Raw genomic sequence first — 104,855 nt, 5'->3', positions numbered from 1 at the left:
GGAATTAAACTGTTTCCTAGCTGGTGGGTTCTGCGGCCTTATATCCATCTCACAGAAACTGATGATGGCAGCAGATTCAGTTGCACCGTGGCCAGCCTAGAATGACACGCAAATGCAGCCCCGTGTTGGGGGAGACCTCCGTCACCTTGTGGAATGGGAATCAGTCAAGGTGCCACTGTCTTCTCCCACACCTACTGTGCCACAGAGCCCCTGCACACGGACTCCTCCCCAAAGGGCTTCACCACGGAGCTGCCTTGGGGATGGAGGGCTGAGTGGAAACAGGAAATCAAGTGGCTGTAAAGGAGAAATGAAAGAAAAGGGACTGAAAACAAATGGGATATTGTCAGCAGAAAGGAGAACAACAGAAGCGGAACCGCAAGATACAAGGGAACACTAAAGATGAAAGAGGACTAGAACTTCTAATAATAGTTCCCATTTAGCAGTGGGAGTTGCTCATCTCATTCAATCCTGACAACAAACTCTGTGGTATGCATATTTTACAAAAAATAAAACATGCTCTTGCAACGAAGAGCCCCCCAGCCACACACACACAACATTGAAAAGAAATCAAAAGAGGAGACGAGAAGAAGAAACAGACAAAATGGGACAAACAGAAAGCACAAAACCAGATGGTATAAATAAGTTTAAACGTATTAGAACTAACCTCTACAGTTAAAAGACATTGATTGCCTACGGGATAGAAAAGAAAGAAGTTTGCACTCTATGCTGTTTCCAAGAGCACATCTAAAACATAGTAGCAGAGACAGGAGAATAAGGGTGTATGGAAAGGTACAAGGTACACACTACTAACCAAAAGAAAGCTTATGAAGTTAGACTAATATTAGTCAAAACAGAACCTGAGGCCAATAACATTCACAGATTAATGAAAGTTACTTCTTAGTGATTAATAACTTGGTTCTCTATGTGCTCAATCCATCAGTCGTATGCAGTTGTTTGTGACCCTTTGGACTGGAGCCCACCAGACTCCTCTGTCCATGGGATTCTCCAGACAAGAATACTGGAGTGAGCTGCCATGCCCTCTTCCAGGGGATCTTCCCAACCCAGGGATCAAACCCATGAATCTGCATTGGCAGGCAGATTCTTTACCAGTAGTGGCAGGTTCTTTGCCATTGGGGAAGCCCTCGATGGTTCACTATGAAGCTATAACAGTTCTAGATTTGCATGCCTCTGATGAAATAGCTTCAAAAATACATCTTTGTAAAGCAAAGATGAACAGAATTATAAGGAGAGCTTGATAGATCCACCATCAGAGTATCATAATGGGAGATTTTAACATGTCTCAGTGACCAACAGATTCAATAAGAAAAAAAAAACCTCAGCAAGTGCATGGATTTGACCAACACAACCCACAGACTTGACATAATATACACACACACAACATTGGGCTCCATAATTGGAGAATTGTTCCTCAAACATTCATGGAACATTGACAAATACCAACTATGCATTGTGTTATAAGGCAAACCTAATCAAATCTGCAAGGCTTGGTACCATCCTGGGAAGTGAGGATTCAGAGGAGTTAAGTGCTGGCCTTAGCTTCTGTGACTGAGAAGTGGGGAGGCTGGCCATAGTGCCCAAGGCCACGGCCCAGCACCAGGAATGTGACCCACCACGTGGTCTAGCTGCAGTCATAAAGGGCAATCCAGGTAAGGAGCTGTGGGCAATAAGGTGTCATTTCATGGGGAACTAAATCATGATAGGTATTGCTGCTCCCCCGTCCTCCCCCAAGCCTGGTGTTTTCCAAGTGAATAGTGAGACTTCCATTCCTTGCTTGCTGAAAGAAATGTCAAACAGCCTGATAGGCAAAGTGACCTCTGGGAAGTGCAAATTAGCACACTGATGCCTGGGGGCAGTGTCACAGTTAAGCAAAGAGCCCCCTCCTCAGAGAGGGTCCTTGGATAGAGGGAGCAGAGAAGAGGCAAAGAGGCAGGAGGGACTAGAGATTTCTGTGTTCAAATGTAAATAGTAACTATCCAACACATTCTAGACAAAGGATGGAGACTTTTCAGGGCCAGGAGCTGCAGGCAACTAACATGCAAATGATGTATTTGAATCTTTAAACTAAAGAGTCCCGAGCCCTGAGGCACCAGCACAGATGGGGCTGTGGAAAGCTGGGCTTGATGGTGTGTAAAGACTGGTCATGGCTGGACCGGAGAAGGGGACGGGGCCTGAACAGGGCTTTACCTCTGGGGCGGAGAGTACATGGAGAAGGTGGCAGCATTCCTGGCTGAGACCTGGGCGAGTGGCCCGGACGACAGCACCCCAACCTGAGGCCAAAGGAGGAGCCCCGGATTAACAACGAGGCACAGAGGCCCTTCCTCCAAAGAGTCATAAAGCAGAAGAGGGTCAGTTCCATAGAGGAAGGATTTGCGGCCTGAAGGCAGTGAGGCCATGGAGCCCCTGAAGGGGATATTGAATGCTCTCAAGGGGAGAGAGAGAGAGTAGGGTTGCCAGGACCCCCGGCCATGTACTCTTTGTAGCAGAGCACCCCAAGTTGTTCGGCCCAGGGATAAATCAGCCTCCAGGCCCCTGGGATCTGATGGTGGAGCCTGCACTTTGCCTAGAGGCTGACCCTGTCCCTGACTGCCAAAACCTCAAATCATCCTTCCCTCACCTTCTTCCCTCTAGGCAAGAATGAAGGAAGTCTTGATGATTCATCTTAGACCACCAGATCTTCTAAACACCACTTTTATTATGTATGTCACCACTTGGCTCATGAAAGTCTCCTTATTGTTTCTTTGATCCAGAAATCCCACTTCTGGGCAAATATCTGGAGAAAACCATACTTCAAAAAGATACATGCATCCCAGTGTTCATTGCAGCACTACTCACAATAACCAAGATATGGAAGCAACCTAAATGTCCATCAACAGAGGAGTGGATAAAGAAGATGTGGCACATGTATACAATGGAATATTACTCAACCATAAAAAGGAATGAAATTGTGCCGTTTGCAGAGATATGAATGGACCTGAAGACTGTCATACAGAGTGAAAGAAGTCATAAAGAGAAAAGAAAATATCATGTAATATTGCTTATATGTAGAATCTAAAAAATAAAAGGCTACAAATGAACTTATCTACAAAACAGAGTTACAGACATGGTTACTGGGAGGTAAGGGGAGGGATAAAATTGAAAATTGGGATTGACAAATATACACTACTATATATAAAACAGACAATTAATAAGGACCTACTGTATAGTACCCGGAACTCTACTCAATACTCTGTAATGACCTATATGGGAAAAGAAGCTAAAAAAGAGTGCATATATGTATAACTGATTCACTTTGCTATACACCTGAAACTAAGAGAGCATGGTAAATTATAACCCAATATTTTTTTTAAAAAAAGAGTCAATTTAATCACTACTGTCAAGTGTGAAGACGTCGAGTTCGATGGGTTTCAGGACATTGATGGAGACTCACCCAGGACCTTGCTACTCTGCCTTAGATTAAATTCAGAGGATCCCATCACAGGCCTCTTGTGTAAACAGCACTGCCTTGAGTGCACCCCCACAAAATTTCTAGAAGAAAAGCACTTGCTGAAGAGCAAAGAATCTATGAGTCAATTAAACCCAGACTGATCAGGTTACAGTGTGTATGCCCTCTGATGCCCTCTCGCAACACCTACCATCTTACTTGGGTTTCTCTTACCTTGGACGTGGGTATTTCTTCATGGCTGCTCCAGCAAAGTCCAGCCATTGCTCCTTACCTTGGACAAGGGGTATCTACTCACAATGGCCCCTCCTGACCTTGAATGTGGAGTAACTCCTCTCTGCCCTCCTGTGCCCACGCAGCTGCTGCTCTTTGGGCCTGGGGTAACTCCTCTCGGCTGCCGCCCCTCCCTGGCCCCTGGCCCGGCCTAGCTCCTCTTGGCCGCCACCCCCAGCCCCCGGCCCCTGGCCCAGCCTAGCTCCCGAGTGCTGCACTCGATATGCCAGCAAATTTGGAAAACTCAGCAGTGGCCACAGGACAGGAAAAGGTCAGTTTTCATCCCAATCCCAAAGAAAGGCAATGCCAAAGAATGCTCAAACTACTGCACAATTGCACTCATCTCACACGCTAGTAAAGTAACGCTCAAAATTCTCCAAGCCATGCTTCAGCAATACGTGAACTGTGAACTTCCAGATGCTCAAGCTGGTTTTACAAAAGGCAGAGGAACCAGAGATCAAATTGCCAATAACCGCTGGATCATCAAAAAAGCAAGAAAGTTCCAGAAAAACATCTATTTCTGCTTTATTGACTATGCCAAAGCCTTTGACTGTGTGGATCACAAGAAACTGTGGAAAATTCTGAAAGAGATGGGAACACCAGACCATCTGACCTGTCTCTTGAGAAACCTGTATGCAGGTCAGGAAGCAACAGTTAGAACCTGACATGGAACAACAGACTGGTTCCAAATAGGAAAAGGAGTACATCAAGGCTGTATATTGTCACCCTGATTATTTAACTTATATGCAGAGTACATCATGAGAAACGCTGGGCTGGAAGAAACACAAGCTGGAATCAAGATTGCCGGGAGAAATATCAATAACCTCAGATATGCAGATGACACTACCCTTATGGCAGAAAGTGAAGAAGAACTAAAGAGCCTCTTGATGAAAGTGAAAGATGAGAGTGAAAAAGTTGGCTTAAAGCTCAACATTCAGAAAACTCAGATCATGGCATCTGGTCCCATCACTTCATTGGAAGTAGATGGGGAAACAGTGGAAACAGTGTCAGACTTTATTTTTCTGGGCTCCAAAATCACTGCTGATGGTGATTGCAGCCATGAAATTAAAAGACGCTTACTCCTTGGAAGGAAAGTGGCCAACCTAGATAGCATATTTAAAAGCAGAGACATTACTTTGCCAACAAAAGTCCGTCTAGTCAAGGCTATGGTTTTTTCAGTGGTCATGTATGGATGTGAGAGTTGGACAGTGAAGAAAGCTGAGCGCTGAAGAATTGATGCTTTTGAATTGTGGTGTTGGAGAAGACTCTTGAGAGTCCCTTGGACTGCAAGGAGATCCAATCAATCCATCCTAAAGGAGATCAGTCCTGGGTGTTCATCGGAAGGGCTAATGTTGAAGCTGAAACTCCAATACTTTGGCCACACCTCATGTGAAGAATTGACTCATTGGAAAAGACCCTAATGCTTGGTAGGTTTGGGGGCAGGAGGAGAAGGGGACAACAGAGGATGAGATGGTTGGATGGCATCACTGACTCGAGGGACATGGGTTTGGGTAGACTCCGGGAGTTGGTGATGGACAGGGAGGCCTGGCGTGCTGCAATTCATGGGGTCACAAAGAGTCAGACACGACTGAGCGACTGAACTGAACTGATCAGGTTACATCCATCTTTATATTCTCTGTGGTGCCACATGGTGTATTCCCTCCAGACATCACAAATAAACCCAGAAGCCCCTGGTTGTTGTCCCTTCCAATCAGATTGCTGGCCCTAAGCTCCTTCTAGGTGGAAATCCTGGAATCACCCTGAACAGTCTCTGGCCTAGAGAAACCTGAATCCAGTGGGAGAAATGGACATGCCCAGAAACCTCTTTATTATTTGCTACAGTAGAGGAAATTTGTCAAGTGCTATGGGTACTCAAGGGCTTCCCAGGTGGCACTAGTGGTAAAGAACCTGCCTGCCAAAGCAAGTGATGCAGGAGAAGAGAGTTCAATCCCTGGGTCAGAAAGATCCCCTGAAGGAGTGTGCCCACTCCAGTACCCTTGCCTGGAGAATCCACATGGACAGAGAAGCCTGGCAGGCTGCAATCCAGTGGGTTTCAGAGTCAGACACGACTGAAGTGAGTTAGCACACAGCACACACACACACACAGACGTGACCTATAAGAGTGAGGTGATAAGGACCTGAACAGAACACTGGAGGTGAGGATGGGGAAGAGTAGATCTGAGAGGTGGTTTCCCAACTAAGTGTTGTTATTCAGTTGTTCAGTTGTGTCTGACTCTTTGCCACCCAAGGCACTGCAGCATGCCAGGCTTTCTTGTCAATCATCATCTCCTGGAGCTTGTTCAAACTCATGTCCATTGAGTCAGTGATGCCATTCAACCACCTCATCCTCTGTCATCCCCTTCTCCTCCTGCCTTCAACCTTTCCTAGCATCAGGGTCTTTTCCAATGAGTCAGTTCTTTGCATTAGGTGGCCAAAGTACTGGAATTTCACCTTTAGCATCAGTCCTTCCAGTGACTATTCATGATTGACTTCCTTTATGATTGACTGCATCTAAATGACTGCATGGCTAATCGGTGGAGTGGGCAAACTATGTAGGCTAGATCTGGGAAGGGAGGTGTCAAGGATTTAAGTTTTCGCATTCCTCTCTCGCTGATTTTTGTTGGGCATGGGGAAAGTAGCTGGTAGACTGTGACCTTAGAATGTTCCTATATTTTAACTCAGATTCATTTCCATCATTCAGATTTGAGTCTTTGAAATAATTTTTTTATTTAAAAATTAGTTTCCAGCAGTGCCACGGGAGCCTCGGTTGGCCTCAGATAGCCAGTCCCCCACCATCCCCACCGTGGGGCCACTGCCCAGGTCCTTTGGGGCATGGCGTGGCATGCCCCTCTGCGTGTTGCGACTGGGTCCACTACAGAGAACTCTTCATCCTGGAACATAGGCGTGACCAGAAAGGCAGCAGCCCCCTTGCCCAACACTGCACCACTCAATTGTGGAGAACCTGGGGGAACCTGGTGCTAAACCATTCCTAGATGACCTGCTTCTGGGTCGGGGTTTTACATGTAGCAGAGTAGCTCCCTCGCTTCCATCTGTTGAAAGTCAGCCCTTGACACAAGGGTTTGTAAAAAGAAATAAGATTATCACAATTTCTTTTCAATAAGAGGAAGTTTTTTTTAAAAAAAAAGACAAAAAATTTAGTTTCTAAAGTCAGGCAATAGTTTTAGAAGTGCTAAAGTATTTTTTCATGCAGAGCATAGAATGCATTAAATGACCAATGTAAACAGAAGAAAATAACAATAACCAAAAGTCATATTTAACACTGTAGCTTTTATTTGACCCAGGATTTACAAAATCCAAAGCAAACAAAAAGACAGGAAGAGTTCTTTGAGGGTAAGGAATGCTGTTGCTATCTTCACAGGACCATTATACAGTTTTGTATGGTGTCAGGTTCTTTTTCAGGCTCTGTTCTCTTTACCTTGATGTATAATTGTATTATTTACAATTTACCATTCCCTCTTTACTATATATGATAGAATACAAGCAAAGGGTTTTCATAAACTGCATGTCCTCTGGAAGTACAATCAGAAGGTTAACTCATTCCCAGTACCACACTTATTGACACAATTCCCTCCCCTTTCTTCTTTTTCTAAAAAAAAAAAAACACACAAAAACACCCCCCAAAAACAAAACAAACAAACAAAATCCCTGGGGACTTCCCTGTGGCTAAGATTCTGCACTGGCAATGCAGAGGTCCTGGGTTCAGTCTCTGGACAGAGAAATAGATCCCACATGCTGCACCTAAGACTCCCATGAAGCCAAATAATAAATAAATAAATAAATACTTTAAAAAAAAGCAAACAACAATGAAGAACATAAAAGCACCTGGGTTTTGATCAGCATAATACAGTAGTTAAATTTTACTTATTTTCTATTTAGTTTTTAGTAAATATTAAACATTTTTTCTAATAATGCAGGATATAAAAACATAAAATAAGTAGATAGTTAACTTGCCAGAGACATTGAAACACATCAAAAGCTAGATATGAATAGTTAATTCTAAAATACATTAATAAAAGAGCTTTAAATAAGTAGAATCTTCAAGTACTAACAATGTATGATTTAGAATAAAAGTCAAATCATGATACAGTAAATTTTACTTATTTTCTATATTTTGTTTTCAGTATTAAACATTTTTTGTAATAATGCAGGATATAAAAACATAAAATGAGTTGATAGTTAACTTGCCAGAGAGATTGAAACACATCAAAAGCTAGATATGAATAGTTAATTCTAAAGTACATTAATAAAACACTTTTAAAAAACTAGAATCTTCAACTACTTAGAGAGTATGATTTAGAGTAAAAGTCAGAGATTATTGAGACTATGTTATAAGTTTCCATGTTTTGGAAAAGGAATATGTAAAGGGCGATAATTTTCAACCCTGGTGGTACTTCATTCCAAGAGATAATGAATCAAATTAACAACCACAGCCACAGCTTATTGTCTCCCCACAAGCTAAAAAGTGCGGGGATGTAGAAAGTGACTGCGATTATGTATCAGCTTTTTTGAGGGTGATGAAAATATTCTAAAACTGTGGTGATGGTTTTACAAGTTTTTAAATATACCATATAAACTACTGTATTGTGCTCTATTTAAAAGGGTGAGTTTAATGGCACGTGAATTCACTCACTAACTTTGTTTTTTTCTAAAGGCCCAAGGATACAAAGGAAAAAAAACTGTAAAGAAAAAAGGAGTTGAATACCACCACAGCCCAGGGAAAGTAAGGAGGGTGGTAGGAGGAGGAGAGAAGAAAGGAAGGAGGAGAGGGACATGCATTGCTGAGTAGTTCTCCCCTCCTCCACTCCGGTACACATGTGCACACTTGCATATGTATGCAAGCGCATGCACACGTGTGCATACACACACACTGTGATAACCAGTGACAAGCCACTGGCTGCTTTATGTTATGGGTAAAACCATAACTGCTTTGTTTCTTGAGGCCTCCTCTGGTAAATGCTGACCTTGCTTGCTAAATAGTTGGTCTTTTTAATGAGGTTTTTCCTTTTTCTGCTCTCACTTTTTGATTTTTAAAAGCAAATTTTAATAACTAGTATACAGTCTGTGTCACCTCTTTTGTAATTTAAGTCAAGCTGTATGGTATCTATAAAGTCATGCTCATTTTATTCTGAAAAATATCTGCTTCTGAATCTTTCTCAGTGTATGTATTGTAGTTGCCTTGTCAAGTCCAGTAAGTGTTTCACTTTACATGTATTTCAGGGTTGAACTCTTACAGTCCACGCCTTTTAGGTGTTCTCTTGGCTTTTCTTTAAGCCTTCTTATTGACTCATAAGGGTTTCCCAGGTGGCACTAGTAATAAAGAACTTGCCTGCCAATGCAGGAGTCTAAAAGACTCAAGTTGGATCCCTGGAGGGGAAGATCCCCTGAAGGAGGGCATGGCAACCCACTCCAGTATTCTTCTAGAGAATCCCACAGACAAAGGAGCCTGGCAGGCTACAGTCCATAGTGTGTGTTCCAACAAGTAGGACACAACTAAACCAACTCAGCATGGCATGCACTGACTCAAAGATACTAGCAACTTAGACAGACCTCTACACTTTTATATAGAAGTAGAGGGATTCTGAAAACTAAGTTTCTTTCTTTGTAGCTGAATTTTATTAACTGGCAATAAGTCACGGATTCAAAGTCTTAGTAATTTGCCCAACTTTTTATTGCCTGATATTATATTCTGGGAAGTAGAATCAAAGTCAGGAATTATCAATTCCATAGTCTGAATGAAATTTTAAATGGTCTGGATTGACAGGAAGACTGTCCTCTTGGACAAGAAAAGCAGTCTCCTTAAGAGAGAGGTGGAGAGAAAGCTACTTCTCCTCCTTTTCTAACTGTATCTTGACTTTTCTCTTTATTGAAGACTCCGAAGTGCAAGCCTGAGTCTCATCTTGTGGCTTATCAGCATCACGGGCTGCACCTGTAGCTCCATTAGTATTCTCCCTTGCTGTGGACTGTTCACTGCAAGGTGTCTGGCTACTGATCTCTCTCATTCCAACCTGAAAAACACCAAATGATGGTCTTCTTGGCACGTCAGATCTTGAAGTAGAGTCTAAAGGAAATAGACGTATAGTGGTGTTTTCGTCTCTCCGTGTAACAGGAGAAAATATGCTTTCGCTAACATCAGTCATACTTTCCTCTGAAGTTTCAGGTAACATTTCAGTAGGTGGCTCTTCTCCTGGAGAAATACTGGAAAGGCTCCAAGGGAAATCAGTCTCAGTTCCAGGCTGTGGTGTGGAGATCCTCTGTGGGGTCTTCTTCCTTGCTGTGGACTGTTCACTGCAAGATGCCTGGCTACTGCTCTCTCTCATTCCAACCTGAAAAACACCAAATGATGGTCTTCTTGGCATGTCAGGTCTTGAAGTAGAGTCTAAAGGAAACAGATGTATAGTGGTGTTTTCGTCTCTCCGTGTAACAGGAGAAAATATGCTTTTGCTAACATCAATCATACTTTCCTCTGAAGTTTCAGGTAACATTTCAGTAGGTGGCTCTTCTCCTGGAGAAATACTGGAAAGGCTCCAAGGGAAATCAGTCTCAGTTCCAGGCTGTGGTGTGGAGGTCCTCTGTGGGGTCTTCTTCCTTGCTGTGGACTGTTCACTGCAAGATGCCTGGCTACTGCTCTCTCTCATTCCAACCTGAAAAACACCAAATGATGGTCTTCTTGGCATGTCAGGTCTTGAAGTAGAGTCTAAAGGAAACAGATGTATAGTGGTGTTTTCGTCTCTCCGTGTAACAGGAGAAAATATGCTTTTGCTAACATCAATCATACTTTCCTCTGAAGTTTCAGGTAACATTTCAGTAGGTGGCTCTTCTCCTGGAGAAATACTGGAAAGGCTCCAAGGGAAATCAGTCTGAGTTCCAGGCTGTGGTGTGGAGATCCTCTGTGGGGTCTTCTTCCTTGCTGTGGACTGTTCACTGCAAGATGCCTGGCTACTGCTCTCTCTCATTCCAACCTGAAAAACACCAAATGATGGTCTTCTTGGCATGTCAGGTCTTGAAGTAGAGTCTAAAGGAAATAGATGTATAGTGGTGTTTTCATCTCTCCGTGTAACAGGAGAAAATATGCTTTTGCTAACATCAATCATACTTTCCTCTGAAGTTTCAGGTAACATTTCTGTAGGTGGCTCTTCTCCTGGAGAAATACTGGAAAGGCTCCAAGGGAAATCAGTCTCAGTTCCAGGCTGTGGTGTGGAGATCCTCTGTGGGGTCTTCTTCCTTGCTGTGGACTGTTCACTGCAAGATGCCTGGCTACTGCTCTCTCTCATTCCAACCTGAAAAACACCAAATGATGGTCTTCTTGGCATGTCAGGTCTTGAAGTAGAGTCTAAAGGAAATAGATGTATAGTGGTGTTTTCGTCTCTCCGTGTAACAGGAGAAAATATGCTTTTGCTAACATCAATCATACTTTCCTCTGAAGTTTCAGGTAACATTTCAGTAGGTGGCTCTTCTCCTGGAGAAATACTGGAAAGGCTCCAAGGGAAATCAGTCTGAGTTCCAGGCTGTGGTGTGGAGATCCTCTGTGGGGTCTTCTTCCTTGCTGTGGACTGTTCACTGCAAGATGCCTGGCTACTGCTCTCTCTCATTCCAACCTGAAAAACACCAAATGATGGTCTTCTTGGCATGTCAGGTCTTGAAGTAGAGTCTAAAGGAAATAGATGTATAGTGGTGTTTTCGTCTCTCCGTGTAACAGGAGAAAATATGCTTTTGCTAACATCAATCATACTTTCCTCTGAAGTTTCAGGTAACATTTCAGTAGGTGGCTCTTCTCCTGGAGAAATACTGGAAAGGCTCCAAGGGAAATCAGTCTCAGTTCCAGGCTGTGGTGTGGAGATCCTCTGTGGGGTCTTCTTCCTTGCTGTGGACTGTTCACTGCAAGATGCCTGGCTACTGCTCTCTCTCATTCCAACCTGAAAAACACCAACTGATGGTCTTATTGGCATGTCAGGTGTTGAAGTACAGTCTAAAGGACATAGACGTGTAGTGGTGTTTTCTTCTCTCCGTGTAACAGGAGAAAATATGCTTTTGCTAACATCAATCATCCTTTCCTCTGAAGTTTCAGGTAACATTTCAGTAGGTGGCTCTTCTCCTGGAGAAATACTGGAAAGGCTCCAAGGGAAATCAGTCTCAGTTCCAGGCTGTGGTGTGGAGATCCTCTGTGGGGTCTTCTTCCTTGCTGTGGACTGTTCACTGCAAGATGCCTGGCTACTGCTCTCTCTCATTCCAACCTGAAAAACACCAACTGATGGTCTTCTTGGCATGTCAGGTGTTGAAGTACAGTCTAAAGGACATAGACGTGTAGTGGTGTTTTCTTCTCTCCGTGTAACAGGAGAAAATATGCTTTTGCTAACATCAATCATACTTTCCTCTGAAGTTTCAGGTAACATTTCAGTAGGTGGCTCTTCTCCTGGAGAAATACTGGAAAGGCTCCAAGGGAAATCAGTCTGAGTTCCAGGCTGTGGTGTGGAGATCCTCTGTGGGGTCTTCTTCCTTGCTGTGGACTGTTCACTGCAAGATGCCTGGCTACTGCTCTCTCTCATTCCAACCTGAAAAACACCAAATGATGGTCTTCTTGGCATGTCAGGTGTTGAAGTACAGTCTAAAGGACATAGACGTGTAGTGGTGTTTTCTTCTCTCCGTGTAACAGGAGAAAATATGCTTTTGCTAACATCAATCATACTTTCCTCTGAAGTTTCAGGTAACATTTCAGTAGGTGGCTCTTCTCCTGGAGAAATACTGGAAAGGCTCCAAGGGAAATCAGTCTCAGTTCCAGGCTGTGGTGTGGAGATCCTCTGTGGGGTCTTCTTCCTTGCTGTGGACTGTTCACTGCAAGATGCCTGGCTACTGCTCTCTCTCAATCCAACCTGAAAAACACCAACTGATGGTCTTCTTGGCATGTCAGGTGTTGAAGTAGAGTCTAAAGGACATAGACGTGTAGTGGTGTTTTCTTCTCTCCGTGTAACAGGAGAAAATATGCTTTTGCTAAGATCAATCATCCTTTCCTCTGAAGTTTCAGGTAACATTTCAGTAGGTGGCTCTTCTCCTGGAGAAATACTGGAAAGGCTCCAAGGGAAATCAGTCTCAGTTCCAGGCTGTGGTGTGGAGATCCTCTGTGGGGTCTTCTTCCTTGCTGTGGACTGTTCACTGCAAGATGCCTGGCTACTGCTCTCTCTCATTCCAACCTGAAAAACACCAACTGATGGTCTTATTGGCATGTCAGGTGTTGAAGTAGAGTCTAAAGGACATAGACATGTAGTGGTGTTTTCTTCTCTCCGTGTAACAGGAGAAAATATGCTTTTGCTAAGATCAATCATCCTTTCCTCTGAAGTTTCAGGTAACATTTCAGTAGGTGGCTCTTCTCCTGGAGAAATACTGGAAAGGCTCCAAGGGAAATCAGTCTCAGTTCCAGGCTGTGGTGTGGAGATCCTCTGTGGGGTCTTCTTCCTTGCTGTGGACTCTTCACTGCAAGATGCCTGGCTACTGCTCTCTCTCATTCCAACCTGAAAAACACCAACTGATGGTCTTATTGGCATGTCAGGTGTTGAAGTACAGTCTAAAGGACATAGACGTGTAGTGGTGTTTTCTTCTCTCCGTGTAACAGGAGAAAATATGCTTTTGCTAACATCAATCATCCTTTCCTCTGAAGTTTCAGGTAACATTTCAGTAGGTGGCTCTTCTCCTGGAGAAATACTGGAAAGGCTCCAAGGGAAATCAGTCTCAGTTCCAGGCTGTGGTGTGGAGATCCTCTGTGGGGTCTTCTTCCTTGCTGTGGACTGTTCACTGCAAGATGCCTGGCTACTGCTCTCTCTCATTCCAACCTGAAAAACACCAACTGATGGTCTTCTTGGCATGTCAGGTGTTGAAGTACAGTCTAAAGGACATAGACGTGTAGTGGTGTTTTCTTCTCTCCGTGTAACAGGAGAAAATATGCTTTTGCTAACATCAATCATCCTTTCCTCTGAAGTTTCAGGTAACATTTCAGTAGGTGGCTCTTCTCCTGGAGAAATACTGGAAAGGCTCCAAGGGAAATCAGTCTCAGTTCCAGGCTGTGGTGTGGAGATCCTCTGTGGGGTCTTCTTCCTTGCTGTGGACTGTTCACTGCAAGATGCCTGGCTACTGCTCTCTCTCATTCCAACCTGAAAAACACCAACTGATGGTCTTCTTGGCATGTCAGGTGTTGAAGTAGAGTCTAAAGGACATAGACGTGTAGTGGTGTTTTCTTCTCTCCGTGTAACAGGAGAAAATATGCTTTTGCTAACATCAATCATCCTTTCCTCTGAAGTTTCAGGTAACATTTCAGTAGGTGGCTCTTCTCCTGGAGAAATACTGGAAAGGCTCCAAGGGAAATCAGTCTCAGTTCCAGGCTGTGGTGTGGAGATCCTCTGTGGGGTCTTCTTCCTTGCTGTGGACTGTTCACTGCAAGATGCCTGGCTACTGCTCTCTCTCATTCCAACCTGAAAAACACCAACTGATGGTCTTATTGGCATGTCAGGTGTTGAAGTAGAGTCTAAAGGACATAGACATGTAGTGGTGTTTTCTTCTCTCCGTGTAACAGGAGAAAATATGCTTTTGCTATCATCAATCATCCTTTCCTCTGAAGTTTCAGGTAACATTTCAGTAGGTGGCTCTTCTCCTGGAGAAATACTGGAAAGGCTCCAAGGGAAATCAGTCTCAGTTCCAGGCTGTGGTGTGGAGATCCTCTGTGGGGTCTTCTTCCTTGCTGTGGACTCTTCACTGCAAGATGCCTGGCTACTGCTCTCTCTCATTCCAACCTGAAAAACACCAAATGATGGTCTTATTGGCATGTCAGGTGTTGAAGTAGAGTCTAAAGGACATAGACGTGTAGTGGTGTTTTCTTCTCTCCGTGTAACAGGAGAAAATATGCTTTTGCTAACATCAATCATCCTTTCCTCTGAAGTTTCAGGTAACATTTCAGTAGGTGGCTCTTCTCCTGGAGAAATACTGGAAAGGCTCCAAGGGAAATCAGTCTCAGTTCCAGGCTGTGGTGTGGAGATCCTCTGTGGGGTCTTCTTCCTTGCTGTGGACTGTTCACTGCAAGATGCCTGGCTACTGCTCTCTCTCATTCCAACCTGAAAAACACCAACTGATGGTCTTCTTGGCATGTCAGGTGTTGAAGTACAGTCTAAAGGACATAGACGTGTAGTGGTGTTTTCTTCTCTCCGTGTAACAGGAGAAAATATGCTTTTGCTAACATCAATCATACTTTCCTCTGAAGTTTCAGGTAACATTTCAGTAGGTGGCTCTTCTCCTGGAGAAATACTGGAAAGGCTCCAAGGGAAATCAGTCTCAGTTCCAGGCTGTGGTGTGGAGATCCTCTGTGGGGTCTTCTTCCTTGCTGTGGACTGTTCACTGCAAGATGCCTGGCTACTGCTCTCTCTCATTCCAACCTGAAAAACACCAACTGATGGTCTTCTTGGCATGTCAGGTGTTGAAGTAGAGTCTAAAGGACATAGACGTGTAGTGGTGTTTTCTTCTCTCCGTGTAACAGGAGAAAATATGCTTTTGCTAACATCAATCATACTTTCCTCTGAAGTTTCAGGTAACATTTCAGTAGGTGGCTCTTCTCCTGGAGAAATACTGGAAAGGCTCCAAGGGAAATCAGTCTCAGTTCCAGGCTGTGGTGTGGAGATCCTCTGTGGGGTCTTCTTCCTTGCTGTGGACTGTTCACTGCAAGATGCCTGGCTACTGCTCTCTCTCATTCCAACCTGAAAAACACCAACTGATGGTCTTCTTGGCATGTCAGGTGTTGAAGTAGAGTCTAAAGGACATAGACGTGTAGTGGTGTTTTCTTCTCTCCGTGTAACAGGAGAAAATATGCTTTTGCTAACATCAATCATCCTTTCCTCTGAAGTTTCAGGTAACATTTCAGTAGGTGGCTCTTCTCCTGGAGAAATACTGGAAAGGCTCCAAGGGAAATCAGTCTCAGTTCCAGGCTGTGGTGTGGAGATCCTCTGTGGGGAGGTCCTCTGTGTGAAAATTGATTTGCTTTGTGGATGGCCAAGCCCGGCATCAGGAAGGCTGGAGTCATCTTGAATTCCATACTCTGTTTGTGGGCCGAGTGTAGGTGCTGAAGGAACAGTGCTAGATGACTTCTGACTGCCACTGCTTATTGCGATAGGCTCACTGCTGTTAGAGGAAATCTCTTGAGGACTCTCTGGCACCTCAAAGAGGTCCTGACTGCAAAATGGAACCTGAAAGTTGGAACGGTGAGGCTGTTTCTTTTTCCCTCTAGATTTCATCTGTTTGGTACTCGTTTGCGTTTTCCGTTTGACAGCCACACGCCTCTCAGGTCCAGGCGGAGGGTCCCTCATCGAAATAACTGACTCGCTCTTTTGAGACCCAGGGACGAAGTCGTCATCAATATCAGAAAAAGAATGGCGAAACTGTTGCTGTTTCCTGTTGAGCCTAGCCAAAAGCTGCTTGTTTTCTTCTCTTAATTTATTACTTTCTGCTGTGAGCTCACTAATAAACTTCAGGTTTTGTTGCTGGATATCATAAAATTCTTGCTGTAGCGTATTCCTGTACGTTTCGTTTACTGTACAGTGATCACATACTTTGGCGTTAACTGACCTCGCAGGTCATCGATAGTGTCATTCAGGGCTCTCCGTTGCTGCGTTAAATCTTTAATTCTGGATATGGAGCCTGTCCGCCTCCCGTCTGACAATCGCTCTTTCCTCAAACTGGTTAGTTTTCCCTGAAGTCGGCGTAGCTCTCTGTCATGGAGCTCTTTTAGTGTTATCCAGGTTTCTTTAAAAATCTTCAGAAGACACATCACAGAGGCTAACCTGTATTTTATCTTCTTCGGAAGATCTCTGCCCACTTTCCCTGTTTTCCCCACCCACGCCTCCCTCCTCCATCTCAATTGCCTGATTGGGACTGGGAAACAGCTGGAGACAGGCACCAACAAAAAATGGCGGAAGGGCCGTTGACTAGAACTGGGCCGCGGAACAAACGAGAGTTTCACCCATTCTACAGACCTGTGAAGTGGCCTCAGGGCACCGGGCGGGCGAGAGGATGGATCAAAGATGGCTCAGGGGTGGACAACAGGATGCAGGTAGGGGGCTGGAAGGCGACACCAGCCTCCTTTTGCCGAGAAGAGCAAAGGCACAAGGGAGGGAAGATGGCACCTTCAAGCCACCCTGTGCCGGACCGGAGATTAGAGAGGCCAGAAACGCAGTGAGTTCTGGGAAAGCCCCGCTGAGCTGAAGTGTGTCACAAAAGGGGGGGGGGCTTGGAACTTACCCCTTGCTTTATTTTTGAAACAAGTTAATTTGACCCTATTGTAGCATCTTTATTCCTGACAGTCAGTGTTTTATAATCATTGAAAACCACAAATACCCATGGTCATTAGTAAGTTAGACATAAAGTGAAAAGCCATGCACTCTTTCCTCCCTGTCACCCCCCCTCCCCGTTTAGGCAACATTGCCTAGTCGTCCATCCCTAGATTTAGAGGCTCTCTGGAGACTGGCAATTCTGTAACTGATTACTTTAGCGATCCATGCTAGATCTTTCCTGGTGGCTCAGTCGGTAAAGAGTCTGCCCGCAATGTGGGAGAGCCAGGTTCAATCTCTGCATCGGGAAGATCCCCTGGAGAAGGAAATGGCAACCCACTCCAATATTCTTGCCTGGAGAATTCCATGGATAGAAGCGCCTAGTGGGCTACAGTGGGTCACAAAGAGTCTGACACAACTGAGTGACTAACACTTTCACTAGGTTTTTAAAATTTAGAAGTGAAACTGCTAACACCGTTAGCTATATCTGAATAGGATAAGAAAAGGAATGGAAGGTTAATTGGGGGTAATATTTTTCTTTTAGAAAAGTTTCAGTGAGTGTGTTGGAAGTAAAAAAAGGAACAGCTCTAAAGAGAAGTATATGTGCTAGGTTTAGGGGCTTTTATATCTAAAATAGTTGTTCCATGAATGTGTTTGTATATTGCCAGGACTTCAGAGTTAATAATCCAAAGACAAAGAGGGAAAAAAAAGTTATCACTCTTCCTCTAAAGTTCTCAAACTTTTTGGTTCTCCGAGCCCTTTGAGTAGCAGGCAAATGTGCTTGACCTACCTTCGGAACAAGCAATGTAAGTGAACCATTTTGCATAAAATTTTAGGAAGTTTATTAAAAACCCCAGGTCTACTTCCCCTTCTGTCTTCAGGTATAATAAGCCATCGAAAAGAATGTATATAAGGTAAATAAAAATAATTGTTAAAGTTGAAAATAATTACGGATTAAGCAGTATAGTTGGAATTAATTCAAAAGAATGTAGTGTGGGTATTGGGCAGTTAGATGAGATAGGAGGGCAGGATTTAGATGAGATAGAATTGGCTATGAGTTGAGAAACCTGTATGCAGGTCAGGAAGCAACAGTTAGAACTGGACCTGGAACAACAGACTGGTTCTGAACAGGAAAAGGAGTACGTCAAGGCTGTATCTTGTCACTTTGCTTATTTAACTTATATGCAGAGTACATCACGAGAAACGCTGGGCTGGAAGAAGCACAAGCTGGAATCAAGATTGCTGGGAGAAATATCAATAACCTCAGATATGCAGATGGCATCACCCTTATTGCAGAAAGTGAGGAAAAACTAAAGAGCCTCTTGAGGAAAGTGAAAGATGAGAGTGAAAAAGTTGGCTCAACATTCAGAAAACTAAGATCATGGTATCTGGTCCCATCACTTCATGGGAAATAGATGGGGAAACAGTGGAAACAGTGGCTGTCTTTATCTTTTTGGGCTCCAAAATCACTGCCGATGGTGATTGCAGCCACGAAATTAAAAGATGCTTGCTCCTTAGAAGAAAAGTTATGACCACCGTAGACAGCATATTAAAAAGCAGAGACAATACTTTGTCAACAAAGGTCCGTCTAGTCAAGGCTATGGTTTTTCCAGCAGTCATGTATGGATGTGGAGTTGGACTATAAAGAAAGCTGAGTGCCAAAGAATTGATGCTTTTGAACTGTAGTGTTGGAGAAGACTCTTGAGAGTCCCTTGGACTGCGAGGAGATCCAACCTGTCCATCCTAAATGAGATAAGTCCTGAGTTTTCATTGGAAAGACTGATGTTGAAGCTGAAACTCCAATACTTTGGCCACCTGACGCAAATAACTGACTCATTTGAAAAGACCCTGATGCTGGGAAGGATTGAGGTCAGGAGGAGAAGGGATGAACAGAGGATGAGATGGTTGGATGGCATCACCGATTCAGTGGACATGAGTTTGGGTAAACTCCAGAAGTTGGTGATGGACAGGGAGGCCTGGCGTGCTGCAGTTCATGGGGTCGCAAAGAGTCATACACGACTGAGCGACTGAAATGAACTGAACTGAACTGATGGTCATTGAAACTAAAGGTATTGGTATTTTGGAATTCACTATGTTATTAATATTTGCTCATAAGTTCTCTGCTATTTCAAGCTATAACACTTTATTCCATTTTCAGATATACTCTTACGGAGAAGGCAATGGCAACCCACTCTAGTACTCTTGCCTGGAAAATCCCATGGACGGAGGAACCTGGTAGGCTGCAGTCCATGGGGTCACGAAGAGTTGGGCAGGAGGAGAAGGGGACAACAGAGGATGAGATGGTTGGATGGCATCACCAACTCGATGGACATGGGTTTGGGTAAACTCCGGGAGTTGGTGATGGACAGGGAGGCTTGGCATGCTGCGATTCATGGGGTCGCAAAGAGGAGGACACGGCTGAGCGACTGAACTGAACTGAAGCTGGTGGGTGCTGGGTATGTGAGGTTTAGTTTGCTATCCTCTCTACTTTTGTATGTTTGGGATTTTCTATACTAGAAAGTAGTTTAATGTCACTATAAAAATATAGCAATTGCCACAATTTTTAGGGCTTAAGAAACTTTTTAGGTGTTAGTGACTATATTAGAGACCTTTTCTCTGATACACACTATAAAGCACGAAGGATGATTTGCATTGATATGTTTTTTAAAAATATGTCATTAGAATTGTATGCGAAGACCTGAGACTTTTTGGTGCTGAAGTAATTGTAGCAAATGAATGTAGAGCGATATAATATGGCAGGTGGTTGTTTGTATATTTATTTGTATATGCCAAAACATATTATTGTAATATGATTTTAAATAGGCCATTCTTTGTAACACGTGAATTTTCAAATATTATTTGTTAAAATGCAAAGTATGGTAATATAGTACTAATATGCTTCTGTTTTTCTTACTAGAGTATGTTTGTTCCACTTTAGATACATGGGGAAAAGAATCATAGCAAGGTAATTCCCACAGCACTGCAATTTCCGCTTTTTTTTCTTCTCTTCCAACAGAGGGCAGTCTTAATCATGCCATGTAAAACCTATATGCTTCCTTTTGAGTTAGCCTTAAGATACCCATGATTTATTTAACGCTTCTCAACTCAAAGTTGAAATTAACCTGATGGGAAGTGATACATTTTTTAAAGTTTTCCTAAGGGTAATGGTTAGACCGATGTGCATAGTTTCCGGTCTAACCCTAGAACAGGTGCTTGTCTCTACTGAAGCTCATGAGAAAGGGCTAGATCCAGGGGAAGGCAGGAAATCATCAAGTGAGGACAATTGTCAGGTCAGTACTTTTGTTTATAACCTATCAATACTCACTTCAGTTACTAATGTAAACAGAAATCCCCAACAGCAATTGAGACATGTATTATATATTATTTCTTTCTTCTTTTTGCTGTATAAGTCTTAGTGAAATAAATACTTAAGAAAACGTTTGCGAGACCCTAAGGAAAAGATTACTTGCTTATTTCGATAAGATATGTTTCACAGGTAGAGTTAGTCATTAAAGGATCTTAAATAGATTTCTTTTCTTTTTTAAAATAACTTTCATAGCACTTCCAAAAACTAAAGAGGCAGTTTGGATGGGGTTTATTGCTGAGTCTCTGGGACATCCTAATAATTCAGGTGACAATTTCTACTGTCTCCCCAGCACTGGGAACTGGTTGGGAACTGCTATGGTAACTACCATCATCAACCTTAATCACCAAGATTCTGCTGACCTGCCCTCTGTGTTTACTAGAGGATGGACAAAGTCTTTTTCCTCAGTCCCTGTATTACCCAGTTGTTAATTTTTTAATGAAACCCTAAAATTGAAGGAGAACAAAAAAAATGTGGAAATAGACATGTTTGTAGAGTAAAAAAGTTCTAATCCAAGTTTAACTCCGGCCCAGAGACAGATTAGATAGGCCTCATTCTTAAACATCTAACTTCAGGAAACCACCCCCTCCACCTGTGAACTCTGAGTATCCCTCTCACTGTTTTCTCTGACTCTTACCTTTCCTTATCTCCTGAGAAAAAGACAGAATCTTATTGGAGTATTGTCCACTCTACTCTGATATTTTTGAGGAGAGGAAGGAAAGTAAGAAATTTCTCTAAATTCCTTACTTGTATTGTAGTATAAGCTATTTTAAATACATGGTAAAGCATCATACAGTTTCCAGTGATGTCTCATTTAAGTCAAATAATAGTTGGTAGGATATTGAGCATAGCACAGTGTTTATGTGGAAACCTAGTTATTTATTAGTTAAAAAAGAGTCTAACATTGAGATACAGTATTAGAGTACTTCATTTCCTAACTTTAACCTTTATTTTAGGGTGCATAATGCCTGGCTGTCAAAACACTTTGGAGTAGCCTGAAAATCGCAAACCGTGCCAGCTGTTTGAAACAGATCAGGAATAATGCAGGCTGGGCTTCAGCATCTTAATGGCCTGGAAAGTTTATTTACACTTAATCACAGTAAGTGCAAAATGTAGGTAGGGTACTCATTTGAAACAGATGTTAATACTATTTAACCTAAATCACCAGTACAGCTGGAGATCATTTTACATACATTGATACATTTGCATATCTCTGTTTCTGTACAGTCATTTCATCATATGTGAATATAAGATCAAATATGCATGGATTTCTTTTAGCAATCTTAGTTAATAGTGAGTTCTTAGTTTAATATGAAGGAAATTAATTTTCTCATTGAACTATTATTCTTATGTTATTTTACATTCAATATACTTTATCTGTACTTTAATGAAAATAATGACATCTGAATAAAATAGTATATATAATATTTGTTTAGAGTGACTTTTTCATTTAGTGATTTTTTTCAGGGATTACCCCTGCTGAGCTGTCTGCAGAGGTCAGAGCACTGTAAATACTATTTTCACAAAGATATATTTCACACAGGTTGAAATATTGACGAGTTCAATAGGACAAGGAGGAAGCTAGAGGGTTATATAAGTGAAAGCTATCCTCTGAAAGCAAATCTTAATAAAAAGTCAAAGAGTGAGAAAATGTTCATTACCAGACAGTCCTTTAGAGGTTGCATAAGAGGAAGCCAGCAGAACTGGCTTTGCGATAAGAACTAATAATAAACACAAATGTCTTGAGCAGATGGATGCTGAGCTACTAGACTCAGGACCTTTGAAAAAAATGCAAGTGGTACAGCCTTCAGCTTTGTTCTTTGTCACTTGTAACAATGTAAAGAACCTATGTCTTTCAGTTGGCCCAGATGTTTTGTTTTCCTTCTGATTGAGAAACAAGTCTCATACCATCGGCATCATTGAAAACATCAGGCCATAGGGAACCACTGTACGTAACATAGCTGCTTTTCTATGATTTCTCATTTTTGCACATATAATTAGCAGCACAGCCTAAAATGCCTCCGGTGTTATTTTTTAGTTCCATACCTAGTTCATCACTCACATCTTGTCTACAAAGAAGTTGGCACCTATTTATTTGTTGCAGAGCTGTTGGTACAGAGCTGAAGTAAAAAATAGCAGAATTGATTAACTCAGACCGTATTTGATTAAGTACAGTGAAACTCATTAAGTCTGCAGGTATTGAGAGCCTGGTGTCTTTTTGCTTATCTCGCTCTCTGAGTCTTTGAGAGAGAAAATCATTCAAAACTGTTATGTGAATCCCTGTGTCATACAGTTTTAATTTCCTTTTTTTTTTTTTTTAAATCTCAGGTTCTACAACTGAAGCAAACATTTTCCATCAGGCACTTCTTGAAGGAAATACTGCTAATACTGAAATACTACAGAAGTTTCCCTAACAGTATTAGATACCATATCATTTTTCACTCAGTGTTTCAAGGTAAAAATGAAAAGTTAGAATTTAGTCAGTATCATTGCAAAAAATATATGCAAAAATTAACTAAGCAGATGAAGCTAGTACAGTATAAAAGCCCCCAGTGAGCAGTCAGGAAACTTGGGTGGCAGATCTAGTGTGACCTCAAGAAGTCACTGAGACTCATCCATAAAATGAGAGAGTTGGACTGTTAATGATTTGTTCTTTATTTTCCTTCTCTGCTATTTTTGTGTTTTAAAACCGGTTTTTTTCATACTTTTATGAAAATAACCAGTCATTTTTAGCCCAAATTATGATTGAGTCAGTTTATCCAAATACCTGTTGAAATGAGGTGTTTTGTGAAGCCAGAAGATGTCCAGGCAGACTGGCTGGCTGGCTTTCCTTGTCAGGCACTTATTGGTTTTACTCAGATGCTTGCCTCTCAGTACAAATCATCATTGCTAGGATTAAAAAATATAAGAAGAAGAAATTGAAAGCAGTTACCTTGCAGGGTTGTTGAAGGCATAAAATGAGATAACGGATGTTAGAGTGCTTTGACTAAACACTATATAACTATATGCTTTGCTTAGTTGCTCAGTCGTGTCTGACTCTTTGGGACTGCATGGACTGTAGCCCAACAGGCTCCTCTGTCCCTGGGATTCTCCAAGCAAGAATGCTGGAGTGGGTTGCCATTTCGTCCTCCAGGGGATCTTCCCAACTGAGAGAGTGAACACAGGTTTCCCGCTTTGCAGGAGGATTCTTTACCAGCTGAGCTACCAGGAGAGCCCATATTACCATAATGTAAGGTAACAGTAGTAGGAGAAGTCAAAATTGAAAACTCGTGCTGGCTTTTCATCTGAGTTACACAGATTTTTTTTTTCTTTTCTTTCCCCTTCTCAAAGTAATTCAGTTAATTGCTTCAGGCCTCCAGATTTACTATGGAAACCAGGCCTGTGCTCTTCAAAGAGGCTTATAAGGGAAAACTAAATTAGATACTAATTAGAAATAAGCTGCAGTATCTTTATATGAAGTATTAAGTTTGTTCTGATTAAAATGCAACCAAAATTCATTTTTTATTATGCCAGTAAATAGGTTTGCATTGTATTTCTTCCTCCTATTCAGACATTTCTTATTTATGTAACATACATCTCTTGGTAGATGACAGGCACTATCCTAAGTGATTTAGAAATATTAGCTCATTTTTTATTGTGGGACTGGAGGTAGAAAGGGGACTGCAGATGGGCACCAAGGATCTTTTTGAGATGGTGGGAATAACTCAATTGTAATAATTGCACAACTCCATAAATTTACTAAAAATAATTGAATGATAAATTTAAAATAGGTAAATTTTGTTGTATGTAAATTAAACCTCAATCAACTTAAAAGTACAAATGTGAACAGACCTTTAATCCTCACACTAGCTTTGCAATGTAGATGCTGTTATTTTTCCCATTTTTTTAAAAAAAAATTTACTCATTTAGCTCCATGGGTCTTAGTTGCAGCACTCAGGATCTTAGATCTTCTCGGGATGCAGGATCTTTTCATCGTGGCATGCAAACTCTTAGTTGCAGCATGTGGGATCTAGTTCTTTGACTAGGGTTTGAACCCAGGCCCCTCACGTTGAGACTGCAGAGTCTTAACCAATGGACCACCAGGGAAGTCTCTATTTTTCCCAGTTTAAAGTGAGAAAAGTGAAGCTCACAGAGAACTTAATGTCACATAGCTAGTCAGTAGCAGATCAGGATTCTGATCTTGGCCAATTATCATAAGAGTCCATGCTTCTAAACACTACACCATTCTTTTAAAAATGTAGACTAAGGAAATAGCCAGAAAGATGGAGCACCATTCTGGGATTCTGTCTGTCATTGTTACCAATAAATCTGTTACAAGTTGCATATTGCTTTGTTTTGTTGTTTTAGATCTCATTCTAATTTTTCTTAAAGGATAATTGCTTTACAGAATTTTGTTGTTTGCTGTCAAACCTCAACATGAATCAACCATAGGTATACATATATCCCCTCCCTTTAGAAACTCCCTCCCATATCCTGCCCCATCCCACCCCTCTAGGTTGATACAGAGCCCCTGTTTGTTTCCTGAGACATACAGCAAATTCCGGTTGGCTACCTATTTTACATATGGTAATGTAAGTTTCCATGTTACTCTCCCCATACATCTCACCCTATCCTCCCCTCTCCCCATGTCCATAAGTCTATTCTCCATGTCTATTTCTCCATGCTGCCCTGCAAATAAATTTTTCAGTATCATTTTTCTAGATTCTGTATATATGTGTCAATATACAATATTTATCGTTCTCTTTCTGACTTACTTCACTCTATATAATAGGCTCTAGGTTCATCCACCTCATCAGAACTGACTCAAATGTGTTCCTTTTTATGGCTGAGTGATATTCCATTGTGTATATGTACCACAACTTCTTTATCCATTCATCTGTCGATGGACATCTAGGTTGCTTCCATGTTCTAGCTATTGTAAATAGTGCTGCAATGAACAATGGGATACATGTGTCTTTTTCAATTTTGGTTTCCTCAGGGTATATGCCTAGGAGTGGGATTGCTGGGTCATATGGTGGTTTTATTCCTAGTTTTTTAAGGAATCTCCATACCATCTTCCATAGTGGCTGTATCAATTTACATTCCTGCCAACAGTGCAAGAGCGGTCCCTTTTCTCCACACCCTCTCCAGCATTTATTGTTTGTAGACTTTTTGATGATGGCCATTCTTACTGGTATGAGGTGATATCTCATTGTAGTTTTGATTTGCATTTCTCTAATAATGAGCAATATTGAGTATCTTTTCATGTGTTTGTTAGCCATCTGTATGTCTACTTTGGAGAAATGTCTGTTTAGGTCTTTTTCCCACTTTTTGATTGAGTTGTTTGTTTTTCTGGTATTGAGTTGTATGAGCTACTTATATATTTTGGAAATTAATCTTGTGTCCGTTGTTTCATTCGCTGTTATTTTCTCCCATTCTGAGGGCTGTCTTTTTACCTTGCTTATAGTACCCTTTGCTGTGCAAAGGCTTTTATGTTTAATCAGGTCCCACTTGTTTACTTTTGTTTTTATTTCCATTATTCTCAGAGGTGGGTCATAGAGAATCTTGCTTTGATTTATGTCATTGAGTGTTCTGCCTATATTTTCCTCTAAGAGTTTTATAGTTTCTGGTCTTACATTTAGGTCTTTAATCCATTTTGAGTTTATCTGTGTATGGTGTTAGGAAGTGTTCTAATTTCATTCTTTTACATGTAGCTGTCCAGTTTTCCCAGGACTATTTATTGAAGAGGCTGTCTTTGCCCCATTGTATATTCTTGCCTCCTTTGTCAAAACTAAGGTACCCATAGGTGCATGGGTTTATTTCTGGGCTTTCTATCTTGTTCCATTTGTCTATATTTCTGTTTTTGTACCAGTACCATACCATCTTGATGACTATAGCTTTGTAGTATAATCTGAAATCAGGAAAGTTGATTCCTCCAGCTCCAATCTTCTTTCTCAGTATTGCTTTGGCTATTCAGGGTTGTTATGTGTTTCTATACGAATTGTGAAATATTTTGTTCTAGTTCTGTGAAAAATGGCATTGGTAATTTGATAGGGATCACACTGAATCTATAGATTGCATTTGGTAATATAGTCATTTCCACAATATTGATTCTTGCTTCCCAGGAACATGGAATATCCTTCCATCTGTTTATGTCGTCTTTGATTTCTTTCATCAGTGTCTTATAATTTTCTGTGTACAGTTCTTTTGCTTCCTTAGGTAGTTTATTCCTAGATATTTAATTGTTTCTGTTGCAATGGTGAATGGGATTGATTCCTTAATTACTCTTTCTGATTTTTCATTGTTAGGATATAGAAATGCAAATGATTTCTGTGTATTGATTTTGTATCCTGCAACTTTGCTAAATTCACTGATTAGGTCTATTAATTTTCTGATAGTATCTTTCAGGTTTTCTATGTACAGTATCATGTCATTTGCAAACAGTGAGAGCTTTACTTCTTCTTTTCCAATTTGGATTCCTTTTATTTCTTTTTCTTCTCTGATGACTGTAGCTAGGACTTCCAAAACTATGTTGAATAGTCGTGAAACTGGACACCCTTGTCTGTCTTGTTCCTGATCTTAGGGGGAATGATTTCAGTTTTTCACCATTGAGAATAATGTTTACTGTATTTTTATCATATATGACCTTTACTATGTTGAGGTAGGTTCATTCTATGCCCATTTTTTGAAGAGTTTTAATCATAAATGGGTGCTGAATTTTGTCAAAGGCTTTTTCTGCATTTATTGAGATTATATGGTTTTTATCTTTCAATTGGTTAATATGGTGTATCACATTGATTGATTTGCATATATTGATGAATCCTTGCATCTCTGGAATAAACCCAACTTGGTCATGGTGTATGAGCTTTTTAATGTGTTGTTGAATTCTCTTTGCTAAAATTTTGTTGAGGATTTTTGAATCTATGTTCATCAGTGTTATTGGCCTGTAGTTTTCTTTTTTGGTGTTGTCTTTGTCTGGTTTTGGTATCAGGGTGATAGTGGCCTCATAGAGTGAGTTTGGAAGTGTTCTTTCCTCTGCAACTTTTTGAAAGAGTTTTAGAAGGATAGGCATTAGTTCTTCTCTAAATGTTTGATAGAGTTCTCCTGTAAAGCCATCTGGTCCTGAGCTTTTGTTTTTGGGGAGAAATTTGATCACAGCTTCAATTTTAGTGCTTGTAATTGGGTTGTTCATAATTTCTATTTCTTCCTGGTTCAGTCATGGAAGATTGAACTTTTCTAAGAATCTGTCTATTTCTTCCAGTTTATCCATTTTATTGCCATATAGTTGTTTGTAATAGTCTCTTATAATCCTTTGTATTTCTGCATTGTCTGTTGTAACCTCTCCTTTTTCATTTCTCGCTTTGTTGATTTGATTCTTCTCTTTTTTTCTTGATGAGTCTGGCTAAGGGTTTATCAATTTTGCTTATCTTCTCAAAGAACCAGCTTTTAGTTTTATTGATCTTTATTATTGTTTCTTTCATTTCTTTTTCATTTATTTCTGCTCAGATCTTTTGATTTCTCTCCTACTAATTTTCAGTTTTTTGTTCTTTTTTCCAGTTGTTTCAGGTGTAAAGTTAGGTTATCTATTCGATGTTTTTCTTGTTTCTTGAGGTAGGATTGTATTGCTATAAACTTCCCTCTTAGAACTGCTTTTACTGCATCCCATAAGTTTTGAGTTGTCGTGTTTTCATTGTCATTTGTTTCTAGAAATTTTTTGATTTTCCTTTTGATCTCTTCAGTAACCTGTTGGTTGTTTAATCTCCATGTGTTTGTGTATTTTACAGTTTTTTTTTTCTTGTAAAAAAAACTCATCTCATCTCATAGCATTGTGGTCAGAAAAGATGCTTGATATGATTTCAATTTTCTTAAATTTACTGAGGTTTCATTTGTGACCCAAGATGTGGTCTATCCTGGAGAATGTTCCATGTGCACTTGAGAAAAAGGTGTATTCTTCTGCATTTGGCTGGAATGTCCTGAAGATATCAATGAGATCCATCTCATCTAATGTATCATTTAAGACTTGTGTTTCATTATTAATTTTCTGTTTTGATGATCTGTCCATTGGTGTGAGTGGGGTGTTAAAGTCTCCTACTATTATTGTGTTACTGTCAAATTCTCCTTTTATGTCTGTTTGTGCTTGTCTTATGTATTGAGGTGCTCCTATGTTGGGTGCATAAATATTTACAATTGTTATGTCTTCCTGTTGGACTGATCCCTTGATCATTATGTAGTGTCTTTCCTTATCTCTTGTAATATTCTTTATCTTAAGGTCTACTTTGTCTGATATGGGGATTGGTACTCCAGCTTTCTTTTGCTTTCCATTTGCATGGAATATATTTTTCCATCCTCTCACTTTCAGTCTGTATTTGTCTTTAGGTCTGAAGTGGGTTTCCTGTAGACAGCATATACATGGGTCTTGTTTTTGTATCCATTCAGCCAGTCTGTATCTTTTGGTTGGAGCAATTAATCTGTTTCCACTTAAAGTAATTATTGATATGTTCCTAATGCCATTGTCTTAATTGTTTGGGGTTTGTTTTTGTAGATCTTTTTCTTCTCTTGTATTTCCTGACTATATAGTCCCTTTAACATTTGTTGTAAAGCTGGTTTGGTGGTACTGAATTCTCTTAACTTTTGCTTGTTTGAAAAGTTTTTGATTTCTCCATCAGTTTTGCATGAGATCCTTGTAGAGTAATCTTGGTAGAGTAATCTTGGTTGTAGATTTTTCCGTTTCAGTACTTTAAATATATCCTGCCATTCCCTTCTGGCCTGCACAGTTTTTGCTGAAAGATCAGCTGTTAAACATATGGGGCTTCCCTTGTGTGTTACTTGTTGCTTCTCCCTTGCTGCTTTTAATATTCTTTCTTTGTGTTTAGTATTTGTTAGTTTGATTAGTATATGTCTTGGCATGTTTTTCCTTGGGTTTATCCTGCATGGGACTCTTTGCACCTCTTGGACTTGATTGACCATTTCCTTTTCCATGTTGGGGAAATTTTCAATTATAATCTCTTAAAAACTTTCCTCATACCCTTTCTTTTTCTGTTCTTCTTCTGGGACCCCTATAATTCTAATGTTGGTGCATTTAATATTGTCCCAGAGGTCTCTGAGTCTATCCTCAGTTATTTTCATTCTTTTTACTTTATTCTGGTCTTCAGCAGTTATTTCCACCACTTTATCTTCCAGCTCACTGATCTGTTCTTCTGCTTCAGATATTCTTCTATTAAGTCCTTCTAGAGTATTTTTAATTTCAGTAATTGTGTTGTTTGTCTCTGTATATTTATTCTTTAATTCTTCTAGATCTTTGTTAGTTGATTCTTGCATTTTCCCCCTTCTGTTTTCAAGGTTTTTGATCATCTTTAGTATCATTATTCTGAATTCTTTTTCAGGTAGTTTGCCTATTTCCTCTTCATTTATTTGGACTTTCTGTGTTTCTAGTTTGTTCCTTCATTTGTGCATTTTTTTCCTCTGTCTTTTCATTATTTTTTTTTAAACTTATTGTGTTTGAGGTCTCCTTCTCCCAGGCTTCAAGGTTGAGTTCTTTCTTCTTTTTGGTTTCTGCCCTCCTAAAATTGGTAATCTTTGTGTAATTTGTGTAATCTTCGTATAGGGTGAAATTTGTGCTGAGTTTTTTTTGTTTTTCCTCTCTTGGGCAAGGCTGATAGTTGTAATGTTACAATCCAAGGTTGTAATCCTGTCTGCTGATGATTTGGTTTGTATTTTTGTTTTGTGTTGGGATGAAGCGTCCTGCACAGGGTGTTACTAGTGGTTTGATGATGCCAGGTCTTGTATTCAGGTGCTTTCCTTTGTGGGATTTCTCACCATTTGATACTACCTAGGGTTAGTTCTCTGGTAGTCTAGGGTCTTTGAGTCAGTGCTCCCACTCCAAAGGCCCAGGGATTGATCTCTGGTCAGGAACAAAGATTCCACAAGTGGTTTGTTAGGGCATTAAGTGAGATTAAAACAAATATCCAAGAACGAGCAACCAAAGATGAACCTCAGACAAATGGCAATTACAAAATTAGGCAAATAATAATTAAAATAATGGAATATACACATATACATATACACCCATAAGCAAAATCAAAACAGTCCAACAAAAACCAAGTACAATAGATTGACCTGGCAAACAAAGGAAATCAAAAATTTATGTAAGAGTTAAGAAAAAAACTAACTAAAGCACAAACTGTAAAACAAAACTAAAGCAAGGTGCCAAGTGGGGAGTAACCAATGAAAACAAAAGTAACACATATGTTGAGAGGAAAGGAAAGAAAAACTAGATATGCAAAATTAAATAGAGGTAGATAAAGAAGGTTTATATACATTAAAGATTAACTGCAAAAGAAGAAGAACTTCAGGAAAAGCAAATAAAGGAATAATTTTAGGAAAAATAATAATAGGTTTAAAAAATTAAAATTAATGAGAAAAGAAGAGGAAAGGAAAAAAGAAAAAAAAAAAGGAAAACTCCACAGAACTGCAAAAGCCAAACATAGAAGCAGAGGTTTATAACAACAAAAGAAATGTTAGTGAAAAAGAAAACTCAAAAGCTTAATTAGATTTCATAGTTCCCATAAAATCGACAACTACAACAGAGGAGGGAAGAAGGAATAAAAAAGGAAAAGAAAAGAAAAAAAATCCAAAAGAAACTACAGAACAAGTCAAAACATAATAAATGTTTTTCTTGAGTCACTGCTGTCAGGGTCCTTTTCCTTGCTGGGAGTCACAGTCCACCTCACCTCCCTAGGGTGCCCTCCAACACCGTGTTGGTCTCTGGACCTGCTGTGGAGGTAGCTCAGATTCTAATCTGGTCCTACTCCTGTGTGTTCTTGCCTCCAATGTACACAGCTATCAGAACTAGTGCATTTTCTTTTGTGGGAGCTCTCAATGTCCTTTTATATATTCTGTAGACACAGAGTCTGCCTAGTTGATCGTGTGGATACAATCTGCAGCTTGTACAGCTGATGGGAAGGTTTTGGCTCTTCTTCCTTAGCTACACTGCCCCTGGGTTTCAATTGTGGTTTTATTTCCACCTCTGCATGTGGGTTTTCCACTGGGGTTTGCTCCTGAGGCATGCTCCTGAGGCTGCCCTGGAGGATTTGGGTCTGTCCTAGTGAGGGTCAGTTGTGGAGGTGGTGCAGCTGCTTGGGTCGCAGGGGTTCTGGCAGCATCAGGTACTCAGGGGAGTTGGTGGCTAGGGCAGCAGGAAATATAGTGCTCTAGAAGGATATGGCAACCAGTATTGGCCAATACCCTCCAATATTCTTGCCTTGAGAACCCCCCAACAGAGAAGCCTGGCAGGCCACAGTCCACAGGGTCGCAAAGAGCTGGAAACAGCTGAAGCGACCCTGCGTGCATAGATGGAAGACTTTTTTTTTTTTTTTTTTTTGCCTGTAGTAGCTATGCCCCAGTGAGGGTTGAGTGTGAAGGTAACGCAGCTACTTGGGTTGCAGGGAACCTGGTGGCGCCAAGTGTGCAAGGACATGGACTATCTTAGCCACAGGAGTTATGGCCCTATCAGAGTCTTTTTTCAAGCCTCTGGTAGCTGGTGATCAGAAAGCCTCTTTGGCTACTCTTTCTCCATAGCTCCACCCATTCAGGCACTTAGAGGGGCTCCCCTGGCTGGGGTCTTATTCTGCAGATTGATGTGTCAGGCACTTAAAGGGGCACCCTGGGTGGGGTCCTACTCTGTAGTTCTGTGCATCAGGCGCCTGATGGGCCAGCCTCTCTGTTGTTCAGCAGCTGATGCAGGCATGTAGGGAGAGAGACTATGGTGATGGCTCCACCCCCTATGCATGACTCAGCAGTATTGCCTTGCTTCCATGGCTGCCTGGCTTTCCTCCACAGGCATTTTCCACCACAATCTCCTCACTCACATCCCCTTGGTCCATCTCTCCGCAGTCAACAGTAGCCCTCACCCTGGGATTGCTCCACAATCCCTACGCTCCAGCTCCCAGCTGCTGCGCCTTCTGGGGTACTGCATCCCTCTCTGGGGTACATATGGCTGCAGGAAGGACTGTCTGATTCTCATTACATTTAGGCTGCCACAGACCAGCTGTTTCACCCTCAGTATTAAATGTTTCTCCTCTGACTCAGACGATTGCCCCGATGTGGGGATCAGACACCTGCTTCAGTTCCCCCACCTGCCAAGGGCATGTCCAGTCCTAGTAACACTCCTGTTTTCCCCCCTAGTTCCTTCGTCCTACTGAGTTTTTGCACGGATCTATATATTCTTTTCTGCTGGTCAGGTACTGTCCACTCTCAGCTGGTGTTCTGCATGCACTTCTGTGTCTGAAGGTGTATTCCTGATGTATCCATGGAGGGAGATATACTCCTCCTCCACCTACTCTTCTGCCATCTTGTTCTCCTCTCGAACTATCATTTCTTAAAATGAAATGGCTATTCGATTGATATGATGATGATGATGACAGTGAGCTTGAGATTCTTCATACACATGGCTAGGGGAAGATTTCTTTGGCTGTTTTGAAGCTGACAGACCAGATCAAGTTCAGAGGATGTCCTGATGCTCATTGCCCTTGTAGGAGTCCATATAGGATGAAGAAGCACTGTGGGAAGAGTCCATTAGTAGCCACCACGTTTTGGGTCCGCTTGATAATTGAGTCCAAGCTCGCTCTACTTGCCACACCACAGGTCAATGAATCCAAAAAATGAGATGTTGAGGCAAGGAAAATACTTTAATCGGGAAGCCAGCAGATGAAGAAGATGGCAGGATAGCACCTCAAAATAACCATCTTCTGTTTTGGTTTTTGTTTTTACTTATGGCCAAGTTGTAACCTGCTAATTAGTTTCTTAAGAGGTAGGAGAGCAAGGCTGGAGACATTAACAATGCATTTTTTCTAAGCAGAAAGGGTCACAAACCAATGGATATTTCTCTACAAATCCTAGCTTCTTTTATATCTCTATTTTAGTAAGTTTACAAAGTTGTGCAATCATTACAATCCAGTCATTCCATCATCTCCAAAAGATCTTTGGTGCCCATCTGCAGTCCCCCTTTCCTCCTACAGTCCCACAATAAAAAAGTGAGTTAATATTTGTAAAGCACTTAGGATAGTATCTGTCATCTACCAAGAGATGTATGTTAAATAAAGAAGGAGTATCTGAATAGGAGGAAGGAATACAGTACAAACTTTGGAATCAAATGTCTTATTTATTGGCATAATAAAAAATGAATTTGGGTTGCACATTAACCAGAACAAATTTAATACTTCATAAAGAGATTCTGCAGCCTATTTCTGATTAGTATCTAAGGAACCTTTAAACAGTTTGTGTAGTCTTTCAATTGTGATACCTGTTATTTTCTCTACTCATAGAGGGTTTAATTTGTCACCAGTGGCTAAACATATACTAAACATACATTTAAAAGCAAATTGGATAATAGACTTTTAAAACAGAATTAATGTTTTCCTTAATTCTTACGTTACTTTGTTCCCGTCAGAGAAATACAAAAGCTAGTTATCTTGTATCCATTTTTAATTTACTGATTTCTTAATTGAGAAGCAATACAGTTAGGTCAATAGAAAATTTACTTCCCATACGAGTTCTGTATTTGCTGTGTTATATTGAAAAAAGAATTTTTTCTTCTATTTAAAATTATGCAGTTAAGTATGGATGTAGTTTATATAGTATTTTGTGATTTCCAAGTTGAAAGATGGCACAAATGTTTTTAGATTATGTTAAGCTTCTTATTGTTATTTTTCAAGCAGTGGTTTGATGAACAGGTATTGGTAAAACCTGTTCTCTCATTTTAGGGGGAGCAGCATAAACTATTTCTGCAAAAAAAGCTTTTTTTATGTTTTGTAGAGTCAACTTTTAAATAATGGTGGCCATAACCCATTAATGAAAAAACTATTTGATATTCATCTTGCTTTTCTTAAAAATGGGCAGTCTGAAGTGTCGCTGAAACATGTCTTTGCCTCACTTGTGAGCATTCATTAGTAAGGTAGGAAACAAATCTTTATGGTTCCGAGTGGCCTTGCTTCATGGTAAGAAAGATCAGGGGAACGGGATCTCCAAACCTCAGATGATGAAGCCATTAAATCCTGCCTTCGTAAACATTAACACAGAACAGCAAAATACAGAAAGAGGGCCTGACCACTAATTCCCTAAAATCAGCACATGCTTTTAATTTCATCTTGTTATACCTTTTTTTTTTTTCAGTAGGCTCCTTTGAGGAGTATCATTTTAAAATTACTAATTGCCAATCTTTCTTCTCTTTGGCTTCTTTTTAAAGTATTTAAAGTATTATCACACTGAAGATATGTAAGCTGTAAGTGCACTCATGTATAAGCACTTTGAAAGCAGAGACCACTTATAAAATCCCAGGGCCTTGTATGATCTCTTGCAAGTGGTAGGTACTCAATACATGTTCAGATGAATGAATCCTTCTTTTCAGTGCAAATCGTATCTGGGGACTCCAAATTTTCAGGCCATTTACCTCGAAACTAAAACTTCAGACTAGGCTTTTAGGAATAAATATGACTCAAACAGATAGCAAAGATTTATTTCTGGTCTATTTTTGATAGCTTTTAAAGAGAATTAAAAGCATCAGAAACCAAGATGAAGTTAAAATTATGGAAAGGCACAGTCTAGGCCTCCACCCTGGTATGTATAACTCCAGCAAGAGAAATTCAGTTAACTGATTTGTGGAATAGGCTAGCTGAGCAACTTTTTTGTCATTATTTGTATGGCAACTTTTTGTCGTAAACTGACAGAGAAAGTAGTTGATTTTAAAGGTTTATTTTTAAATTGCCATTCTTGAATGCAATTTTGTGAATAAAGAAATAAATGAAAAACTGAGTTCAGTTGAAACATATGACAAGAAACTAAGATAAAGTGATTCAGAAATAATTCATTTAACGAACAGTGACTGTATGGGTAGTTACTGGTATCAGACTTTCTGTCAAGGATACAGTCTGAAGACTAATTGTCCAATAAAGGAAAGCACACATTGATGCACATCTACAAATACCATTAGGATAAAGGAAACCTACAGAGAACTGAGGGTAAATGGAAGGACAGGAAACACTAATTGAGCAACATTTCTCTGCAGCACTGAAGTTAGGATTTAGTTTGGACTCAGCAACTGAGATAGACTTACAAAGGTCAATGGGGACCAGATGATGGTGTCCTCATGTCTAGGAGTTAGATTTCATATTTTAGGTGTCAGGGAGCATGAAAGCAACATAATTAGATTTTTATTAAGAAAATTGTTGCAGGTAGGAGAAAATCTCCTTAAATGTAGTACGGAAGCATAATCTCTGCTCTCATGAAGCTTTCAGTGGGGGAGAGGCGTGTAGAAAGTAAATAAGTAAATAAAATAGTAATTGGAACAAGTTCTTGAAAGGACCAAGATGGTGAGATAGAAGATAACGATTTGTGGGAGTTACTTTTGGTGGGTTTGTCACTTATTTTTATATTTTAACTTTTTAAATTAAGACTTTATGTTTTGAAAGCAGTTTTAAATTCACAGCAAAATCCAATGCTGCTGCTGCTGCTAAGTCGCTTCAGTTGTGTCCGACCCTGTGCTACCCCATAGACGGCAGCCCACCAGGCTCCCCCTTCCCTGGGATTCTCCAGGCAAGAACACTGGAGTGGGTTGCCATTTCCTTCTCCAATGCATGAAAGTGAAAAGTGAAAGTGAAGTCGCTCAATCGTGTCCGACTCTTTGTGACCTCGTGGACTGCAGCCTACCAGGCTCCTCCATCCATGGGATTTTCCAGGCAAGCATACTGGATTGGGTTGCCATTGCCTTCTCCTGCAAAATCCAATAGGAAATACAGAAATTTCCTATATATCCCCACCCCCACATAGACACATACAATTTCCCCCATTATCAACATCTGCCACCAGAGTGCTGCATACAACTGATGAACTTACATTGACACATAATAATTTTCCACGTGGGCTCCCCTGGTGGCTCAGCAGTAAAAAGAACTCACCTGCCAATGCAGGAAATGCAGGTTCGATCCCTGGGCTTGGAAGATCCCTTGTAGAAGGAAATGGCAACCCGCTCCAGTATTCTTGCCTGGGAAATCCCATGGACAGAGGAGCCTGGCAGGCTAAAGCCCATGTGGTTGCAAAAAGAGTCAGACACGGCTTAGCAACTAAACAACAAGGTGCACAGTGTATATTAAGGTTCATTCTTGGTGCATATCCCATAGGTTTGGACAAATGACATGTACCCATCTTAGTATCAAACAAAGTATTTTAACTGCCCTAAAAATCTCCATCAGTTCACCACTCCCCTCCCCACCACCCCCTGGTAATCAACAGTCTTTTTACTGTCTCCCCAGTCTTGCCTTTTCCAGAATGTCACATAGTTGGAATCTGAATTTGTCACTTCTAAAATGAGACCTGAAATATGAAAAGGGGCCAGCCGTTTGAAAAGCTCAAGGAAAAACGTTCTAAGGAGAAGGGATAGAGCTTGAAATTCTGGGCACTGAAAGTTCAGTTTAGCTGGAACAGAGTGAATTAGGGAGATCATCAGCATACCAGTGGCAGTTGAAGCCATGGGAGTGGTTTAAGTTCCCCTGGAGAGTCTGTACAGGAAGAGCAAGAACAGCAACAAAAAGTTAAGAGCAGTATGCTGGAGAAAAGCAACATAGAAGGGGTTGGAAGAGGAGTCTATGGAGGAGATGAAAGGGAGCAGTCACAGAAATAGGAAGAAAGGCAAGAAAGAAGGGTATCACAGAAACCAAAGGAGAAGAGAGTATCAGCATTATTATGCAATACAGAGTGGCCTAATAAGATAAGGTGGAAAGGGAGTCCATTGGAATTGGCAATTACAAGGTCATTGATAATTTTGGTCATTGCCCACTCAGAGAAGTGATTGATAGACTTCCTATAGCAGATTAACTACTTTACCACTGTGCCTTCCCTTCCTGTATTTTCATACAGGAGTACCTTGCCCAACAAGATTTATTTAATCTGGTGAAACCATTGATGAGATTTTTTTCAATGCCTGCTAGAAAACATTTATTAAATGTTCATTAATAAATGAAGAAGCATAAACAGTAAGAAGCATTGTACTTAGTGTTAAGGTGATAAAAAGAAGATAGATTCCTATAATATGGGCTTAAATTCAATATTTCTGAGAAATAATTTTGAAATAAGGCCCTAGCCTTATGTTGATTCCTATAATATGGGTTTAAATCCAATATTTCTGAGAATGATTTTGAAAGAATCTAGCTTCACACTCCCTGAAAAAATCCATTGTGTACCCTGGAGCAGCTTAGTACTCGCTTGCCTAGACATGTAAGCATGGAAGTTTATAACAAGCCTATGTTCTATGTATAGCTTATTTTCCGCAAAGCAGAGTGAATACATTCCAAAAGTAGCAGTCACTTGCCTGTTTTGAGGATTAGATAGTTACTTTTGTACTTTTTCTATGCCAAACTGTGTTTTACTCAACACTGTTTATGAGTAGAGGATGCACATTTATATTTGTGTGTGTACACTTCATCTATACTGCATTTTGTTAAAAGATCAACTTTAAAAAAAAAAAGATCAACTTTATTTGCTGAATAGATTCTTGATATAATTTTCCCAGCATTTGGAAGATTATAATATTAGGAACTGTTTAAATATAAAGCAAAAGAGTAAGTAATGCAGATTGGCCTTCCCATTTTTAAGGCCTAAATTGAGACCTGTCAGTCAGTCATCATTTCAGTCATTCATTAATTTAATACATATCATCGAAAACCTACTTATCTTCTTTCCCAGACCATCATGAGCTCTTGTTAGATCTGTGGCATTTGTAGTCAGTATCTCACATTTTTGTAGACTTGTATACTGACTTGCATTGTTCTGTCATTAATACATGCTGGTCTTTATGTTTTTAACTAGCTTGGGTTCTCCAGAGCGGCGCTCTAACCTTATGTTGATTTTGTATCCTCAAAGCACCCAGCACAGTTTTAGGGAGAATAGCGTAGGCATTTGATAGTTGATTGATTTCTGTGATAGCGTCTTCAGATACTTATTTATGTTTTTCCTATTGTTTAGTTTCCCTCTGCCTTTTTCAAAGAAGGGTAAACATGTGTGCTGCATTTTGCTATAAGGTTTTAAAGTGCTGCACGTCAAAGATTAGCTCAACCAGGAATGAAGCCTCTGCACTTCTGTATCTTCTGATGAGAAACAACTTTGAGTACACCAAAAGGAAAACCTTTTTAAGGACACGTCTGCAGGTCAGTGAAAACTGAAGCTTCTCTTTCTTCTGTTCAACCTTTAGCCTCTCTACATTAAGATCTAGAGCTCCCCAGTCTAATACAAAGCTATTAGCCACAGGAGGCCATCTAGCACTTGAAATGTGCCTAGTCTGAATTCAGGACACATTGAATTTTGAAGAAAGTACAAAGAAGTAAAATATCTCAATTGTTTTATATTGACTATATGTTGAAATGATATTTTGGATATACTGGTTTAAGTAAAATAAATCAAAATTCACTTGTGTCTTTTTACTTTTTAATGTGGCTGCTAGACAATTTAATATTACACATCTGACTCATATCCTATTTCTACTGGACTACACTGCTTGAGAACATAGGTGTTAAGAACATAGATTCCAGATTTCACGGGTATCACACACTGTGTGACCCTAGCAAGGACTTCTTTAGTCTCTCAGTACCTCAGATGCTTCATAAGTAAAACAGTGGTAAATATCCCTACCCACTTCATATGGTTTTGGTGAAGATTAAACAAGATGATTAAGTAACAAATGAAGTACTTTTGTTTTTTATCTCCAGCATGCCCAGTTAGTTAAAAATAATGAGAGAAGTCTCAAGGTTTAGTGGAAAACATGGACTTTGGAATCAGACCTACCTGGACTTAAATCGTAGCTTAGCTACTTATTTAATATGTGACCCTAGGGATTTTACTCAGCTCATCTTAACTATTTGCCTCATCTGTAACATGAGGCCAAGTATGTTTCAGCTTGCAGGGTTTGTCATGAGGGTTAAAAATAAAGTGTGTGTAGTGCCAGGCACAAAATGCCTAGCTCATAATAGACACTTAGTATGTGGTAGTTGTTATTCAACATCTCCATAATTTTTGCTTATGTGATGAAACAGGTCTGAACTAAAACACAGTTGAGAGTTCTTGGCTCAGTTGCCCTCAATTGTAATATGGGAAATGCTTGGTCATATTTCTGTCTTTACTGCCATGATCAGTTCCATTGCAGTTGTTTATTGGAGACTAGGTTATAAATGAGGAAACGGCCATAAGTAGCTTTTTAGAAACGTCATCAGTGATGTGAAAATCTGATAGAAGTATATGCTTTCTGTAAAAATCTTCTAATTAGTTTTGGATACTAGGTCTAACATTATATGTTAGACTATCTAATATTTGCTTTCATAGAGATGCCACTTGAGTATCACCTTCCCTCAAAGCATTTCTGCAATTAGTGTGCTGATATTTTTGAACTTCCCCATTAGCGTCCATCCTTCTGGGTTAAAACATCAATTTCTCTCAAGTCCTATATTCAAATAAAATGAATTAATAAATTGCAGACTTAGAACCATGTCTAAGTGCTCAATAAACTGGTTAAGTAGTAGTATTGTGAGTATGATCTTTTTAATCCTCATAACAGCTCTGTAATGTAGGTATTGTTATTATCCTTATATTGCCTGTAAGGAGAGTGAGGCACAGGAGGGTTAATTCACTTTCTCAAAGCCATTCAGTGAATAATTGATAAAGTCAAAGTTTGAATCTAGGGCACTTGGACTCAAGAGCTTGCATGCAACTCCTATAGCATCTCGTTTCTCAGATCAGGGCTAAAGCTTCTGGCCACGAACACTTCAGCCTGAATCATATAAGCATTCGTTGAAAGGAGCCTGAGAGATTAAAAAGCACCATGCATACATGCTTAGTTGCTTCAGTCGTGTCTGGGCTCTTTGCAACCCTATGGACTGTAGAACGCCAGGCTCCTCTCTCTATGGGATTCTCCAGCCAAGAATACTGAGTTGCCAAGCCTTCCTCCAGGGTTTTTTCCCAACCCAGGGAGCAAACCCACATCTCCTGCATTGCAGGCAGATTCTTTACTGCTGAGCCATTGGTGAAGCCTAAAAGCACCATTACATGGCATTATACTGTTATCATTATGTAGTGTATATGCTAAAACATACTACTGTCTAAACTATTTAGATAGGCCCTAGTCAGAAACAAAGAAAGGAGCTGAGGCACTGGAGTTGGAAGTCCAGCACATTGAGATAGACTAGTGAAAAGAAATGAGAAACCATCAAAGAAATATCCTTTATTCCCAACTTTATTAAAACTACTTGCTAGCAAACGTATTGAAGGTAAATACCTGACCACCATTGTATCAGTTCACTAATTATGAAAATGGTTTCAGATCTAGATGTGCTGTGTGTTTCAAAAGTTTTTTACATCAAACCAAGAAAAGTCCAATAAAATTTGAAATTAGGAACCTCCATTGATCTATAATTCTGGTTTTGTGCCAATACCATACTGTCTTGATTACTGTAGCTTTGTAGTATAGTCTGAAGTCAGCAAAGTTGATTCCTCTAGCTCCATTTTTCTTTCTCAAGATTGCTTTGGCTATTTGGGGTCTTTTGTGTTTCCATAAATATTGTAAAATTTTTTGTTCTAGTTCTGTGAAAAATGCCATTGGTAATTTGATAGGGATTGCATTGAATCTGTAGATTGCCTTTAGTAGTACAGTAATTTTCATAATATTGATTCTTGATCCAAGAACATGGTATATCTCTCCATCTATTTGTGTTTTGTTTGATTTTTCATCAGTGTCTTAGAGTTTTCTGTATTTGAGTCTTTTGTCTCTTTAGGTAGGTTTATTCCTAGGTATTTTATTATTTTTGTTGAAATTGTGAATGGAGTTGCTCCTTAATTTCTCTTTCTGATTTTTCATTGTTAGTGTATAGGAATGCAAGGGATTTCTGTGTATTAATTTTGTATCCTGCAACTTTACTATAGTTGCTATTTCTTTCTTTTATGATACGACTTTGTCGTTAGGTTTTTAAATTAATTTATTTATTTTAATTGGAGGATAATTACTTTACAATATTGTAGTGGTTTTTGCCATGCATTGACATGAATCAGCCATGGGTGTAAAAGTGTTCCCCATCTTGAACCCCCCTCCCACCTCCCTCCCCATCCCATCCCTCAGGGTCATCCCAGTGCACCAGCCCTGAGCACCCTGTCTCATGCATTGAACCTGGACTGGCTATCTGTTTCACATATGATAATACACATGTTTCAATGATATTCTCTCAAAGCATCCCACCCTCACCTTCTCCCACAGAGTCCAAAAGACTGTTCTTTACATCTGTGTCTCTTTTGCTTACTTGCATATAGGGTCATCATTACCATCTTTCTAAATTCCATATATATGCGTTAGTATAATGTATTGGTGTTTTTCTTTCTGAATTACTTCACTTAGTATAATAGGCTCCATTTTCATCTACCTCATTAGAACGGATTCAAATGCAGTCTTTTTAATGGCCGAGTAATATTCCACTGTGTATATGTACCACAGCTTTCTTATCCATTCGTCTGCCACGAATGGATGTCTGTCAGACATCTAGGTTGCTTCCATGTCCTGGCTATTATAAACAGTGCTGCAATGAACATTGGGGTACACATGTCTCTTTCAATTCTGGTTTCCTGGGTGTGTATGCCCAGCAGTGGGTTTCTGAGTCATATGGCAGTTCTATTTCCAGTTTTTTAAGGAATCTCCACACTGTTCTCCATGTGGCTATACTAGTTTGCATCCCCACCAACAGTGTAAGAAGGTTCCCTTTTCTCCACACCCTCTCCAGCATTTATTGTTTGTACACTTTTTGATAGCAGCCATTCTGACTGGTGTGAGATGGTACCTCATTGTGGTTTTGATTTGTATTTCTCTGATAATGAGTGATGTTGAGCATCTTTTCATGTGTTTGTTAGCCATCTGTATGTCTTCTTTGGAGAAATGTCTGTTTAGTTCTTTGGCCGATTTTTTGATTGGGTCATTTATTTTTCTGAAATTGAGCTGCATGAGCTGCTTGTATATTTTTGAGATTAATTCTTCGTCAGTTGCTTCGTTTGCTGTGTCGTTAGCTTTTTAAAATTTTTTTTCTTTATTTTTGCCTGTTCTGGGTTCTTCATTGCTGTGCAGGCTTTCTCTAGTTGTGGCAAGCGGGGGCTATTCTTCATTGCTGTGCCAGCTTCTCATTGCATTGGCTTCTCTTGTTGCAAAGCATGGGCTCTCAGATGCTCAGGCTTCAGTAGCCATGGCATGTGGGCTCAGTAGTTGTAGCTCACAGGCTTTAGAGTGCAGGCTCAATAGTTGTGGCACAGATTTACTTGATTCGCGGCATGTGGAATCTTCCTGGACCAGGGATCGAACCCATGTCTCCTGCATTGGCAGGCAGATTCTTTACCACTGAGACCCCAGGCAAGCCCCTAAAGTTGCTATTTCAATAGAAGAATTTAAACCACTCATGTAGGAAGAAAATAGATTTTGATAGAACTCTGTAAAATCTTTAAAAGGAGCATTTCATATGAGTGCTTATGGATTTGTACATTGATGAAAACAAGCAGCATGTGTTCAAAAGACATTTGAAAGATGGTGTTTTCTTCTTTCCACAGATAATAATTGCTGTAAGCCAGTTGATAATGGATGTAGCACTAAGTGGAGGATCAAGATTTCAGGAGTCTTTATTCATTATCAATAACTTTGCAAACAGTGACAGACCTATGAAGGTATGTTCTCACTTTAAGTGAAAAGTTGGAACCATGTTCACTGTTAGGGGAGTTTCACTTCTCAAGGTAAACTGTGTATTGGATTCACAACTTTTATATAGTATCAAGTGTATAGAATGTGAGCTTCACAAGTCAAGGCTTTGTCTAGTACATCCCTGTACCACTAGCACCTAGAACACTGCCAGGTACACAGTAAATATTCAGTATTAGTTGAATGGGTGAATGAATGACTATACTGTGTGTACATAATTATGATAGGATTTGAATTTTTTCTGGGCTTGATATTTAAACTTACTTAGAAAAGAAATGGGTGCTTTTTTCCCCTCAACTGTTGTTACCAGTTATAAGATTGGCTAATTAAGCACTTGGAGAAGGAAATGGCACCCCACTCCAGTACTCTTGCCTGGAAAATCCCATGGATGGAGGAGCCTGGTGGGCTACAGTCCATGGGGTCGCAAAGAGTCGGACATGACTGAGCGGCTTCACTACTACTACTAATTAAGCACTGAGTTGGAAATTTCACAAAACTTTACTTACTAGAGTAGCTAACAGCTGCCTGATCCTTTGCCAGCAGATGAGGAATGGCACAGAAGGGATTCATTACTTGATGATTTTCTGAGCTTAAAGAATCATCTGTTAACTGGGGCTTGCCAGAGATACTCATTGGCAAACCCACATCCAAGACTGTCATTCTTAGGCAACCGTTGGCTGAGGCCAAACCCACGACCCTGAACACCATTAGTCTTTCCTACCTATATACTTAAAACCTAAAACGTTGTAAAAGTTCATTTGTTGTTTTGTTGCATGGAGAGTAGGTTCTGTTCTTCAGTGATGTCTGTGTACAAGGGAAGAAGACTCCTTTGCCAATAGAGAACGTTTCCTCCCAGAGGAATCATCCCCATTCTTGGGAAAGGTCATCTTCCAGCATAATTTGACAACTTGTGTAAAATCTGGAAAAAAAAAAGTTCACAGTCAGAGCATACTTGATGTTTGGGACGTGTTGAATCTTTGTACCAAAACATATTCCCATAGGAGAGAGTGTTGCTTAGACTGAAAAAAAAAAAAAAAAAAAGAACAACGCTGAATAGTGCCAGCCATTCTCAGGCTGGGAAAGTTTGCTTTTCAGCTAGTTCTACTGGTTCCTTAAGCAATCAGTATATATTCCAACTAATCCCAATAGCACAGAAATAGCTTATGTCATTTAGGATCTTTTACTCATACCCTAAAAGTTTATTTTCCTAGTTTTATACCATCCTTAATTCCATGTTATATAAAAGTTAGACTGCCAACTTTTTCGAAGTAAATGGGGTCTGTTTTAGCCCTCCTTGATAGGAAATCTTTTTCATGACTCATTTGTGAAATGACAGTTTTATTCAGGTAAGGCAATCATTACCAATAAACTCTATTACAACAAAGGTATAGCTTTCTCCCATAAATGAAATCTCTACTAATGTATAAGAAGAGACTATATATATATACATATATATGCACACATATATACACACGCACACACACACATATGGATAATCATTTTAAAAGGTCATCTTTAAAGAATACACTTTGAATATAATTTTCTCCACCTTTGGTGATATTCACATTGAAAAGCTTCCTAAGGCCTGTACCTGTCCCTACTCCTCAGAACCCTATATATAATTGTGGGGTGAATAAGAAGCCATAGGACTGATAAAGAGGACACTCTAACTTTGTGCTTTTGAGGACAAAAGCGATGCTTTAAGAGAAAGTAATGATCTCTTTAAACTCTATAGAGTGTTCTGTGATTCATAAACTCTTATTTGCATAATTGGAAATGTCTACAGTATGGTTTTCACATTGATGCATATGGCAGTTGGTAGATGGAAGAGTGACTAAGATCATGAGCTCTGTAGCCCAACTGCCTGAGTGTCAGTCCTATCTCTACCACCTACTAACTTCACAACTTTGGCCAAACTACATAACTGCTGTGTATCTTGGTTTTCCTATTGGTAAAATGAATTATAATAGTACTTAATTCATAATGTTGTTATAAAGTTTAATACATGTAAAGTGCCCAGGCCACTGCTTGTTGCATAGTAAAATATCAATTTTTAGTTACTATTGTTACTAAAATTAAATAATAAAGGCGAACATGGATCACCTTCATGGCAATTGAATTGACAGCAGAGGAGGCGGGGTCCGAAACCAGGTAGTCTGGCTCCAGAGTCCGTGCTTTTTTTTTTTTTTTTTGTGAGTCCATGCTTTTATGTGTTAGGAATATACTGCCATCAAACTCAGTGCCTTTGAAGCCTGAGACAGTAGAATATTGTTTTAAAGAATTAATTTAAAACTCTTTAGGGATGCCCACATGCCAAGAACCAAGAACCAAATACCGAGATCTCTGACAAGGGGTAAAAGTTCTATGTTATTCCCAAGATGGGCTGCTTAGGCTTAGAGCACACCAATAATATTGATAAATATGTCTTTTTTGTTTGTTTTGATATTGGGCAACTGCTTTTCCCCCAGAAGTCAAAGACTTGACCAAGAGAATCCATACTGTTCTTATGGCCACAGCTCAAATGAAGGAGCATGAGAAGGACTCCAAAATGCTAATTGATCTCCAGTTTAGCTTAGCCAAGTCCTACGCAAGTACCTCAGAGCTCACAAAAACCTGGCTTGATAGCATGGCCAAGATTGATATAAAAAAATGGGGATTTTTCAGAGGTGACTACTTATGACTTTGTTCTAAACACAAGCCCTCCCAAACCCCTGGAGCACAATCTCATGGTTCCTTCTTTGTCTCCTTTTCCAGGCAGAGATGTGTTATGTCCACATAGCAGCTTTGGTTGCAGAGTTTCTTCATAAAAAAAGTGAGATATTTCTATTCTTAGGGATGGGGAGAACTTCAGTTAGCCCAAGGAGTTTTATCTTTGTAGCTTACGGCTATGAATGGCATATGATTGAGCTCTGAAAAATATGCTCACCTTTCATTCACTCACTGTTAAACAGAAGTTGTTCTAAAAGAAAACTGGATTCTTCATTTGCCTTCTGCTTTCATTAAGAGTACAAGAATAAGTTAAATAGTACAGGGCCAGGCCTGATGCCCAATGTTTATTTTCCAAGATTGTCTCCCTGGAAGACTGCCACAGATTAAATTCTTCTCAGGGCTTATGGGAAGCTCTGGATAACATACATCACTTATTTTCCCCTGTCTGCCCCAACTTGTCCATGAATTATATCTGTACAGCCATTTTAGTATAACAGTATCTTGGTATTAAAAGGGTGTTGAGAGGACTTCCCTGCACTCCCAGTGCAGGGCTCATGTTCTGTCCCTGGTCAGGGAATCAGATCCTGCATGCCACAACTAAAGGTCTCACCTGCTACAACTAAGACCCAGTGCAGGCAAATAAAGAAAGAAATATATTTTTAAAAAATGCTAAAAAGACAAAAAAGGGAGTTCACACATCAGCTAGATGGCCCTATAAGATGTCATTTGTTTGTATACCCATCTCAAGAACAATTTGGCATCTATACATGGATGAAGTGCCTTTGTGGGAGCTGTGGGATCCAGCCCCACATGCCAAGGGACCTGAGAGGAATGTTACCCACCCATGCATCGGGTAATAGGCAGACAGACCTGTGTCCTGTCTGTGGACCTTGCAGTGGCCTATGAGTTGGCTCCAGCCCCTCTCACCTGCAGTCTAGGATCTCCTGGAGAACACTTCTTTAGATAATCACCCACAGACAAGAAAGCCTTGGGGGAAGTCCAGAAGTCCAGTGGAGAAGTTCCGGCATGCTGTTGGAGCAAAAATTATACAGGTTTGAATGCACTGGAGAGGGTAAGAGGAACAGTTTGATTTATTCATGTCACCTTTTCCACAAGGTGGCACAGCTCAGTGCCAAGAGAGACTTTCTTACCCTTGATTTCTAATGCAGGGAAAAGTGAGAGCATATGAATGGGTACTGTGTTTCCCAGCAGCACAGGATGCTCCCAAAGAGGCCCATTTCTCTCCTGCTCCATCCAGAGTTCTGAGTCGTGAGCCGAATGAGTGGGAGGCAGGAAGAGGCTGAGGGAGCAGCAGATAGGATTCTTAGAGGGCATTACATGCACAGAGACCCTACTAACCACATCATAGACTCTATGAAAAAGCCTTCCAACAAATCCCTAGAGATATTTAGCCTGTGGATCACCTACTGGCCCACAGGCACCCCTTGTGCTCCATGTACCTCAACCACACTCTCCCCCATCCTGTAGCTGGATCTATGTGCTTGCTGCTGAAGGCAGTGAGAGCCAGCTCTGGCCGATGGTTACTGAGCATGTGCAGAAAGCCAGCCAGAATTCGTGGGCCAGGGAGAGACCACAAGTAGCACCATCCTTGGCAAATCAAATGGGAGGCTGTTAGCACCTGCCCTGGTATGTTACATGATGGAGAAAAGACATATGTGCTCATGAATTCTGTCATATGTGGGAGCCAGAATTGTAGAGCAGGTGTATCCATAGAAGGTCTGTGAAAGCCTCAGAATCCCTAGCAGAACAGATGAAAAGTATTTCTCACCCCAAATCAGTCAGTAAAATTGGTTGAAGGTGGCTTCTATTTCAAATGTGAAGATAGCAATGCAAAATTTCAAGGAACATGAAAAATGAAGGAACTATGACACTACCAAAGGATCACAATAATCTTGTAGTAAGAAAGACATGGAGATCTGCAATTTATCCAATAAAAAATTCAAAATAGCTTTTCTAAGGAAGCTCAATGAGCTACAATAAAACAGAAAATTCAGTAAAATCAGGAAAATAATACACAGACAAAATGAGAAGTTAAACAGAGATAGAAATCTCAAAAAAAGAACCAAACATTTTCTGGTGCTTACAAATACAATGAATGAAGTGAAAACTGAAATAGAGAGTATTAAAAACAGAATGGATCAAGCAGAAGAAATAGTCTGAATTAAATTTTGGTCTAAGGGTACAAATTTCTACTTACAAGATGAATATATTCCAGATATCTAATGTATATGGTGATTATAGTGAACAAGATTGTGTTATATACTTGAAGGTTGCTAAGAAAGTAGACCTTAAATATTTTGAAATTATCGAGTCAGAGGAGGAAGAAGAAAAATGAAAAAGAGTGAAGAAAGCCTATATGATCTATGGGATGCTATCAGCAGAAACCTTAAAGGCTAGGAGAGGGTAGAATGATATTTTTCAAGTTCTGAAAGAAAAAAATAACTGCCAACCAAGAATACTCCATCCAGCAATGTTGTCCTTCAGAAATGGACAGATGAGCACTTTTCCAGGCAAACAAAAGCTGAGGGAGTCCATCACCACTAGACCTGTCTTTCAAGAAATGCTAAGAAAAGTTCTTCAACTTGAAGTGAAAGGATGCTAATGGATCCGTATGAACAGATGAAGAAGACAAGGCACATATAGTCAATGGAAAGAAGGAAATCCTACCATTTGTGACAACACAGCTGGATCTTGAGGATATCATGCTAAGTGAAATAAGTTCAAGAAAGACAAATACTGTATGATCTCACTGATACGTGGAATCTTAAAAAGCCAAACTTGTAGCTGCAGAAAGTAGAATGGTGGTAGCCAGAGGCATGGCAAAAATAGGGTGATTTTGGTCCAAGGGTACAAATTTCTACTTACAAGATGAATATGTCCTGGATATCTAATGTATATAGTGATTATAGTGAACGAGATTGTGCTATATACGTGAAAGTTGCTAAGAAAGTAGATCTTAAATATTTTCACTCTGTCCAAAATGGTAATTACGTGTGGTGATAAACTCTAATGTGGTAATCATTTTGCAATATATGCATGTATCCAATCAACACATACACCTTAAACTTACACAGTGTTCAATATCAATTATGTCTCAATAGAGCTGGGGCTGGTTGCAGGTTGGGGAGGGGGCCACAAATGGCATCATGGTCTTAAAGGGCTCAGGATTCGGCAAGTCTAATTCAGGAATCTGCCTGAAAGCTTCTCTTTCCAAAATTAGTGTTGTTGACTACTGTAACAACTACTTAAATAGTAAAGCAGTTGAGTTAGTAGAATAGATACACATATATGTATGGCTGAGCCCTTTGCTGTCCACCTGAAACTGTCACAACATTGTTATTCAGCTCTACTCCAATACAAAATAAAAAGTTTTTAAAAAATTGATTGACATTGGGCACTGCAAAGAAACCTCCCACTGTCTATCATCATTGCCAAGCTATTGGGTTGGCCAAAAACTTCATTTGGGTTTTTTGAAACATCATATGGAAAACCCTTAAAGAACTTTTTGGCCAACCCAGTATTTCCTTGAAGGCAGTCAAATGAGTAACATTACTGCAAAATGAAACCATCCTGTGGGAGTCGTATTACTGTGGTTTTGACTATGAGAAAACTACCTTGTTTTATTTTTTAATTCCAGAATTTCTACATTTAGCTATATATTTTTCCCAAACAAAACAGCATGACTAAAATGATTCATTTTACTTGTATTTTAAATTTAACACTTTCTGTTTGGTACTAAATTTCTTTTGAACAATCATATATTTGAAATTGGTATCCTCTAGTATTTTCTTTTCAGTTCATATGTGGTTTTAAAATGGAGAAGTAGATTAATTGTCAAAAGCAGGCCTCATTTGAGGTTTTTTTTTCCTCTATCACTGGTATGCCTGTGAAATTGCCATAAAAACAAATATTGAAATTGCACACCTGCAGTTACAAATAAACTAACAAATATGAGAACCCTAAACACAGTACCTAATAAAGTTTTAGGTGTGTCTTTCAGATATATCAGGTTAATATTATGTCATATTTTCAGTTATTAGAAATTTGAAATGAGTTTTATGTCTACTAAGTATAAACCTATACCTGTTAGATAATGAAAATAGTTAAATATAATAAAATATTTCCTCAGAATTTTTTCACAAGTGCAAAGACCTTAAAACTAAGCAAAAATCAAGAATTATTTATCCCCATTATCAGTACTTAAGATATTAGAATTATAACTGTAGGATTGGAGAAAAGAGCAACTAAAATATATAAATATTGCTGTGAGATTTTTTTGGACATTAGCTTGAGGCAGACAGCCTGAGCACCAAACAATGTGACATGTTTCAATAAGTGAAATAGTGCTTTTAAACTAATCATTTAAATATTTATTTCACCGTACTTTCAAGGTTTTTTTTTTGTTTGTTTGTTTGTTTTTAGAATTTATCCTTCGTAGAAATCACAGAGCCCTTTTCTGAGTAAGAAAAAATGATATTTTGCATTTAAAAAAATAATGTTAAATTTAGGAGAAGTTTACATATTTATTTATAGGTGCAATTTATTTTTAAGCCTGGTAAATTCTACTCAAACTAGAAAATCATATTCTGAAATGGTGGCATTAGTAAAATCCTTCGAGTTTCCCTCCCTTGGCCTCAATCATTCCAATGATCCAAAACACCTGATTTTGCTAATTTTGTGATTAAAGTGTGATAGTTATGCCAAGGTAAACTGCTAATGGTTGTCTCAGGCCTTACAAATAGTTGTGAACAGAAGTGAAAGGCAAAGGAGAAAAGGAAAGAGAATGCAGAGTTCCAAAGAATAGCAAGGAGAGATAAGAAAGCCTTCCTCGGCGATCAGTGCAAAGAAATAGAGCAAAACAACAGAATGGGAAAGACTAGAGATCTCTTCAAGAAAATTAGAGATACCAAGGGAACATTTCATGCAAAGATGGACACAATAAAGGACAGAAATGATATGGACCTAACAGAAGCAGAAGATATTAAGAAGAGGTGGCAAGAATACACAGAAGAACTATACAAAAAAGATCCTCATGACCCAGAGAACCACAATGGTGTGATCACTCACCTAGAGCCAGACATCCTGGAATGAGAAGTCAAGTGGGCCTTAGGAAGCATCACTAAGAACAAAGCTAGTGGAGGTGATGGAATTCCAGATGAGCTATTTCAAATCTTAAAAGATGATGCTGTGAAAGTGCTGCACTCAATATGTCAGCAAATTTGGAAAACTCAGCAGTGGCCACAGGACTGGAAAAGGTCTGTTTTCATTCCAATCCCAAAGAAGAGCAATGCCAAAGAATGCTCAAACTACCACACAATTGCACTCATCTCACACGCTAGTAAAGTAATGCACACAATTCTCCAAGCCAGGCTTCAACAGTATGTCAACCATGAATTTCCAGATGTTCAAGCTGGATTTAGAAAAGGCAGAGGAACCAGAGATCAAATTGCCAATATCCATTGGATCATTGATAAAGCAAGAGAGTTCCAGAAAAACATCTATTTCTGCTTTATTGACTATGCCAAAGCCTTTGACTGTGTGGATCACAAGAAACTGTGGAAAATTCTGAAAGAGATGGGAATACCAGACCATCTGACCTGCTTCCTGAGAAATCTGTATGCAGGTCAGAAAGCAACAGTTAGAACTCGACATGGAACAGCAGACTGGTTCCAAATAGGAAAAGGAGTATGTCAAGGCTGTATATTGTCACCCTGCTTATTTAACTTATATGCAGCGTACATCATGAGAAATGCTGGACTGGAAGAAGCACAAGCTGGAATATAGATTGCCGGGAGAACTATCAATAACCTCAGATAGGCAGGTGACACCACCCTTATGGCAGAAAGTGAAGAAGAGCTAAAGAGCCTCGTGATGAAAGTGAACAAGGAGAGTGAAAAAGTTGGCTTAGAGCTCAACATTCAGAAAACTAAGATCATGGCATCTGGTCCCATCACATCATGGCAAATAGATGGGGAAACAGTGGAAACAGTGACAGACTTTATTTTCTTGGGCTCCAAAATCACTGCAGATGGTGACTGCAGCCATGAAATTAAAAAGACACTCGCTTGCTCCTTAGAAGAAAAGTTATGACCAACCTAGACAGCATATTAAAAAGCAGAGACATAACTTTGCCAACAAAGGTCCATCTAGTCAAAGCTATTGTTTTTCCAGTAGTCATGTATGGATGTGAGAGTTGGACTATAAAGAAAGCTGAGTGCAGAAGAATTGATGCTTTTGAACTGTGGTGTTGGAGAAGACTCTTGAGAGTCTTCTCAGCAAGGAGATCCAACTGGTCCATCCTAAAGAAATAAGTCCTGAATATTCATTGGAAGGACTGATGCTGAAGCTGAAACTCCAATACTTTGGCCACCTGATGTGAAGAGCTGACTCATTTGAAAAGACCCTGATGCTGGGAAAGATTGAGGGTGGGAGGAGAAGAGGACGACAGAGGATGAGATGGTTGGATGGCATCACCAACTCAACGGGCATGAGTTTGAGTAAACTCTGGGAGCTGGTGAAAGACAGGGAGGCCAGGTGTGCTGCAGTCCATGGGGTCGCAAAGAGTCAAACACGACTGAGCGACTGAACTGAACTGAACTGAAACCACTAATGTTAAAACACAAGTTAAACTCTTATCCTGTTAACCTGTCTTCCAGTCTGAGAAATCCATAACCTAGATAAGACCTGGATATTCACAGAGTAAATAAAAGTACATTTGAGTGCAGGACTGAAAGAAAAATTTCCATTTATACTTAAGACAAGTTTATTTATCAAAAATAATAGAGCAATTGTAGAAACCTTTGCTTTCTATCAAATATCCTTCTATGATTAAGAGAAAATCTCTGACATATCAATTGCCAAAATTTTTCAGTTTTCTCAAAGTTCTATGCCATTTCTCTTGAAGTCATCATAATGGTTTCTTTTTCATCAAGATGAAATGAAATGCTACAGCTGATGCAGTGGAGACAGATGCTCTCCTCTTTAGAGTTTTGAAGAAAAAAAATAGTTTGTCCCATTGGGTGGTTGCCTGAGTGAGCAAAGTGACCACAGAACACCAGAGATGGGCCATTTCTAGATCCTGTTTTTCATGTTTCAGGCACTCAACTGAAAGGGAAAGTGGAGAGAGAGGAACAGTGCTCCCTGCCTCACCCCCACCCTCAAACTTCTTTCAGCCAGAGCTCTTGCTCTTTGCACCAGAGATCTTGAGGATCTCATTTTCTTCCCTTTTTCTAAGTTACCTCTAAGCGGTGATACGAGGTGTTAGTTACTCCCACTCCCAAAAATACATAATCAAAAAACAGATCTAAATTTCCCTACTTCTACTTTGTCTACAAACCTCAACATGTTCTAGGTGTCATTCTCTGGAGACTATAGACTCATGTACCTCTTCCTCTTCTCTTCCTGAGACAGTGCACAGCTGTTTTCCCCCAGGGTAGACAAGAGTCAAGTGTGCATTCTTCCACCACCACAAAGCATCCGAGATTCAGCAAAGCTTCAGGCCTGTAGAGCTCCTCCATCACCCCAGGAAAAGGAATTTCCTTTCCCATAGAGTCTGTTCTTTTCATGCCTTATAGGGCAATGTTGGTCCCTTTCCCAAGTCTTTATACCCAGGGTCTGACAGCTTCAGTTCTGCGTAGCTTTTCCTTTCCTCAGTTCCTTCCCAGTTACAGCCTTTTCCCTTTCTGCCCTCCACTCGATAGCAGTCTTATTTCAGCAAGGGTTGGACTGCTTTCCCACCCTCCAAACTCTCCTCCACTTTGTTCATGGGACCATTCATGCTCAAGGTAGTGGTCTAGTTGGACAGTTTGCATCTTGCTTTCCCTAGGATAACATCAGGAAAACAGAAGCCACAGTTCTAAAGGGCAGAATCAGGAATCCAGGTCACATGCCAGAAAGATTCAAAGCAGACCCTTTAAGACCATGTGATATAATGCTACATAGGGCTACAGAAGAGCTCTCACACACGTATACACTGGCCTAGATTTAGTAACTTGTTTCATCTGAAACAAGACGGGACGAAACAAGACTAAAGGGAATCAAAGTTTTCCCCAAGCATTTTGAAGACCCACAAAAAACAGTCCTCTTATCATTGGATAGTTTGGTGGGTGTTGATAACTTAAAACAAACAAGGACGTGTATATTTATGTATATGGATATGTGTGTGTATGTGTATATATATATATGTGCTTCTCTAATTGGAGATGCATCATTGGGCATAGGAATCAAGATAATGCACTTAGCAAGAAGAGTGTATTGCAGTAACTCTTAACCTGTTTGTTTCTGAGAGGAACCATAATTTACCCTCCCTCTACTTGAGATACACACCAAAAGACTCTTTGCCAAGGTGTTTTGGCCCCATTTTGTCCTCTCCTAAATCCCAGCCTTCTCGAGAAACCTTGGGTGTGGGAATCTTTTAGAATAAACTGTCCTCAGAGTAGACAGAATTCTTCCCCCAGTTATGGATGTAGCTGCCTGAGGCCATTAGGAGGTTGACTCTTTTCTTTGTTAAGGACTACATTCTCTATGTGTTTGCTCAAGTTTTGGGCCCTCATCTTCAATTGCCTAACTCCACTTTATAAAGGTAATCAAGTGGGATATTTTCTTCTAAATTTCAAAAGTTCTCACAATGCACTCCTACTCAATGAGTGTCCCATAGACCAAGACATGATACATGATCAGAATGCTGAGAAATCTCAGTATGAAGTTTGGCTTTCTTAAACCTCCCTTCTTCCTTCCCCAGCCTCTAACACCAGGAAGCTTACCAAATATTTAGTTGTGAGTATGTTGTCATTTCTAAGCATCACTATTAGATTGTAGAACAGTAGATGGCAAAAGCTGTTTGTCTCCTTTGTGACCGGTGATTTTCTACTGACTAGCAGGTTCTGTTATAAGGAGACTGAATTTTCCTTTAAAGTGACAACCCACTTATATAGGGGTAAATGCAACCACAGCAAGAGTGTTTGGACATGTTCCTAAGTGCAAAATCTTTAGAACAACCATGTAGCCTTCTATCCCCAGACTCTTGTTTGATGGTAACAATTTGGCCCACAATCCTACAGCAGCTGTTCTCAGCTTGGGCTCACTTCTTACCTCCCAGCAGTCCAACTGCAGTCACTTACTATACCAACTGCTAGCAATTATTTAATTTTATTTCGAGAAACCTAGTTTACTTGTTGGTAGCTTTGGTAAAACTAATTCACTGAATACTTGTTGTATGTTAGGTACTGTTCTAAACACTTTACATTTCATTGAATTCTTATAAGTAGTTGCCATCTGTTTTACAGATACAGTCCTAGAGAGATAAACATATCTAAAATCACACAGTTAATTATAGAACTGGGTCTAACTCCAAAAGCTCTAGTTCTTCCAGTGCCCCATCCAAGTATGCTTCATCCCTGGCATCTATTTTATTTCCTGCCTCTCTTTACAAGTCCTAGGCCACTTTTCCAGTTTTCCAGTAAAACAAGGAACTAGAGATGATTACAAAAGCTCATCAATGTTTACCTGAAAAGTACATGCCCTTTTTTGTTTAGGCGACAGATGATAAACATACACAGGATCAAAGTGTTAATAACAATTTTTAGATCACATTAGGAAAACATTTACTATAGTAGGCATTGCAGATGAGGCAGAATCAGAGAATGAAACTTATTTTTAAGTACCTTGAGCTCAATGTTTGGGGAAAAAACTGGTAGGAGGTATAGTAGAGAGATAGAATTGTTGAAATTGGGGGGGGGTTTTGTAACTGAAAATTTCACTTATGACTGTGTTCCTTACCACAAATATGTGTATATTTTTAAGGATAACTAATGAATGCAAGTCTGTCTTTCATTTACAAAACACTTTTAAAAAGTAAGTTTACTTCACTGCTTTTTATTCACACAGAATTATTCCCTAATGGATGTTGAGCCTTCAAGAAAATTACTCCCAACATAGATGAAGAAGGAGCAATGAAAGAGGATGCTGGAATGATGGATGTCCATTATAGTGAAGTAAGACTCCAGGGCCTACATTGCCAGTTAGATAAATTTAACTTCTTTAAATATATTTACATTAAGAAATTATTACAGCTAACTTAATTTGAAAGGTAACTAAGGGTTGATGAACTATAAGGATTAAAACTACCCAGGGAACAGCTGTCCCTTTTTGGAATGTGGAGCCCTATCTCTGCAACAGTTCTTACTGTCTGATTTTAGAAATGTACCATGTATCATCATCCAATCACCTTCCTAGTAACCAGATCACAGTCACAATACTCTGGAGACATCTCCATGAAAAATAGAGTTAACAATGTAACAGCTAAGGAGAGGAGGCTGCTTCTCCTCTTTTAAAGATGTTTCAAAGATGGAAAATTTCTGCTCTGAGCTTCATATGGATAGTAAACAGCTGCAGTTGTCACTCACTCAATAAATATTTGTTGAGCACTGACTTATGAACAGTGCTTTGACTTGGTGATAGAAGAGCTAGAAAATAATTTGATATGCTGATTCCCTGACCTCCAATGTCTACCTAAAGAGACTACTCACCTACACAAAATAGAGAGAAGACAGACAGTGCCATTTGAATGATACAGATAGTATGTTCTGTGCAGAATCAAAGGTAAGAGATAACTTTGGGCTGAGGAGAGTTAGGACTAGAGAGAGGTTTGAAGAATGAGGATGCCCTGAAGGCATTTCAGCAGCAGAGGAGGATAGCAGGGTTAAAAGTTAAGAGGTGGGAAAGTGTAAGGTGTATTTTAGGGGGCGGAGTGAATGGATCATTTCGGCTAAGCCATTGAGTTCGCATAGGGAAGAGTAGTAGTGGAGGTCCGATTTTGAGAAACTTTGACTGTCTGGACTTCATTGATTAGAATGTTGAGTTGCTGTCAAAGATTTTTGAGCAGAATAATAATGAGATGTAAGCAAGGAGGAGGAAAGTTTAAGTTGGTGGTAATGTGGGAAATGTATTGGAGGTTGATGGATGGTGGCTGGGGACAGAGGTTGGAGTGTGGGCTGCCCTAAGTGTCCAAATGTGAAGAAGCCAGGCCTAAACCCAGCTTGTGACAGGTTCAGGGAACACTGAGGAAAAGAGGAAGACATGCTGGCTATGTAGGAGAAGAGTCAAATGTAGCACTGAGATTTCATAGCACTGAGATTTCAGGTTTGGATATTTATACAAAAATGATGAATGGACAATTTTATAGGCAGGTGATGAATTCCATTTTTGATGAGTATTGAATTTGAAGTATCAGTGGAAAGTTATTGAAATGGAAACTACATCAAGTCATTAGACATTCAGAATTGATCTAAGGAGAGAAATCAGAGTTGGGGAGCCACATCTGGAAGTCATTGCTGTGTGACAAGCAAAGCACACTGATAATGGGAGATAATATAGCAAGTGAAGACCAGAGAACCAAGAACTGAATCACAGTGACGTTCACAATTAATGAATGTGAAGACCAAAATAAGAAACAACAAAAAGAGAAAGATTAAAGGGTTTGTAGTCCCCTAGAAATGAATTTTTTCAAGGTTGTATTAAGAAACATAAGAAGCAGCAGTTTCAACTGATAGAGACACACTTTGTACTCTATGAATTGTGCTTTTTATTTATTTTTTTTTTTTTATAAATTTATTTATTTTACTTGGGGGCTAATTACTTTACAATATTGTAATAGTTTTTGCCATACATTGACAAGAATCAGCCATGGGTTTACATGTGTTCCCCTTCCCGAACCCCCCACCCACCTCCCTCCCCCTCCCATCCCTCTGGATCATCCCACTGCCCCGGCCCCGAGCCCTTGTCACATGCATCGAACATGGAATGGTGCTCTGTTTCACATATGACAATACACATGTCTCAATGCCATTCTCCCAGAACGTCCCACCCTCACCTTCTCCCTCAGAGTCCATAAAATTGTTCCATGCATCTGTGTCTCTCATTCTGTCCCGCATATAGGGTTATCGTTACCATCTTTCAGATTCCATATATATGCATTAGTATACTGTATTGTTGTTTTTCTTTCTGGCTTACTTCACTCTGTATAATGGGCTCCAGTTTCATCCATCTCAGTAGAACCGGTTCAAATGTATTTTTTTTAATGGCTGAGTAATATTCCATTGTGTATATGTACCACAGCTTCCTTATCCATTCATCTGCTGATGGACATCTAGGTTGCTTCCATGTCCTGGCTATTGTAAACAGTGCTGCGATGAACATTGGGGTACACGCGTCTCTTTCAATTCTGGTTTCCTCGGTGTATATGCCAAGCAGTGGGATTGCTGGGTCATATGGCAGTTCTATTCCCAGTTTTTTAAGGAATCTCCACACTGTGACCTAATTAAAATTAAAAGCTTTTGCACAACAAAGGAAACTATAAACAAGGTGAAAAGACAGCCTTCAGAATGGGAGAAAATAATAGCAAATGAAGCAACAGACAAACAATTAATCTCAAAAATATACAAGCAACTTCTGCAGCTGAATTCCCGAAAAATAAATGACCCAATCAAAAAATGGGCCAAAGAACTAAACAGACATTTCTCCAAAGAAGACATACAGATGGCTAACAAACACATGAAAAGATGCTCAACATCACTCATTATTAGAGAAATGCAAATCAAAACCACAATGAGGTATCATTTCACACCAGTCAGAATGGCTGCTATCCAAAAGTCTACAAGCAATAAATGCTGGAGAGGGTGTGGAGAAAAGGGAACCCTCTTACACTGTTGGTGGGAATGCAAACTAGTACAGCCACTATGAATTGTGCTTTTTAAATATAAACAATCTCAAGCTAACTCTGGTTCATTTAGCTAAAATGATCTATGCCTAGAAGCTTTACCTATTACTTTTTTTTTTTTTACCTACTACTTCTCTATGAGTCTCTCTCTTCATCAATATAAATAGAGACACAGATATAGAGAGTGGACTTGTGGACACAGTGAGGGACACAGTAGCATTAAAACATATACATGACCATATGTAAAATAGATAGTTAGTGGTAAGTTGCTGTATAACACAGGGAGTTCAACTCGATGCTTTGTGATGACCTGGAGGGGTAAGATCTGGGGGTGGGAGGGAGGCTCAAGAGAGAGGGGATACACACACACACACATACACACACACACACTTAATGACTGACTCATGTTGTGTGGCAGAAATGAACACAACATTGTAAAGCAATTATCCTCCAATTAAAAAGAAAAAAAGATTCATAACAGTAGGACCCCATCTAGCATCAAAAATGCTGGAGTGGGTTGCCATTTCCTTCTCCAGGGCCTCTTCCCGACCCGGGGATCAAACCTGGGTCTCCCACATTGCAGGTAGATTCTTTAGCGTCTGCAACACCAGGGAAGCCCAAAATGATTAGCACATAGTATGAACTCAATAAATATTTCTTAAGTGAAAAATAATAAAATGAAGGCAATAATACTATCCTGGTCACTTCACAATAAACATGAAGGTTCTTTATAAGTCATTAGGTGCTACATAAATGTCAGGCTTTATCACTGACCAACTGGATAGTAAACTTTGCTTTTACTCCCAGAACTTAGAAGAGTTGATGTTTAAAACATGTTTGCTGGATTAATCAATCATAACAGAGAATCTGGATACTTGAATTTTAATCCCAGTTCATTGCTTGACTGTGAAGCCTGGGGTAAATTAATTCATTTTTTGGCTTTTAGTTAGACTTAGATGATTTTCATCTAAGATCTCTAGTTTGTGTGGGCTCACAGCAGAAAGATTCCAGGGAGTTCATGGGAGATAAATGGATTAGCATAACTGCAGTTATGTCCTTTTCTCCAAACAGCAGCTTCAGCTTAGTCGTTGAAGTGGCCTTAAGCCTGACCCTTTTTTGTACTCCAAGGGAAAGTAGTAATATTTCTTATTAGTCAAGAACTGTAATCAGTTTCCTATGTAAACACATTTGTTGGAACTCTTTTGTGTTCTACAGTAATAATTTATGTGTGCTTTTCATTTGAGGTATACAGATGGAATCATATTCTCCATAGTGCCATTTTATGTTTCAGATTACATAATGGGGCTTCTTCCTCGTGCCCTCGCCAATGGAAAATAACTGCCACTGATTTACAAGTTTGATTGAAATGAAAGATACAAACTGTTGTTCATTTAGTGGCTTCTTTAAGTAGGTGAGTTGACCCAATAATAATTTAATTTTTTAAAAAACTGCATTTCTGACTTTTGATTTGTAATAGTTTTAAAGATAAAATTAACATACAGTAAAATGCAAACATCTTAAGTGGACAGCTTGATGAATTTTGACAGTTGTCTATACCCATATAAATTACCACCAGAAACAAGAAATAGAACATGTCCATTACCCCAGAAATTTCCATTGTGCCCATTTCCAGTCAGTCTGCCCAGCCCCAATATCTGATGTAGATTAGTTTTAACAGTATTTTGGTGTCATAAAAATGGAATCAGTCAGTATGTCCCTTTCATTTCTTCCTTCTGTTGCTTGACATAAAATTTTTGAGATACATCCATGTTGTTGAGTAAATCAAAAGTTCTTTTTTCATGGCTAAATATTCTATTCTCCTGGCATAACATTTTAAAATCCATTCTCCTGTGGATGGATTTTGGATTGCTTCCAGTTTGGGACTATTATGAATAAGGCTGCTTTAAACATTCTTATCTGTGACCTTTTTTTTTTTTTTATTGTAATAGTTTTTGCCATACATTGACATGAATCAGCCATGGGTTTACATGTGTTCCCCTTCCTGGACCCCCCACCCACCTCCCTCCCCATCCCATCCCTCTGGGTCATCCCATTGCCCCGGCCCTGAGCCCTTGTCTCATGCATCGAACATGGAGTGGTGTTCTGTTTCACATATGATAATATACATGTTTCAATGCTATTCTCCCAGAACGTCCCACCCTCACCTTCTCCCTCAGAGTCCATAAAATTGTTCTATGCATCTGTGTCTCTTATTCTGTCTCGCATATAGGGTTATCGTTACCATCTTTCAAATTCCATATATATGCATTAGTATACTGTATTGTTGTTTTTCTTTCTGGCTTACTTCACTCTGTATAATGGGCTCCAGTTTCATCCATCTCAGTAGAACCGATTCAAATGTATTTTTTTTAATGGCTGAGTAATATTCCATTGTGTATATGTACCACAGCTTCCTTATCCATTCGTCTGCTGATGGGCATCTAGGTTGCTTCCATGTCCTGGCTATTGTAAACAGTGCTGCGATGAACATTGGGGTACACGCGTCTCTTTCACTTCTGGTTTCCTCGGTATATATGCCCAGCAGGGGGATTGCTGGGTTATATGGCAGTTCTATTCCCAGTTTTTTAAGGAATCTCCTATCTGTGACCTTTTGTGGACATATGCTTTCATTTTTCTTGAGTAAATATACCCTGCTGGATCCTCAGAAAATTTTATATTTAACCTTATAAGAAATTGTCAGTTTTTCCAAGTGGTTGGACCATTTTATATTCCCACCAGCAATGCATGAGAGTTTCAGCTGCTCCACTTCCTCACCAACATTAGCAATTGCCAATCCTTTTATATTTTTACCATCTTATAAGAAATGAAGTATCCCACTGTGTTTTTCATTTGTATTTCTCTAATAACTAATAAAATAGCTGTGAATAGAAGAGAAGTGAAAGGCAAAGGAGAAAAGGAAAGATATAACCATTTGAATGCAGAGTTCCAAAGAATAGCAAGGAGAAATAAGAAAGCCTTCCTCAGCGATCAGTGCAAAGAAATAGAGCAAAACAACAGAATGGGAAAGACTAGAGATATCTTCAAGAAAATTAGAGATACCAAGGGAATATTTCATGCAAAGATGGGCACAATAAAGGACAGAAATGATATGGACATAACAGAAGCAGAAGATATTAAGAAAAGGCAGCAAGAATACACAGAATAACTATACAAAATAGATCTTCACAACCCAGATAATCACGATAATGTGATCACTCACCTAGAGCCAGACATTCTGGAATGTGAAGTTAAGTGGGCCTTAGGAAGCATCACTAAGAACAAAGCTAGTGGAGGTGATGGAATTCCAGATGAGCTATTTCAAATCCTAAAAGATGATGCTGTGAAAGTGCTGCATTCAATATGCCAGCAAACTTGGAAAACTCAGCAGTGGCCACAAGACTGGAAAAGGTCTGTTTTCATTCCAATCCCAAAGAAGGGCAATGTCAAACAATGCTCAAACTACCACACAATTGCACTCACCTCACACACTAGCAAATTAATGCTCAAAATTCTCTAAGTCAGGCTTCAACAGTATGTGAAACTGTGAACTTCCAGATGTTCAAGCTGGATTTAGAAAAGCAGAGGAACCAGAGATCAAATTGCCAACATCCGCTGGATCATCAAAAAACCAAGAGAGTTCCAGAAAAATATCTACTTCTGTTTTATTGACTATGCCAAAGCCTCTGACTGTGTGGACCACAGCAAACTCTGAAAAATTCTGAAAGAGATGGGAATATCAGAACACCTGACCTGCCTCCAGAGAAATCTGTACGCAGATCAGGAAGCAACAGTTAGAAATGGACATGGAACAACAGACTGGTTCCAAATTGGGAAAGGAGTACATCAAGGCTGTATATTGTCACCCTGCTTATTTAACTTATATGCGAAGTACATCATGAGAAACACTGGGCAGGAGGAAACACAAGCTGGAATCAAGATTGCCAGAAGAAATATCAATAACCTCAGACAGGCAGATGACACTACCCTTATGGCAGAAAGTGAAGAAGAACTAAAGAGCTTCTTGAAGAAAGTGAAAGAGGAGAGTGAAAATGTTGACTTAAAACTCAACATTCAGAAAACTAAGATCATGGTATCTGGTCCCATCACTTCATGGCAAATAGATGGGGAAACAGTGACAGACTGTATTTTCTTGGGCTCCAAAATCACTGCTGATGGTGATTGCAGCCATCAAATTAAAAGATGCTTGTTCTTTGGAAGAAAAGTTATGACCAACCTAGACAGTATATTAAAAATCAGAGACATAACTTTACCAACAAAGGTCCATCTAGTCAAAGCTATGGTTTTTCCAGTAGTCATGTATGGATATGAGAGTTGGACTATAAAGAAAGCTGCTGCTGCTGCTAAGTCGCTTCAGTTGTGTCTGACTCTGTGCGACCCCATAGACGGCAGGCCACCAGACTCCCTTGTCCCTGGGATTCTCCAGGGAAGAACACTGGAGTGGGTTGCCATTTCCTTCTCCAATGCATGAAAGTGGAAAGTGAAAGTGAAGTCATTCAGTCATGTCCGACTCTTCGCGAGCCCATGGACTGCAGCCTACCAGGCTCCTCCATCCATGGGATTTTCCAGGCAAGAGTACTGGAGTGTGGTGCCATCAGAAAGAAAGCTGAGCACTGAAGAATTGATGCTTTTGAACTGTGGTGTTGGAGAAGACTCTTGAGAGTCCCTTGGACTGCAAGGAGATCCCACTAGTCCATCCTAAAGGAAATCAGTCCTGAATATTCATTGGAAGGACTGATGCTGAAGCTGAAACTCCAATACTTTGGCCACCTCATGCGAAGAACTGACTCATTGGAAAAGACCCTGATGCTGGGAAAGATTGAAGGTAGGAGGAGAAGGGGACAGCAGAGGGTGAAATGGCTGGATGGCATCACCGACTCAATGGACATGAGTTTGAGTAAACTCCAGGTGTTGGTGATGGACAAGGAGGCCTGGCCTGCTGCAGTTCATGGGGTCACAAAGAGTCGGATATGACTGAGCAACTGAACTCAACTGAAAGGCTAATAATGTTGAGCATTTTTCATGTGGTTCTTTGTCTTTCGTTTATCTTTTGGGAATGTTTGTTCAATTCTTTTGCCCACTTTATAAATTACATTATTCTTTTTTTATTGTTGATATATGGGAGTTATTTCTATATTCTGGGTATAAGTCCATCATCAGATAGATATATGTGCTGCAGTTTGTTTACCAGTGTTTTATTGGTTTATTTATTTTCTTTGCTAAGTCTTTTATTGAGCAGAAAGTTTTGGTTTTGATAAAGTCCAATTTACTCTTTTTTAATGGTTTATTTGTATGTATGTGTGTGTGTGTGTGTGTGTTTGGTCTGAGAAATCCTTGCTTACCTTGAGACTGTGAAGATACTGCCAGATATATTCTGCTATAACTTTGTTCCTGAGTTTTATGTTTGGGTCTATAATCTATCCTGAATTCATTTTTGTGCATGTAGCGAGATAGAGGTGAAGATTCATTTTTTTGTAGACATGTGTTTTACATGGTCCACACCATTTGGAGAGAATTAAAACTTCTTTCACCTCTGCTGAATTGCTTTGGCACCTTAGTTAAATTACAGTTCTTTATATGTTTGTGATCTATTTCTAGACTCTTGTTTTGTGCCTCTGATCTATTTGTGCTTCTTGATACCAATATCACACTGTCTTGACTGCTGTAAGTTTGTAAGTCTTGGGACAATATAGTGTTAATCCTCCAACTTTGTTCTTTTTCAGAGTCACTTTGGCTACTCTGTATTCTTTGATTTCCATATAAAATTTCAAATCATCATTTCTCTTTCCTCAAAATAGCCTGCTGGAAGCTTTGTCGAGATTTTCTTACATTTATATATCACTACTTGGAGAATGCAGAGTTTAACAATACTGAGTCTTTCAGTTAAGTCCTGTTTCAGTTCAGTTCAGTTCAGTTGCTTAGTCGTGTCCGACTCTTTGCAATCCCATGGACTGCACCACGCCAGGCCTCCCTGTCCATCACCAACTTCTGGAGTTTATTCAAACTCATGTCCATTAAGTCAATGATGCCATCCAACCATTTCATGCTATGTCGTCCCCTTCTCTTCCCACCCTCAATCTTTCCCAGCATCAGGGACTTTTCCAGTGAGTCAGTTCTTTGCATGAGGTGGCCAAAGTATTGGAGTTTCAGCTTCAACATCAGTCCTTCCAATGAACACTCAGGACTGATCTCCTTTAGGATGGACTGGTTACTGGTTGGATCTCCTTGCAGTCCAAGAGACTCTCAAGAGTCTTCTCCAACACCACAGTTCAAAACATCAACTCTTTGGCACTCAGCTTTCTTTATAATCCAACTCTCACATCCATACATGACCACTGGAAAAACCATAGCCTTGACTAGGCAGACCTTTGTTGACAAAGTAATGTCTCTGCTTTTTAATATGCTGTCTAGGTTGGTCATAACTTTCCTTCCAAGGAGTAAGCGTCTTTTAATTTCATGGCTGAAGTCACCAGCTGCAGTGATTTTGGAGCCCAAGAAAATAAAGTCTGACACTGTTTCCACTGTTTCCCACCTATTTGCCATGAAGTGATGGGACCAGATGCCATGATCTTAGTTTTCTGAATGTTGAGCTCTAAGCCAACATTTTCACTCTCCTCTTTCAGTTTCATCAAGAGGCTCTGTATTTCTTCTTCATTTTCTGCCATAAGGGTAGTGTCATCTGCCTATCTGAGGTTATTGATAGTTCTCACGGCAATCTTGCTTCCAGCTTGTGCTTCATCCAGTCCAGCATTTCTCATGATGTACTCTACATATAATTTAAAGAAGCAGGGTGACAATATACAGCCTTGACATACTCCTTTTCTTATTTGGAACCAGTCTGTTGTTCCATGTCCATGTCTAACTGTTGCTTTCTGACCTGCATACAAATTTCTCAGGAGGCAGGTCAGGTGGTCTGGTATTCCCATCTCTTTCAGAATTTTCCACAGTTTGCTGTGGTCCACACAGTCAAAGGCTTTGACATAGTGAATAAAGCAGAAATAGCTGTTTTTCTGGAACTCTCTTGCTTTTTCAATGATCCAGCGGATGTTGGTAACTTGATCTCTTGTTCCTCTGCTTTTTCTAAAACCAGCTTGAACATCTGGAACTTCATGGTTCACATACTGATGAAGCGTGGCTTGGAGAATTTTGAGCATTACTTTGCTAGTGTGTGAGATGAGTGCAACTGTGTGGTAGTTTTAGCATTCTTTGGCATTGCCTTTCTTAGGGATTGGAATGAAAAGAGACCTTTTCCAGTCCTGTGGCCACTGCTGAGTTTTCCAAATTTGCTGACATATTGAGTGCAGCACTTTCACAGCATCATCTTTTAGGATTTGAAATAGCTCAACTGGAATTCCATCACCTCCACCTGCTTTGTTCTTAGTGATGCTTCCTAAGGCCCACTTGACTTCTCATTCCAGGATATGTGGCTCTAGGTGAGTGATCACACCATCATGGTTCTCTGGGTCATGAAGATCTTTTTTGTACAATTCTTCTGTGTATTCTTGCCTCCTCTTCTTAATATCTTCTGCTTCTGTTAGGTCCATACCCTTTCTGTCCTTTATTGTGCCCATCTTTGCATGAAATATTCCCTTGGTATCTCTAATTTTCTTGAAGAGATCTCTAGTCTTTCCCATTCTGTTTTTTTGCTCTATTTCTTTACACTGATCGCTGAGGAAGGCTTTCTTATCTCTCCTTGCTATTCTTTGGAACTCTGCATTCAAATGGGTATATCTTTGCTTTTCTCCTTTGCTTTTCACTTCTTTTCTTTTCACAGCTATTTGTTAGGCCTCCTCAGACAGTCATTTTGCTTTTTTGCCTTTCTTTTTCTTGGGGATGGTCTTGATCCCTGTCTCCTGTTCAATGTCATGAATCTTCATCCATAGTTCATCAGGCACTCTGTCTATCAGATCTAGTCCTTTAACTCTATTTCTGACTTTCACTGTGTAATCATAAGGGATTGTACAGAATGAAGAAATGGAGCCAAAGCAAAAACAATACCCAGTTGTGGATGTGACTGGTGATGGAAGCAAGGTCCAATGCTGTAAAGTGATATATTGCATAGGATCCTGGAATGTTAGGTCCGTGAATCAAGGCAAATTGGAAGTGGTCAGACAGGAGATGGCAAGAATGAATGCTGACATTTTAGGAATCAGTGAACTAAAATGGACTGGAATGGGTGAATTTTACTCAGATGACCATTATGTCTACTACAATGGGCAAGAATCTCTTAGAAGAAATGGAGTAGCCATCATAGACAACAAGAGTCTGAAATGCAGTACTTGGATGCAATCTCAAAAATGACAGAATGGTCTCTGTTCGTTTCCAAGGCAAACCATTCATTATCACAGTAATCTAAGTCTATGCCCCGACCAGTAACACTGGAGAAGCTGAGGTTGAACGGTTCTATGAAGACCTACAAGACCTTTTATAACTAACACCCAAAAAAGTTGTCCTTTTCATTGTAGGGGATTGGAATGCAAAAATAAGAAGTCAAGAAACACCTGGAGTAACAGGCAAGTTTGGCCTTGGAATACAGAATGAAGCAGGGGAAAGGCTAATAGAGTTTTGCCAAGAGAACGCACTGATCATAGCAAACACCCTCTTCCAACAACACAAGAGAAGACTCTACACATGGGCATTGCCAGATGGTCAACACCGAAATCAGACTGGTTATATTCTTTGCAGCCAAAGATGGAGAAGCTCTATACAGCCAGCAAAAACAAGACCAGGCGCTGAATGTAGCTCAGATCATGAACTCCTTATTGCCAAAGTCTTGTTTAGGTTGTCTTTAATTTTACCCAGCAATACTTTGTACTTTTTCAGAGTAGAAGTCCTTTCCTGGATATTTTGTTAGATAATGGATGTTCTGATGCTACTGGAAATAGTATTGGTTGGTTTTTTAATCTTATTTTTCAGTTTTTTTTTGCTAGTATACAGAACTACAGTGATTTTTTTATGTTGATCTTATAATCTGCAACCTTGCTAAATCCTCTTACTAGTTTTAGTAGTTTGTATATTCCTTAGGGTTTTCTACATACACAGTCATGTCATCTGCACAGAAAGACAGTTTTACATTTGCTAATCTCTGTGCTGTCTCTCTCTCTATTGCCTTATTACACTGGCTAGCACCTTCAGCATAACGTTGAATAGAAATAGTAAGAGCAGATATTTTGACTTGTTCCCAAATTTAGGAGAAGAGTGTTCAGCCTGTAGGTTTTTAGTAAATGCTCTTTATCAGATTGAGAAAGGTCTCTTCGATTCCCTGTTTTGAGGGGATTCTTTTTTAACATGGCAAAGGGGTATTGAGATTTTTCAAATGCTTTTTCTGCAACTATTGCTAGAGATCACATTTTTTCTCTTTTATTCTGTTTACATGGTTCATTCTGTTTACATTGGAGTTTTTCCTAATTGTAAACCAATTTTACATTCCTGGGACAAGCATTACTAGTTTGTAATAATTTTTAAAAACTTCCCCAAAGATTTGGAAATTTCCTCCTTTCCACTGTTGATAGATATTTTGAATATTAAATGTTAATAAATAGATTATTCAAGTAACAACATTTAATGAACATCTACTATTTACTACCACCCTGCTAGTGACAGAGAAAGCCAAAATAATATATTGTCCCTACACTTAAAGAGTCACAGCCTATTTGTAAAGTCAGATACATATATAATGGGCAAGTATAGTGATAAATATCCACCCAGTGTAGTATCGTAGTAGGAAAAATAGATCTCTTGTGTTGCTACTCTGTGTTAATCGGGAAAAGGATCCTGGAAGAGGTGAAATCTAACTTTTCTTACAGGATTAACTAAATGAAAGGGATTAAAGAACACGAGGGTACAGAATGGACAAAGGCACAAAGTTAAGACAACACCATGGTACTTCAGAGAAACTAATAGTGGTTCATCACTGCTGGAGCATAAAGTACAAGGCTAGCTTGATGAGTGATGATATTATAAAAGTATCAGCCAGTGTACACCCATGGTGGATTCATGTCAATGTATAGCAAAACAAATACAATGTTGTAAAGTTAAAAAATAGATAAAAAAACTAATTTTAAAAAATAAAAAAAAATAAAAGTATCAGCCAAATCGCTGCAAACCTTGTGTGCCAAGTGAAGGAATTTGTCCTTAGTTCTGCAAATGATGGGGAGCCATGAGATTTTAAGGGAAGAGGGATATAGTCTGGTTTGTATTTTAATCAAAACCTTATGGCAGATTTGTGGAGGATAGATTTGAAAGTGCCAAGGCTGGAGGCAGGAAGATCTGTTAGAAAACAACAATGACATCTTGAACCTTAGCAATGAGTGTAGAAATGGAGAGGAAGGGTCAGATTTGAGAAATGTTTAGGAAGTAAAAGTGGCAGAACATGGCGATGAACTGATTAGAGGATGAGTCAAGATTGAAAGTGTATTAGTTTCCTAGAGTTGCCATAACAATGTACACAAACTGGGTGGTTTAAAATAATAGAACTTTATTGTCTCACAGTTCTAGAGTCCAGAGGTTGGAAATCAAGGTGTCACCAGGGCCCTGTTCCCTCTGAGACTCTGGGTAGCAGCCTTCCTTGCCTCCTCCTAGCTCTGATGGTAGCTGTTGGTCTTGGATTTCCTTGGCTTGTATCTACATTACTCCAGTCACTGCCTCTGTAGTCACGTGGTGTTCTCCCTGTTTGTCTTTATCCTTTTGGAGTAAAGCTCACCCAGTAAATCACTCCAGTTAAGTAAGTCACTTAAGTATGACATCACCTTCACTCATCATTATCTCCAGTGACCGTATTTCCAAATAAGGTTACATTCTGAGGCACTGGGAGTTAGGGCTTCAGCTTATCTTTGTGAGAGATACAGTTCAACTTATAACAAAGAGTAAAGTCAAAATTGCTTTTAGTTTTCTAGTTCAGAGTCTATAGGATATGATCCCTGGCTAGGTAGGAAATGCAAGGGAAAGAGCTAGTTTAGAAAAAAGATGAATTCAGAATTGACTAGAGGACATACTTTAAGAGCCATTGTAGCAGTCACTTCTATAGGTCTGAAATTCATCTCTTTAAGATAGAAACAAACTGTTAAGACTTATGGATAGTATGAGTAATCTGCATCATCTTTTCATTGTTGAGAACATGCTATGATGGTTGTTTTATAGAAGCTGTTATTATGGCAAAATCAGAGATCTCTATCTTGAGGTATTATATTATCATTCTCACTAGTTTTAGAACCAATAGTTAGGAAGGAAGCATTGTTGACCAAAATCACATCATTTTAATGAACACTGATGTCACTGATGCAGCAGCTTGAAAATTGTGAAATTACCTTAAGACTCTATTAACTGTGTGTAAATATAATTTTAGTAGAAAGCAAAAATCATGGACATTTATAGGCTTAGTGGAATTTACCCTGTTAGACATTTAAATATCCTCAGTTTGGAAAATACTTCTCAACATGTTACCATTTGTAAGTACAGTTAACATCTTCATTACATGCAAAACAAAGTAAATAGTAGTTTACTACTGTCAATATGTATTTCATACTTTTAAGAATATGGTTTTAATATCAAATATTTCAAGTATGTCATTTAGAAAATATAGTCACACAACTATACTCCTTCTGTGCGTTTCCTTAAATTTAGTACAGTCTGTTTTTTATTCATTTGAAATAGTTCAAACTACATTTGCCCAGAGCTCTGAAAGTATCTCTAATTCCTCATTACATTTTTTCTCAATGCAGGAAGTTTTGCTGGAGTTGCTAGGACATTGTGTAGATGGCTTATGGAAAGCAGAGCGTTATGAAGTAATTTCTGAAATTTCCAAGTTGATCATTCCGATTTATGAGAATTGTCAAGGTAAGTAACTGATACGTTTGCATCATTCACCTATATATTTTATTTTGGTCTTAAGTTACTATCCTTAAAAAACGCTGAAAAGTCCCAGAATTACAGTCCTACCTTATATTCATTTAAATTTTCCAAATGAAATTAAGGATGCAATGTTTAAAATATATATTGGAATTAACATTATGCCAGTTGTTCCTACAGCATTTTTACTAGCAATCTCCCCTTCTCCACTCATGGCAGAGAAGAATCCGTGTTGTCCTCACTAAAAACAAAAAGTTACTTGATTTCCATGTTGCCTGGGAAAAGAAATAGGTGTGATTCTATGCTTTGCAATTTGATGGTGAGACTAAAAGTGTAGCAGATGACAGTGGGGGAGACAATAATTTGGAATTACCCTTTTATGAGGAGCTTTTCCAGTTTTGTCTGCCACATAAATCTTTGATCAAGGGGAATTACTAAAGAATAGTGGTATAGCTGTTGCCACTAGCACTCAACAGGATTTTTTATATTCAAGAATCTGAGTCCATATCATAATTTTCTACCCCTGCTATGCTGGAAAGGGGTGATTTTGGACTCAAGCAATTTTTTAAAAGCAAACCAATTTATCCTTAAATATATATAGCAAGTAGTCTTTCATTGTTGAAGTGTCCCAGACTGAAAACATACATTTAATGTCATCTGTGTAGTGTTCTAATCTCTTCTCCAAATTGGCTCTTATCAAACTCACTTTTTCTTCTTGGGTTCTGGGTCTTCCTACTCTTTGCCTTGCTTTTGGTGTATATGGGGACATACCTGAAAAATCATAGTGGATTTCAAGTGATTATATTAAAAAGTGAGAGTTAAGTAATTAAATCTATGTCATACAGATGGCAAAGAATAACTTATGAGACAAGACAAGAATTGGCATTACTCTTTCTGTCAAACTATTACATCCTAAGAACCTTTGTAAAAGTTCCAAAGTACCTACTCTCTTACTCTTAAGTTGAAGACTAGGTTATTAGAAACCCAGAGAACATTTTGCTACTCAATTGACTAATAGGGAAAAAAGAAAAATATATTCCCTTCACATTAAAGGAAACAATAGGTTCTACTGGGGAACTACTCCTATTTCCTGTAGAGAGGCAAGGGTCTGTATAGATTCTGAAGCATCCTGCATGAGATGAACTAATTTTTCAGTGTATCTATATGGGGTGGGCTGAACAGTGTCAGCCACAGCAGCCATAAAGGAAAGAAAACTTCCCTCAAATTGAGTTCAACTGCAGAAAATAGTATGGAAAGAATTTGAAAGAAAGAACATCGTGCTCCTCTTAGTATAGAAATGAAATTCACCAGCATAGAATGAACCATTTTCTAGTTTGCAGTTCAGTGGCATTTAGCGCATTCTTAATATTATGCTCCAACCACCTCTCTCTAGTTTCAAAACATTTTTATCATCCCAGGAAAAACTCCATCTCCTTCAAGGAATCACTCTTCACCCCCTCCCTCATCCCACTGGTGACCACTAATCTGCTTTCCGTCTATGGATTTGCCTATTCTGGATGTGTCATAAAAAAAGATGAATACAAGATGTGACCTTTTGTGTCTGGCTTCTTTTACTTAGCATAATATTTAGAGGTTCATTCGAGTTGTAACCTATATCAGAACTTCATTCCTTTTTCATGGCTGAATGATATTCCATGGTATAGCTATGCCAAAATTTGTTTGTATGTTTGGATTCTTTCCACATTTTGGCTATTATAAACAGTGCTGTTGTAAACAGTTATGTATAAGTTTCTGTATGGACACGTTTTCATTTATTTTGTATTAATACCTAAGAGGGGAATTGCCGAGTCACAGAGTAATTCTATTAACTTTTGGGAAGCCACCAAATTGTTGTCCCTTTTACCTTCCTACCAGCACATCTGATCAACACTTGTGTTTTGAGGTTCTTATTATAGCCATCCTAGTGAATGTGAAGTGGTGTCACATTGTGGTTTTGATTTCTATTTCCTTAATGACTAATGATTTTGAACAGCTTTTCATGTCTTTGTTGGCCATTTTTATACATTCTCTGAAGGGATGCCTATTCAAGTCCTTTGCTCACTTTTAAATTGGGTTGTTTGTCATTTTGTTGTTGAACTATGAGAGTTCTTTATATTTTTTGGATATGAAAACATCAGCTATGTGATTTGCAAACATTTTCTCCTGTTCTGTATGTTGTCTTTTCACATTCTAGGTAATGTTCTTTGCATAGTATGTTCCCTTTTTCTGAGTGTGTAGAAGAATATATTCTTTGGAAGTGTATGTGAACTTGTAATAAAAGCATTCCTCACTTAGGCTTATACTGTTATTTTTGTGTCTACATTTTACTTTCCTCTCCTAAAGTGTTCACATGATTGTTTATTCCCATGTCTCCACCTTAGGGCTCTAGCAAAGCATTTTGCTTCTCTTTCAGTTACAATAATTCAGACATAAGGAAAAAAGTAGTCAATGACACAGTATTTTTAACGTATATACTACCATTGAGATATGAATGACATGAAGCATGATATTTAGAATTACAGTGTTATTTGACCATTTTAAGCTCTACCTTCTCACCTAAAGTTGCTAAGGCACTTTTTCTAACTGTGACCATGGGAGAAGGGAGTGCCAATGACCCCACGAAAACCATTTTGAAAAGGAAATAGTATTGCTTTTTTCCCCTTATGCATTTATCGTAGACATTTTGTAACTAACCAAAAGATAAAGCTGATTTGTTTATTCTCATATTTTCAGAAACTTTCTCAAGTTTATAGAACTCTTCATGGAGCTTACACAAAAATTTTGGAGGTTATGCACACAAAGAAAAGACTTTTAGGCACTTACTTCAGAGTTGCCTTTTATGGCCAAGTAAGTATACTTTAGTTCATCAAGTTGTGTTCCTTTTTAAACATTCACCTTTGAATGATTAGATTACCATAGCAGCAGTCACTGATTCTAGGATTCTGTCTTATTAGATAAAGCACCTGTCACAACAGCAGGTGTGACACTTTTCTCAATGTAATGTTCACTTTGTTTTCCATATCTAAATCCACTAGGTCAGAGGACAGCATATAAGATTTGAATGTTTCTTTCAGTTTCATTTTCAGTCAAGCTTCTTAAATGTTTATTTAATATCCAGTACTGCATGTTTTCAAATAAAAATCAGGTAAGTATGTAAGTGATGAAAAATCGAGTGTAAAAACGTTCAGGCCAATGATATGCGCATATGACTGTGAGTTTGAAAGTTCTCATTTATTTCAGCTACAACATATGCACGTGGCTTTTAGTACTATTATTTAAAATCTATTTCAAATACATTATTGCTGATTACTTAGTAGATGTTCTCTAAATGCTGTATTTGCTCATAATACTTATAAATTAATGTATGTTTAACTTTATAATAGTCTTTTTTTGAAGAAGAGGATGGAAAGGAGTACATCTGTAAAGAGCCAAAGCTCACCGACCTCTCAGAGATTTCCCTGAGACTTGTTAAAATTTATGGTGAAAAATTTGGTACAGAGAATGTCAAAATAATTCAGGATTCAGACAAGGTAACATGCCCTGCATTTTGACATCATTATTTATTAGTTCCAGACGTGGCACATTGCTTCTGACTTTTTCCTTTTTTAGCTGGTGGAGGAGAGGCATGGGAAATAGAGTCTTTCCAGATCCTGAAAGAAAGGACAGGGCCTTTGGATCAGAGAGAAGGATTCAGATCTCCATTCTCTGCCACTTGCTAGCTGTGTGACCATGGGGAATTTACTTAATTCTGTGTCTCATTGTTCTCTTTAGTAAAATGAACTTAATAATAGTGCCTTCCTCATAGAGTTTTTGTAGGAATTCAGTTCAGCTCAGTCGCTCAGTCGTGTCCTACTCTTTGTAACCCCATGGACTGCATCACTCCAGGCTTCCCTGTTCCTCACCAACTCCCAGAGCTTGCTCAACCTCATGTCTATTGAGTTGGTGATGCCATCCAACAATCTCATTCTGTGTCATCCTCTTCTCCTCCTGCCTTCAATCTTTCCCAGAATAAGGGTCTTTTACAATGAGTCAGTTCTTCATATCAGGTGGCCAAAATATTGCAGTTTCAGCTTCAGCATCAGTCCTTCCAATGAATATTCAGGGTTGATTTCCTTTAGGATGGACTTTAGGGACTCTCAAGAGTCTTCTCCAGCACTGCAGTTCAAAAGCATCAACTGTTTGGTGCTCAGCTTTCTTTATAGTCCAACTCTCACATCCATACATGACTACTAGGAAAAACCATTGCTTTGACTAGATGGACATTTGTCAGCAAAGTAATGTCTCTGCTTTTTAATATGCTGTCTAGGTTGGTCATAGTTTTTCTTCCAGTGAATAAGCGTCGTTTAATTTCATGGTTGCAGTCACCATCTGCAGTGATTTTGGAGCCCAAGAAAATAAAGTCTACCACTGTTTCCATTGTTTTCCCATCAATTTGCCATGAAGTAGTGGTACCAGATGCCATGATCTTCATTTTTTGAATGTTGATTTTTAAACCTACTTTTTCATTCTCCTCTTTCACTTTCATCAAGAGCTCTTTAGTTCCTCTTCACTGTCTGTCATAAGGGTGGTGTCACCTGCATATCTGAGGTTGTTGATATTTCTCCTGGCAATCTTGATTCCAGCTTGTCCTTTATCCAGTCTGACATTTTGCATGATGTACTCTGCATGTAAGTTAAATAAGCAGGGTGACAATATACATCCTTGATAGTGGTAGGGATTAAATTATTCAATGTATGGAAAGTGATTAGAGTTCCTGATACATAAGAAAGCATTTGATAATAACATAGAAGCTAGCATGCTCAATAGAAGTTAGCCATTATTGTTAATGTTGTTGTACCTCATGATTGTCAATTTCATACTTTATGATCCAAATCATCTCAGGTAGGACTTCTCTGGTGGTCCAGTGGTCAAGAGTTTGCCTGCCAATGAAGGAGACACAGGTTTGATCCCTGGTCCAGGAGGATTCCACATGCTGTGGGGAACCTAAACCTGTGTGCCAAAACTACTGCGCCGATGCTCTAGACCCCAGGCACCACAACTAGAGAGTACTCACAGCTCACTACAACTAGAGAAAGCCCATACACCACAGCAAAGAAGATCAAATGCAGCCAAAAATAAAAATAAATAAATCAGATTTTTAAAAGAAAAATCATCTTAGGACACACATTTCACCCTTAAGATAGCCTTAGTTCAGTAGTTATATTTGCAGTAGTGTAGGTTTAGGAGAGATGCCTTGATCTAAAGATGATCCATCCCACTAGACCCTGCCAAGGCAAGGATAGGAAAGGATCCAGCAAGAGAGGTTGTTTCTTAGAAACGCACAGTTCCATATAGACAGAATTGCAGAAGAGCACAATGGGAATGACTAATTATCCTTAGTCATCATGGACATGTTCAGGATGAGAGCTGATTTTTAAGGTAGGAAAGACCTTTAACACAGTGCAAGATCTGCAGGCCCCAGAAATACTTACCGAGTGACTGTGATGTTCATGGTGCTCTGCAAAACACTTAATAGCTTACAGGCAGCATTGCCAGAGTGAAAAGCCCTTGGCGATGATAAAGACACGACACTTCATTTTCTACCATGAAAATGATCTATTCACTTTGTAAATTTACCTATATCTTATGGAGATGATTTTATCTTGAACATATGCCTTAGACATTTAAAAATAGGTATACTGGCAGGTCCAAAGTTCATTAATATTTGGCAAAACCTCTCTGCTTCTTATCATTTCAATCTTCTGTGTTGTTTTATTGAATTAAGACCACAGAAAATCTTCTCTTTTGTAGCCAGAAAGTTTTAGGCTTGCTACCACACTACTGATACTATAAATGGAAAGTTAATAGGAAGCCAGGCTTGCAGGAAAACATGCAGTTTTCTACTTTATTCTGCCTCTGAAAACCTGGCCAACAGGCACTAATGACAAACCACCATCAGGCAGCTGGACTCCTGACACTCTTTGTAAACACAATATTTTAGTCACTCTTTGTAGGCAACAGATAAAAGAAGCAGTTGCTACTTTTAACATCCTTATTCTTTCTTAATGTGTGAAGTTAAAAATTTTAAACACTCTTTTACTTGCCAAAGAACAAAATCTACTTAAGGGCACAAACAATTTAAAGAACAGTGGGCAATATTTTCCAGTATTTTAAATGTATGTTCCATTGGACCCAATAATTTTGCATTTAAGATTTTATCTTGTAGATGTACACACATAAAGATGTGTGTTTAAGATGTTTATTGCTATAAAGTTTATATAACAAAAACCTGGAAACAATCTGTGTCCATATGGTTAAGGAAATGGTTACTACCCTCATAATGGATATAGCTAAACTACTTAAAAAATTTATAAGTATTGATACGAACCAACCAAGATATATTCTTGAGAGAAAAAGGTGAGATGCAGACATTATGGGCAGGATGATTACATTTGTGAAAACTGATTTACATACACTCACTTGTGTATGCTTAGGAAATTTCTGGAATGATACAAAGTTGTTTTTTAATTTACTTATTTTAATTGGAGGATAATTACTTTACAATATTGTGGGGGGTTTGCCATACATCAGTATGAATCGGCCGTAGATGGGATGATGCAAAAGTGTTAATGGTTATCCCTAAGGAGATAGACTGGAGTCTTACAGAGAAGAAAAACATTTTTTATTTTTCAAGTGTACCCTCATGTACTGTTTGAATGTTTTACCATATACTTTATTTTTATAAGGTTAAAATCAGTCTTGATCTCTTTTTTATTTCTCCTCTATGTTTTGTCTTAGCCAGATAATTTACTTCAACTATTTCCTTAGGTTTCTCTGGAGAAATCTAGATATTTAATGGGAAAGAAAAGAAAGAATTTTTGAATATAGGCTTCTTGGAGAAGTTTTAAAAGCTACTTAGAAAGTTTCTATCCATTGTCACAGGATTGAATACAGTGTTTGCTATGGGTTTTTCACAGTGGACCTTGGTCAGATTGTAGTCATTTCCTTCTATTCCTAGTTTGTTGAGTGTTTTCATTATGAAAAGGTGTTAATTTTGTCAAATGCATTTTCTGCATTGATTGAGATGATCATGTTTTTTTTTTTTCCTTCATTCTGTTAAAGCAGTGTATTGCTTCTTTTGTTGCAGAGCATGGACTCCAGAGTGCATGGGTTCAGTAGTTGTGGTACAGGGGCTTTTTTAGTTGTGGTGCCCTGGCTTAGTTGCCCTGCAGCGAGATCTTAGTTCCCCTACTGGGGATTGAACCCACATCCCCTGCAATGAATGGAGGATTCTTAACCACTGGACCACCAGGAAAGTCCTGTAGACTAATAATTTTTAATGTAAAGTCTCTTAAATCATGTAGCAAACAAAAAAAAATATGCTGCTATTGTTATGATAATACTAGATTTTATAATTACCCATGTATTTACCTTTACCAAGACCTTCATACCGGTTTGAATTACTGTCTGATGTTCTTTCATTGTGACCAACAGGACTCCCTTTGGTGTTTCATATGGGGCAAGTCTAGTGGTGTATAAGCTGGCTTAAAACTCAACATTCAAAAAATGAAGATCATGGCATTCTGTCCCACTACTTCATGGCAAATTAATGGGGAAACAATGGAAACAGTGACAGACTTTATTTTCTTGGGCTCCAAAATCACTGCAGATGGTGACTGCAGCCGAGAAATTAAAAGGCGCTTGCTTGTTGAAAGAAAAGCTATGACCAACCTTCACAGCATATTAAAAAGCAGAGATATTGCTTTGCTAACAAAGGTCCGTCTAGTCAAAGCTATGGTTTTTCCAGTAGTCATGTATGGATGTGAGAGTTGAACTATAAAGAAAGCTGAGCACTGAAGAATTGATGCTTTTGAACTGTGGTGTTGGAGAAGACTCTTGAGAGTCCTTTGGACTGCAAGGAGATCCAACCAGTCCATCCTAAAGGAAATCAACTCTGAATATTCATTGGAAGGACTGATGCTGAAGCTGAAACTGCAATATTTTGGCCACCTGATGTGAAGAACTGACTCATTGGAAAAGACCCTGATGCTGGGAAACATTGAAGACGAGAGGAGAAGGGGACAACAGAGGATGAAATGATTGGATGGCATCACTGATCTGCTATGGACATGAGTTTGAGGAAACTCTGGGAGTTGGTGATGGACAGGGAAGCCTGGAGTGGTGCAGTCCATGGAGTCGCAAAGAGTAGGACATGACTGAGCGACTGAAGTGAACTGAGTGGTAATGAACTCCTTCAGCTTTTCTTTATCTTGGAATGTCTTAATTTCTCCCTTACTTTTAAGGACAGTTTTGCCAGATATAGAATTCTTGATTAATAGATTTGTTTTTTTCTTTGAAGTCAACTGCCTTCTGACCTCCAAAGTTTCTGATGAGAAATCTGACCATCTTATTCAGGATCCCTTGTATGTGCCAAGTCTTTGTCTCTTGCTTCTTTCAAAATTCTCTCTTTGCCATAGTATTGTAAAGTAATTAGCCCTCCAAGCCAGACTTCAGCAATATGTGAACTGCGAACTTCCAGATGTTTAAGCTGGTTTTAGAAAAGGCAGAGGAACCAGAGATCAAGTTGCCAACATCCACTGGATCATTGAAAGAGCAAGAGAGTTCCAGAAAAACATCTATTTCTGATTTATTGACTATGCCAAAGCCTTTGACTGTGTGGATCACAATAAACTGTGGAAAATTCTGAAAGATGGGAATACCAGAACACCTGACCTGCCTCTTGAGAAACCTGTATGCAGGTCAGGAAGCAACAGTTAGAACTGGTCATGGAACAACAGATTGGTTCCAAATAGGAAAAGGAGTATGTCAAGGTTGTATATTGTCACCCTGCTTATTTAACTTATATGCAGAGTACATCATGAGAAATGCTGGGATGGAGGAAGCACAAGCTGGAATCAAGATTGCCAGGAGAAATATCAATAACTGCAGATACGCAGATGGCGCCACCCTTATGGCAGAAAGTGAAGAAGAACTAAAGAGCCTCTTGATGAAAGTGAAAGAGGAGAGTGAAAAAGTTGGCTTAAAGCTCAACATTCAGAAAACTAAGATCATGGCATCTGGTCCCATCACTTCATGGCAGATAGATGGGGAAACAGTGGAAACAGTGGCTGACTTTATTTTCTTGGGCTCCAAAATCACTGCAGATGGTGATTGCAGCCATGAAATTAAAAGATGCTTACTCCTTGGAAGGAAAGTTATGACCAACCTAGACAGCCTATTAAAAAGAAGAGACAACACTTTGTCAACAAAGGTCCGTCTAGTCAAGGCTATGGTTTTTCCAGTGGTCACGTATGGATGTGAGAGTTGGACTATAAAGAAAGCTGAGCGCCGAAGAATTGATGCTTTTGAACTGTGGTGTTGGAGAAGACTCTTGAGAGTCCCTTGGACTGCAAGGAGATCCAACCAGTCCATCCTAAAGGAGATCAGTCCTGGGTGTTCATTGGAAGGACTGATGTTGAAACTGAAACTCCAATATTTTGGCCCCCTGATGCGAAGAAATGCCTCATTTGAAAAGACCCTGTTGCTGGGAAAGATTGAGGGCAGGAGCACAAGGGAATGACAGAGGATGAGATGATTGGATGGCATCACCAACTCAATGGACATTGGTTTGGGTGGACTCCGGGAGTTGGTGATGGAGAGGGAGGCCTGGCGTGCTGCGGTTCATGGGGTCGCAGAGAGTTGGACACGACTGAGCGACTGAACTGAACTGAACTAAAATAAATAAGTTAATTTTTTAAAAAAGAAAAAAAATTCTCTCTTTGGCTTTGCCTTTTGATATTTGACTTTAATATGTCTCAGCATGGATCTCTTTGAGTTACCCTGCTTGGAGTTTGTTGAGTTTTGTGTCTTTCATAAGATTTGAGTTTTCACCCATTATTTCTTCAGATAGTCTCCCTGCCCCTTTCTCTCTCTTTTCTCCTTCAAAGATTCCCACAGTGTGCATGTTCACCTGCTGGATGATATTCCTCAGGTTCCATAGCCTCTGTCCCTCTTCAGTTTTTTTCCTTTGTGTTCTTCTGGTAGATCATTGACATTGTCTTATCTTCAAATTGGCTACACCCGCTGAAATGTGTCTTTGAATCCCTCTGGTGACTTTTCATTTCAGTTATTGTATTTTTCAGCTCTGAAAAAAAGTTTTTGGTTTCCTTTTAGATTTTCTAGCTATTTATTGATATCACCATTTTGTTGATACATAATTTCCTTGACTTTTTCCAGAACTTCCTTTAGTTCTTTGATCATGAATACTGTTGTTTTAATGTCTTAATGTCTTTTTCTAGGAGATCTGCTATCACGTTTTTTTTCAGTGATAATTTCTATTGGTTTATTTTTCTTGTTTGAATGGGCCATACTTTCCTATTTCTTTGTATGCCTTGCAATTTTGTTGTTGTTGTTGAAAACTGGACATTTGAATTTAATATTGTGATCTCTCTGGAAATCAGATTCTCTCCCTGTCCCAGAGTTTCCTGGGTTTTGTTTTTAATTGTTGTAAGCTGTGTCTGTGCCAAGAATCAGCCTGAGGTGTAAACTTGGGATCTTCTCAAGTGTTTTCTGAGCCTGTGCCTTCCCCTGAGCATGCACAGTGACTTTCTAGTCACCCTCATTTATGCGGTTGCCTTTGAACAGCCTAGTAGTAGATGTCCGGCTCCTAAGAGGGGATGGAGAGGAAAATGAAGGGGAGAGGAAAGGTGCTGGTCTGTTAAATCCCCTGAAAGTCACTTTAGGCAGAGGGAGAGGGCATTGCAACAAAAGGAAAAGGTGGTATAAAAATGGCCACAGCCTCTTTGACTGTCCCCCTGTGATCAGAAGCAGCAATCAGCAGTCATAGCACAGATTCACAATATTTGGAAGACAGGGTCTTTGTTCATCCTGGCTCCCACAGGCTGTTCTAGGAATATGCACACAACTGTCTGCCTTAGTACTTGAGGGATGAGGTATGGGTTGCTGCCATTGTGCCCAGGGTTAAAATTGAACAAAATCAAAATTAAGACAATTTTCTGTCCAAGTCTTCCCCTGGAAGTTGCAAGTCTTCAATAGCCTCCAGAGTTCCAAAATTGTTCCATCAGATAGGTAATGATGGTGTAACTATTGTCTCTAGAAGAAGATAGATGTCTGGTGCTCTGCCATCTTCTGAGAATCCTCTCTGTAATAGGTATTTTTTGAGGTGGAATTCAAATGTGATGTTAGCCATTTTAATATATTTTTAGGAAAGCAAATTATAAAGCAATGCTCAGCATGATCACCAGTTTGTAAATAAATACATATTCATAGAAAAAAGATTACAAGGAAATATATGAGAATATAAATGATTGTCATTACTGAGTGGTAGCATTGCAGTTTTTTCTGTCTACATTTCTATAATCTCCAAATAGGTTTCTGTAACTTCTTAATAATCAGAAGGAAACAATCCTTGAAGAAAGAGCAAAGACCTCTTCCAAGTGTGTATTCATCTCACAGTGTATTCAATGACACTGTTCCTCAGTTGATCTCGGAGGTGTTAGCAGCTTACCTGTACCCCATTTTCCCTTCTGTTGAATAAAACCCAAAACTTTCTTACCTTCCAGGTAAATATCAAAGAGCTTGATCCCAAATATGCTCATATCCAAGTCACTTATGTGAAGCCCTACTTTGATGATAAAGAACTCATAGAAAGAAAAACTGAGTTTGAAAGAAACCATAATATCAACAGATTTGTTTTTGAGGCTCCTTATACATTGTCAGGCAAAAAGCAAGTTTGTATAGAACAGTGCAAATGCCGTACAATCTTGACTAGTAAGTAGGACTTGGCATAACTTCTTTGTTTGACATGATCTTTTTCGGTACATACAAGCAGCAGCTGGTCAGCAGGAAAATGTAACTAAAATTTTAATCATTTATTGTTCTGCTGTTCAGTCACTCACTTACACAAACATGTCTATGTTATAAACCATTCCTTTCCCATATGTGATTATGTAATTCATGATTAGTCTGAGTCGTCTCACAGAGAATTTCTCCTTCAGTCCTGAAGTAATAAGGCATCTATTTGGTCTCTAAGGGATTTTCCAGAGAAAATATGGGGAGAATTAAGCACAATAGATTTTTTTCCTTTAATTTGGCTATTTGATTTACCATCTTAAAATTCATTTGTCAATCTTAATATTTAATAGTGTCAAACTCATTTCCATATGTGAAGAAGAGGATCCCTATAAACTATGAACAGCAGATTCATTTAAAGCCAATTGATGTTGCTACTGATGAAATAAAATAAAACTGCAGAGCTGCAAAAGCTTTGCTCTTCTGCTGACGTGGACATGATTCAGCTCCAACTTAAATTGCAGGGCTGTGTTTCAGTGCAGGTATGTTGGTTGCTAACCATGTATTAAATGTTTCTTGTTGTTCCTCTTGCTTTCATAAGGGCACAGAACAAGCACTAATTGTAATTGTCTTATACTCTGACTGGGTGCAAAAATCTCTACATTTTTTATTAATTTAATAAATACATTATGTTCAGTTTCTGTAAATTTTTTGTTATGTCGGAGAGCTTTAACGTAAATTCCTCTGACTATAGCCAAGTCCTATATTTAGATAGCAGAAAGTGTTAACTAACTTGTTAGAGTATAATTTTGGCAGATGATTTGCTTTAGTTAATCTTTTCCAAATAAATTTATAATAAGATAGTAAATATGTTTCTCAGGTATGGATTTTTACTATATTATTCTTTTTAAAAATAGAAATGCAAAAATTACTTTTTAATTACATTCTGACAACTTTCATTTTTCTCCTTTTGTAATTTAGGTAAATGCAGGTCCGTTAGCATATGCAAGGGCTTTCCTAAATGACAGTCAATCTAGCAAGTATCTACCCAAAAAAGTAAATGAGTTGAAAGACATGTTTAGGTAAGTGCTTTGTAGTTTTCAGATCAGACCACTTTTTTTTTTTTACTCCATTGTCTTCTTAAGTGAAACCAAAGTATTCACCAAATAATGTCCTTCTAAAAAAATTATCTGTTTCCTTTTATAACGTTTAAGTTACCTTCTAATGGTATTTTAGGTAGTGAGGAAATGTGTGATCTCTTTCTTGCTGCAGAGCTGTAACAATTTCCTAGTGACCCAAGGCATTAAATATGGCAACCACTACATTGCTGTGGATATTGTGAGACAAACAGAAGCCTACATTCATTATGTGATGTCCTCCTTTGCCTGATTGACCTCATGTCACAGCTTTTCCAGATCATTTAGGGTAGGAAGGGTTGGATAGGCTTACTTCTATCCCATGTCCTTAGTTCCACTTGGATTCTGCCAGTCTAGGGCATACGATATCATCTCTGGACTGAGAGTCCTTCTAAGCCAAAGCATGTTTGAGTGGTCACGCAGTAGAAAAAATCTGTTTTGTATATAAAAGAGTTTACATTTAGAATAAGAGAGACAGATGAGTAAAGCAGACTGAGTAGAAAGATAACTTCCACTCATTTGCTCCCAACTTACTTAATTTACTTTTCCTATCTCTGTATTATCAGCTGTTTCAGGTTACAGAGTAACCAGTAGTCATTCATTCAATATTTATTAATGGCATGTACAAAACGATTCTACTAGTTGCTATGACAGGGATACAGAACAAATGGTCAGTGAGGTACTTTGTCCCCTAAGTTTTGCATTCTAATTATGGACATTAAACATAAACATATGAAATAATGGAAAAATATTCTTATGATAAGTCATCAACTTCCTGTCCCCACTCTTACCAACCCAGGGCAGATACTTCATGCCTATAACACCCAGCACTGTATTGAGTATATAGACCCAAATAAATTATTTTTGAATAAATGACATTATCTACAGATATAAATTACTGTGAGCACAACCATAGCTGATATCATATCAAGTAAATGACTGAGCAAGTAGGCTTCCTAGAGGGTATATATTTTGAGCTAGGTTTCAAAAGAGATAAGAAACCAGAAGCAAAGATGGAAAAGAAAAGATATTTGACTTGGGAGATGGCATTAGCAAAAACACAGTGAGAAAATATGGGATTCTAATCTTCCTTCTAGGCAAGCTGTGGTTAAAGTAAATATTAAATTGTCAGTGAGACTTTTGAGTAATAAGTAACAAAAACTTCATCTTTGGTCTTCATCTACAGGAAGTTCATCCAAGCATGCAGCATTGCACTGGAACTAAATGAGTGGTTAATGAAAGAGGATCAGATTGAATACCATGAAGAGCTCACGTCAAATTTCAGAGACGTGGTGAAAGAACTGTCTGACATTATTCATGAACAGGCAAGTATTAGAGTGATTGAAAATGAAAACATGATCTGGGGTCCCGAAAGTGTTACTTAGCAAACCTATTAGTTTGAAATGGTGTTACATTGAAATTACTTAAGTCCGTTATTTTAAAATTTGTTTGTATATTCTTTAACCATTAAATGATGTAATGCAAATTAGAGTTTTTAAAATTTATTTATTTTTTAATTGAAAGATAATTGCTTTACAGAATTTTGTTGTTTTCTGTCAAACTTCAACATGAATCAGCCATAGCTATACATATATTCCTCCCTCTTCAACCTCCCTCCCATCTCCTTCCCCATCCTGCCCCTCTAGGTTGATCCAGAGCCCCTGTTTGAGTTTCCTGAGAGATATAGCAAATTTCCTTGGCTATCTATTTTACATACAGTAATGTAAGTTTCCATGTTACTCTCTCCATACATCTCCCCTCTCCTCCCCTCTCCCCATGTCCATAAGTCTATTCTTTATGTCTGTTTCTCCATTGCTGCCTTGCAAATAAATTGTTCAGTACCAACTTTGAGATTTGGTGTATATGCATCAATATACGATATTTAACTTTCTCTTTCTGACCTGCTTCACTCTGTATAATAGGCTCAGATTCATCCACCTCATCAGAACTGACTCAAATGTGTTCCTTTTTATGGCTGAGTAATATTCCATTGTGTATATGTACCACAACTTCTTTATCCATTCATCTTTCGGTGGACATCTAGGTTGCTTCCATGTTCTAGCTATTGTAAATAGTGCTGCAACAAACAATGGGATACATGTGTCTTTTTCAATTTTGGTTTCCTCAGGGAACAGGCCTAGGAGTGGGATTGCTGGATCATATGGTGGTTTTATTCCTAGGTTTTTAAGGAATCTCCATACTGTCTTCCATAGTGGCTGTATCAATTTACATTCCCACCAACAGTGCAAGAGCATTCCCTTTTCTCCACACCCTCTCCAGCATTTATTTTTTGTAGACTTTTTGACAATGGCCATTCTGACTGGAATGAGGTGATACCACATTGTAGTTTTGATTTGCATTTCTCTAACAATAAGCGATGTTGAGCTCATTTTCATGTGTTTGTTAGCCATCTGTATGTCTACTTTGTAGAAATGTCTGTTTAGGCCTTTTTCCCACTTTTTGATTGGGTTGTTTGTTTTTCTGGTATTGAGTTGTATGGGCTATTTGTATATTTTGGAAATTAATCCTTTGTCAGTTGTTTCATTCACTATTATTTCCTCCCATTCTGAGGGTTGTTTTTTCACCTTGCTTATAGTTTCCTTTGCTGTGCAAAAGCTATTAAGTTTAATCAGGTGCCACTTATTTACTTTTGTTTTTCTGTTGCTCTAGGAGGTAGGTCATAGAGGATTTTGCTTTGATTTATGTCATCGAGTGTTCTGCCTATATTTTCCTCTAAGAGTTTTATAGTTTCTGGTCTTACATTTAGGTCTTTAATCCATTTTGAGTTTATCTGTGTATGGTGTTAGGAAGTGTTCTAATTTCATTCTTTTACATGTAGCTGTCCAGTTTTCCCAGGACCATTTATTGAAGAGGCTGTCTTTGCCCCATTGTATATTCTTGCCTCCTTTGTCAAAACTAAGGTACCTATAGGTGCATGGGTTTATTTCTGGGCTTTCTATCTTGTTCTATTGGTCTATATTTCTGTTTTTGTGCCAGTACCATACTGTCTTGATGACAGTAGCTTTGTAGTATAAGCTGAAATCAGGAAAGTTGATTCCTCCAGCTCCAATCTTCTTTCTCAAGACTGCTTTGGCTATTCGGGGTCTTTTGTGTTTCCATATGAACTGTGAAATATTTTGTTTTAGTTCTGTGAAAAATGCCATTGGTAATTCGATATGGATCACATTGAATCTGTAGATTGCATTTGGTAGTATAGTCATTTTCGCAGTATTGATTCTTCCTACCCAGGAACATGGAATATCTCTCCATCTGTTTATGTCATCTTTGATATCTTTCATCAGTGTCTTATAATTTTCTGTATACAGTTCTTCTGTCTCCTTGGGTAAGTTTATTCCTAGATATTTTATTCTTTTTGTTGCAATGGTAAATGAGATTGATTCCTTAATTTTTCTTTCTGATTATTCATTGTTACTATATAGGAAGTCAAGTGATTTCTGTGTATTGATTTTGTATCCTGCAACTTTGCTAAATTCACTGGTTAGTTCTATTAATTTTCTGATAGTATCTTTAGAATTTTCTATGTACAGTATCATGTCATCTGCAAACAGTGAGAGCTTTACTTTTTCTTTTCCAATCGGGATTCCTTTTATTTCTTTTTCTTCTCTGATTGCTGTAGCAAAACTATGCTGAATAATATTGCTGTAAGTGGACACCCTTGTCTTGTTCTTGATCTTAGAGGGAATGCTTTCAGTTTTTCATGATTGAGACTAATGTTTTCTGTAGGCTTATCATATATGGCCTTTACTATTTTGAGGTAGGTTCATTCTATGCCCATTTTTTGAAGAGTTTTAATCATAAATGGGTGCTGGATTTTGTCAAATGCTTTTTCTGTACCTATTGAGATTATCATGTGGTTTTTTATCTTTCAGTTTGTTAATATGGTGTATCACATTGATTGATTTGTGTATTGATGAATCCTTGCATCCCTGGAATAAACTCAACTTGATCATGGTGTATGAGCTTTTTAATGTGTTGTTGAATTCTGTTTGCTAAAAGTTTGTTGAGGATATTTGCATCTATGTTCATCAATGATACTGACCTGTAGTTTTCTTTTTTGTGTCGTCTTTATCTGGTTTTGGTATCAGGGTGATGGTGGTCTCATAGAATGTGTTTGGAAATGTTTCTTCCTCTGCAATTTTTTGAAAGAGTTTTAGAAGGATAGGCATTAGCTCTTATCTAAATGTTTGATAGAGTTCTCCTGTGAAGCCATCTGGTCCTGGGCTTTGGTTTTTTTGGGAAAAATTTGATTACAGCTTCAATTTCAGTGCTTGTAATTGCATTGTTCATAATTTCTATTTCTTCTTTATTCAGTCTTTGAAGATTAAACTTTTCTAAGAATCTGTCCGTTTCTTCCAGGTTATCCATTTTATTGCTATGTAATTGTTCATAACACTCTCTTATAATCCTTTGTATTTCTGAATTGTCTGTTGTAACCTCTCCTTTTTCATTTCTCACTTTGTTGATTTGATTCTTCTCTTTTTTTTCTTGATGAGTCTGCCTAATGGTTTCTCAGTTTTATCTTCTCAAATAAACAGCTTTTCATTTTATTAATCTTTACTATTGTTTGTTTCATTTCTTTTTTCATTTATTTCTGCTCAGATCTTTATGATTTCTTTCCTTCTACTAATTTTGGGGGTTTTTTTCCTCTTTTTACATTTTAGGTGTAAAGTTAGGTTGTCTATTCGATATTTTTCTTGTTTCTTGAGGTAGGATTGTATTACTATAAACTTCCCTCTTAGAACTGCATTTGTTGCATCCCATAGGCTTTGAGTTGTCATGTTTTCATTGTCACTTGTTTCTAGGAATTTTTGATATCCCTTTTCATTTCTTCAGTAATCTGTTTGTTATTTAAAAATGTACTGTTTAATCTCCATGTGTTTGTGCTTTTTACATTTTTTTCTCATAATTGATATCTAGTCTCGTAGCATTGTGGTCGGAAAAGATGCTTAATATGATTTCAATTTTCTTAAGTTTACTGAGGTTTGATTTGTGGCCCAAGATGTGGTCTATCCTGGAGAATGTTCCATGTGCACTTGAGAAAAAGGTGTATTCTTCTGCATTTGGCTGGAATGTCCTGAAGATGTCAATGAGATCCATCTCATCTAATGAATCATGTAAGACTTGTGTTTCATTATTAATTTTCTGTTTTGATGATCTGTCCATTGGTGTGAGTGGGGTGTTAAAGTCTCCTACTTATTGTGTTACTGCCAATTTCTCCTTTTATGTCTGTTAGTGCTTGTTTTATGTATTGAGGTGTTCCTATGTTGGGTGCATAGATATTTACAATTGTTATGTCTTCCTGTTGGACTGATCCCTTGATCATTATGTAGTGTCCTTCCTTATCTCTTATAATATTCTTTATTTTAAGGTCTACTTTGTCTGATATGAGGATTGGTACTCCACCTTTCCTTTGCTTTCCATTTGCATGGAATATATTTTTCCGTCTTCTCACTTTCAGTCTATATGTGTCTTTAGGTCTGAAGTGGGTTTCCTGTAGACAGCATATACATGGGTCTTGTTTTTGTATCCATTCAGCCAGTCTGTGTCTTTTGGTTGGAGCAATTAATCCATTTCCACTTAAAGTAATTATTGATATGTTCCTAATGCCATTGTCTTATTTGTTTGGGGTTTGTTTTTGTAGATCTTTTTCTTCTCTTGTATTTCCTGACTATATAAGTCCCTTTAACATTTGTTGTAAAGCTAGTTTGGTGGTACTGAATTCTCTTAACTTTTGCTTGTTTGAAAAGTTTTTGATTTCTCCATCAGTTTTGCATGAGATCCTTGTCAGGTAGAGTAATCTTGGTTGTAGATTTTTCCCTTTCAGTACTTTAAATATATCCTGCCATTCTCTTCTGGTCTTCAGAGTTTCTGCTGAAAGATCAGCTGTTAAACATATGAGGTTTCCCTGTATGTTACTTGTTGCTTTTCCCCTGCTGCTTTTAATATTCTTTCTTTGTGTTTAGTCTTTGTTAGTTTGATTAGTATGTGTCTTGGTGTGTTTCTCCTTGGGTTTATTCTGTATGGGACTCTTTGCACCTCTTGGACTTGATTGATGATTTCCTTTTCCATGTTGGGGAAATTTTCAACTATAATGTTTTCAAAAATTTTCTTATACCCTTTCTTTTTCTCTTCTTCTAGGACCCCTATAATTCGAATGTTGGTGTGTTTGATATTGTCCCAGAGGTCTCTGAGACTCTCCTCAGTTCTTTTCAGTCTTTTTACTTTATTCTGCTTTCAGCAGTTATTTACACCATTTTATCTTCCAGCTCACTCATCCATTCTTCTGCTCCAGATATTCTGCTATTGATTCCTTCTAGAGTATTTTTAATTTCAGTAATTGTTTTGTTTGTCTCTGTATATTTATTCTTTAATTCTTCTAGATCTTTGTTAATTGATTCTTGCATTATCTCCATTCTGTTTTCAAGGTTTTTGATCATCTTTACTATCATTATTCTGAATTCTTTTTCAGGTAGTTTGCCTATTTCTTCTTCATTTATTTGGACTTCTGTGTTTTTAGTTTGTTCCTTCATTTGTGTAGTATTTCTCTGCCTTTTCATTATTTTTTAAAACTTATTGTGTTTGAGGTCTCCTTTTCCCAGGCTTCAAGGTTGAATTCTTTCTTCCTTTTGGTTTCTGCCCTCCTAAGTTTGGTCCAGTAGTTTGTGTAAGCTTCCTATAGGGTGAGATTTGTGCTGAGTTTTTTTTTCCTCTGTTGGGCAGGGCTGAGTGAGGTGGTAATCCTGTCTGTTGATGATTGGGTTTGAATTTTTGTCTTTGTTGTTTGGATGAGGCATCTTGCACAGGGTGCTACTGGTGGTTGGGTGATGCTGAGTCTTGTATTCAAGTGGTTTCCTTTGTGAGAGTTCTCTCTATTTGATACTCTCTAGTGTTAGGAATTCTCTGGTAGTCTAGTGTCTTGGAGTCAGTGTTCCCACTCCAAGGGTTCAGGGCTTGATTTCTGGCCAGGAACAAAGACTCCACTGGTGGTTTGTTATGGCATTAAGTGAGATTAAAACAAATACCCCAACACGAGAAACCAAAGATGAACCCCAGACAAATGGCAGTTACAAAATCAGACAAATAATAATTAAAATAATGGAATATACACATACACATATACACCTATAAACAAAATCAAAACAGTCCAACAAAAATAAAGTACAATAGATTGACCTGGTGAACAAAGGAAACTGAAAATGATACCTACCAGTTAAGATCAAACTAACTAAAGCACAAACTAAAAAACAAAACCAAACCAATGTGCCATGTGGGGAATAAAGCAATGGAAAAAAAAAAACTAATAAACATGTCGAGAGGAAAGGAAAGAAAGAATAGATATGCAAAGTTAAACAGAGGTAGATAAGGAAGGTTTGTATTCATTAAAGATTAACTGCAAAAGGACAAGAAAAGTAAGTAAAGCAAACAAATTAATAAATGTAGAAAAAGTATAATAATATGTTTAAAATTTTTTTAAATTAAAATTTAAAAAAGGGGAAAAAAAGAAAAGAAAACTCCACAAAACTGCAAAAGGCCAATGTAGAGATAGAGGTTTATAGCAACAATAAAAAGTGTGATTGAAAAAAACCCCTCAAAAGCTTCATTGTATTTCATAGTGCTAATAAAATCGACAACTACAATAGAGGGGAAAAAAAGAAAAAGAAAAAAAATCCAAAAGAAACTGCAGAACAAGTCAAAATATTTTTCTTGAGTCACTGCTGTCAGTGTCTTTTCCATCACTGGAGTCACAGTCCACCTCGCCCTCCTAGGGTGCCTTCCAACACTGTGCTGGTCTCTGGACCTGCTGTGGGGGCAACTCGGACTCTAATCTGGTCCTACTCCTGTGTGTTCTTGCCTCCAATGTACACAGCTATGAGAAATAGTGTGTTTTCTTTTGTGGGAGCTCTCAATGTCCTTTTATATATTCCATAGACACAGAGTCTGCCTAGTTGATCGTATGAATTTAATCTGCAGCTTGTACAGCTGGTGAGAAGGTCTTGGGTCTTCTTTCTTAGCCACACTGCCCCTGGGTTTCAACTGTGGTTTATTTCCACCTTTGCACATGGGTCGTCCACTGGGGTTTGCTCCTGAGGCTGCCCTAGAGGACTTGGATCTGCCCCAGTGAGGGCCAGCTGCAGAGGTGGTGCAGCTGCTTGGGTCACAGGGTTTCTGGCAGCACCAAGTACTCAGAGTAGTTGGAAGCTAGGGCAGCAATAAATACAGTGCTCTAGAAGAGTATGGCAACCAGTACTGGCCAATACACTCCAGTATTCTTGCCTGGAGAACCCCCCCTGACAGAGAAGCCTGGAAGTCCACAGTCCACAGGGTCGCAGAGGTGGACACGACCGAAGCAACCCCATGTGCATAGATGCAAGATTTTTTTGCCTGTGGCAGCTCTGCCCCAGTGAGGGTTGAGCATGAAGGTGGCACAGCTGCTTGGGTTACGGGGACCATGGCGGCATCAAGTGTTCAGGGACACGGACTGCCTCTGTTGTAGGAGTTATCGCCCTATCAGAATCTTTTTTGAGCCTCTGATAGCTGGCAATTGGAAAACCTCTTTGGCTAGTGTTTCTCTGTAGCTCCGCCCATTCAGGCACTTAGCGATCTCCCTTGCCTGGGGGCCTTTGCTGTTGTTCAGCATGTCAGGCACATTAGAGAGGCCCGGCTAGCTGAGGGTCCTATTCTGTAGTTCAGCGCATTAGTCACTTCAAGGAGCACCCTGGGTGGGGTCCTGCTCTGTAGTTCAGTGCAGTCAGGGGTTTGATGGGTCAGCTCTCCTATTGTTCAGCTGCCAGTGCTGGTGTGTGGGGAGAGAGAGGCTATAGTGATGGCTCCACCCCCTATGCATGACTCAGCAGTATTGCCTTGCTTCTATGGCTGCCTGAATTTCCTCTACAGGCACTTTCCACCACAATTTCCTCCCTCACGTCTCCTAGGTCAGTCTCGCCACAGTCAACAGAAGCCCTCGCCTTGGAATTGCTCCACAATCCCTGCACTCCAGCTTCCATTTGCTGTGCCTTGTAGGGGACCGGCTTCCCTGTCTGGAGTATGTATGGCTGCGGCAAGGACTGTCTGATTCTCATTCCATTTAGGCTGCCACAGATCAGCTGTTTCACTCTCAGCCTTAAATGTTTCTCCTCTGACCCAGATTATTGCCCCAATTGGGGATCGGACCCCTGCTTCAGTTCCAGTACCCACCGAGGGCAGGTCCAGTCCTAGTAACACTCCTGTTTTTCCCCCTAGTTCCTTCATCTACCGAGTTTTTGCATGGTTCTATACTCTTTTCCAGTGGTCGGGTACTCCTGTCTGCTCTCAGCTGGTGTTCTGCAAGCACTTCTGTGTCTGAATGTGTAGTCCTAATGTATCCATGGAGAGAGATGTACTCCATGTCCACCTATTCCTCTGCCATCTTGTTCTACACCGCAAATCAGATTGGAAGCAATTACTGACAGTTGCTTTAGCAGTTGTTCAGGTAGGAAACCATTTTGTTCTTTGCACCACAGTGCCACTAGAAGTGAGTAGCTGTGCAAGTCTGAGTTGATCTACTGTGAGCATGGCTAAGGTCTCTCAAGAAGGATCCTAGAGAAGTGCAATGATTGGCTCAGTAGCCAGATCCCTAAATGAATATCCCTGTCTTAGCTGTAAGAAACTGGATACAGTTGGCCGTCCATATTCACAGCTTCCACATCCAGGGATTCAACCAACTGCAGATAAAATATTTGAAAAAAAAAAGTCCAGAAAGTTCCAAAAAAGCAAAACTTGAATTTCCTGCACGTAGGCAGCTATTTACATTGTATTAACTATTATAAATAATCTAGAGATGATTTTAAAGTACAGGGGAGGATATGCATGAGTTATATGAAAATACTGTGTGATTTTATATAAGGAACTTGAGCATCTTCAGAGTTTAATATCCATGGGGAAAGGGGGACAGTGGTCCTGGAACTAATCCTCTGCGGATACCGAGGGACAACTGTACTATCGTTTAGGTGAGATCCTGAGTGAGTTCCAAAATTCAGGAATTGTCTTAATACCCATATAGCCTGCAAAACTCTCTTTTCATAATACCTAGCATTCTAATGTTTGACTGACTGTTAATGACAATTATAGCCAACTTAGTAAAACACAATCTGAAACATATAGAAGCAAAGATCTACTCACCACTTATAGCCAGATTATGTCATAATTAAGTAGTTAAGACTGGTATATATCTACTTACCTTAAAACCAGAGTACTCCTGAATTATCCTGGTAAATGTCATTCCTATATTAGGCTCCTGAAATCTGTGTTTATAACCACTCTATACGTGGATTGTCACCCAGCTATTTTAACAGCTTCACCACAGATGTGAAAGTCATGGCCTGATGGTCTGGTCCCTCAGTGCCTGAGCCTATTGAGCTTACATACTGTCTCTTTACTTTCCCTAAGAAGGAAAATAGCCAATAAGATAAATATTTGCTTCAGAAACTCTTCAGACTCTCAATTTTTTATGAAATTAAGACCCCTTGAAAGAAACAAGGATAACTACAGCCCTTTATAGAACACATTCTTATTGCTGGTTCAAGAAAGGAGAGCCTCCTATGTCCTGGTATGAGGATTTCACTGCTTGCCTGAAGACACTCCCCTGGGTGAGATCGTCACATGGAGGGTGTACTTACAAATAGACTGACCATGGTTAATGCCAAAGGACTGCAGTGTAATGGTGGGGAGGGGAGAAGAGAGATTTCAAGGAAAACAGGAGCTAGTTGACTCCAAGCTCTACCTTTCTCATGGTATCTTGTATACTTTCTCTTAGAAAGGACTATGGGAAATTTATTGCACGTAGTCCAAAGTTGCACTGCGTGACCAGGAGTCCAATTTTCTAACCATGGTCATCTTCTCAGTATGGAGAAGCCAGGCAGCTAGACTTTCATCATCCCATCTTTCACTGAGATGAGTCATCCCAGTCTCCTACTCTCCTTTTCTCATGACAGGGAATCTCACCGGCCTGAGGAGTCTGGAATCAGTGATCTATTTCCTCTTTTTGTCATTTTTACTTCTGTTAGCCCACTTAGGAGTGAGTGTAAACCATGCTGCTTAGTTTTCCGAGGTCCTTTTTTGTCTCCTTCCCAAAGCAGTCAGGTGATCAGGACTAGGCAGGCAGGGAATCATTCCACTTCCTTTATTGTCTCTATCTCAGGTTCAGCGCCTGAGTACAGTGGGGATATGCCTCTCTTCACCATCACTGTTCTGGGGTATGTTGAAGTGTTAATCACTCAGTCATGTCCGACTCTTTGCGACCCCATGGACTGTCGCTCACCAGGCTCTTTTGTCTGTGGAATTCTCCAGGCAGGAATACTGGAGTGGGTTGCTATTTCCTTCTCCAGAGGGTCTTCCGAACCCAGGGATCAAACTCAGGTCTCCTGCATTGTAGGTGAATTCTTTACCATCTGAGCCATCTGGGGAATACTTTAATCAAATAGACTACATAATTTGTTCCTAGAAACTGTCCAGTTTACGGGGTTCTGTTCTCCATTGTCCATAGGAAAAAACAGCAAAACTCCTCCTTTACAAAAATATAAAACAATTATAGCATTTTAAGCCAATATATATTACAGTTATAGAATTTGCATGCAACTGTATGACCTAGCCTTGAACTCTAAATTATTCAAATTGAAAGCAAATTCTTCAATTTACTGCTATTATGATGATCAAGATATTTAGAGCAGTCATTGTATACAGTTCTTTTTTCCTTTTTAAAAAACAAAAGTCAACTGCTGTTGTTCAGTTGCTCAGTCATGTCCAACTATTTGCAACCCCATGGACCGCAACACACCAGGCTTCCCTGTCCTTCTACCACCTCCTGGAGTTTGCTCAAACACATGTCCACTTATTTGGTGATGCCATCCAACCATTTCATCCTCTGTTGTCCCCTTCTCCTCCTGCCTTCAATCTTTCCCAGCATCAGGGCTTTTCCCAATGAGTCAGTTCTTTGCATCAAATGGCCAAAGTATTGGAGTTTCAGCTTCAGAATCAGTTCTTCCAATGAATATTCAGGACTGATTTCCTTTAGGATTGACTAGTTGGATCTCCTTGCAGTCCAAGGGACTCTCAAAAGTCTTCTCCAACACCACAGTTTGAAAGCGTCCATTCTTGGGCACTTAGCCTTCTTTATGTTCCAACTCTCATATCTGTACATGACTACTGGAAAAACCATAGTTTTTACTATATGGACCATTGTCAGCAAAGTAGTGTCTCTGATTTTTATTCAACTGAGTCAGTTTTAAAGATTTTGGCTTTATTCAGTGATTCTTGAGTCCAGCAGGATCCCATCTAGCAGATTGAAAGGAGCTCTGAAGAGCCGTAGAAAATGGAAGCCTTTTACAGGTAGAAGGAGTCAGGTCAAAGAAGTTATTCTAAAAGAGACCTGATTTTTTCAGGCAAGGTCACCTTCCTCTGGGATACAGCAAGGGTCTGTCAGTTGGATTACCTCACTAGTGCTGACCAGGAAATTCCAAACTTGAAAGCAACACATGTACTTATTTGACTAGTTAAGATTACCTACCTGGTAAAGGCTGAAACTACAATTAGGCTATATATTATATCTCAGGTGATGTGGATTTAGCACATCCAGTGACTCCATTTTGGGCCTCCTGTCTCTCTCTCTCTCTTTTTAAAAATTTATTTGGCTGCACCTTGTCTTAGCTGTGGCATGTGGGATCCAGCTCCCCGAGCACAGGCTGATCCCACTACCCCCCTGCATGGGAGCATAGAGTCCCATCCTCTGGACCACCAGGGAAGTCCCTTGTCTCTTTTTTAACACCCCGAAATTGGGTTTTATGAATCTGCTGTCATATTTCCCACCTGTCTTTCTCATTTAATTTCTATAAACCATGGCTATTATATTTAGTTCTAGAGACCAAATTTTAGACCCTTGATATTATATATTATACATTATATGTTATATATTCTTCTATCTTATATATTATATATAATATATTTATAGCTAACCAAGAAAAATCTTGATTTCTATTGGTTTATATTTATGAAAGCTGTATGGTCATGATGTATCATATTTAGGTGTACCTTGGTTTAGGCAAATGTTGACTTTTTAGTGAATTTTTATAAATCAATATTTCCAATTACAGTCTCATATAAAATAAATTTTTTAGTCACAAAATTTGAGATTTATTATTTCCCAAAAGTAAATATAATAATATAAAATAAGATAAAATATAGCTGTGCATTGAAATGTCAATTATCTGTTTAGCTCCATAAATGATTACTTGACAAAAAGATATGGCCTGGATATTCCTTGGCCCTTTTCAGTGTTATCTGTTACAGTATATCAAAATATGAAGTCCTTTTTAAAACTTCTTCAAGCTTTTATAAGAGGAAAATTTTCTATTATAGACTTTATAATAAAGACGTGATTTGTAGCAACACAAATATGACCCATTACTGCCACCAGAAGCCATTTGCAGGCTTCCTACTGAAGTTTCAAAGCTAACTTGAGAACCGAGTATTGAAAGCTTGAAAACTAAGTTGGGACTGTTCAGTAAAGAGGTTGGTATGCTATTCTTTCATCTAATCCATGCATGAGATATCTCTTGCTTTTGATCACACAAAATGGATAATTTTTAAAACATCTATACTAATATGAATATATATGTTTCTATGCTTATAAGGTATAAACTTATTAATATATTTATAAAGTTCTTCATTTTCAAAAAAATTTTTGCATCAATTAGTTTACATAATTATGGTGTATATTTGGAAATATTGACTTCTTTTCTCTTCACTTAAAATTATTTCCCAAGTCTCCAGGAAAGGGGCATATTGAATAGCCCCCAAGTGAACTTGAGAACTACTCTTAGAAGATGATCTATAAACTCATATCAAAAAGTTCACTGTTGAGGCTCTTTTCTGACCATCTATTAAAAATTTTTTTAAACATTGTATTACCTCTCACTTTCTGTTGAATTTTGCATTTTACAACCTTTCATTTTTCTTCATGAGTAACCAGATCTTTTCTGCTTTTTTGATACGCTGCCTTTGTAATACAGCTTTGAAGTTTTGAGTCGGTAATGTTTTTCTTTGCTCTTTCTGCTTTACATCATTTTAAATAGCTAAATGTCAGTGATAAATTGGAATATGCCTGTGATTTCGTATACACATACTTTTTCTGGCCATGGCTATTTTGCTTTGTGATAAACATGCCATTTCTTTCATTTTAGGTAATACAAGAAGACCCAATGCATTCTCCCTGGATGAGCAACACATTACATGTATTTTGTGCAATTAGAGGTACGTGGAGTGACCAAAGTTATAGTTCCCCAAGATATACTGCTGAAATATGAGGACATGCCGATGTCAAGTGACAACAAGACTGAACTTTCTCAGGAATATTTGGAGCTGTGCAAATGTTAAAAATTTAAAGATTTGTTATACACAGAGTGTTTCTTCCTGACATCAAAATTTTCATGCTTTCATACAGGGTGCTTACATATTTGTAAATATTTAAGCAACTTGAAAGTGCCTGGAAAATTGCACCACTATGATTAGTTTGTACCTTTTAAAGCAAATCTATATACTGAGAAGTAGAGCTCAAAAACTTTAATTTGATTTGCTTAATTGTTACTTAAAATATTAATGGCACTGTGTAAAATGGTATAACGGAACTCAATAAAAGGTAAAACTTCTTTGTAATTAGAAGTGAAGGAAATAATACTTTGAACTTAGCGTTTTTCTTGACAGGAAGCTAAATTCATTATTATAATCATCCTTGGAGAAAAAAAAATGATAAAATTCTCACGAAACATGGAAACTTCCATCTGAGGAGATAATTTGAAACCTTGCCTACCAATGGTCTAGACTGAGCTAAAGGAAACAAAAGCATTATGTAAAAAAGGAAAATTTCACAAAGAAAGGATATATATATAGAAATACCAGGCTTACCAGTCCTTCAAGTTTTGATCCAATGATGCTAGGTATTCCAGTCAGTGGTCTCTCTAACATGCAAGACAAGGGATTCCTTTGTGGCCTATGTTTGCCTAGCAAGCAGCCTTTGTTGCCAAAGCTTCATCAGCTGAGGCTATCCATAAAGCTAAACAAACATCTCTGAGATTTGCAGTCAGTATATACTATTCAACTTCAAAGAGTTAGCAGCAGAATCTGAGGGTAGGGATTTTGTAATGATGATTTTCTTCAGTTTACAAGGTTAATAAGGATTTTGATAGAACTTGATGATCACAGCATTTCTTGGGTCAGTATACATAACCACCACGTATTTAGCAGCTGCTGGCTAAGGATTACATCTCTAACTATGAAGAAACCTCAGATTAACTAAATAATTCAGGGGAAACCAAGATGTGAAGGAGATTTTTTAGCTTAAACTATCCATAAAATTTTGACTCCCTTTCATGTAAACATTAAGTCCTAGATTTATTTTTCATATATAGTTTAGCCTATTTTATAGACAAAAAAGGAAAACAACAGACACTGAAATATAAGTGGATTGCATGGAGCTTTGGCTTTTTAGATACTCTGTGATCAAGCAAATCTTAGAGATTATTATGCACCTGGCTTGGCCATTTCTTTACATGTCATTTTTAAGCTTTCAGGGGAGCATTAAATTACTTATGAAAGGTTAATTTTGTATTTTAATAAAGAATTCAGAAATTCCAGAAGCAGTCTGTAATTCCTTAATATCTTGGAGTAATGTGAAGAGTTGGTTTCACCTTTAAAACTATTATATTTGGCACATATGTGTAAAAAATCATCACCCAGAGAGAGTGCTGCCTTCTGAGAATGAGGCATCTTGGGGAAACTTGAGTGCTGTTTTGTCAATGACCAGTCCCTATCTTAACCCCCAGCATGGTATTGTGCTATGTGAGTCATTTTAAAAAGTATAACAAATGACCTCTGCTCTCAAGGAAGGTGCAGTCTAGTTGAGGAGGCAAGATAGACACGAAAATAAATAATACAAGAGTTAACAATATAAGACAAGATAAGTTGTCTATGAGGACTGCCTAATGAATGACACTGTTCATAACTCATATCATATTCAAGGGATGAGAAGCTTCTGTGAGTTTTAATGTTCAGGGATGACTTCATGGAGAAAAGTAAGCCTTGAACAGGCTTTCAAAGATGAGAAGCTATTCTAGGCAGGAAGACCATCAAAAGCAAAGGTGCAGAAATAATTTGTAAAACTTCAGAGGATGGTGAAGAGGTCAGTTTTGTTCAAGGGAATAATGGATTCTGCATCTAGAAAGAAAATTCACACCTAGATTTTGGAAGGCCTTGGATACCAGGATAATAGTATTTGGACTTTACTCAATAAACAGAAGGAAACCAGTCAAAGTTTTTGAATGGAGAAATTACTTGACTAAACATTATTTTTATGAATGTAATCCTTTATATTGCTGCCAGATGCCTTTGAGTTTGAGAGAGATGGACATATGGAAGCCAGTTAGATAGTAATTGCAATAGCCCATAGATGTGAACAAGAATGGAGAAGAAAGGACAAGTGCAAGAGATACTAGGTGGAAAGATTGGACATGATTCATTGATGGCCAAGGAGAAAAAAGGAAAAGTTAAAGATAATTTTGTGTCCTGTGGCCACAGGCTTCCAGGTCGTGGCACAATTTCCCTAGGTTTTTTTTTTTTTTACCAGCTTTCAAACTGAGGGCAGAAAGGTATATAGAGAGAACAAGGTGGGTTAGACTAGAGAAAGCCAGCTAAGTATGCTTGAAACACTGTGAATGTTAGGTATTACTGTTTATATAGTTTAAAGGTTTCATGAAGTGATTTGGCCTCTACAGATGAATTCATATCAAAGAATACATTTCTGCTATACTGATAATTTTTACAATTAAGCTTGACTCCAGGTTCCCTGGAAACTACTGTTTTGATAGTCTTTGAGCAGCTTGTAAAATGTGAATAAAGTCACCATTAGTAGTATTAGTTTATCACGACAGTGATAACCCATAGAGAAAGTAAGCAATTCCATGCAGATTTTCTGAGTAATCAGTGCACCAATGGCATCATGTCCATAGATGGTATTGTTATTGTTACCATATTTATATGAATTGACTGCCTATATAAATACTGTAAATATCTTTTAAGGAAATTTCTAGGGAAATCCACTAGACCATTCAGGTATGACCTAAATCAAATCCCTTACGATTATACAGTGGAAGTGACAAATAGATTCAAGGGATTAGATCTGATAGAGTATGGAGAGAGGTTTGTGACATTGTACAGGAGGCAGTGGTCAAGACCATCCCCAAGAAAAAGAAAAGCAAAAAGGCAAAATGGTTCTCTGAGGAGGCCTCACAAATAGCTGAGAAAAGAAAAGAAGCTAAAGGCAAAGGAGAAGCAGAAGCAGAAGATACTAAAGAGAGGTGGCAAGAATACACAGAAGAACTCTACAAAAAAGATCTTCATGACCCAGATAACCATGATGGTGTGATCACTCACCTACAGCCAGACATCCTGGAGTGCAAAGTCAAGTGGGCCTTAGGAAGCATCACTAAGAACAAAGCAGGTGGAGGTGATGGAATTCCAGTTGCGCTATTTCAAATCGTAAAAGATGATGCTATGAAAGTGCTGCACTCAATATGTCAGCAAATTTGGAAAACTCAGCAGTGGCCACAGGATGGAAAAGGTCAGTTTTCATTCCAATCCCAAAGAAAGGCAATGCCAAAGAAAGTTCAAAGTACCACACAATTGCACTCATCTCACACACTAGCAGAGTAATGCTCAACATTCTCCAAGCCAGGCTTCAACAGCACGTGAACTATGAACTTCCAGATGTTCATGCTGGATTTAGAAAAGGCAGAGGAACCAGAGATCAAAATGCCAACATCCATTGGATCATAGAAAAAGAAAGAGAATTCCAGGAAAACACCAATTTCTGCTTTATTGATTATGCCAAAGCCTTTGACTGTGTGGATCACAACAAACTGTGGAAAATTCTTCAAGGGATGGGAATACCAGACCACCTGAACTGCCTATGCAGGTCAAGAAGCAACAGTTAGAACTGGACATGGAACATCAGACTGGTTCCAAATCAGGAAAGGAGTTCGTCAAGGCTGTATATTGTCACCTTGCTTATTTAACTTATATGCAGAGTACATCATGTGAAATGCCAGAGTGGATAGAGCGCAATCTGGAATCAAGATTGCCGGAGAATTATCAATAACCTCAGATATGCAGATAATACCACCCTTTATGGCAGAAATCGAAGCAGAACTAAAGAGGCTCTTGATGAAAGTGAAAGAGAAGAGTGAAAAAGTTGGCTTAAAACTCAACATTCAGAAAACTAAGGTCATGGCATCTGGTCCCAAAACTTCATGGCAAACAGATGGGGAAACAGTGGAAACAGTGACAGACTTTATTTTCTTGGGCTCCAAAATCACTGCAGATGGTGATTGCAGCCATGAAATTAAAAGATACTTGCTTGTTGGAAGAAAAGCTATGACCAACCTTCACAGCATATTAAAAAAAAGAGATATTACTTTGCCGTCAAAGGTCCATCTAGTCAAAGCTATGGTTTTTCCAGTAGTCATATATGGATGTGAGAGTTGAACTATAAAGAAAACTGAGTGCCGAAGAATTGATGCTTTTGAACTGTGGTGTTGGAGAAGACTCTTGAGAGTCCCTTGGACTGCAAGGAGATCCAACCAGTCAATCCTACAGGAAATCAGTCCTGAATCTTCATTGAAAGCACTGATGCTGAAGCTGAAACTCCAATATTTTGGCCATCTGATGCGAAGAACTGACTCACTGGAAAAGACCCTGATGCTGGGAAAGATTGAAGGCGAGAGGAGAAGGGGACAGCAGACAATGAAATGGTTGGATGGCATCATTGATCTGCTATGGACATGAGTTTGAGTAAACTCCAGGAGTTGGTGATGAACAGGGAAGCCTGGCGTGCTGCAATCCATGGGGTCACAAAGAGTTGGACACAACTAAGCAACTGAACTGAACTGAAACATCTTTTTAAAAATGAAACAAAAAGCAGCAGCCTTGGAACCATGACCAACATATCTTAGAACTAGCGATGACTCACTGGTTAATTAACAAACTAAATAGGTCAGCATAATAAAAACCCAAGCGTTTGATTATAAATACTAGTTTATCTGAAATGCAGAACCTGAGCAATGTATTGGAATCAGGAATTTCCAAACTCTTGAAAATATTAATAATGAGATATATGTTTCAGGCTTCTCATACACAAAATGGTGGGCTACCTTCAGTCTTATACTAACAGAACACTACTTCAGCTATCAAAACACAGGGAAAGGAGTAAAGTAAAAGATGATTAGAGGTGGGGAATGGGTTTGTATCACAGGACTATTCCCCTGTCCTGGGAGACGGCCAGTAACAGTGCTTTGTTCATCTTGTTCCATTGACAATGCTTTCTTTCTAGTCCCTAGCCACATAATGGTTCCTCTAAGAAAAGTGTATATGTATGTCTATCCAACTCCAGATTGACGTTGCGACTAAATTCTTCAAAGATTGTGCCTCTGTGTATGGCATCTTAAGACTTTTTCCAACATACTTTCTTGTCTTCTCTTTTCCTCTTTGTTAAGGTGTAATCGTACACCATACAATTCACCCATTTAAAATGCACAATTCAGTGGGTTTTAGTATATTCACAGTTGTGTGACCATCACCACAATTAATTTTAGAATACTTTCATCACTTCCAAAGGAAATCCCATACTCATAAGTAGTCAATCTCCGTTGCCCACCAACCAGCCCCCAGCCACTGACAATCAGTAATCAACTTTCTGTATCTATAGATTAGTATTTTAGACATTTCATATAAATGGAATCACATACTGTGTGACCTTTTGTGACTAGCTTCTTTCGTTTAGCATGATGTTTTCAAGGTCCATCCATGTTGTAACTTGTATCAGAATTTCACTCCTTTTTATGGCTGGATAATAACTCATTTTGTATGAATAAGTCATATTTTATCTGTTCATCAGTTAATGAACATTTGGGTTATTTTTGTTTTTCAGTTATTGTCGATAATGTTGCTATGAACACTTGCATACAAGTTTTTCTATGGATATGTTTTCATTTGGGCATATACCTAGGAGTTGAATTACTGGGTCATATGGTAACTATGTTTAACCTTTTGAAGAACTGCCAGATTGTTTTCCACAGTAATTGCACAACTTTACAGTCTCAGCAGCACTAAATAAGGATTCTGATTTCCCCGTATTCTCAACAACACTTATTATTATCTGCCTCTTTGATTATACCTTCCTAGTAGGTGTGAAGTGGTATCTCATTGGGGTTTTTGTTTGCATTTCCCAGATGGTTAATGAAGTTGAGCATTGTTTCATGTGTTTATTTACCGTTCTTATATCTTCTTTGGAAATATGTCTATTCAGATTCTTTACCCATTTTTAAACACTGGTTTGTTTGTTGATCGTTGAGTTGCAAAAGTTCTTTATATGTTCTAGATGCAAGTTTCTTATCAGCTATATGATTTCCATATATTTCTGTGGGTGACTTTCTACTTTTGTAATGGTGTTTGTTGAAACAAAAGTTTTTAATTTTGGTGTAGTCTAATTTCTCTATGTTTTCTTGTTGTTTGTGCTTTGATGTTGTACCTAAGAAGACACTGCCTAATCCAAGGTCATGGAGATTTATACCTATATTTTCTTTGAGTTTAATTTTTTTTTAGTTTTACTACTTACCCATACTTTATTTACAAATTGCAACTCTTCTTATGGTACATAAAATGTTTTCTGTAGTTCATCTTAGCTTTGTTCACACTGAAGTGAGTTTGCCGTGCTCAATTGCTGGGTTTTCTATGCTCAATTGCTGCTGCTGCCACTGATTTGTTTTCTTTCAGGATCAAGATGGGAACTTTCATATAAAATCTTGTTTTTAATTCCTTCTCTGGCAAGTCTTTCCTGGATTCTTAGCTTTGCATAATTATACCTACAATGGAACCAGCATCCTCAAGTCACCAAGATAAATCCTCCTACTGCAATATCACATAATCTTCTAATTCTACCTTCCCATTCCCTGGGTGCTTAGGTTCTGGAGCAGCTGCTATGGGGACTATCAGCACCTCTGAGTTTTATAGTTTTAACTCTTACTTTTAGGTCTTTGATTCATTACAAGCTGGATTCTGTATATGGTGTGAGATAAGGGTTCAAATTCATTGTTTTGCATGTGGATATCCTGTTGTCTTTGCACCATTTGTTGAAAAGATTTATTTTCCCCCTTGAATTGTCTTGGTACTCTTTTCAAAAATCAATTGACCATAAACGTATGGTTTTATTCTGGCCTCTCAGTTCTATTCCATTGATCTATATGTCTGTCCTTATGCCAGGACTACATTGTCTTGATTAATGTAGCTCTATAGTAAGTTTAAACACTGGGCTGGAGGAAGCACAAGCTGGAATCAAGATTTCCAGGAGAAATATCAATAACCTCAGATATG

General features: G+C 38.9%; 1 protein-coding gene across 1 annotated transcript; it reads left to right on the top strand.

Moving 5' to 3' along the window:
• Positions 1-37,029: 37,029 nt before the first annotated feature.
• Positions 37,030-99,067, top strand: LOC145535600 (dedicator of cytokinesis protein 11-like). Its single transcript, XM_081564025.1, is given in 19 exon segments — positions 37,030-37,072; positions 38,405-38,586; positions 43,004-43,117; positions 43,233-43,254; positions 45,620-45,792; positions 45,794-45,814; positions 45,903-45,960; positions 55,764-55,870; positions 70,332-70,446; positions 73,184-73,305; positions 73,842-73,988; positions 82,020-82,227; positions 82,602-82,695; positions 82,697-82,790; positions 83,230-83,330; positions 84,571-84,709; positions 85,031-85,107; positions 88,377-88,519; positions 97,619-99,067. Coding segments are annotated over 19 exon segments (2,028 nt in total). The 3' UTR covers positions 97,687-99,067.
• Positions 99,068-104,855: the final 5,788 nt, after the last annotated feature.

This window comes from Giraffa tippelskirchi, chromosome X (assembly GCF_054371585.1).
Source record: "Giraffa tippelskirchi isolate mGirTip1 chromosome X, T2T-mGirTip1v1.2.pri, whole genome shotgun sequence".
NCBI classification, from domain to species: Eukaryota; Metazoa; Chordata; class Mammalia; order Artiodactyla; family Giraffidae; genus Giraffa; species Giraffa tippelskirchi.
This window is presented reverse-complemented; position numbering and strand designations above follow the sequence as displayed.